The following is a 126568-nucleotide window of genomic DNA, read 5'->3' as shown; positions in this document are numbered from 1 at the left end:
CCATCGATCAGATACTGATGATCTATTTAAAAGTACTGTGGCCAATATGGAGGCATTGATTCAAAATACTTACGCCCAGCAGTTACCTTCCTTTACTATGTGGGAAGCCGACAGCGGGTCAGTCCACCGAGAAGTGGAGGTGGGGGTTGATCCTGCTGACAGATGCTGTTTATATGGGTGGACCGAGTCCCCAGTACGGGAAGCACAGTTTGGACCCGATGACACAGGCTGATGCGCTAAGCAATAATCACAAACAATCATTCATTGGAAAATTCATTCCCTATCATTGCTTGCAGATTAGTTGCATTTACACGCAGCAATAATCGGGGACAAAAAGGGATGAACGATCGTTACTACGATCATTCATTCCCTTAGGCCTCTTTCACACGGGCGTTGCGGGAAAAGGTGCGGGTGCGTTGCGGGAACATGCACGATTTTTCCGCGCGAGTGCAAAACATTGTAATGCGTTTTGCACTCGCGTGAGAAAAATCGCGCATGTTTGGTACCCAAACCCGAACTTCTTCACAGAAGTTCGGGCTTGGGATCGGTGTTCTGTAGATTGTATTATTTTCCCTTATAACATGGTTATAAGGGAAAATAATAGCATTCTGAATACAAAATGCATAGTAAAATAGCGCTGGAGGGGTTAAAAAAAATAAAATAACATTTAACTCACCTTAATCCACTTGCTCGCGCAGCCGGCATCTCTTCTGTCTTCTTTTTTGCTGTGTGCAGGAACAGGACCTGTGGTGACGTCACTCCGGTCATCACATGGTCCATCACATGATCCATCACCATGGTAAAAAGATCATGTGACGGACCATGTGATGACCGGAGTGACGTCACCACAGGTCCTTTTCCTGCACACAGCAAAAAAGAAGACAGAAGAGATGCCGGCTGCGCGAGCAAGTGGATTAAGGTGAGTTAAATTTTATTTTATTTTTTTTAACCCCTCCAGCCCTATTTTACTTAACATTCTGTATTCAGAATGCTATTATTTTCCCTTATAACCATGTTATTAGGGAAAATAATAATGATCGGGTCCCCATCTTGATTGTCTCCTAGCAACCGTGCGTGAAAATCGCACCGCATCCGCACTTGCTTGCGATTTTCACGCAACCCCATTCATTTCTATGGGGCCTGTGTTACGTGAAAAACGCACAAAGAGGAGCATGCTGCGATTTTCACGCAACGCACAAGTGATGCGTGAAAATCACCGCTCATGTGAACAGCCCCATAGAAATGAATGGGTCAGGATTCAGTGCGGGTGCAATGCGTTCACCTCCCGCATCGCATCCGCGCGGAATACTCGCCCGTGTGAAAGGGGCCTTACAGTTTCATTGTTTGTCAGCGGCACTTTTTTTTTTTTTGTGCCGCAGAAACGATCGGATCAGCTTGATCGACACATTAATTACTCTTTGCAGAATCTGGATAAAACGTTTCATTTCCAGTGGCAGAGGAGCGCAGGCTGCGCCTTCAGCTAATGGATGGAAAGGAATAAAAATAGTCCAGTGTTATTGTGATGCATCTCTGCCCGTCTGCAGCACTTCTTGGCAGGCCTCTCTCTTTGTCTGGAAGTGGCTGAAGCAACAGTCTATTTCTCAACCTTGTGGGATCAGAATGCCAAGTAACCACTTACTGTTCAGAGCCAAAACAGAGAGCGACAGGGTGACGCCTTCTTGAATATGATGACCTGTCACCTCTCCTGATGTCCGTTTTTTGTAGTCCCATAGAAATGAATGGGTCCAAAACTATGAATGCGTCCAAAACTACGATCGTGTGCATGAGGCCCAAGTGTTCAATTTCCCAGCAGCGCCAGTAGAGGGAAAATAAAGCATTGCACCAGTGCCCATTTAAAGGGGGTTAAAGGGGTTGTCCGGTTACTGATATTGATGATTTATCCTCAGGATGGGTTATCATTATCAGATTGGCGGGGGTCCGACTCCCAGCATCCTTCCAATCAGCTGTTGAAGAGACTGCAGCGCTCATAAGCCCCCCACCAATCTGATATCGATGACTTAGGCCTCATGCACACGACCGTTTTTTTTTTCACGTTTACGGGCCGTTTTTTACGGTCCGTATACGGTACCATTCATTTCAATGGGTCCGCCAAAAAAACAGAATGTACTCCGTATGCATTCCGTTTCCGTATTTCCGTTTTTCCGTTCCGTTGAAAGATAGAACATGTCCTATTATTGCCCGCAAATCACGTTCCGTGGCTCCATTAAAGTAAAAAAAAAACGGAACACATACGGAAATGCATCCGTATGTCTTCCGTATTCGTTCCGTTTTTGTGGAACCATCTATTGAAAATTTTATGCCCAGCCCAATTTTTTCTATGTAATTACTGTATACTGTATATGCCATACGGAAAAAAGGAACGGAGAAACGGAAACACAACGGAAACAAAAAAAGATCCGTGAAAAACAGACCGCAAAACACTGAAAAAGCTATACGGTCGTGTGCAATAGGCCTTGTCCTGAGGGTAGGTCATCAGTATTAATAACTGGACAACCCCTTTATGGAACTTGTCTCACTTCAGACATGAGGTGCATATCTCTAGGATATGCCCCCAATGTCTAATAGCTGCAGGTCTCACCCCAGGGACGGGCACCTATCTTTAGAATGGAGCCATTTCTAAGGAAGCGCCGAAAAATAGGCGAGAGACGCGGAATACCCCTTTAACACTTTAATGCTGTACAAGTACGGCATTATGCGTGGGGAATTGTAAGGCGCGGGCTGCTGTAGTGAATACAGCAGGTGCCCAGCCACAAAGACGGAGAATGGCGATCACACTGAACCCTGTAATTTAACCCCTCAGATGCCGCGTTCAAAAGTTAGCCGCATCCCTCTGCCTTCTGATTGTAGCCTCCGCAGTGAAATCCTGGGGCTCCGATCCGTTACCATGACAGCCTGGGCCCTGCGAGGTTCCAAGGGCTGCCATGATAAGCTTCCGGATATGCTGTGCATGAGGCATAGCTCAGCAGGGTGCACGTCAAAATGCCATTCACCCTAATAGATCTCTTTCAGGATGAATGGGACAAAGGATCAAAAGATCCCAGATTCTAGCCCCTTAAAGGGGCTAAAAGTTATTGTGAAAATATTTTTTTTTTTTTAAAAACAAACATAAATATGAAAACTTTAACCCCCCTCTTTCCCAATTTTACATATAAAAATATGTAAACAATAAAAATATAAACATATCAGGTATCACCACATCCGAAAAATGCCTGAACTATGAAAATATTTTAACATTTATTCCTGTGCAGTAAACGCTGTAACGGAAAAAAACTATAAAAACACGCGATTCACCATTTTTAGTCACCTTGTCCCCCCCCCAAAAAAAAGTTGAATAACAGTGATCAAAAAGTTGTACGTACCTCAAAAATGGTACCAATAAAAACTACAGTTCAGTAAAAGTTTAAAAGTAATAAAACAAAATAAAAACTATGCAAATTTGGTATTGCCATAATTGTATTGAGCCACAGAATAAGGACGTCATGTCATTTTTAGTCTACAGTGAACACCGTAGTGTCAAAACTCAAAAAAAAACTTGGCGGCATTGTGTTGTTTTTTTTTTAAATTTCACCCCACAAAAATTTTTTTTCCTAAATGGTGCCACTAAAAAAGGCATCTTGTCCCGCAAGAAAAAAAAAAGCCCTTATATGGCTATGTAAACGGAAAAAAAAATATTACAAAAGTGAAAATAGGCTTTATGCGAATAAACGGACGCGTGACAGAGGCGAGACGAAGTAAGTCTCGCGATATTTGCTGAAACTTCAGAAAGACCTCCGCGGAGGCCGTACATTTTACAGTAGGACAGAACCGATATTCTTAACGAAGTTTTGAAAAGAATTGGGTTCGGATACAACAATCCGAACCCGATACGCTCAACCCTACCATAAACCCAAGGAAAATGTATAATCTGATCACATTCCAACAAGGAGATTGCAGATGTTGCTCCATTCATTCCAGGGTATGGGACCCCTGTTCTCAAGCTGGGACCCCAGTGATCTAACAGTTATCCCCTATCCAGTGCAGTGTCCTCCTGCCGTATGAGCTCATGTTGAGGACAGTGGTTGGCCGCAGAGCTCACGTTCCGTATACCTCTGTGTCACCGCTGCAGCCTTGTATACAAACACTGGGACCACAACTGCGGAGCTGAGGATGATGGGGGAGATACAGGTGATTATATGATTTTTATTTTATTTTATAACATTTAGAAGCATAGGGGACATTTTTATTCAAACGTTGTCCAGTTTACAGATATTGATGGCCTGTCCTCAGGATTATTCATCAGTATCAGGTCGGTGAGGGTCTGACAGTAGGCACCCCCACCGATCAGCTGTTTCGGACTTCCGCAGTGCCGGAGGCTGACAGTGTATGGAATGAAAACAGGAGACTCTGTACACTGTGTAGTTTCTGAAGCCAATATATTGTAGCTCAGAACCCAGTCATTTGAATGGGAGCTGAGCTGCAGTACCCAACGTGGCCACTACATGGTGTATGGAGCCTTCTGCATCCAGCTACATACACAGTATAGCTTTCGGCTGATCGAAACAGCGGATCAGTGGGGGTGGCGGGTGTTAGCCCCTCACCGATTTAATCTTAACAAGCTATCCGGAGGAAAAGTGATCAATATCTATAGCCCAGATTACCTCTTTAACCTTAAACAACCCCTTTAACACTACAACATCACATCTTCTGCAGTCAGTCTAAAGAATTTCAAGTTTTTCTTTATTATTAATGTGTTTGTATGTAGTTTCATATTACAGCGGAGATACTAAAGATGGCAGAAAGGAGCAGCTGGCTGCTGGTGAATGGGAATTTGACAGGTTGTAATGTTCTTATTGATCACAAGAGGGCGACACATAACTATAGACAGAAACGAGGCACAGGGTAGTCATAGGCATGTCATGACATTTCAGGCTGCAGAGCTAAAACCAGGGCAGAGTCCATGGGCGTAACTCTCGCCATAAGAAGCCACAACACTTGTTACGGGGCCCAGAGGTTGAAGGGGCCCGATCAGGTGCAAGGGAATAACAATATGGCGGTGTTTTGCTATAATGTGGGTTTTCTGATAAATGATGATATCATACATACTGATAATTTTTGCTACTTGTGCTGCCCCATCTTATTTTTCGATGGGGCCCTATGAATTATAGGTGCAATCCTGGCAGTGTAGCAAATTTCAAAGTATGACGTCTGACACAAAAGAGCCCCAAGCAAAAATTCATAACGCCACTTTCTTTCATGATTTAAAGGGGTTATCCAACCCCTATAATGCCCCCAAAATGCCCGGGCACCTCATACAGGTTATACTTATCCCGCTTCCTGGCACCCGCGTCGCTCCTGATGCCTGCACGGCCGCCGCTGCATCTCCCCTTCGCGTAGATCAAAACATCCGGCGACGGGAGGGGGGGCGGTGGGGGATGCTGGCTGGTCAGCCAATAGCAAGCCGCTACAGGGATGAGCCTCCCTAGCATCACGGGTGACGCTAGGGAGGCTCGTTCCCATTGCGGCCTGCTAATGCCTGCCCCCCATTCGCCAGATGTTTTGAAATGCAGCGACGGCCGTGCGGGCATCAGGAGCGATGCAGGTGCCGGGAAGCGGGGTAAGTATAACCTGTATGAGGTGCCCGGGCATTTTGGGGGGCATTATAGGTGTTGGATAACTCCTTTAAGTTTTAAGGGGCATTCCAGTTGTAATAATTCATTTGGTATATACAAGATAGGGGATAGGTTTTAGATCCATGGGGGTCGGCTGTTAGGACCCCCACTGATCACACGAGGACAGGAACCTTAAAAAGAATGGGGCAGGAAGTTGGGCATTAGCACTGTTATCTCTATGGCACTGATGGAAATAGAGTACAATGAGTAAAATAGAGTACAAAGTAAAATTTAATATTTATGTAAATTGAGTATTTGAAGCACCAAGGGGCTAGCACAATGCCCCCTGTGATCTCTGCACCCCCCCCCCCTCCCCCACCCTTTTGGGTGACAGGGCTAGACATCTCGTCTGGATCTTATGAGTGCTGCTTTCTGAGCTCTTCATATCCACTGCACAAGCGCCCAGTCACTGAGCTTCAGGGCTGCAGCGAGAACAAGACACGATGTCCAGCCCTGTCACTCAAAGGGGGGTGGGGAGTACAGAGGGCATGGGGACATTGTGCTAGCAGTGCTCCTAGTACTTTGCTCAGCCCCCTAGTGCTCCAAATATCTAATTTACATATATAAAAATTAATATATGTCCACACATTAACCCTAGAGAGGAAATCAATATATAGTTTTACTCAGCATGATCAACCCTACCAGGCAATATGCTTGGTTTAATAAGGTTGATCATGCTGACAGATGCTATTTAACCACTTCAGCCCCCATAGCTTAAACACCCTTAATGACCAGGCCACTTTTTACACTTCTGACCTACCCTACTTTCACAGTTTATTGCTCGGTCATGCAACTTACCACCCAAATGAATTTTACCTTCTTTTCTTCTCACTAATAGAGCTTTCATTTGGTGGTATTTCATTGCTGCTGACATTTTTACTTTTTTTGTTATTAATCAAAATTTAACGATTTATTTGCAAAAAAATGTCATTTTTCACTTTCAGTTGTAAAATTTAGCAAAAAAAACGACATCCATATATAAATTTTTCTCTAAATTTATTGTTCTACATGTCTTTGATAAAAAAAAAATGTTTGGGTAAAAAAAAAAAATGGTTTGGGTAAAAGTTATAGCGTTTACAAACTATGGTACAAAAATGTGAATTTCCGCTTTTTGAAGCAGCTCTGACTTTCTGAGCACCTGTCATGTTTCCTGAGGTTCTACAATGCCCAGACAGTACAAACACCCCACAAATGACCCCATTTCGGAAAGTAGACACCCTAAGGTATTCGCTGATGGGCATAGTGAGTTCATAGAACTTTTTATTTTTTGTCACAAGTTAGCGGAAAATGATGGTTTTTTTTGTTTGTTTTTTTCTTAAAAAGTCTCATATTCCACTAACTTGTGACAAAAAATAAAAACTTCCATGAACTCACTATGCCCATTAGCGAATACCTTGGGGTGTCTTCTTTCCAAAATGGGGTCACTTGTGGGGTAGTTATACTGCCCTGGCATTCTAGGGGCCCAAATGTGTGGTAAGTTGTTTGAAATCAAAATCTGTAAAAAATGGCCGGTGAAATCCGAAAGGTGCTCTTTGGAATGTGGGCCCCTTTGCCCACCTAGGCTGCAAAAAAGTGTCACACATGTGGTATCTCCGTACTTAGGAGAAGTTGGGCAATGTGTTTTGGGGTGTCATTTTACATATACCCATGCTGGGTGAGAGAAATATCTCGGCAAAAGACAACTTTTCCCATTTTTTATACAAAGTTGGCATTTGACCAAGATATTTATCTCACCCAGCATGGGTATATGTAAAATGACACCACAAAACACATTGCCCAACTTCTCCTGAGTACGGCGATACCAGATGTGTGACACTTTTTTGCAGTCTAGATGCGCAAAGGGGCCCACATTCCTTTTATGAGGGCATTTTTAGACATTTGGATCCCAGACTTCTTCTCACGCTTTAGGGCCCCTAAAAAGCCAGGGCAGTATAAATACCCCACATGTGACCCCATTTTGGAAAGAAGACACCCCAAGGTATTCAATGAGGGGCATGGCGAGTTCATAGAATTTTTATTTTTTTTGGCACAAGTTAGCGGAAATTGATTTTTAATTTTTTTTTCTCACAAAGTCTCCCTTTCCGCTAACTTGGGACAAAAATTTCAATCTTTCATGGATTCAATATGCCCCTCAGCGAATACCTGGGGGTGTCTTCTTTCCGAAATGGGGTCACATGTGGGGTATTTATACTGCCCTGGCATTCTAGGGGCCCTAAAGCGTGAGAAGAAGTCTGGAATATAAATGTCTAAAAAAATTTACGCATTTGGATTCCGTGAGGGGTATGGTGAGTTCATGTGAGATTTTATTTTTTGACACAAGTTAGTGGAATATGAGACTTTGTAAGAAAAAAAAAAAAATATTCCGCTAACTTGGGCCAAAAAAATGTCTGAATGGAGCCTTACAGGGGGGTGATCAATGACAGGGGGGTGATCAATGACAGGGGGTGATCAGGGAGTCTATATGGGGTGATCATCCCCCTGTCATTGATCACTCCCCTATAAGGCTCCATTCAGATGTCCGTATGTGTTTTGCGGATCCGATCCATGTATCAGTGGATTCGTAAAAATCATACGGACGTCTGAATGGAGCCTTACAAGGGGGTGATCAATGACAGGGGGGTGATCAGGGAGTCTATATGGGGTGATCACCCCCTGTAAGGCTCCATTCAGACGCCTGTATGTGTTTTGCGGATCCGATCCATGTATCAGTGGATCCGTAAAAAACATACGGACATCTGAATGCAGCCTTACAGGGGGGTGATCAATGACAGGGGGGTGATCAATGACAGGGGGGTCATCAGGGAGTTTATATGGGGTGATCACCCCCCTGTCATTGATCACCCCCCTATAAGGCTCCATTCAGATGTCCGTATGTGTTTTGCGGATCCGATCCATGTATCCGTGGATCCGTAAAAAACATACGGACATCTGAATGCAGCCTTACAGGGGGGTGATCAATGACAGGGGGGTGATCAATGACAGGGGGGTGATCAGGGAGTCTATATGGGGTGATCACCCCCCTGTCATTGATCACCCCCCTATAAGGCTCCATTCAGATGTCCGTATGTGTTTTGCGGATCCGATCCATGTATCAGTGGATCCGTAAAAATCATACGGACGTCTGAATGGAGCCTTACAAGGGGGTGATCAATGACGGGGGGGTGATCAGGGAGTCTATATGGGGTGATCACCCCCCTGTAAGGCTCCATTCAGACGCCTGTATGTGTTTTGCGGATCCGATCCATGTATCAGTGGATCCGTAAAAAACATACGGACATCTGAATGCAGCCTTACAGGGGGGTGATCAATGACAGGGGGGTGATCAATGACAGGGGGGTGATCAGGGAGTCTATATGGGGTGATCACCCCCGTCATTGATCACCCCCCTGTAAGGCTCCATTCAGACGTCCGTATGCGTTTTGCGGATCCGATCCATGTATCAGTGGATCCGTAAAAATCATACGGACGTCTGAATGGAGCCTTACAGGGTGGTGATCAATGACAGGGGGGTGATCAATGACAGGGGGGTGATCAGGGAGTCTATATGGGGTGATCAGGGGTGATCAAGGGTGAATAAGGGGTTAATAAGTGACGGGGGGGGGGGTATAGTGTAGTGTGGTGCTTGGTGCTACATATTACTGAGCTACCTGTGTCCTCTGGTGGTCGATCCAAACAAAAGGACCAGGTAGCAGGTATATTAGACACTGTTATCAAAACAGCGTCTAATATACCTGTTAGGGGTTAAAAAAATCACATCTCCAGCCTGCCAGCGAACGATCGCCGCTGGCAGGCTGGAGATCCACTCGCTTACCTTCCGTTCCTGTGTGCGCGCGTTCACAGGAAATCTCGGCTCACGCGAGATGACGCGTATATGCGTCGCTGAGCGCAGGGCTGCCACCTCCGGAACGCGAATCTGCGTTAGGCGGTCCGGAGGTGGTTAAATAGAGACCAATGTACATACAGTACACATTGGCAGCAGAAAAAGGGGGGGGGGACCAATCTCACCCATAGGAGTATATGACTAGATGGATGAAAGTGAGACATATTATGTCATTTTATACATTATAGTAAAAGTCACATTCTCTATTTAGTTTCTTTGGGAACAAAGTATCTAAGCGCTGTATCCAATATGATTCACGTTGCTTCAATAACAAGGTCCGGTTTCCTCCTCGTCGTGGTATTGGTATCTGTTCCAAAACTTTAAAACGCATTGTAGAGATTTGATGGTTAAATTGTTTGAAGTGTGCCGGAATTGGTAAGAGTAATTGATCAGTTCTGATTGTAGATTTATGTTTGGAAATTCTATCTCTAATATGCTGAGTGGTCTCGTCAACGTAGATCAATCCGCAGGGGCATTTGATCAGATATACAACAGGAGAGGAATCACAAGGGAAATATCCCTTAATAGGATATTTCTTGCCTGAGTGGGGATGTGTGATAACATCTCCTTTGATGACGCTGGAACAATGTGCGCAGTGAAGGCACGGGAAAGTGCCGGTTTTAGGGGTCTCTAGGAATCTTTGGTGAGGGATCCTAGATAGGGGGCTAATGTCAGCTCTAATCAAATGGTCTCTGATATTTAATGGATGTTTGTAGCATGTAAGAGGAGGAAATTGAAACTCTTGTACATTAGGGCTTGAGATAATATGTGCCATTGCTGGCGGACCGTGTTTTGGATCTTCTGTGTGAGCGTGTGGTATGTAAGTATACATGGTATCCTATTGGGAGTACTTGGATGTTCAGCTATCTGTCGTGGTGGCCCATGTTTAGGTTGAATCATATGCTGGGGGTATCCCCTTGGAGAAACTTTGATGACATCTCTTCTTTCCTCTTTTCTCTGGTGGAAGGATCGGTTACAATACGTTCCACTCGAGTTAGTTGGGATTTGGGTAGTGACTTTTTTCTTGCTCTAGGACAGTGAGGGCGAACCTTTTAGAGACAGAGTGCCCAGACTGCAACCCTACAACCCGCTTATTTATTGCAGTGTCAACACGGCAATTGAACCTGAATACTACAGTCTAATATAGTATATCTTCCATGTACTTTATCATTTAGCTATAATAGTCTGCCTACATTCAGTGCACTGCCTGTGCTGTTAATAGCATGCTCTGCGCTGATGAATGGCGAGAAAAGTCTAAGGCATATTGGTACACCATAGACTTTTTCGAGGGCATGGGTGCACACAGAAAGGGCTCTGAGTGCCGCCTCTGGCACCCGTGCCATAGGTTCGCCTCCACTGCTCTAGGATGACTGCTCATATAATGTAAAAGACTATTTCTGTCCGTTGGTTTGCTGTATAGATCAAAGCTTATGGAACCTTCTTGGTCAATGAGTACAAGGGTGTCCAGGAAACTAATCTTGTTAGTGTCTCTCTGTATGGTGAAACCTAGTTCAGGGTAAATGTTATCAAGATATTGGTGAAATTGAAGGATGCTGGATGTAGGTCCCTCCCAAAGGCAAAAAATGTCATCTATAAAGCGAAGCCAAATTTTGACTTGTTGTTGAAAGAGAGGGTGTGAACAGACATATTCTTCCTCATAGTTTATCATCTACACATTAGCGTAGGGCGGGGCCATATTGGCCCCCATCACGGTCCCTCGTCTTTGGGCATTAAAATCGTCCCCAAAAAGAGGGAAAAAGGGGGGGGGGGGGAAACAATCTCACCCATAGGAGTATATGACTAGATGGATGAAAGGAAATCTTCCAATTTAGTGAATCTGTAAACATTGTAGAGATTTGATGGTTAAATTGTTTGAAGTGTGCCGGAATTGGTAAAAGTAATTGATCAGTTCTGTGGGTGATGACGGGGTGGCCACTCTAGCTCTGCAGGCAACATATGGTCCAAAGTTGCCCACCCTTTAGGCCCCAGCTTCTCTCATGGGAAGCTCTGCGGGTGACGAAGTTTGACACAGGTTTAATTATGCATCTTCTCTTTTAAGCCTCATTCACACATCAGTGTTTTGGTCAGTGATTTCTGCCAAAACCAGGATTTGAGCCTCCACAGACATAAGGTATAAGGGAAAGATCTGCAGCTGTTCTGTGTTTAGAGCTGCACCTGGCTTTGGCTCAAAATCACTGATAGAAATCACTGATAGAAATCACTGACGAACACTGACTGTTTGAACAACGCATTAGGCCGTGTTCACACAGTGTCTTTTGACACTAGAATTTTAGTGTGCTACTGTGCAGCAGGCGGTTTAAAGCCTCGATTGCACCAAGTTTCTTCGCATGGTGTCTGGATAAATGCTGCTGGAAGCTGCAGCGGGTGTCCTTTTGTGGTTTAGCTCGATTCAGAGGGGCTAAACCGTGAACAGGTCCAAGGCACTCAAACCGCGGCAGAAATGTTTTTTCCTTTGCAAAATCTGCTGTGGAAACAGGGCCTTAAAGGAGTCATATTCCTCATGTCCTGCAGGAGGCAGCATTCCTCAGTGATCCTATATCTCAATCATGTAGAGCAAGGATCGGCAATCTTCGGCACTCCAGCTGCTGTGAAACTACAACTCCCAGCATGTACACTTTCTCGGCTATTCTTATATTTCCCTCAGAAGTGAAAGGACGATTCTGGGAGTTGTAGTTTCAGAACAGCTGGAGTTCCTGGAGGTTGCGGATCTCTGATGAAGAGAGTACCGCAAATACATGTAGCTGGCACAGTATGGGCTTATTTTATCATATGTAGAGGAGATGTGGCTTCACTATGTTTGGGAGACAGGTATGTGGAGAGATGTAGCTTCACTATGTTTGGGAGACAGGTATGTGGAGAGATGTAGCTTCACTATGTTTGGGAGACAGGTATGTGGGGAGATGTGGCTTCACTGTGTTTGGGAGACAGCTATGTGGGGAAATGTGGCTTCACTATGTTTGGGAGACAGCTATGTGGGGAAATGTGGCTTCACTATGTTTGGGAGACAGGTATGTGGGGAGATGTGGCTTCACTATGTTTGGGAGACAGGTATGTGGGGAGATGTGGCTTCACTATGTTTGGGAGACAGGTATGTGAGGAGATGTAGCTTCACTATGTTTGGGAGACAGGTATGTGCGGAGATGTGGCTTCACTATGTTTGAGAGACAGGTATGTGGGGAGATGTGGCTTCACTATGTTTGGGAGACAGCTATGTGGGGAAATGTGGCTTCACTATGTTTGGGAGACAGGTATGAGGGGAGATGTGGCTTTACTATGTTTGGGAGACAGGTATGTGGGGAGATGTGGCTTCACTATGTTTGGGAGACAGGTATGTGGGGAGATGTGGCTTCACTATGTTTGGGAGACAGCTATGTGGGGAAATGTGGCTTCACTATGTTTGGGAGACAGGTATGAGGGGAGATGTGGCTTTACTATGTTTGGGAGACAGGTATGTGCGGAGATGTGGCTTCACTATATTTGAGAGACAGGTATGTGGGGAGATGTAGCTTCACTATGTTTGGGAGACAGGTATGTGGGGAGATGTGGCTTCACTATGTTTGGGAGACAGGTATGTTGGGAGATGTAGCTTCACTATGTTTGGGAGACAGGTATGTGGGGAGATGTGGCTTCACTATGTTTGGGAGACAGGTATGTGGGGAGATGTGGCTTCACTAGGTTTGGGAGACAATTGGCTGCACTTTAATTGGGGGTTGTGGCTTCATTGTAGATTTGAGGGCACATAACTACAATGTGTGTAGGAGGAACTATGACTTCTCTGTACATAGGAAGGTAGGTGGATTAGCTTTATATGGAGGCATATGTCTTCATTGTACTGCTTGAGGAGGTATAACATCTCACTGAAGTTGAGGCCCTAACTGACCATCAATATTCTAGAAGCGTGATGTCCTTCATCCCAACTTTTCATTATGGGGGGCTGTGTCCTGTCCTGTTCCCAGTCTGACTACCATCCAAAGCTTTCTCTCCTGTGTGGACAGGATTTCAGTGTCCGCTATGTGGTTGCCTTGCTATAAATCTATCAGACCTTAAGCTTCTCCACCAAGCTCAGCCCTTCCTGTTCCTCTGTATGTCCCCCAATGTATAGAGCACTGCTGAACGTACAATATCATATCTGACTCATCTAAGAGACCAGAAGTACAGTCATATGAATACCTGCTGAGTTATATGAACCCATCCCCATGCCCAAACTGCCTATACTATCTGTATGTGCTGTATGCAGAATTTCCAGTGTATTCTATGTGATGAAGCTTCACACTGCTCTCCCTGCTTGTCAGAGCTGACAGGGAGAAATCTATCACAAGCAGGAGGCAGGGGAGACAGGCTGAAGCTGCATCAAATAAGATACACGAGGCTCCGCAGTGTGGATTAGAGGTGCCAGTGGTCAGATTCCTAGCATTTATCATAGGACAGGTGGTAAATGTTATTTCTAGGAAATCTCATTTTAACAAGAATTGACGTGACCTCTTTAAAGGGCATCTGTCAGCAGATTTGTACCTATGACACTGGCTGACCTGTTACATGTGCACTTGGCAGGTGAAGGCATCTGTCTTAGTCCCATTTTTATATGTGCCCGCATTGCTGAGAAAAATTAAGTTTTAATATATGCAAATGAGCCTCTAGGAGCAACGGGGGCGTTGCTGTTACTCCTAGATTCTCAACTCTCTCTGCGCCCTCTGCACTTTGATTGACAGGGCCAGGCAGTGTAAACCTGAGCACAGCTGCTAAAGTGCAGAGGCTGCAACAGTTGCAGAGAGAGCAGAGCCTCCAAGTATAACGGCAGCGCCCACGTTGTACCTAGAGGCTCATTTGCATATATTAAAACATAATTTTTCTCAGCAATGCGGACACATATGAACATTGGACCAACACAGATGCATTCAGCTGCCAAGCGCACATGTAACAGGTGAGCCAGTGTCATAGGTACAAAACTGCTGACAGATGCCCTTTAAGCCGACATAAGAGATTTAGGAATCATAGTCCTGAAAACTACATTAAACTTGTACAGGATTTCAATGATTCAAAATCCAAAGTTAGCTTCTGTCATGAGACCGATGGCCAACAATGCCACCATTCATCCCCTCACTTCCATGCTTACGGTCCATGGGTTATATCTAAAAATAACACTGAATCGGGGGAGAGAGGGGGGTCACTACTTTGCTGCTATAAATGTAAAGTGGACTAATCACTTTAGTCAGCGTTCAGACCGCCGTATGTCTTATCGGCCGCGGTTCGCTGCAGATTCCATGCAGGATAACGGAAATATAAAAAAAAATTCCAATAAAATAATGGATACCATGAGAGAAACCCTTCGGACTCTTATGTAGCCAGTGGGGTCAGTCAGGTGCCCTTTGTGTCCACCATGCGACATTTCTAGCTCTGACATCATTTTCCACAACAGAAAAATGCAGAGCCTTTGGGCCTGTTCACACTTCAGTGAAGCACAGGTCTTTGTTCTCCATGGATCCATTGATTTCAATGTGTTTGTTCACACATCAGTGGTTTTCCGCTGTCCGTGGACATGCACCACTTTAGGCCTCATGCACACGGCCGTTGTTTGGGTCCGCATCCGAGCCGCCGTTTTTGCCATCCGTTGCTCCGTTCCGTGGCCCTGCAAAAAAAAAAAATAGAACATGTTCTATTCTTGTCTGTTTCTGTTTTGCGGACAAGAATAGGCATTTCTACAATGGGCCGCCCATTCCACAAATTGCGGAAGGCACACGGGCGGCTTACGTTTTCTGTTGAGTGGTTATCATGGACCATTGGTAGGAGATGCTCTGGAAGCTACAGTGCTGCCCATAATTATTCATACCCCTGGCAAATTTTAGCTTAAAGTTACTTTTATTCAACCAGCAAGTAATTTTGTGACGGGAAATGACATAGGTGTCTCCCAAAAGATATTAAGACGATGTACAAGAGGCATTATTGTGGGGGAAAAAACATTTCTCAGCTTTTATTTACATTTGAGCAAAAAGTGTCCAGTCCAAAATTATTCATACCCTTCTCAATAATCAATAGAAAAGCCTTTATTGGCTATTACAGCAATCAGACGCTTCCTATAATTGAAGACCATCTTTTTGCATGTCTCCACAGGTATTTTGCCCATTCATCTTTAGCAATGAGCTCCAAATCTGTCAGGTTGGAGGGTCTTCTTGCCATCACCCTGATCTTTGTCATGCTGAAATGTCCACTGGTGCCCAAGGCCAAGTTCCTCTCCAGACTGCCTGATGTTGTCGTTGAGAATCCTCATGTATTGCTCTTTTTTCATGGTGCTGTTTACTGTGATTAGGTTCCCTGGTCCATTGGCTGAAAAACACCCCCAAAGCATTAGGTTCCCACCACCATGTTTGACAGTGGGGATGGTGTTCTTTGGGTTGAAGGCTTCTCCTTTTTTTACGCCAAATAAGGGAAACATCATTGTGACCAAACAATTAAATTTTTGTTTCATCTGACCATAACACACAAGACCAGAAGTCTTCTTCTTTGTCCAGATGAGCTTTTGCAAAGGCCAAGCGAGCTTTTGTGTGCCTTATCTGGAGAAGTGGCGTCCTCCTTGGTCTGCAGTGTGCAGTGTCCGTTGGATTGTCTGCCTTGAGACATTGCCACCAGCAGAGCCCAGATTCACCAGGATGGCATCGGTGGGGATCCTTGGATTCTTTTTCACCTCTCTAACTATCCTCCTGGCCAGCACAGGTGTCAGGCTCCATTCACACGTCCACAAATGGGTCCGCATTCGTTCCGCAATTTTGCGGGACGGGTGCGGACCCATTCATTTTCTATGGGGATGGAATGGATGCGGACAGCACACAGTGTGCTGTCCGCATTTGCGGAGCGCGGCCCCGATCTTCGGGTCCGCAGCTCCGCAAAAGATAGAACATGTCCTATTCTTGTCCACAGCTTGCGGACAAGAATAGGCATTTCTATAGGGGTGCCGGGCGGGTGTGTTGCGGATCCGCAACACACCACAGACGTGTGAATGGAGCCTCACTTTTGGCTTCCGACCATGTCCTTTGAGATTTTCCACAGTGCGGAACATCTTGTATTTTTTGCTCAAATGTAAATAAAAGCTGAGAAATGTTTTTTCCCCACAATAATGCCTCTTGTACATCGTCTTATTATCTATACCCATGTCATTTCCCGTCAAAAAATTACTTGCTGGTTGAATAAAAGTAACTTTAAGCTAAAATTTGCCAGGGGTATGAATAATTATGGGCAGCACTGTAATTTCTAGTCTAGCAGTGTCCAGCGCTTGGCTATTTTCGGAAGACACATGCGCGGTGCGCCCTCCTTCGCTTTGCCGGCTGAGTTTATGCGATAGGTACAAGTCCCACCTCTGGGACTCACACCTATCAGACAATGGGCATATATCGTACGGATATGCCACCACTGTCTGAGATGGGAATACCCCTTTAATAAGATGGTCATGGATGTTAAGGAGGCATAAAACACTTTGCGGCAGAGTCATCCGGCAAGCAGTTCCGTCGCTGAACCTGCCTGCCGGATCAGGCAATCTGCATGCAAATGGACTGCATTTGTAGACGGATCCGGATCCGTCTCACAAATGCATTGCAAGAACGGATCCGTTTGTCATACGGACAAACTGATCAGTTTCTATTTTTTTCACATTTTTAAAAGTCTGCGCATGGGCAGATCGGAAGAATGGATCCGGCATTGCAGTATTTTTATTTCAATGTAAATTAATGCCGGATCCGGCATTCTGGCAAGTGTTCCGTAATTTTGGACGGAGATAAAACCGCAGCATGTTGTTGAAAAGTCAAAGACTGAACTGAAGACATCCTGATGCATCCTGAACGGATTTCTCTCCATTCAGAATGCATTAGGATAAAACTGATCAGTTCTTTTCCAGTATTGAGCCCCTAGGACGGAACTCAGTGACGGTAAAGAAAAACGCTAGTGTGAAAGTACCCTTAGGTTATATTTCTCAAATAGGTTTTTAGTGACGTTTTTGTTCACCTTTGCATTTTTTGTACATAATTTTTTTTTGCAGTGTTTTCAGTGTGGTTCAGCCGCCAGCTTCAGATGTTAGCTGAAGGTCTATGGGAAACGTTTTTTGTTCATTAGGCGTTTTTTGCCTGCTAGACGCAGTGTGCTGGAGCTCTTGGTGTTTTTTCAGGTGTTTCCCTCCTCTATTTGGGGAAAAAAATGCCATGGTGAAAACGCTAGTGGCAAGACACACTGGAGGTCATTTATCATTATAGGTTTGCAACTTTTTAAAAGGCATTTGTTCAAAAATGTTTGAGCAAATGATGTATGGTCTGGTGTGCGCTTGGGCCCAGCAGATTTATCTTCATTTACACCAGTTTTCTGGCATAAATGAGGACTCAAATCTACACTTGAAACCATTCTGGGCACATGGATTTCTGAAAGATGAGCTTAAAGGGAGTCTGTCACCTCCATATGGCCATATACAGCGTTTACATGGCGCTGTAGCACACCTACACAGGATTCTAATGTTATTTTCTTTAGACGTCCAGAAGCAGGAAAAACGACGTTTATTTCATATGCAAATGAGCACCCGCAAGTGCCGAGGGGCGGTGTTCAGTGTGTAGGTGCCCAGGGGCGGTGTTCAGTGTGTAGGTGCCCAGGGGCGGTGTTCAGTGTGTAGGTGCCCAGGGGCGGTGTTCAGTGTGTAGGTGCCCAGGGGCGGCGTTCAGTGAGTAGGTGCCCAGGGGCGGCGTTCAGTGAGTAGGTGCCCAGGGGCGGCGTTCAGTGTGTAGGTGCCCAGGCTGCTCTGCCTTTTTAACCGTTACTCCTCCCCCAGCCTCTTCCTTTGCCCACCCTCCTAGTCCCTTGTATCATCCCTAGGTCCGGCCGAGATCCCGCGCCTGCGCACTGCTTCGCCGGCTGGCGCATGCGCACTAGTTGAATTGATGCCATACCCAAAATGGGCATTGCAGTGTGCATTCCCCCGGCCCGGCGAAGCAGTGCGCAGGCGCGGGATCTCGGCCGGACCTAGGGATGATACAAGGGACTAGGAGGGTGGGCAAAGGAAGAGGCTGGGGGAGGAGTAACGGTTAAAAAGGCAGAGCAGCCTGGGCACCTACACACTGAACGCCGCCCCTGGGCACCTACACACTGAACGCCGCCCCTGGGCACCTACACACTGAACACCGCCCCTGGGCACCTACACACTGAACACCGCCCCTGGGCACCTACACACTGAACACCGCCCCTGGGCACCTACACACTGAACACCTCCCCTGGGCACTTGCGAGTGCTCATTTGCATATGAAATAAACGTCGTTTTTCCTGCTTCTGGACGTCTAAAGAAAATAACAAAGGTACCGTTAGAATCATGTATAGGTGTGCTACAGAGCCATGTAAGTGCTGTATATGGCCATATAGTGGTGACAGACTCCCTTTAAGGCCTCATGCACACGACCGTATGTATTTTGCGGTCCGCGAAAAATACGGATGACGTCCGTGTGCATTCCGTATTTTGCGGAACGGAACTGCTGGCCCCTAATAGAACAGTACTATCCTTGTCCGTAATGTGGACAATAATAGGACATGTTCTATTTTTTGGCGAAACGGAATGCACACGGAGTAACTCGTTTTTTGGCGTACTCATTGAAATGAATGGTTCTGTACACGGTCGGCGAAAAAAACGGAACAGACATGGAAAGACAATATGTTCGTGTGCATGAGGCCTAAAGGGGTCATCTCACTTCAGCAAGTGGCATTTATCATGTAGAGAAAGTTAAAGGGGTTCTGCACTTTGTTTAAACTGATGATCTATCCTCTGGATAGATCATCAGCATCTGATCGGCAGGGGTCCGACACCCGGGACCCCCGCCGATCAGCTGTTTGAGAAGGCAGCGGCGCTCCAGCAGCGCCGCGGCCTTCTCACTGTTTATCGCCGGCTCACTGACGTCACGACTAGTATCACTGGTCTGGGCGCGGCTAAGCTCCGTTCCCTTAAATGGAGCTTAGCCGCGTCCAGGCCAGTTGATACAAGTCGTGACGTGACTCGGCCAATAGTAAACAGTGAGAAGGCCGCGACGCTGCTGGAGCGCCGCTGCCTTCTCAAACAGCTGATCGGCGGGGGTCCCGCACGTCGGACCCCCGCCGATCAGATGCTGATGATCTATCCAGAGGATAAATCATCAGTTTAAACAAAGTGCAGAACCCCTTTAATACAAGGCACTTACTAATGTATTGTGATTCTCCATATTGCCTCCTTTGCTGGCTGGATTAATTTTTCCATCACAATATACACTGCTCATTTCCATGGTTACGACCACCCTGCAATCCATCAGCGTGGCCGTGCTTGCACACTATAAAAAACAGCACTAGACTATGTGAGCTCCCATGGTCCTGGCCACGAAAGAGGCCGGCACTTTTTCCTATAGTGTGCAACCACTGCTGGATTAATAAGAAAAAATATAATTAAAAATGTTTTCCTTTATAAAAACTCATCAGACCCCCTGCCATAAGCTCCCCCCCCCCCCCAGTGTCACCAAGCTCTCCCCCCAGTGCCATTGGTTACTTACTTAGTGCCACCATCTCTCCCTCCTAGCCATCAGTCCTCTGTGCCCTCAGCTCCATCAGGTTCCCCTCCCCCAGTGCCATCATCTCCCCCTCCTAGACATCAGTCCCCAGCGCTAGGGATCGACCGATATTGATTTTTTAGGGCCGATACCGATAATCTGTGAACTTTCAGGCCGATAGCCGATAATTTATACCGATATTCTGTGAATTTTCATTTTTGAAAAAAAATAAAAGTTTTTTTTTGTAAATCTTTCTTTTTAAGATAATTAATTATAAAATATTTTGGTGCTTTTTTTTTTTTTTTTACTAACTATTAGCCCCCTTAGGGACTAAAACCCTTGTCCTATTCACCCTGATAGAGCTCTATTAGGCTCCATTCACACGTCCGCAAAATGTGTCCGCATCCGTTCCGCAATTTTGCGGAACGGGTGCGGACCCATTCATTCTCTATGGGGACGGAATGGATGCGGACAGCACACAGTGTGCTGTCTGCAGCCGCAATTGTGGAGCGCGTCCCCGATTTTGGGTCCGCAGCTCCGCAAAAAGATAGAGCATGTCCTATTCTTGTCCGCAGCTTGCGGACAAGAATAGGCATTTCTTTGGGGGTGCCGGGCTGGTGTGTTGCAACACACCACGGACGTGTGAATGTAGCCTCAGGGTGAATAGGATCTCACACTGTCCCTGCTGCTCTCTGCTTTGTGCACACAGCAGCAGGGAGCCGACTATGGCAGCCAGGGCTTCAGTAGCATCCTGGCTGCCATAGTAACCGATCGGAGCCCCAGGATTACACTGCTGGGGCTCTGATCGGAACTGCCACTGAGGAGGAGGGGAGAGGGGACCCTGTGGCCACTGCCACCAATGATTAATACTGGGGGGCTTGGGTGGGGGGGGGCGCACTGCACCACCAATGATAAATACTGTGTTGGGGGGAGGGGGCGCACTGCACCACCAATGATTAATACTGGGGGGCTTGGGTGGGGGGGCGCACACTGCGCCACCAATGATAAATACTGGGTTTAAGGGGGGGGGGCGCACTGCACCAATGATTATTACTGGTGTTGGGGGGGGGGGCGCACTGCGCCACCAATGAAGATACCTCTCTCATTAATTCATATACAGGAGGCGGGTGCTGGCTGCAGAATCACATAGCCAGCTCCCGACCTCTATGAGCGGTAGCTGCTATCTGCGGTAGAGAAGGATATCTTCATTGGTGGCGCAATGCGCCCATCCCCAGTATTAATCATTGGTGGCGCAGTGGCCACAGCCCCTCCCCTCCTCTCATTGGTGGCAGCGGCACAGGGGGGAGGGAGACACTGCTTCCTTCTCCCCTGTGCTGCTGAGGGAACACGGAGAGCGCTGACAGCAGCGTGATCCGTGTTCCCCATACGTTATCGGAATATCGGCAAAATAGATGCCGATACCGTTAAAAATCCTGAATATCGGTCGATCCCTACCCAGCGCCAGTGGAAAAAAATACTTACTTTTCCTGTAAGGGCACCGCCGACACTCCACTGCTCTTTCAGACTCTTCTTCACGCGCTGCATCGACTCCTGACGTCACACAGCGTCAAATCATAGCGCGCGCTTACATGCACTACATCCTGACGATGTGTGTACGTCAGGACAGTGCAGCACGGTGCGGCCGGCTTGAGTGTGGGGCTTGCTCTTACTCACGCTCCGTGGTCACATGGCACAAGTGAATCCTCGATGCAAAGGATTTGCAACGAGGATCTTTTTGTGTTGAGTTACTTGATTTGATCGAGTAATCGTTTCAGCCCTACAACACACGGATGACATTCCTGTGCTGTCTGCATTTTTGTGCGTAGAATTGAATGGGTTCACGTGCAATCTGCAAAAAATGCGGAAGAAAACTGCAGTCGTGTGCATGAGGCCTCACTCTGACAGTTTTTTTTTTTTTTTACACATAAAAAAGGCCAATGCCCAATTACATAAGTGCGGATTTTTATAGCTGCGTTCTCTGTGGTAGAAATGCAATGAGCAGGACACTGAGTCAGTGGGCATGCCATGCAGTGGGTCAGTATATATGTATATAAGTCTGTGACGCCAGTTGCAGCTTGCGCAGGTACTGTAGCAGGGCCCTTTAAGATGGTATGAGCTCACGTACCAGGTGAGGAATGCCAGAGGGGGATAATGTCTCTGTATTGTGTCAACGGTGTCTCCTACCTGTAGTACGGCTGGACTCCTGTATCCTGGCTCACATGCAACAAATTGAGTGCTGTTAATAGGAGTAATGGAGGAATGATGGAATTCCACACAGATAATAGGGTCCAACTTGTCTTTACTTGATGTTATGATATGCAGCTTTTGATCCATACAATGTACAGCAATAGTCTAGAGTCCCAGCAGGTATTGGCAATATGTGGCAGGAATTTATATGTATTCTGCATCTGATCATACGCCTATTAGAATCTGGCAGATATCTATCTTCTGCTCTGTCTGTGGTCTGCTTAGTTTGGGTCTGACTAGCTGAAGAGGTACTTATCTTCTCTTTGTCTTGGGATCTTTACTTACAGGACTGCTCGCAGGGTATGGTGGTTTCTTCCTGGAGATCTGATAGTTCTGTAGATGGCTGCGTCCTTTGGTCACCAGCTGAGGTAAGGGACTCAGGCTGGGAAGGTTGATCTTGGGCCTCATCCGAGACTTTGATCCTTGGTTGGGGTCCCTGTTTCTGGGAGCTCCTATCAACACAGCCTACCCCAACAGGGGGTGGCTGGTACACTACCTAGAACTTTCCTTCCCCCTCCTGAAGTAGGATGTGGGAACATTCCACTCCTCCTCAGATAGAGGGGAGTTAGCCTGGAATGGTCTATTCCAGTCTAGGTCTATTAACTAGCTATGGTCTGCCTACATATTGCTGCCACCTGCTGGTGTACATTGAGAATTACAGCAAATATATATTAAACAGTCACAGTAAATCCATATAATACAAATGCAATGTCAGATTACACAGGATGATAACACATTTACACTTTAACATCATATAGCAGGGTGACAGAGTTTTAGTGACATACTCTGGGATGTTACATAAACAGCCGCGATTGTTCATTTTGGATGCCATTAGCGCCATTGAATGGAGCTGAGCTAAACCGCTAGCGGACACTGGCTTCAAGCAGGGACCAACACAGCCGCCGCCGGAATATTAGTGCGGAGTGTGATACTTACGCTGGGTTCACACCAGAGCGCTCTGAAAGGAGCGCTCTGTATGGGCGATTGTACGGGCGTTTACAAGCGCGCATACAGAGACAAGCGAACACACATTGTCGCGCGTTCCCGAAAGTCTATGTACGGGAACGCATGACAAACGCCCAAAAAAAAGCTCAAGTACTTGTTTGAGCGTCGGGCGTTTTACAGCGCGATCGTACGCGCTGTAAAACGCCCAGGTGAGAACCATTCCCATAGGGAAGCATTGGTTTCTCCTTGTTGTGCGTTTTACAGCGCGTAGGAACGCGCTGTAAAACGCTCAGGTGTGAACTGAGTGTAAGGGTACTTTCACACTAGCGGTTTTCTTTTCCGGCACTAGCGTTCTGTCACATGAGCTCTATACCGGAAAAGAACTGGTCAGGTATATCCCCATGCGTTGTGAATGGAAAGCAATCCTTTCAGGATGTATCAGTTCAGTCCCTGTTACGTTTTTTTGGACGGAGAAAATGCTGCAGTTTTCTCTCTGGCCAAAAAATCCTGCATTAATTGGCATTAATTTACATTGAAATGTATTAGTGCCGGATCCGGCATTAAGTGTTCCAGCAAAACGGATCGCAGACCCTTAAAAGTGCAAAAAATAATTAGTATCGGATCCGGTTTTTCCGGATGACACCAGAGAGACGGATCGGGTATTTCAATGCATTTGTCAGACGGATCCGCATCCAGATCCGTCTGACAAATGCTATCTGTTTGCGTCCGGATTGCGGTTACGGCGATGGAACTGCCTGCCAGAATCCTCTGCCGCTCGTGTGAAAGTAGCCTTAGTTCTGACGGCACAAACCGCCTTGCGTAGCCCTAAAGGCTGTATTCACACACTCAGGTTTTGCTCAGGATCATAAAGAAGAGAAGCTATAAAGGACAGGCGTTATTTCCCCACTGTTTGTGAATCCACTTCTGGTTTGGGCTTCAAAAGCCGCATCAAAAAAAAAACCCTGAAGATGTAGATATAGCCTGAGATTGAGGATGGTCCGCCTGGAGCAGGGGAGATGGATGAGGGGAAGACACAAGACAAGCAGGGGGTGTGGGCAGATGGGGAAGGAGGAGGAAGGGGGTGAGTCTGGACTGGGGGAGGGGAGGGAACGCGGAGGATTCTGGGAGCAGGAAGAAGAGCTGAGCAGCCGGAAGGACACGATGCTCCCCGCTCTCCGTCAGGCGAGCCCCCCGCCGGCAGCTCGAAATGCCCGGGGCACGGACAGCTGAGACCCATCGCCGGTGAGTACCGGTTTCCGGCCAGGAGCCCGGTTTTAGCACTGAGGGTGGCCGCCGCCGCTCTCTGGGAGGAGGGTGTGCAGTTCTCAGCTCCCCCGGGGGGTGGGGAAGGTGGGGGATGGACCAGGCTGCTGGGTGACAACGGATAGGCCGCAGGCTCGCTCGGGCTTCGCTAATCGAGTGGCCGTTGAGGTCCGGAGTGGGGTGACTCGGCCCCGCCCAGACAGCGCCCGCTCACAGGCCGGGTGTTTACCACTGTGGAACAATACAGCCGGCCTCCTGTGTGCTGACTAGGAGCAGTTGCCCATGGCAACCAATCAGACGGCCGCTTTCGCTTTGCAACCTGTATAAGAGCTGTGATCTGATTGGTTGCCATGGGCAACTGCTCCCTTTTTTTTTTTTTTTTCCCTATTCTTTATTTGTCCTGTTTATCCATTAGGCCCAGTGTGATGGGTGTGAAAGGGCGGAGGTGGTTGTCTCCGGCCTGCCTTATACAGCTGCTTGCCTGGCAACCAGGGGAGGAAACAAGGGCGTGCATATGGGGTGTGACCCCCTAAACCCCACCTCGTCATGACAGTGACCGCCTCCCATGTCCCTTCTGTTACAGAGATGCCGCGTCATGGCGTCGCCGGTCGGTATGGTTACCACGTTCGTTTTGGTGATGTTGGACAGTCGGGTCGAGTTCACATATTGCGGATCCGCAATAAAATCTGCAAGCGGACCATTCCGTCTTGCAGCTATAGGCCTTGTGCACGCGACCGTCTCCATTTTGCGGTCTGCAAAACGCGGATTCCATCTGCCGCAGCCTTTGTAGAAATGGCTGTTCTTTGTCCGCCAAACAGGCAGGAATAGGACATGGTTTATGATTTGTGTTACAGCGACGCTGATAACATCCGCGTGCTGGCTGCGTCTTATGCCTGTAGTAATTAACGGGTGCGCGTGCAGTCCGCAAAAAAAGGGAATCGTCATGGACCCAAAATATGTCTGTGTGCATGAGGCCTTAGGTGCGGATTGGAAAAAAATTTGCAGCAAATCCGCAAGATAAATGAAAATGCGGCAGATCGGAGTCCGTACCCCCCCCCCCCCCCCCAAATTTTTTTTAAAATCTGCAGCGTGTACTCCTGGAATCAGCAACTTTTGACAGTGCAGCTGCTGTGAAACTACAACTCCCAGCATGCACACTTGCTAGTCTGTTTTAGGAACGCTCATAAAAGTGAGAGGACGGAGCATTCTTGGAGTTGTAGTTTCCGAACTGCTGGCGCTCCAGAGGTTGCTGATCCCTTTTGTACACAGTCTAGGCCAGGGGTCAGTAACCGTCGGAGCTCCAGCTGTTGGGAAAACTACAACTCCCAGCATGCACACTTGGTTGGCTATACTCGGAAATCCCATAAAAATGAATGGAGCACTCTGGGAGTTCTAGTTTCGGAGCAGCTGGCGCGCCGGAGGTTGCCAAATCCTCATCTAGGCAAAACTGCCTTGGCTTGCGCTGCGCTGTAAATTCATCCGGATTTGCTATGCAGATCCGCACAGGATTCGCCATGTGTGAACTTAGCCTTATTCTTTCCTTAGTGCAGTATGTGAAATATTAAATATTGCAAGGCTTGGGGATTTACTGTCGTGTCTATGGGCTGTAGTGATGGTGTCTGATAGCGTGCGGCCAAATTGTTTCTGCTTATTGAACAGTACTATCCTTGTCCGTTACGCGGACAATAATAGGACATGTTCTATCTTTGAACGGAAATACGGAAACGGAATGCATACGGAGTACATTCAGTTTTTTTGGGGGGGCCCATCGAAATTAATCGTTCCGTATACGGAACGCAGAAAACGGAACATGAATGGAAAAAACAAGCCTTCGTGTGCAAGAGGCCTAAAAATTTTGAAAATCAGTGGCTTTGAAATCTGCAAATCAGTGGGTGAATCCACAAACAGCAATAGGGCGGTTGTTCATGGACTTTAGTGCAGGTTTTGACTTTCGCAGAGGGAAATCCACCACAGAAGTGACCGGCTGCAGATTTCATACTTGAAACCGCGCGTGGCTGCGACGTGTTCATATTTTATTTTCGTAGTGCACTACCCCATCCATTCAATTGGCATGGAAAATCCGCTGCACTACCCAGTAATAGGTTTTACCCACACGTGGCGTAAATTCAGCGGATTTCCTGCATCAGAATTCTGTGCGAAAAATCGACATTGGCAGCAGCCACGGTGAATTTAGGTGTTTGTCCATGTGGGACATTGATGGCATGTCGCTAAGCTATAGCATCAATGTCCGTTAGGTGCGGGCCCCCCTCCTATCTCCAATACAGGCCCCCTAACAGCAGAGCATGCTCGGCCACCCTTTACTCGTCACTGGCTCAGCGATTTCCAGCTGTCCCATAGCGGTGAATGGAGAGATGCGCAGCGTGCTCTCTATTCATTGCTACGGGAGTTCTGTAAAATAATCGCTAGTGCGCTCGGCTAATTTTTGGGAGTCCTATAGCACTGCATGGAGAGCACCCACTGCCATCTCTCCATTCACCGCTATGGGACGGCTGGAAATAGCTGAGCCAGAGCTATTTTCGGAACTCCCATAGCGGCGAGCGTAGGGTGGTCGCGCAGGTGCAGCTTTTCTCTGTTTACTTGGGGGACAGAGGTGGTACCCGCACCTGTCTGATCATTGACGGCATATCCTGACATTTCTACTATTAGGCACATCGCTGCGGTGGTTTTAGTCCTTCCAGGTTGTGGCCAGATCTCGGATGGTCCCCATTAGTAAAATGGAGCCGACGGGCTTTCGGGCAGTGTCCGGCAAAGCCAGATGCAGGGTGCTCCGGCAGGCTGTTCCCCGAACGCTAGTACTGCGTTACGTTGAGTATTTTCCGCATGAAAATCTACATAGAAAGTCTGCATGTAAAACGAACTGTGCGCATATGCCCCTATGGAAACCACTTGAAAATCTGCATGAAGTACGCTGCCGTGTGCACGTACCCTTAAGGCCTCTTTCATGCGACCGTTTTTTTTTGTTGTTTTTTTTTCCTTTTATGAGCCGTTTTTTAAGTTCTGTATACGGAACCATTCATTTCAAGGGTTCCGCAAAAAAAACTGAATGTACTCCGTATGCATTCCGCTTCCGTATTTCAGTTTTTCCGTTCCTTTGAAAGATAGAACATGTCCTATTATTGCCCGCAAATCATGTTCTGTGCCTCCATTCAAGTCAATGGGTCCGCAAAAAAAAAAAACACATACGGAATATGCATCCATATGTCTTCCGTTTCTGCGGAACCATCTATTGAAAATTTCACGCCCAGCCCAATTATTTTTTTCTATGTAATTACTGTATATGCCATACGGAAACAAAAAACGGAACAACGGATCCGTGATAAATGGACCGCAGAACACTGAAAAAGCCATACGGTCGCGTGAAAGAGGCCGAAAGAGGTTTTTCTGTGATATTCTGCATTCCCTCCTGAAAATCGTACTCTGGTCCATCTTCTGGTCCCTGGCTTGAAAGTGTCGCCCATCAGCGCTGTATGTGACCGAACGATTGTTAGCGCCACCATTTGGCGGTGGACAGTCTTTGTTGTCGGCTGCTTCTCTCTTTGATACGAGGTCCTGCAGCAATAGAAAAATATAAAAGATCTGAAATAAATTAGCATGAAACAAAAAAAAATAGGGCCAAACAAGCTTACATCTTAGGCGTCTTTCACACGTCCGTGATGATATCATCTGCGACAGTTTGGTCATTACACTGCCTGTCGTCTTGGAAGTGCGGGAGTCCTGTCCTAACATACCCCAGTTTGAGATGGCGAAAATGGGGCGAATCGCAACGATATTCTCAAAGCGGCACAGGTGGCCCGATAAATTCAGCGCAGCTCGGCGGTTATGTTGTGCCCTTCTCTAGGCTATCTCGTACGCCAGGGTTTCGTGCTTACACAAAAAAAAAAAATAATACATTTTATTCCTTTTACGACTATAATACGGTACGTTATATGAACGGCCGCCGGGATTGAAAATAACCTAAAGCATCATCCAGTATCGCCAGTCAATTTGTGAAACGTACCAAAATACGTTTTTTGTTTGTTTGTTTTTTCCAGTATTGAGATGTGGAAAATCGGCCTCGTCTGTGGGATGGACGGTGCGTTGTGTTGTGTGACTTTTCAGGTGCTTGAGGGGAATTTATTCTGGGTTGGCGCCGATTTCCGTTCGGCACGCCGAGTCAGCTTGTTGTTATGGTAATATTGCACACGTGCCGTCATGACAAATAATAAAAAAAAACTTACACCGGGGACTTCTGAGCCCGTCCGCTTCCTCCTCTTTTCATTTTCACACACGAGGGCGGAGGTGAATAAATCAGTTGTCTTGTGGTGAGGCAAAACCGAGGAGCAAGAAGTCATTCAGGGACGGTTAGAAAGCTTAGCCGTGGTTATAGGGGCCAGGCTCTATCACGTTGGGTTAAAAAAAAAAAAAAAACAGCCCTAAAAACTATGGCTATGGTATAACGACTGCAGAGGAGCCGCGCAGTGAACTTGTACCTACATCAGGGTGTATATACAGGAGTCTTTACCGGGATGTTGTAGAGTTGTCACAAGTGTGAAAGTAGCCTTTGGTGACCAAAAATTGTGAATTGTGTGTTTTTTGCTTTCTCCTGTTACGGCGTTCACCTCCTAGGAGGTATTTTTTTATTTTAATAGTTTGGATGTTTTCGGATGTGGCGATAAGTTTTTATTTTCTTTATTGTTTATATATTTTATATGTAAGGCTACTTTCACACTTGCGGCAGAGAGATCCGGCAAGCAGTTCCGTCGCCGGAACTGCCTGCCGGATCAGGCAAAATGTATGCTAACTGATGGCATTAGTAAGACTGATCAGGATCCTGATCAGTCTTAAAAATGCCTGATCAGTCGAAAAAAATGCATTGAAATGCCGGATCCGTCTTTCCGGTGTCATCCGGCAAAAACGGATCTGACATTTATTTTTTCACCTTTTTTTCAGTCTGCGCATGTGCATACCGGAAGGACGGATCCGGCACTAATACATTCCTATGGGAAAAAATGCCTGATCCGGCATTTAGGCAAGTCTTCAGTTTTTTTAGCCAGAGATAAAACCGTAGCATGCTACGGTTTTCTCTTTTGCCTGATCAGTCAAAACGACTGAACTGAAGACATCCTGATGCATCCTGAACGGATTACTCTCCATTCAGAATGCATGGGGATAAAACTGATCAGTTCTTTTCCGGTATAGTGTCCCTGTGACGGAACTCTATGCCGGAAAAGAACAACGCAAGTGTGAAAGTAGCCTAACATTGGGAAAAGGGGGTGATTTAAACTTTATATATTTTGATATTTATTTATTTTTTACTTTTTATTTACTAACTATTCACGCTTGTCCTATTCACCCTGACAGAGCTCTATGATCTTACACTGTCCCCGCTGCCCTGTGCTTTGTGCACACAGCAGCAGAGAGGTTACCATGGCAGCCATGGATGGCTTCAGCGGTGTCCTGGCTGCCATGGTTACCGATCGGAGCCCCAGGATTACACTCCTGGGGCTCAGATCGGAAGCTGCCATTGCCGCTGCCACCAATGAAGATAATACTGGGGGGGTGCACTGCACCACCAATAAAGATTATAGGGGGGGGCTGTTGGCCAATGCATTAACCTCAATACAAATGTACGCGGTGGATGCTGGCTCTCTCTTATAGGCAGCACCTGCCCTCAATGACAGGGCCAAACTGCGTCTATTAAAGAAGTTTTCCAATTTCTCAAACAGCCCCCCCAGGAGCGGCGCGGGGAACGGGGTAAGTATATTACCTGTGAGGGGCCTGGCACATGGGGGGGCCTGTTTGAAAAATTGCTGCCGCTAGTTTTTAGCTTACATTTGCACCTGCTTCCAGTAAATTTGCTGGGCTTGGGGTTGCGGCCCCCGCAGTAGCTCCTTGGCCTTCTCGCAGCTCACCAAGAACAGTGCCGTCCATTGTATAGCGGCTGTGCTTGGTATCGCAGCTCAGCCCCATTCACTTCCACAGGGCAGAGCTGCGCCTAGGCCATGGGACCGATGAATGTGACCTTTTCCTTTGCAACCCTTTTTAAATTTAAGGCTCATTCACATTGTGCTGGGAGTCAGACCCCCACTGATCTGAGGATGGGTCGTCGGACTCGTCACACTATTCTTTGTTCCCTCCAAGTCTGTTTCTTATTTATTTATTTTTTAAAGAAAAATGTGCCAATACATTTAAAGGGGTTGTCCAAATTGATTTTTCTTTTTCTCAGTGGCAAACTGCTGAAGGCCAAATCCAAAAAGTAAAAAGGGTGTTGTCTCGGTGTTTAATATACATGACCTACCCTCAGGTCATCATCTGATTGGAGGGGGTCTGACTCCTGGCCCACCTGCTTATCGGCTGTTTAAAGAGGCCCTTTTAGGCCTTGTGACATCGCCTTCATTAGTCACATGGCCTAGGTGCAGCTCAGTCCTACTCAAGAGAATGAGCATCAGCTGCAATACCAAGCACAGCCACAGTCCAAAGGACGGCGCTGTACTTCAGTAAGCTGCAAGCGGGAGATCCCTGTGGCCTCCTTAGGCCTATTGCACACGACCGTATGGCTTTTTCAGTGTTTTGCGGTCCGTTTTTCACAGCTCCGTGTTTCCGTTTTTTGTTTCCGTTGTGTTTCCGTTTTTGTTCCGTTTTTCCGTATGGCATATACAGTATACAGTAATTACATAGATAAAATTGGGCTGGGCATAGAATTTTCAATAGATGGTTCAGCAAAAAACGGAAAGGAAACGGAAGACATACGGATGCATTTCCGTATGTGTTCCGTTTTTTTTGCGGACCCATTGACTTGAATGGAGCCACGGAACGTGATTTGCGGGCAATAATAGGACATGTTCTATGTTAAAACGGAAATACGGAAACGGAATGCATACGGAGTACATTCCGTTTTTTTTTGCGGAACCATTGAAATGAATGGTTCCGTATACGGACCGCAAAAAACGGCCAGTAAACGGGGAAAAAAAACGGCCGTGTGCAGGAGGTCTTAAACAAATAATCAGTGGGCATGCCGGGAATCGGAACCCCTTCCCCACCAATCTGATATTGGTGACTTAGGCCTCGTGCACTGTGCACATGACTGTACCATCTTTTGCGGATCTGCAACACACGAATACCAGCCGTGTGTGTGTTCCGCATTTTGCGGAACGGCTCGTCCTATGATAGAAATGCCTATTCTTGTCCGCAAAACGGACAAGAATAGGACATGTTGAATTTATTTTAAAGGGAACCTGTCACCAGGATTTTGTGCATAGAGCTGAGGACATAGGCTGCTAGATGGCCGCTAGTACATCTGCAATACCCAGTCCCCACAGCTCTCCGCGCTTTTATTGTGTTAAAAAACCGTTTTGATCAATATGCAAATGAACCTGATATGTGTCCTGTATCCGGAGATGAGTCCAGCGGAAGAAGCCCAGCACCGCCCCGCGTCCTCCGAATCTCCTCCTTGCTGGCTGACTTCAGAGCTGGAGCACCGAAATCTCGCGAAATCTCTCGAGCTAGCGCATGCGCAGTGTCGGCATCATGTTCATTCCCTGTGCTGGCATCAGCACAGGGAACGAACTACGCATGCGCTAGCTCGCGCATCGCAAGATTTCGGCGCTCCAGCTCTGTGACGTCAGCCAGCAAGGAGGAGATTCGGAGTACGCGGGGCGGTGCTGGGCTCCTTTCCGCTTGACTCATCTCCGGACACAGGACTCGTATCAGGTCATTTGCATATGGATCAAAACTGTTTTTTAACACAATAAAAGCACACAGAGCTATGGGGACTGGGTATTGCGGATGTGCTAGTGGCCATCTAGCAACCCATGTCCTCAGCTCTATACACAAAATCCTGGTGACAGGTTCCCTTTAAAAAAAAAATTGTGGGGCTGCCGAACAGAGCAACAGATGCTGTCCGCATCTTTTGCGGCCCCTTTGAAGTGAATGGGTCTGCAAAAAAATGCAGCTGGGATGCCGATCGAAAAAATCGGTGGCGTGCACAAAGGCCTTAACTTGATCATAGGTTGTGGGCACTAAACATCAGGACAATCCCAGGCGCTGGCTTTTTTTTTTTTTTTTTTGCAGAAATTTCCATGCAGATTTCTATGCGTTTCTGCCCCGAAAAAAAATTCCATTTACGGTATCATTTGCATTTTTTGGTGTGGATTTGATGAGAATTTTCCGTAGGAGCGTGCCGCTTCTAATAGGAGAGGTCCTCGGCAGTGGTGGAGTGCGAATGAGTCGGTGGCGCGGCGAGCGGTCTATTTACAGGAGTACAGGAATAACCTGAATATCGGCTAACACTAATGACCGCCTTACTGTACTCATAGAGTGAATGGTGCCTGGGTCATCTGTAGTTACCAGGGCGCCATTCAACCCAAATTTCTATGAACCAGCTTGCGTTAATAGCGCTAATGGTGTCATTCTGCTTTAAAGGCCGGTTATACGGAAATTTTCATAGCCTAGCGGTGACAGCTACCAGTCATGCGAGGTTGTCATGTTATAGTCGTGACTGCGCCGGGCCCCTGTAGGGCGACTCGTGAACATAATTAGGCAAAGCTATCATTTGTATTTCTTTCAAGATCGTTGCTGTAAAGTGAGTGCTCAATAATTACTTAAATCTGCCATTGATGGGGCGTGACGGGTGCCTGATTAGCAGACGCTCCGGATGACCAGGCTGTCATAGAAAAGTCAACTTAAAGGGTTCAACAAGATCGTTGCAGTTCTGTATAACGGATATCAAGAGTTTTAATATTTTCGTTGCCAATTCAACTGCATCCTGAGTAGGGATAAGCGAATCGACTTCAGTGGTACCTTGGAACCGAACCCAAGTTCGGTACAAATGTTTTTTTACAGTCGAAATTAATTTGCGACGTTATTGCCAGAATTCTCGTGAGACTTCGCGAAGTAATAACTTCAACTCGTAGGAGCCAATACATTTTTAATACTGTACAGAGCTCTGTACAGTATTTAGACGAGGCTAAATTTATGCAAATCGACTTCGGATGAATCATAACCGTCCATTGCCTAGTGGCTGTACTTGGTATTGCAGCTCAGCCCCATTCACTAGCGGCTCTGGGATGGGGGAGAGCCGATGGCACAGGGGGGAACGAAGGGTGTTGGGGACTGATGGCCGGGGGTCTGATGAGTTTTTATAAAGGAAAACAGTCTATTCATTAATTTTTTCTTAGAATACTCGATTAGTCGTGAAAAATAATCGATAGAATACTTGATTTCTAAAATAATCGCTTACTGCAGCCCTAGTCCCAGGTGTCGTACTCCCGCCATCGATATTAATTACTGGATAACCCCTTTAGGAGAGGGCATCAGCAATAGATTGGCGGTGGTCCCCCCCATGGGAAAGGCAGGGTACAGCGTTGGGCTCTTTCCATCAGCCCCATAGACCTTGCATAGAGCAGGGCTGGCCAACCTGCGGCTCTCCAGCTGTTGCAAAACTACAACTCCCAGCATGCCCGGACAGCCTTTGCGGGCATGCTGGGAGTTGTAGTTTTGCAACAGCTGGAGGCACACTGGTTGGGAAACACTGGCATAGAGCATCCATTCATACTGATTACGGTCATGCATTGGGGGGAATGAGGGCTGGGTCAGGACCCCCATTTTAGTGATGTCTATTGTTGGAAAAAAAACCTTTTAAGCGATTTGTGCAGGAATCTGGGGGGGGGGGGGCGTCCGGATCCCCACTCCTTCTCCTCCAGGCCTGTCGATGCTCCGCTGGACTCCATCAGCCAATCACTGGCCGCGGCAGCGTATGGCTCCCCTTGCGTATGTGACCATTTGTCATGACGCAAGGGGAGCCGGATACCGCCATAGCAATGTCAAAGCCAACGTCTCGGCTACCTTCACACTTGCGTTGTTGTTGTTGTTGTTGTTTTCTGGTATTGAGATCCGGCAGAGGATTTCAATACCGGAAAAAAATAAAAAAGGACGTTTCCACTTAGTCCTCATGCGTTCTGAATGGAAAGGGATCCGTCCAGGATGTCTTCCGTTCCGGCAGCATTCTGTTTTGTGACCGGACACAACACTGGTGCAAGCTGCGGTTTTGTGTCCGGTCATAAAAAAGGGGGGAAAAAAGTCAATGGTGACGGTCCAGTTTTTTTTTTTTTTTTAAATGGATAAATCAGTTATTGACTTTGTGTATTCAGCGCCGGAAACGTTTTTTTTTTTTTTCCTCCCGTTTTGATTAACACAATTTCATCCTACCGGAACGGATTCATCCCTATGTGCAAAATCAAAACGGATCCGTTTCTGTTCCTCTGACGGATCGTGGTCATGTGAAGGAAGCCTTATGCGTCTTTTATTACCGGGCGCTGCGTCCAGAAAACGTGAATGCAGCGCATGCGTCCCCTATAGCTCCAGCGTCTGGCTGCATGCCTCTCATGTATTATGCATTCATCCATTGTGGTTTTCACAATGACAGCAATACAAAAAAAAGAGAAGGGCTATATATGCCACAAGCAATCTTGAGGGGGCGGAAGAAGAGTGGGAAGAGAAACTGGGCGCGGGGGCGACTGTGTTGTGTATTGGCATTTTTAACGGTTACAAATGCAGTCATTACCTTTTTAAGAAAGCCAGGGCGCACGTCCTACCGGGGAGGAGAGGTGCACCCTGCCACCTCCCCCTAGACCTGTCATCCTGGGTGCTCACTGCTGGGTTTCACGTGAAAACTATTCCCCCCCCCCCCCCCACCTTTTTTTTTTTGGAAATGAATAGTTGTCATTCTTCTAGCTTTAGCCGTGACTTTATTACTGCTCACTTCCTCTTTTCTCGAAAGAAGCGCTGCCCCTTTAAGGAGGGCGTTGCAAGCCAGTTGCAGGAATGAGGAAGTAGGGCTGAGACTACAGTAAGTGTAGTACACACCGAGGTGCTTTAAGGCCAGGGAAGGGACGGGTCTGGCACCCGCCGGGGGCTTGCAGCTGCTCGATGGAGGGGCAGAGGAGCGGTGAGTGTACCCTGCTTCTTGCAATGGGTGGCAGGAGAGCACCTGCACGTTGCAGGGCGGCTTGTCATTTGTTTTGCAGCGCTGGGTGTGGGGTATTGTGTAACCTCTGACAGGAAGAGCCGGGGTTTCTCTTTTTTTGCAGCACTGCATACAGATTGAACTCATTGGCGTGGGAAAAAGCTTGACTCTGTGTGTATTGGCCGCACGTTCTGCCATCTTTGACTGGTCTGTGTGCCCAGGCTGCGGGGTCCATAGTACAAGCTGCGCTCCGTGGCGAGGGGCATTGCAAGCCCTGGGCTGGAGAGATGCTACATGACAGCTTACACGGCTTTCTATGAATCGCACGGTGCTCTGTAATAAGTTGGTTACCGTCTTAGCCGCCAGTTCACACAAACCTGGGAAACCTCCTCCTGCGTTTTTGCACTGGGATTCTGATGGGCGACCACAGGGCATTGTCAGCCATCCTTATTCACCTGCTGGATGATTCCTGGCACATTGACACGGAGCGATGGCCGACCTGCGGCGGTATTTATTATGGACAGATTGCACAGTATGAGAATGGCTTGGGGGATTGTGCGATGTTCACACCTGCATTGGAGACAAAATAATGAAGCATGCCGCGCGATCGTGTCTGAGAAGGCGGTGGGTTTTCTTAGGCTAAATGCACACTATCAGGATTGCTTGCAGATTTTCAGCGTGGATTTGCGTGTGGAAAATCAGCACCGTAGGGCAATGTACATTGTATTCTAAATGCTCATGCACACGATTCCAAGTTTTCCGGATTTTCTCCATTGACTTCAATGGGGACAGTAGAATCCGCACTAATTGATGCGGATTGACAGCACGGATTCCCTGCGAACATCTGCAGATTTCAGTGCAGACTGTCCGCACATAAATCCTGAACTTGCGCATGTACCCTTAGGTCTCTTTCATGTGTCCACGATGACATCTGTAATGAGATGGTCAGTGGTTTGTCTGTGAAGGATCCGTGTTTGGTCCGTGTGTCCGTTTTTTTGCCCTCCTTGTGTCATCTGTATGCTAGGCTGAAAATTAGTTTCCAGTGTATCTCCTACTAAGGCCTCATGCACACGGCCTTTGCCGTATTGCGGCCTGCATACAGCGGGTCCGCAATACACGGGCACCTGCCATGTGCACCCTGCATCATCACGGATGCGGACCCATTCACTTGACATGTTTTATTTTTTTGTGGTGCGGACGGATCACATACCCGTTCAAGTTCAATGGGTCTCGATCCATTCCAGCTGTCACACGGATGTTGTCCGTGCATTGAGGACCATAAATTGCGGTCCCCAATGCACGGAACGGCCATGTGCATGAGGCCTAAAGGTCCGTGAAATTTGACAGAACTTGGATGCCGTTTGTGTTGTCAATGGGCGTACTTGGGCCGCATCACAGACCAAAGGAGTGCATGTCTCTGACCCACAGTCCATGGAAAATCACTGAAGTATGAATAAACACATTAAAGTGGATGGATGCGTGTGCTGTCCGTGGAGAATACTGAAAACATGCACCCATGAGGTGTTATCAGTGGGGTCCGCCATGCGGCAGTCATTTCCGGTTCTGGCTCTTGAGTTTTATATAATTTTTTTTCTCTGCTCCTTTAACAGAGCAGAACAGCGGAAATAAAGGCACTGATGTGAACCCAGCCTTAGGTCTCATGGTCACGGCCTTAGTTATGGTCCGCATCCGATCTGCTAAAAAACGTATTCATCTCAACTGGGCCGCAAGAGATGCGGACAGCACACCTGTAAGTTTGTTCCGCAAAAAATAGAACCTGTCCTATTCTTGTCCATTTAGTGGACAGGAATAGGACGTTTCTCTAGGGGGGGGGAAGCAGCATCCTCACAGCCAGGATCCGTGTTTTGCGGATCGCAAAACATTTACGGCGGTTTACATGGGGCCTTACTGGCCTGGAGAGGATATGCTCCTCTGTGGCCGATACCCTGCGGCTTTTCTGCCTCGAAATTGGGTGAGAATAGTTCCCCACCACATTAAAGTACCAGCAAAATTGATGAGGCTTTTATAAAATCTGATTCTCAACCACATGCCGCTGGGGGAAAAAACTGCAGCGACAATTGACCTGCGGTTCGGATTTTAAATCAAAGTGTGATCACTGCAAAGTCTGCGACCGTTCTGCCCCATGTACTAAACGCTCAATTTCGATTTAGATTCCTAAACGGCTGTAAAACCTCTTCACCTGGTTTATGTGGGTCAGTTGTCGTCGTGTGCCCATCCTGCCGCCCAAATTGGGCCAGTCTTTGTTTCACGTCATTGGGCCGGAACGGGAAATCTTTAAAATTCCTGCAAATATTCAAGTAGAGGAGTGAAATGGTTCACATTCATGTTATTAAAGCCCGATGAGCTGCAAGAAGTCTCGACTTCCCGGCTGTGCTCTTATGGGAATGCTCCTATTCTTGTTGCAGGTGATGTAAGGGATATTAGGGAATTGCTGTCTGCGCCGTTACCACGTATACAAGAGCGCGCTCGGGTTTTCATTTACTATGGTGACCTTTTGTGTATGACAAAAAAATTGCTGACCCTGGCAGATGTTAAAGGGGTTTTACACTGATCGGTGGAGGTCTGACACCCAGGACCCCCGCCTGCAGCGACACTCGCAGTAGCGCCGCTACCTTCTCGCAGCTTTCCCTAGACCATGTGATGTCGCGTTTAGTGTTGAGCGAATCGAGCTTTGGATCATAGATCTGAAGTTGATTCATTTTAATGCTGCGCGGAGACCTGTCTTCGTACAGCATTAAAATGTATTGCCTCCATTGAGGCCAAATTCGTTTCACCCGAAGTCGCGCAAGACTTCGGGTGAATGAATTCGGTATTCAGTTCTACATCTTTAAAAACATTTCAAATTAGCAATCCGAAGTTGGGTTTGGTACCGAAGTTTTTAAAGATGTAGAACTGAATACCGAAATCTTGCGCTACTTCAGGTGAAACACATTTTTCCTCCATGGAGGCAATACATTTTAACAGGGCTGTTGCTAGGGTCTCAAAAGATTCAAGGCCCAAGCCCCAATGAATATGGCCCAGTTCTCGAAGTCGCCAAACCCCCCTTCCCCCCACACATCGCTTTTTTCTGTACTTGCTATACAGCAGCACAGGTGACGTCTCCTCTGATGTAGATCTTCTGTCATCATCTTCTGCATTCGGTCCGGACAACCTCTCTCAGCCGCCTCGTCTCTGCAGAGTGTGACACACAGACATCTTAGCTTCCTCACATTGCTATCATCATCCTCCAACCTGGAGTCCCCACTGTGTTATCCTGCTGCTTGCTGTGCTCCCCAATACCCCCAAATACTATCCTGAAGAAATATTAGTGCGATATAAATTTGTGCCACGATATGGATTTTGTGCATATCGCTGGACCGTGATATGACCGGTAATGAATGATTGCGCTCTCGGCGGGCACCATGGTTTCCTGAGCCGGCACAGTGGAGAAGGAGGGAGTCCCTCCCTCCCCACTGTGCGCGGCTGCCGCTGGCCACTAAGAACAGAGTAGGAGGAGGAGGGGAGGGACTGTGGCCACTGCGCCACCAATAATCGCGCGGATCACAGCGTCCTGTCAGGTCGGGTGACGGGAATGTTCTTCAGTCTCTGCATTGGGCAGTTCCGATCGGAGTCCCAGCAGTGTAATGCGGGGGCTCTGATCGGTTACCATGGCAGCCAGGAGTCACGCTACTGAAGTCCTGGCTGCCATGGTATGTTAGTGAGCAGCATTATACTCATGTGCGCCGTGGCCGCCGGTCGCTCCTTCTGTCTGTGCGGCGCATTGCTAATGCTTATAGCATTAGCAATGCGCCGCACAGACCTATGAGAAGGAGTGCCCGACGGCCACGGCGCACGTGAGTATAATGCTGCTCACTAACATACCATGGCAGCCAGGACTTCAGTAGCGTGACTCCTGGCTGCCATGGTAACCGATCGGAGCCCCAGCATTACACTGCTGGGACTCCGATTGGAATTGCCCACTGCCACCAATGATAGGGGGGGGGGGGGGACCCTGTAACCAATGATTAATACAGGGGGGGGGGGGGGTTGAGTTACCAGAGGGGGCTGATAAGAGGGAGAGGCTGGGGCGCTGATCAGGGGCTGGGGCGCACATGGTCAGCTCCCTGCTGTTGTGGGCACAAAGCACAGGGCAGCAGGGAGAGTGTAAAGTCCTATTCACCCTAATAGAGCTCTATTAGGATGAATATGACAAGGGTTCTAGGAAAAAATATTCCAGCTCACCTAACTGGTCTGCATGTAATCCCGGCTCCAGAGGCCCTAGGGAAGTGTTCCCGTGGCAGGCAGAAAATAGAAAAGGAAGGGTCCCGGAGACAAATAATATCCTCTTTCAGCTCTTCTTTATTGGTTATGGACATCAACAGACATGACCATCAGTTGCACGGCAAAATTGACGCGTTTCGGGTGAGTACCCTTAGTCGTAACTAAGGGTACTCACCCGAAACGCGTCAATTTTGCCGTGCAACTGATGGTCATGTCTGTTGATGTCCATAACCAATAAAGAAGAGCTGAAAGAGGATATTTGTCTCCGGGACCCTTCCTTTTCTATTTTCGACAAGGGTTCTAGCCCTTAAGGAGGCTAATAGTTATTAAATATAAAGTAAAAAAAAAAAAAAAAGTTTAAACACCCCCCCCAAATATAGAAAACAATATATCGCGATATATATCGCATATCGCACATGCTTAAAATTATATTGCAATATAGATTTTAGGCCATATCGCCCACCCCTAGGTCACATGATGGTGTCGTCGTCATCATCGCAGGTCCTTCCCAACCACTGCCTGTTTTGCTGGTCACATGACCTGTTTTGCTGGTCACCACAGGTCCTTCAGCTCTTCCAGTGCATTAGATTCAATTGTATTGCTGTCCTGAGGACAGCAATACAGTTGTTTCTATCTGGCAGGCAGGACATTCGAGGCCTGGGACAAAACATCAGGGGCCCAGTCCCCGAATGTTTTAACCTAGCAACGCCCCTGCATTTTAATGCTGTACAAAGACAGGTGTTAGACATTAAACAAAGTGTTAGAACAACTTGACTTCGGATCTATGATCTGAAGTTCAATTCGCTCAACTCTGGTCGGATTCATCTTTCACGTGGCCCAGGAGCAGCTCAGCCCCATTGAAGTGAATGCAGCCGCTATACAATGTGCGGCTCTGTGCTTCGTGGGCTGAGAGAAGACCGGTGTCGGACCACCACCAATCAGATACTGGTTATTAAAAACCCCTTTAAAGTATCCCTGTACCTAAGTGACATCGCAGGTCTTGATCGGTGTGGGGGTCTTAGTGCTGAGACCCCCACCGATGTCTAAAACGAGGAGGGAGAAGGTCTCGCATAGAGCGCTCTCTTTCTCCTCACTCTGGGAGTGGCAATCAGGAATGACCCATAGACTTTCTACTGAGCATGTCTCCTGCACCGAGGGGAGAGAGAAAGCATGCTATGTGAGCACTTCTCTCCTCCTCCTCCTAGTGATCGGTGAGGGTCTCAGCACTCTGATTCCCACCGGTCAAACTTTTTGACGTGTCATATCAAGTTTTTACAGTGACACTTAAACATTTGCCTTGGCTGCTTTGGAATAGACCATTTTCTGTTTATGGTACCACAAAAATAAAAAAAAAGCATGATATTCCCCCTTAGTCGCGCGCACACTCTCACACGCACATACTCACTCTATCAATGGCAAATGTATACAACTACATCCAGATGAATACAGTAGGTTACTGTGGACATATCGCAGAGTTCTTTTGGTGCCCTATTTTTTGACAGTTTTGAAAACCATTCGGCCATCATGGATGATTGCTTCATCTTGGACTTTCTAATACTATACTCAACAAGAGATTCCTTGACTTCAGATCTCAGCAATTCTTGCACAACCTTTTTGTTGAATCGGGCAATTAGTTGAGAACGCGGTCTCGTTGAGATGTGTCTCTTACTAAAAGGACCACGTCTGACCATGTGCCTCTTTAGGTCATATGGACGGCCAGAGAATCCCTGCACAGTGTTGCGCTGGCCTGGTTCTCCCATAGGTTTTAGTGCTGTGTCATACTGCGGATGCCACAGGGAGGATGTGTAGGCCCTGGCCCTCTCCTTAGAAGGGTACCTGCTGCCCATTGGGGGGGTAGGTGCCTTAAGTCGCTCCTACACCTTCGGTAGTTGTCGTTCGAATGGTCATTTGACGGACGGCATTCTTTCTTCTGACTCTCGCATGCTCGGCTTGGCGGTGGAGAGAGGTACTTGTCTCCAGGACCATTCATTGTCTCCAGGACTGGTCTTTTTTGTTTGTTCCATGATATAAACTCAGGCTTGGGTAACTTGTTTCTCCCTTTCTGCATTTTTATTGTACAGTTTTCCTCTTTCAAGTGAATTGCCAAAAAAAAGCTGCCGAACGGGACTGTTATGGTGCATTTTGAGGACCCATTATAACCATGCCTGTTCTTGTCCACCCAAAGGACATGTTCTGTCTTTTGCAGGACTTACGGATGCGGACAGCAAGCACACAGTGTGCTGTCAGTTTTTTTTTTTTTTTTGCAAAAAAAATGTGTATAGAATGGACCAAAAATACGGTTATGTGAATGGGGCCTTAAGGGTTACGGCCACACGGTCCTTTTTCTGCAGGCAGTTTTGGAAGCCAGGAGTGAATTAAAAAAAGAGAAATGGTATCTGTCCTTTAGGGCTCATTCACACGAACGTGTGATGCCCGTTGCCGTATTGCAGATCCGCAATACACGGGCACCGTTCCGTGTGCTTTCCGCATCACAGATGCGAACCCATTCACTTCAATGGGTCCGCAAATCCGGAACTGAACACTTTCTGGGGTTCCGTTTTGTGCCTCCGCACCGCAAAAAGATAGCGCAAGTTCTATCTTTTTGCGGAACGACGGATCGCGGACCCATTCAAGTGAATGGTTATGCGATCACCATGCGGCTCCCCCACGGACAGTGTCGGTGCATTGTGGACCGCAATTTGCGGTCCACAGCATGGGCTTCACACAGTCGTGGGAACAAGCCCTAATACTTTCTCTCCTTTTATGATCCACTCCTGATTTTGGCTTCTGAAACTGCATCAGGAAACCTGACCGTGTGGCCAAGCCCTAGGGCCTATTCACACAGAGTTTTTTGGCGCTGATTTTGGCACGTTTCTGCCTCGCAGTAAACTTCTAAAAAAAAAAAAAAGTTTCAAAACGGCCTGCCATTCGTTTTAATGGGAAGCAGCACTTGCTTCTTTACACGTGTAAATAAAAAATTATAAAAACTGCGCGCCCTATTTTGGGGCAGAATCCGCACTGAATCTCCCATTGAAATGAATGGGAAGCATCAAAAAATGGCTCCATTTAATGCGTTTTTTTGCGCGTTTTCTGAACATTTTTTTGCCGCAGATCTGCATGAAAAATCTCAAGCTGAAAATGCAGCTTTGTAGTGAACACCCATTGATTAAAGAAAAAGACGTGTCAAAAAGCCACATGCAAAAACCCGCTTTTGCAGGCGGCAGATCGTGGCGTCTAATAATGATCTGCCGCTGGCAAACCAACTATACAGCATGGAGACGAGCGATGGTATAACGAGCGCTCCTCCCCATACTGTGGAGGAGATCTCTGCATGTATTAGCAGCGGTCTCCTCCGCTAGCGAGCTGGCGATTGCCGGGAAGGAAAGCTTCCCTCCCGACAATCGTCTGCCATATCGGGCTGTGTAATACAGGCTTAAGGAGGGGGCTGATTGATATTTATTACGGGGGGTTATTGCTAGAAGGTCCAGGAGAATCCCTGCCCCGTGATCGCTTCCATACATATCTGGATGATGTGCTCTGTTTTACGGGAGGGGTATCTACTATAACGGGCATGCTCAACCTGCGGCCCTCCAGCTGTTGTAAAACTACAACTCCCACAATGCCCTTCTGTAGGATGATAGCTGTAGGCTGTCAGGGAATGATGGGAGTTGTAGTTTTGCAACAGCTGGAGGGCCGCAGGTTGAGCATGCCTGTTATAAGCCTGGTCCTGTGTAGACAGTGGGAATTCCACACTGCATCATGTTAGCCACACGTGACTCTCTGTGACCACCTCGGGCAAAATCTCACGTTTCTTCCTTGTTGCTCAGAGCACTTAGGGTAGAGGTGTAATGGTGCCGGCACGTATCGCTCGCGTCATCTTCTGATGTCAGGACCTGACTGTTCTGCAGAGATGAGCGGTGCACGGGTGCTGCTGATCTCCTCCTCCTGTCAGTGGGAAGGGCCATGACACTTCTCTTTTAGCTGCAGTACCCGTCTTCTACAGATTTATCAACCATATGGTTCCCTATACAATTCGGCTTCGTGCACACAGCCATGTCCGTATTTCAGCCCCCAAAATACATGTGCACTCCACATTTTTCTCACTCCCACCATTAGAAATGACTATTCTCATCCGGACCTTGATAGGACATGTTTTATAATTGGCAAAACGGCCACACGGAGCCGTAAAAAAATAAAATAAATGCAGAATTGCGCGTGGCACCATAGAAATGAATGGGTAAAGTGTGGTGTCTGCAAAAAATGCGCGTTAGGTCTTAGCTTGGAGCCTATGGTTCTGACCGCTGGTCGTCCGTGGTGCCGCTGCCAGGCATATTGTCAAAGCAGAACCGCCAGTGGATCCGTCCCGTTCATTTCTATGGGATTCAGACTCCTTTTTCTCTTTGGGATCTGTTTAAATTTTTGGGGTATTTTTTGCCGGCACGAAAACAGTGACTAAATTTATCGCTCTGATGTTCCGTCAGTCCCATGACTGGGACCCACTCCTCTTTCTAGATTGGGGCCCCCAAAGTGACTAGAGCAGCTACGCATTTGGGTCATCCTCCATGGGAGTCCCAAAAATAGCCGAGTGCTGGCTTGAATATTTCTGGCCGTCCCATAGTGATGAATGGAGAGTACACTGCGCATGAGCAATGCGCTCTCCTTCACTTTGGTGGCCTCATTTTTTTTTTTAGATAGGTGTGGGTTCCAGACGTGGGACCCACACCTATCAGAAATTGGTGGCATATTCTAGCTCTGTGCATTCAATGTCCTAGATGGGCCACCCCTGCCCACTGGCCTTGTCTGGTATTACAGGGGTCTGCACGAAATAACAGACACAGGGTGTGGAGCTAATTTTGGAAATGAGCAACCGTGTATTTTAAAACCTGGACAACCCCTCGAAGGCAAAAAGAAACCCACCCTGGAAATATGATCCATGGAGGTTTTAGGAACTTGCTGCAGATGCATTACTACTTCTTCTAAAGTTCTCGTTGGGGTATGCGCACCCAGAGTTTTCACCCCAAAATCTGCACCCCAGTGTCTTTTTAAATGGGAATCCATGTTGCAATGAATGGAGCCGATCCCAGGACCATGCAAACTGCAAATCCTCGCAGAATTTTTGTATATGATGGAGTTTGCCGCATGCACATGCCCTTAGGCCACGTTCAATTCTCCGGTGAATGTTTCCGTCAGGGGACAGCCTTCCGGGGTTCACCGCATCCGGCATTGCCGGATTGTATAGATCACTGCTGGAACCCTATTGGCTATAATGGGATCCATCGGTGATCTAGCCACTTTCCAGTACAAATGCTGGGTTTCTGCCAGAAAAAGGCCTCATGCACACGACCGTTTTTTTTTCTTTGCGGTCCGCGAAAACTGGTTCCGTGTCCGTTTTTTCTTCCGTGGGTCTAACTTGATTTTTGGAGGATGCACGGACATGAAAAGTAAAAAAAAAATTCTAAGTCAAGTTTGCCTTTAAAATGATCACGGACGCGGATGACAATCTTGTGTGCATCCGTGGTTTTTCACGGACCCATTGACTTGAATGGGTCCGCGAACCGTTGTGTGTGAAAAAAAATAGGACAGGTCATATTTTTTTCACAGACAGGGATCACGGACGCGGATGAAAAACGGTGCATTTTCCGATTTTTTTTTTTCACTGACCCGTATTGCGGCCTGCAAGCAGTGGGTCCACAATATACGGGCACCGGCCGTGTGCACACCGTCTCACGGATGTAGACTTGCGGGACAGTGGTACATATCGGAGGCACTGCAGAGCGCTTCCGTGGGTTTTGTGTCTGTGCCTCTGTACCGCAAAAATAGTAGTGTACTACTTTTTTGCAATGCGGATCGCGGACCCCATTCAAGTGAATGGATCCTGTGTCGGCATACGGCGGCCCTATAGTCGGTGCCCGTGTATGAGCCCTAACTGGGCTGAAGTCCTGTTGCTTTCAGCGGTGCTCTGACTAGCTCAGGGGTCAGCAACCTTCGGCACTCCAGCTGTAGTGAAACTACGACTCTCAGCATGCACACTTGGTTAGCTGTTTTCAGAGCTCCAGTAGAAGTGAATGCAGCATGCTGGGAGTTGTAGTTTCACTACAGCTGGAGTGCCGAAGGTTGCCGATTCCTGGACTAGCTAATAAGTCGTGCAATATTTTGGCCCGGACAGCCCCGGTGTTTGCACCACGTGCCACGCTGACGACTTCTTTATTTGGCTCTCCCACGTGCCACCCGCTGTCACAGCCGCTCTAATCTTAACAGTTTGTAAGACGACCTTTATCGCCCACGGGGTCACGAGATATAGGTGTCATTTCTGTCTGGAGACCTGTTACTGGTGTGAGCTTGCTACTCGGAGTCGCACAAAGCATGTGACCAGTTATTTATATAAAATAACTGTGTTGTGTTTTTTTAAGTTCAGGCTTTTTTCTGTCGCTCTCTTCCTGCTTTTGATGACTCACCTCGCCGCTGCGTGAGACGCCAGGGGTTGCAGGGGTTAATGAGGCAGGGCGAGGCGTGCCGCCTCCTTAAGGATCATGAAACCAGAGCGGTTGGACTCCTGTGCTAAATGTGTGTAGCCGTGAGTCATCCGCTGAGTCAGCCTGGCAGTTTGTCAGCTAATCGGTAGCCGCTCGCCTTGTGAACGCGCTTATGGGCAGGGGTTGCCTTTGATCTACCAGGAAGAGGTAGCCGTGTCAGGTTTATTTGGCGTCACATGATTACCGTGAAGTTAATACGGCACTGAATCATTATTTGTAATAAGGTTTTACGCGCCCGGGTTCCCTTATATGACAGCATACAGTTTTTTTGGGTTTATACTTGTATCCAGGTCACAGCTGATTTACAGGGTATATCGCCTGTAGGTGGCGCTACAGGGAGTAGTGTTTCTTCTAGGGGGGGGGGGGGGGGGGGGGGGAAGTTGATTTGCATACTGTTTCCCAGGGAGCATTGCCTGAAATACTGTAACTAGTTGGGGTCATTCATTCATCAGGCTGGATCTGCGTCGCCCTTTGGTCCCAGAGCGATGCCATGTCCATTGTTCACATGATCAGTGCTGCCGGTCACTGGCCTCATTGATCCCTATACATCCGCCTGTTAAAGACCTGTTTTTAAAGGGGTTTTTCCTCACTTCCGTAAGTGGCATTTATCATGTAGAGAACGTTAAAGGGTGTATCCAATTTCAAGAACCCCCCCATCCCCCCCCAATCATGTGCCGGGCCCCTCACAGGTAATATACTTACCCCGCTCCCTGCACCGCCGCTGCTGCTTCTCCCTGCAACATCCAGGGTTGGAGGGGGAGCAGCCAATGACAGACGGAGATGAGCCTCCCTAGCATCGCGGGTGACACCACTGGGGACGCTCATCCCCGCCTGCCATCTGCCGACACCAGATGTTTTCATCCGTGTGCAGGGAGAAGCAGTGGACCAAGAGGAGAGCCGGGTAATTATATTACCGATGAGGGGCCCGGCACGTGGGAGGGGGGTGGGGGATGTTTCTTGAAATTAATACATGATGCTTACTAATATATTATTATCCATTTTTCCTCCTTTGCTGGCTGGATTCATTTTTCCATCACCTTATACACTGCTCGTTTCCATGGTTACAGACCACCCTACAATCCAACAGCAGTGGTCGTGCTTGCACACCATAGGAGAAAGCGTCAGCCTCTCTTGTGGCCGGGACAATGGGCGCGCACATAGGCTGGTGCTTTTTCCTATATTGGATTACAGGGTGGTTGTAACCATGGAAACGAACAGTGTATAATGTGATGGAAAAATGAATCCAGCCGGCAAAGGAGGTAATATGGACAAAATTATATTAGTAAGTGTCTTGTATTAACTGACTCTACATGATAAATGCCACTTACTGAAGTCAGACAACCCCTTTTAAAGGGCATCTGTCAGCAGTTTTGTACCTGACTGATCTGTCACATGTGCGCTTGGCAGCTGAAGGCATCTGTGTTGGTCCCATGTTCATATGTGTCCATATTGGTGAGAATTTTTTTTAAATATATGCAAATGAGCCTCTAGGAGCAACGGGGGCGTTACCATTACACCTAGAGGCTCTGCTCTCTCTGCAACTGCTGTGCCCGCTGCACTTTGACAGGGCCTGGCAGTGTAAACGTCATCACACCTGTCAATCAAAGTGCAGAGGGAGTGGCCGTTGCAGAGAATTGGGGCCTCTAGGTGTAATGGTAAGGCCCCCGTTTCTCCTAGAGGAGTTCCAAAAAATAGCTGTGCGAGCGCACGTGTCTATTTCCGGAACTCCCACAGAAATGAATAGAGAGCTCACTGCGCAAGCTCCTCCACCTCTTCATTCGCTGTGCTCGGCTATTTTCGGCAATCCCATAGAAGTGAATAGAGGGTGTCCTTCCTTTTGGCAGTCCCTTTCTGGAGGTAGGTGTGGGCCCCACCTTTGGGGACCCGCACCTATCTGACATTGGTGGCATCTCCTAGCGATGTGTCCACCAATCATTCACCGGGCCTATGCATTGCCATGGGAACAAGCGGACAGGATGGGTGGACAGATCCTCGAAGGGTAATTTGACTGCTTAGGCATACCCGCCGCCATTACAGTCTTTTGACGGTGCATGCCGCCGGCATTACCTGGCGCTCTGCGTTTCATATCTACTTTTTCCAATGTCATTATTTCGGTGAGCTGACCGCCTCTTTTCTTCTCTCCTAGGTCACATACTCCACGATGTGCTGACTGTCTGTATTTACAGAAGATATATAAGAAAGACTAACTTTATTTTGGAAAGGTTTTTTGATTCCAGTGGAATCTGTGCTTAAGCTCCCTTACCCTTTGCTTTGCAAGCTCCTATTTTAAAGTGGGACAACATGCCTGTACAAGCTCCACAATGGACCGACTTCCTGTCCTGCCCCATTTGCACGCAGACCTTCGACGAAACCATCCGCAAACCCATCAGCCTCGGCTGCGGGCACACAGTTTGCAAGATGTGCCTGAACAAGCTTCACCGCAAGGCTTGCCCGTTCGACCAGACCACCATCAACACAGACATCGAGTTGCTGCCCGTCAACTCGGCCTTGTTGCAGCTGGTAGGAGCTCAGGTGAGTGCTGCCCCTGTGGCCTTTAGGATTTCATGGGGTGACCCTCCTCCTTTTTGGAATTGCTCCGTGCAGGCCTTTATTAATGATGGAGCGCTGTGAAAGAGGAGCTGTCCCCTCTCCTGTTATGTCCCTGTGTAATAACCATTCTGGAGCATCTATTTTTATGACTTTGCGATGTGCCATTCCTTTATTATTCCTTCTAGAAGTTAAGAATGAATTGCTATCAGTTTGCAATGAAGGTCCTGATGGGTGTTACCAGTTGGAGTGTGTCCAGGCACGGTCTGACGTTGGCAGCACTGGTTGAATAATGTCAGCCTCTACAGGGACACGCGCACTGGTGACCAGCCTGGCAGTGTTCTCTCGATCTAGGATTGCCGGACGGGACCGGAATGCCCGCCATTCCCTTTGACTATAATGGGGTCTGGCAGAGATCCGGCCACTACAAGGCAAATATGCTGGGATTCGAATCCTGGCATTGTCAGCCACTGGTGTGAAAGAAGAGCGCAGACATTACTACTACTACTCTAGAAAACAGTAGTTTGATGGACTCGTTCATGTCCTCGGATGCACCAGTAGACACTCTGATCACATTTCGTTTTTTTCGCCCCGTGCATCGGGTGTATTCCTGGAATGTATTTTTGACATATTCTAGGGCACTACGCATTGCCCTACCTTTTTTTTTTTTTTCCCCAAGGGATCAACAACCTCCTGCACTCCAGGTGTTCAGAAATTACAACTCCCAGAGTGCTCCGTTCACTTCTGTGGGAGTTAGAACAGCCAAGCCTGTTTGCACGCTGGGAGTTGTAGTTTCACAGCAGCTGGAGTGACGAAGTTTGCTGATCCCTGTTATAGACAGTCTATGCAGGAGGACAGATTAAGGCCCCATTCACACGTCCGCAATTTCGTTCCGCATTTTGCGGAACGGAATTGCCGACCCATTCATTTCTATGTGGCAGCACGATGTGCTACCCGGATTTGCGGACCCGCACTTCCGGGTCCGCAATTCCATTCCCCCAAAATATAGAACATGTCCTATTGTTGTCCGCAATTGCGGACAAGAATAGGCATATCCTATTAGTGCCGGCAATGTGCGGTCCGCAAAATGCGGAACGCACATTGCCGCTGTCCGTGTTTTGTGGATCCGCAAAACGCACACGGATGTGTGAATGGACCCTAAGCAAGAGTTTACCTTGTGGTCTATGGTCCCCCCCCCCACGGTGTGGGCTGACGTAAGATGCCATATGGCTATGTAGTAGTTCCCTAGGAGGTGTACATCAGGGAGTAACTCTGGCACCAAAACAAGATTTCAACAGAGTCGTAACAGTTGGAACAACCTCAGTCATTCTCCATCTTCTCCAGCTGGTGGAAGAAATCTGTGTCTCCATGGTTACAGACTACAAACAAGCCCTGTGTGTAGTCTGACCCTGCAGTCCTGTTACTCCACTCTGTCTGCCTCCTCTTCTTGGTGACCTACTGACAGTAGAAGAGGGTGGAGTAATGCGTGGCCATAGGACCAGACTACACAGGGTTTGTTTGTAGTGTTCAACCATAGAGACACACAGTTCCGCATAGGAGTTGTAGTCACGAAAGGGTAGGATTTCTAAACCATGTACTTATGTTATGAGTCTGTAGGAAGGCACAAGGAATTTTAACTTAGTCTGGCAGCCATCGTTATTTTAATGGTATATCTCGAGAGAATGACAAATAATGGGGTTATCATGAAGACCACCCTTTTACGAATAGTAGTCTGTGTCGCCATCGGTTGATCACTGCCAGTTCGGCTTCAATGACCTCTGGCAGGCGGTTGTTGCTGTATCTGGGAAGCGGTGTGTCGATAAGTCATCAGTATCTGATCAGTGGGGGCCTCACACCCGGGACCCCCGCCGATGAGCTGTTTGAGAAGACAGCGTCACTCACAGTAGTGCTGCGGCCTTATCTCTGCTCGCCAAGCACAGCGCCGTCCATTTATATAGTGGCCGTGCTTGGTATTGCAGCTCAGCCCCATTCATGGCCTAGGAAAAGCTGAGAGAAGGCTATGACGCTACTTCGAGCACCGCTGCCTTCTCAAACAGCTGATCGGCAGAAGTCCCGAGTCTCGGACCCCCACCGATCAGATACTGATGACCTATCCAGAGGTTAGGTCCTCAGTAAAAAAAAAATTTTTTTTAAGAAAACCCCTTGAAATTCTATCTAGCCTTTATTGCCCTGTAGGACGTCTGGAGTGGGGGTTGTCTTTCATAAGGCATAATTTTAAGCAGTATGCAATATAAACTATTGTATCACACACCCATGTCATCGCTCGGCGTGACACCTATGGTCTTACTTACTAGGTCACTCAGATTATCTGTGCTTATTAAGTAATCATGGCTTTTCCCAAATGAGGAATTGGTGACAGACGTCTTCAGATATGTGGCCACTTGTGAAAATAGCCAGTCATAAGTAGATAGGCATACCTGGAATGGTGGTTATGAACGATACTTGAGTAATTAAAGGAGTTGTCCAGTTTTACAAAAACCCATGTTCAAATTAGGGATCGACCGATATTGATTTTTTTAGGGCCGATACCGATAATTTGTGAACTTTCAGGCCTACACAAATCTGCTGAAAATTTATGTTTATTGTTAACGTGTATTTTTTTTATTTTTTTGTGAATCTTTTTCATTTACTAACTTTTAGCCCCCTTAGGGACTAGAACCCTTGTCCTATTCTCCCTGATAGATCTCTATCAGGGTGAATAGGATCTCACACTGTCCCTGCTGCCCTGTGCTTTGTGCACACAGCAGCATGGAGCTTATCATGGCAGCCAGGGCTTCAATAGCGTCCTGGCTGCCATGGTAACCGATCGGAGGCCCAGGATTACACTGCTGGGGCTCCGATCGGAGGAGCAGGGGAGAGGGGACCCTGTGGCCACTGCCACCAATGATTAATACTGGGGGGCTTGGGCGCACTGCGCCACCAATGAATAGAAGTCTCTCATTCATATACAGGAGGCGGGAGCTGGCTGCAGAATCACATAGCCGGCTCCCGACCTCTGAGCGGTGGCTGCGATCTGTGGCACCTAAGGGGTTAACTACCGCGGACCGCAGCTACTATTCATAGAGGTCGGGAGCCGGCTATGTGATTCTGCAGCCAGCTCCCGCCTCCTGTATATGAATTAATGAAAGACTCATCTTCATTGGTGGCGCAGCGGCCACAGCCCCTCCCCTCCTCTTGTCTTCTCTCCTGTTATTGGCGGCAGCAGCAGCATCACAGGGGGAGGAGACACTGCTTCCTTCTCCCCTGTGCTGCAGAGGGAACACGGAGAGAGCTGAGAGCAGCGCGTTCTGTGTTCCCAATAAGTTATCGGTATATCGGCAAAATAGATGCCAATACCGATAACTGTCAAAATCCTTAATATCGGCCGATAAGATCCCTAGTTCAAATACCGGATTGGGGAATTTGAGTTAATGGAGAAGGGAACCTATATTCTGGATCCTCTTGGCCAGAGTGAAGAGCAGTGACCTCTGGTTTAGGACTCGTCCCGTCCTTCATTACCTAGACAAGCCAGTGCTTTGAAGGAACGTTGTGTACAGGGCTGTGGAGTCGGTAGATAAATGCTCCGACTCCTCAGTCTTTGGTACTTCTGACTCCGACTCCTCTGTATTTAATATGCAAATGTATTTTATACAATCCTTGAAGGAAAGAAAGGCAACATACATATCATTACCACAGAACTACTGGCCAGGAAGCTGCTGCCTTCTCCTTTGTGTGCTGATCTTCTGCTGAAGAAGCTCTGTGTGCTTTTATTGTGTAAAAAAAAACCAAAAAACGATTTGATACATGTGCAAATTAACTTGAGATGAGTCCTGTCCCTGACTCATCTCCCGTACAGGACTCATCTCCCGTTAATTTGCACATGTATCAAATCGTTTTTTTTACACAATAAAAGCACACAGAGCTATGGGGACTGGGTATTGCAGATGTGCTAGTGGCCATCTAGCAACCCATGTCCTCAGCTCTATACCCAAAATCCTGGTGACAGGTTCCCTTTAAAGGGGTTGTCTGGTTTTCCTATATTGATGACCCATCCTCCCGATTGATGTCCCCCGACCCCATCCCTTCTTGTGTGGCAGCTGCCGCGTCCAGGCGGGTAACGGAGAGGTGGCCATGCTTGTCCGCAGCTTTCTCCTTTTACTTCCATGGCAGTTATGGAAACAGCCGGGAATGTTTGCTTAGCTTTTTTCCTAGCTCATGGACAAGCATGGCCACCTCCATGTTTATTCTCCACCTGGATGCATTACCAGTGATCTTTCCATGGGGGCTGGATGGGGATCAGTTAACCCCTTCTGGAGATGGATGCAGATCCCACCTCAGGGATGGGAATACCACTTTAATGAACTGGTGCACAGATTTTATTAGATATCTACATAACGAGTATGCTTTATTTGTTGGAAACTGGAGTATCCCTTTAAATAATCTTACAGTGCATTCTGGTGGATTATCAAAGGCAAATTTCCCTGCAGATTTGCAATGCCCTCTGCTCTCAGACCGAGTCCAGAAAACGCTGTAGAACTTGGCATGCCGGCTGATTTTCATTGCTGCATGCTGTGCCAAGTGTCAGATATAATTATTGTAGCTCCCCTTCATTGTCTCCCCTCCTCCTCCCAGTAGTCTACCTCTGAAGAGCTTGCGTCACCGTGTGCCCGTGCATTGATCTGTATGAGACAGGACAATTCCAGATTAATCACCCTTGAAAACGCTTACTCAAAAATTGCAGTTTGTCCCCTGCGTGAGGACGCTGCGGTGTGTTCTGGAGCCTGCAGCTCTGCTCATTATATCTGATCACTGGGACCCCCTACAGATCTTGAGAATGGGGGACCTTGTGCCATTTGTGGCATTCCCAAGAAAAAAAATCACTTTTCTTCTTCATGCAACTGGTGGCTTCAGTGGGGGGAGGGGGGGGGGGGGGGGGGGGTGCACCGAATGGCTAGGCCCGCCCTTTGGTGCACTGAAACCCTAAATTGCAAAAAGGATGTGTTTTTTTTGTGTCTTGAACGCCACAACCAATTTTCATAGCCAGCGCTCGGCTATTTTCGGCGGCCCCATAGAAATGAATAGAGGGCGGCTGTGCATGCGCAATGTACCCTACACAACCTTCAGAGGTCCGTTCTCAATGTATCCTAGCAATATGCCCCAGTTGTCTGAGATGGGAATATACCTTTTAGGGACTTTTTAAAGCTGCTCTGTCACCTAGATCAACCCTACCAGCATATAGCCTGGTGGGGTTGATGACTCTGATTAAAACGATACCTGTTTTACGTCTGTCGGTGGGATCTTTGCAGAGAAAAATAAACTTTTAAAATTATTATGCAAATTAACAATTCGAGCACCAGGAGGTGGGCTTATGCGGTTCGAGCACCGCTCCAGCGATGCCCCCCGGTGCTCCATAATGACGCCCCTCTGCTTGAACGGAACACTAACACGGTGCCCTCCTTATTATCTTTTTAGCTGCAGATCTGCCAATTCCCGGACTATTCTAACGTCCTTGAATATGTCCGCAGCTCTTCTCAGACTACCTGACGCACACGGTGTGCATTTGGGAGCTCAAGACACTTCCTGCTGCCCTCGGATTGGCCGGCGCTGCTTATGTGAACAGAGCTGGCCAATCCAAGAGCAGGGCTGGGCAAGTAGGAAGTGTTTTGGGTAGTGTTGAGCGAACTTCTGTTTTAAGTTCAGCGTCTAAAGTTCGGCTTCCGGTTAGCTGAGAATCCCGATATGGATTCCGAATTCCGTTGTGGTCCGTGGTAGCGGAATCAATAATCGGCCATTATTGATTCCGCTACCACGGACCACAACGGAATTCGGAATCCATATCGGGATTCTCCGCTAACCGGAAGCCGAACTTTAGACGCCGAACTTAAAACAGAAGTTCGCTCAACACTAGACTTGGGCTACCAAATGCGGTGTGTGTATCCGATATATTCTGAGAACTGGTGCGGTCAATTTATTTTTTGTCCTTGAACTGGAGGGTGGCTGTAATTGTGATGATTGATTTCCAGCCTCATTTTGTGTTGCCGCCTCCCCCCCCCGGTCCAGATGCCACAGCTCCGGGTTACATTCTTTTGTTAGAATTAAAAGAAATGTCGTCTATGTAGAGGTTATTACTGGACGAGTCCTAGTGAGCCGTCCCTATAGATATGTCATCTACATAGTGGTTATTACTGGATGAGTCAGTGAGCCGTCCCTATAGATATGTCATCTATGAAGCAGTCACTACTGGACAAGTCATTCTGAGCCGCCGCCACATAAAGTCCTTCTACACTAATAGAGGGTTTGTAGACTGACTCGGCTCGTAATTGTCAGATGGTGATTTTAATACCCAAATACTAACCCCAAGTCACTAATAACCCATTTTATGAGTAGACATGGCGTTCCACCCCTTCTGTTTCAGAGGCTAGTGACTGGTCTGCTCTGACTATTACCATATTATGTGCTCATGATGATGCCTTTTGGAACCAAAGGGTTGCAAGAATCTTGCCCCTTGAGAGTAGGATAAGACCAAATAAGTTAGCAGATCCATGAAGCAGTGTCACCATTTCCGTCGTTACCCTAGATCAGTGATGGCGAACCTTTTACAGACCGAGTGCCCAAACTGCAACATAAACCCACTTATTTATCGCAAAGTGCCAACACGGCAATTTACCTTGAATACTACAGTCCAATACAGTATATCTTCCATGTACTTTATCATTTATTTACAATAGCCTGCCTACATTCAGTGCCCTGCCTGTGCTGTTCATAGTGCGCCCTGTGCTGATGAATGGCAGGAAAAGACTAAGGCATATTGGTACACCGTAGACTTTTTCCAGGGTGTGGGTGCCAACAGAGAGGGCTCTGAGTGCCGCCTCTGGCACCCGTGCCATAGGTTCGCCATCACTGCCCTAGATGATCTGATGTCTGGTCACAATCTTGAGGAACATCTAGTCAAGGTTGTCAGGATTACATAGTTTTCTTAAAGCAACTCTTTAGATACCCCCTTATGATGCTTTCACGCTGCCTGTCATAGTGGCCAACATCAGATTTCCTGATGTGTTCCTGCCCACTGGGGAAAATAAAAGTATACCCAGTGATGTACTCTAGATGCCTCCTTAAAGCATGAAATAAGTGTGCCAAAATATGGCAGAGGCTGACAAGGGCACTCTTTGCCACTAAGGTTTGAATGGGCGCCTGTGGATACACTGGTCATCTGCACCAGGGCCTTCCCCAGTGCATGCAGGAAACAGACGCTCCAAAATGCAGTATGAAAGCCGTCTAACCGAAGCTCCTTAACCTCGGTCCATGTGCTGCAGTTACCAGATCATCAGGTTTTTCTGGCTGGTGGTGTAGTTCTCCGTTTATCATCATCATTCTGCTCTTGCCGAAACGTCTCTCCTTGCACCGGCTTTTTGGAGAGGCTGTGGTTGCGTTCATACCCAGCAGCCAATCAGAGGAAGCAGAGCTGCTGGAGGGGGGAGGAGAGAGCAGAAGCCTGAACCAATGATGGGGCAGGGGGCGTGTCTCAGACTCCCTCACACTTCCTGTAGGCGCCGTAGCTTCGCTGTAGTCACAGATCACGGCTCTGCCCTTATGAAGCAGCTCTAAAAAGCAGCCAAGAAATAGCAAGTGATCATCCCCTGTAGGTAACTGTCTTGCATATAATTTTTGAGGTCATGAATGGACCGTCGACTCAAAGGAACTGGTTGGTCAATCCTTGGAGCCCTCACTGATCTTGAAATGAGACCCATGCTCCCCTGTTTGAATGGAGCTGTGACACTCTTGGTATCGCGTTGAGCCCCATTGAAGTGATTGGCGCTGAGCTGCAATACCAAGCACAGCCACTATACAATGTGCGGCTCTGTGCTTGGCCGCGGTGCTACTTTGTGCGCCAGTGTCTTCTCAAACAGCTGATCGGCTGTGTTCCCGGATGGTCAGATACTGATGACCTATCCTGAGGATTTGTCATTAGTATCGAAATCTTGGAAAACCCCTTTAACCACAAACGTATAATGAGGTTTCTGTGGTTAACCACAGTGTCCATCAGGACACCCCATAACTCACTGATGTGAACCCAGCAGTAAAGTCCCTTTGAGAGGACTCCTGAGCGCACGCAGATAATGGAGAGGAGTCCTGTCAATGCATTTTACTGCTGGTTTGTTGGAACAAGTGAGTCTGAAGATAAAAATTACCGTGCATAATTGGACTCGGCCTCACTAAGGGTCCATTCACACAGCCGTATGTGTTTTGTAGATTCGCAAAACACGGACACCGGCAATGTGGGTTCCGCATATCGCCGGCAGTCTCATAATTGCGGCCAAGAATAGGACATGTTCTATTTTTTTGCGGATCCGCAAATGTGGATGCGGACAGCACATTCCGGCCCCATTGAAAATGAATGGGTCCGCACCTGTTCCGCAAAACTGCGGAACGGTTGCGGACCCATTTTGTGGACGTGTGAATGGACCCTTACACTGTACACCGCTTACTCTAGTTCGGAGGGTGTTTCCCAGCTGACAGATTCCCTTTAAGGGTTTATATCAAGTAAAAAAATCTATCCCTCTTCACAGGATAGGGTATAAGCATCTGATCAATTGGTGCCAGACACCCCCTTCCCCCCCAAGGATGGGCTTCTTGACTCGCCCAAATGAATGGACCAGCAACAGACCATGCATGCTGCCGCTCCATAAATTTGCTATGGGACTGTTGGAAATTTAGGAGTACAGTGCTCCGCTATCTCCGTCAGTCCCATACAGAACGAATGGAGCCGCAGCAGCACGACTCTTTTGATTTGGGGATGCAGGGACCTCTCATCCCAGCAGTCAGATCCCAACCAGTCATATATTTACCCTTTTACTTATAATAAATAAATAAATAATAATCTAGAGGTTTCCCACTGCCTAATGTGTTGGTCAGGATTAAATAAAAGGGGCACGCCCCCCTCCCCCAGATAAGCTGTTCTTTTCCATGGGATGTGTCTGTAATTACAGTTCAGCCCCATTCACATGGGTGGGCATGAGCCAAAATTTAAGAAAAAAAATAAAATATAGCCCATAGACAGATGTGGTGCTGTTTCTGGAAAGCAGATCTGTTGTCCTGACAGGTGTTTACTGCATTGCTATGTCCCCTCTCTTACCCTCCATCCGTTTGCTTGTTTTGCAGGTACCTGAGCAGCAGCCAGTTAATCTGTTTAGTGGAGCCGAAGATACCAAGCACTATGAGGAGGCCAGAAAGTGTGTGGAAGAGCTGGCTCTGTACCTGAAGCCCCTGAGTACTGCCAGAGGTAATAGAAAAAATATACTGCCTGCTGTGCTCCGCGGGGTGCATGTGGGTGCTCCGCGGGGTGCATGTGGGTGCTCCGCTCCCTCTTTCTTGTGCTCTGAAGGTTTACGCCAGGCACTCAACCTGCCCCAGCTGCAGTGGAAATGTAGTGTTACATGGCGGCTATTCGGATATAAATGGTCGTCCATGTAATACTTGACTGTATAGGGTCCACCGGAACAAAAGCCCCTCATTCGGTGGCTCCTAGGCGGCTCCCCTGCCGTTATAATGTTCATACGCTCTAATAGAGCATATGGACAGGGGTTGCCTTTATGAGAATATCCCTTTTTATAGGTGGGAGATCACTTCAGCAAATAGCATTTATTATATAGAGGACGTTAATACAAGGCACTAATGTATTGTGATTGTCCATATTGCTTCCTTTCCTGGCTGGATTCATTGTTCCATCAAGTTATACACTGCTCGTTTCCATGGTTACAACCACCCTGCAATGCATCTGTGGTGGTCGTGCTTGCTCACTATAGGAAAAAAGCACTAGACTATGCTCACTCCCAAACCCTTTAATGAGAGATCCCACGAAAATGATTTATCCACAGGATAGGTGATGGATTTCAGATTGTGGGGGGTGCAACCGCTGGTGGCTCCCACAATCTCGACAACAAGGAGTCCCGAGTCCCCTCTATGAATGGAGTGGTAAGGTACAGGTCTGTCCACCACTGGACTAGGTGACTTAAAGGGAGTCTGTCATCAGCATTTCACTTTTTTTAACCCTTCCCATAGCTCCCTAGCATGCTTACATTTAATAAAAACGTTACCTCTGGCATCAATCCTGGACTTAGAACCATCAAAAACGATCTTTATAACTTATGCAAATGAGGGCTCGCAAGTGCCCAGGGGCAGCGTTATACTCGTAGGTGCCTTGCTTGCTCAGCCTTTTCATTGCGTCCCCCCCGCCCCTTCCTACCCTCCGCACGCCCATCCTTTCCCTCTGACCGTCTTTCTACTAACTTGTTATTCCGCCGAGATCCTGCGCAGTCAGGCCGGCGCATGCGCACTGCGATGCCCATTCCTTCTATGGCATCACAGTAACTATTGCGCATGCGCCAGCTAACGGATTAACGCATGCACATTAATTACTGTGATGCCGTACAAGGAATGGGCATCGCAGTGCGCATGCGCCGGCTGACGGACTGACTGCGCAGGCGCGGGATCTCGGCGGAATAACAAGTTAGTAGGAAGGCAGACAGAGGGAAAGGATGGGCGTGCGGAGGGTAGGAAGGGGCGGGGGGACACAATGAAAAGGCTGAGCAAGCAGGGCACCTACGAGTATAACGCCGCCCCTGGGCACTTGCGAGCCCTCATTTGCATAAGTTATAAAGATCGTTTCTGATGGTTCGAAGTCCAGGATTGATGCCAGAGGTAACGTTTTTATTAAATGTAAGCATGCTAGGGAGCTATGGGAAGGGTTAAAAAAGTGAAATGCAGATCAGACTCCCTTTAAGGTCCCTTTACATGGGACGATACAGCAGCAGATTGTCAGGAAGGAAGCGTTCCTTTCTGGCAATCGCCTGTTCATTAGTGGAGGAGACCACTGCGTTTGCATGCAGCGATCTCCTCCACAGTATGCCATCGCTCTTAACCATACTGACTCATTCTTTGCCGGCAGCAGATACGGTTTACTCGGCATGATCTGCTGCCGGCAATGGTAATTTTTGTGACTTCATGAATGATCTATTACCCGATGAACGAGCGTTTCGGCAGCACTTTTACCCCGCCACATAATCGCTAACAAGCGTTCCTATGAGCTGTTGTTGGCAATTATCTGTGGGTTCTCGACCCATGTAAAGGGCCCTTTAGGTGAGGCCTCGAGAGCGGTCAGGTGGGTTTGTAGCATTTCTATTTGTTTTATGGGGAAGTTCAGCAAGAAATCTTCACACTTCCTCATAATCTGCAATTCCCTGAAGACGGGAGGATTGCATAATGTTGTTTTACCATAGAAAGCGGCTTCCTTTCACCCTGAGAAATGCGATAATGTCAACTTTTCCAGGGGTCATAGGGGTGTGGAAATCGTATCGCCCGACGCCGGGGACATGCAGTTCCGGGGGGCGCCGGGCAGGTAGTTTGTTCAGTAGCTTAGCCCTGCTGCGGGCAAGTAGCAGGGCTGAGAGGCCTTTGTTTACCGGAGCAGTGGACGCAGTGGATCGGCGACGAGCTGGGGGCGGCGGTGACCGAGCAGTGGGCGTAGAGCAGTGGCGCAGCCGTGGTGACAGAGCGGGGGGGGGGCGTGGTGTAGTGACAGCGTGGGGAGGAAGAAATGACACAGGTGGAGCAATGAGAGGGTCTGTCACGTCTCCGGCTCGGGGGGAGGGGCAGTGACAGAGCCAGGGGCATTGATAGAACCCTCTGCCAGCGTCCCTCAGAGGACCCCTTTCTGCAGGTGTTGTCAAACTGGGAAGATGAGGGGGGTCCTTTCCATTCCACATCATCAGCTAATTTGCCTAAACCGCCTAGAGGTACGGGTACTAATGTGCTAAGAGCAGGAGTGTGCACTAAACGAACTGCTGTCATCACATTAAGGCCTCGTTCACACCAGGCAGTGCGTTCCGGCCTGATTCTGTCCAGAATGCCCTGCACCGCATTGCTGCCGGCTAACTACCTTGTGGGGCAGGAGGGGGCGTAGTGGTCTGCTGAAGTGATTGGCACCATAACCATGCCCAACGGCTGCAATGCCATCGGCTGCACAGGATCGCAAGGCACATTATGCCTGCGGTCCAGTCATAATTGTGCCTTGCGATCCCGAGCATCCGATCGCCTGCGGCTACGGTGCCATTCACTTCAATGGATCGTCACGCCCCCTCCTGCCCCACAACATATTGAGCCGGCCGCGATGTAGTGCATTCTGGACAGAATCATCTGGTGTGAACGAGGACTAAACTTAGTCATTTCACACCACAAAGACTGGAACGCAAGCCAGCCACCCCCCTGCATAAGGAAGCGCGGCGGTGCATTGAAGTCGATGGCACTGCAGCCACCTCCTTGCCCGCAGTGGTGGCACATTAGTGCCTCTGTTCCAGTCCAGTGTGATTTGCTAAAATAGTGCTTGCAGCATTTTTGCAGATTGCACTAGACCGGGACGCAGTCACTAATGTGCCACTCGCTTGGGTGGCGGCGATCACACTGCGGGCGGGGGTGTGTGGCTGTGGTGCCATTGACTTCAAAGCCTTGCCACACCTCCAAACGCAAGAAGCCAGCATACCAATAAAGACCTTATTTAAATATGGTTTGAATTAAAAATGTATTTTTTGTATCAGGACAAGTAGATTGTCATGAGGGATAAGTAGATCGAGCCCCCGCTTTAGTCCTTCGACAAGTAGTTTAAAAAAAAAAAATCCACACCCCTGGGTCATATGAGCCACGATATCCTGACACGTATGGAAGTAGTCACACGTGGACAGACAATCTGTTGTTTAGGCCACCTCTAAGGGGAAGTTCACACGTGGCAGATTTGATGCAGCCATTTCCACAACTGTCCCAGTGGCTTGCAGGAACAGATTTTCAGTCTGTAATATGCCGCATGTGACTTCACCCCCAGACAAGCTAGGGCTGTGTCGGTGCTAATTTAGATGGCGCTTGCAATGGTGCACAGTGAATCAGCAACCAAACTTAAGGCGGCGCTGTGTAAATGATGAGCCTTTGTAAAATGATGGCCTATCCCTAGCTGATCGGGAGGGGTCTGTCACCCCTCGCCTCTGCCTATCAGCTATTCGGTGTATTCTGCACAGCGCTGTCACCTTTGTAGTGGAGGAGGCTCACTATTAGTGCTCATGCACGCGACCATGTGCTGGCCGTGGTCGTATTGCGGTCCGCAGTACACGGGCATCGGCTGTGTGCATCACGGATAGCAGACCTATTCACTTGAATGGGTCCGCAATCCTGGAGATGCGGAACGGAGGCACGGATCGGAAGCACTACGGAGTGCTTCTGTGGGTTTACTGTACGTGCATGCACTACTTTTTTGCGATGTGGATCACGCACCCCATTCAAGTGAATGGGGCCTCGATCCGTATGCGGCTGCCCCACGGTCGTTGCCCGTGCATTGCGGACAGCAATTTTCTCTCCGCAGCATGGGCCCGGCCAGCACACGGTCGTGTGGATGAGCCCTCAGGGCTCATTCAGACAGCCGTACTGTTTTGCGGCCTGCAAATTGCAGATCAGCAAGACACGGATACCTGCCTGTGTGTGTTCTGCAATTTGTGGACCGCACATGGCCGGCACGATCATAGAAATGCCTGCTCTTGTCCGCAATTGCAGAAAAGAATAGGCCATGTTGTATCTGTTTTGCAGGGCCACGTAACGGAACTACGGATGCAGACAACACACAGTTTGCTGTCCACATCTTTTGCGGCCCCATGAAATGAATGGGTCCGGACCCTTTCCTACGGTGCTGTTCCCATTCACTTCACTGGGAGTAGCACTGTTGATGGTGCTTTGTAGCTTCGGTGCCAGCACCCAGTGATTGAGCTGCTCTGGATGGGTGATCAGCGGGGGTGCAGGGTGCTGGACCCCGGACCCCTGATGATCAGTAACCATGGCCTATCCTGAGGATAGGCATGACTTTACCAAGGCTGGGCAACCCATTTAAAGATGACAGCTGGATAATATTCCTGTGGATATATCAGAAGCATTTGATGTGATTCGTTGGGCAGACAGGATCGCAGCATCGTTGCTACGTAGGAACATAATGAAAGCCATTTTGGTTGCAGTAGCATGTTAGTCGGCAGAAGGCCAAACCTTCAAGTCACAGCAACTTACAGGTCACATCGCAACCACATTCACTTTCATTCTGTTGCAGCGTAGCCTTGCGATGCTCCTATCTCTGCCTGCAAAAGTGTTTCACGGCCAAAGTCGGCGTGTAGCCCTTCGCTTTTGGAGATTTGACTTCTGTACTGTGTTTGTACACTACGACTTTTTTTTTTCCCTTTACACGTCGTGTCACTTGTCATCTGAGACAAAATTCGGCCCTTGCTCCCAATACCCCTGACACAGCTGATTTTGCAAAGGGAAGCCGTGGTCCAACCGGCATTTTGCAGGGGAAATGTGTTATTTCTTGGAGGCCATTTAAATGATGGCTGGAGTCCGGCAGAAGGGGAGATGACTCTGCTCTCACTGTTGGAGGGGGAGCGCACGCTCTGCCGTTTATATGTCCTATTGGGGTCCTTATAAGACAGTTATTTTAAGCAAGAGGGAAACCTAAATTTGTTCTAATCTTTGCTTTTTAAGGTGTCGGTCTAAACAGCACCACGCAAAGTGTGCTAAGCCGCCCCATGCAGCGAAAACTGGTGACGCTCGTTCACTGCCAACTGGTGGAAGAAGAGGGACGGATTCGAGCAATGAGAGCAGCGCGGTCTCTGGGAGAGAGAACGGTCACTGAGCTTATACTCCAACACCAGAACCCACAGCAGCTCTCCTCCAACCTGTGGGCGGCTGTTCGTGCCCGCGGCTGCCAGTTTCTGGGACCAGGTATTGTAAGCTTTTTGAGTTGCACCCTTGAAGCCATGTGCCATTACCGAACTGTAATGGATGTGTGCAGCCAGTTAAGGCTACTTTCACACCTGCGCTTTGTATTTCGGTTTTGAGATCCGGTTTTGCATTGTCAATGGGGACAAAACAGATCAGGATGCTTCAGTATGCATTCCGTTCTTCTTTTATGTCCGGTCTGAGAAACGGAACATGTCAGACTCGGCACTAAAACCCATGTAAGTCAATGGTGACTTATCGGCTTTGTTCAATTTCGACTTAAAGGGCTTCTGTCACCCCACTAAAGTCATTTTTTTTTTTTGGTTACTTAAATTCCTTATACTGTGATATATCAATATATAATGCTCTTAGTCCTTTTCGTTCAGTAGTTTCTTCTAAAAACGGACTTTTATATCATGTAAATTACCTCTCTACCAGCAAGTAGGGCGGCTACTTGCTGGTAGCAGCGCTTCGTCCGCCTTTCATAAAGTCGCCCCCTCCTCATGTTGATTGACAGAGCCAGCGATCGCTCTCGTCCTCTGGCTGGCCCTGTCTGCGTTTTAAATCTCGCGCCTTCGCCGTACCGGTCTTCAGTCGGCACAGGCGCACTGAGAGGAGGACGCTCGCTCGGCCGCTCCATCCTCAATGCGCCTGCACCGATGACGTCACATCTACACCCGGCGCAGGCGCACTGAGGAAGGAGCGGCTGTCGAGCGTCCTCCTATCAGTGCGCCTGCGCCGACTGAAGACCGGTACGGCGCAGGCGCGAGATTTAAAACGCAGACAGGGCCAGTCAGAGGACGAGCGCGTTCGCTGGCCCTGTCAATCAACATGAGGAGGGGGCGTAATTATGAAAGGAGGATGCGGCTGCTACCAGCAAGTAGCCGCCCTACTTGCTGGTAGCCAGGTAATTTACATATTATAAAAGTCCGTTTTTAGAAGAAACTACTGAACGAAAAGGAGTAAGAGCCCTATATATTGATAAATCGCAGCATAAGGATTTTAAGTAGCCAAAAAATAAATAAATGACTTTAGTGGGGTGACAGAAGCCCTTTAATACTGTGTCTGAACGGAAGGGATGCATCCTGATCTATTAGGCTACTTTCACACTGGCGTTCGGTGCGGATCCGTCTTGTATTTGCACAGACGGATCCGCACCGATAATGCAAACGCTTGTATCCGTTCGTAATGGATCAGTTTGCATTATTCATAAAAAAATAAATAAAGTCTAAGTCAAAACGTATCCGTCTTGACTTACATTGAAAGTCAATGGGGGATGGATCCGTTTTCAGTTGTACCATATTGTGTCAGTGAAACTAATCCTTACATTGTAAGTCTAGACGGATCCGTTTGGCTCCGCATCATCAGGCGGACACCAAAACGCTGCAAGCTGCGTTTTAGTGACCGCCTAAAAAAACGCAACGGAGACCAAACGCAGCCAAATTGATGCATTCTGAACGGATCCTTATCTATTCAGAATGCATTGGGGCTGAACTGATCCGTTTTGGGCTCGATTGTGAGAGCCCTGAAAACAGATCTCACAAGCGGACCGAGAAACGCCAGTGTGAAAGTAGCCTTAAATCGAGCTGAAGCATTTTGCTCCAGTTTTGAGATCCTCTGCTGGACCTCAAAAATCGGAATACAAAACGCAGATGTGAAAGCCGCCTAAGACGGTGTGATGATTTTATAAACTCTGCTTTATATTGCGTTCTCCTTCTGCATGTTGGCCAAGTAGGCTGAGGTTTTATCTGCTTCTCCATTTCAGCCATGCAGGAAGAAGCCTTGAAGCTTGTCCTCCTGGCTCTGGAAGACGGATCCGCACTCTCACGGAAGGTCCTTGTTTTGTTTGTGGTGCAAAGACTGGAACCACGCTTTCCTCAAGCCTCGAAAACTAGCATTGGGCATGTTGTCCAGCTGTTGTATAGAGCCTCTTGCTTTAAGGTAAATGTATCTTCAGTTTGCTGTCAAAGCATTGGTCTTCAGGGATTACTGCCCAGCGGCGACTGTGGGTTTTCTGTACTGGCGAGAGTAAATCTGGTTTAATAACGGATTATTATATTCTATCACTTTCACGTGTGAGACGGGGCATATGTGGTCAATTTACTGTTGTATTGGTCTAAATATGGGCATATGGAGTGTTTTATTCAATCTGAGGTTCTCAGCATGTTTGTCAGTCCCTGTGTGATTAACAGTCCTTTACATCTAAGAGGGTTTTTCCCATTGCTAAAATATGCTAGTAATGTCGGATAGGTGTGGGTCCCACCTCTGGGATTTTCTCCTGTATCCAGAAAGGGGCCCCTCAAAGTTCAGAAAGTATCTCGGCAGTCCCATAGTGGTGAATGGAAGGGTGGCTGTGGTCGCGTGTCCCGCAGAGGCTGTCTGCTGTCATGATTGTGGTTGAGATGGGTTGATACGTAGATGTTCATGTATGACTTTTTGTCTACGTATAATATTGAAGACTTCATAATGTATTCCAGGTCACAAAGCGTGATGAGGATTCCTCCTTGATGCAGCTGAAGGAGGAATTTCGCACTTATGAAGCATTGCGCAGAGAGCACGATTCTCAAATTGTGCAGATAGCAATGGAGGCTGGCCTGCGCATCGCCCCCGATCAGTGGTCCTCTCTTCTGTATGGGGATCAGTCTCATAAATCCCATATGCAGTCTATTATTGACAAGGTAACCGCTTCATTCCTGCTCTTTTCTTCTAAAATCATGTTGCCCTTATTTTATTGAACGTTGAGTTTGTCCCTTTGTGTTAATTTCACATTTTGCCCTGAGCCATCTGGTTGGGTTCAGGATTTCATCAATTTCTTAAGATTTAGTGTAAGTTCATAGGCTAAGTTTGTCATTTAGTTAATTTATTACAAGAAAGTTTTTGTTAAGTTGCAGACCCCAGCCTCGTTTGCTCAGAGTGTCCAGGAACTGACCATTGCTCTGCAGAGGACTGGAGACCCTGCCAATCTTAACAGATTGCGACCTCATCTAGAACTACTGGCAAATATAGATCCAAGTCCTGGTAAGTTACCGGCAGCATGTGTACTATGTCACCTGAAAAAAGATTGAATGTCATGGCATCTGAAATGCAACACACCAACCCGAATAACTAGATTTTTGTACTCGCCGTAAAATCTGTTTCTCTTCTGTTCATTGGGGGACACAGGCATTGACCATGGGTATAGCTGTTGCCGCTAGGAGGCGGACACTAAGAACACAAAGTGTTTTAACTTCTACATCTTCAGCTATATTCTTCCTGCAGGGACCAAGCTAATCAGTTAGTGCAAAAGCAGTAGGAGAAGCAAGACAAAAAAAAAACACACTATGTACAAACCCAGAACCACACGGGCCCGAAAAGAGTCCTAAACAAGAGAATGGATGGGAGCTGTGTCCCCCAATGAACGGAAGAGAGATTGATTTTACGGTAAGTACAAAAATCTAGTTTTCTCATCTGTATCATTGGGGGACACAGGCTTGACCATGGGACGTTACAGAGCAGTCCCCAAGGGTGGGCATAACAAGCAACCCTCCCGTCAATCAGAGAACCACCGTCTGCAAAACTCTATGGCTCAGAGAAGCGTCAGAAGACTCAAAGGTGTGCACCCTGTAAAACATGGAAAGAGTGTGCAAAGACTACCAGGTAGCTGCCTTGCATACCTGAAGGGCCAAAGCCCTGTGATGCACCGCCCAAGAGGCCCCCACTGCCCGAGCCAAATGAGCAGTCACCTGGAAGGGTGGGGCCCAGTCATTAACGCGTACGCTTGCACAATGGCCAAACAAATCCATCTGGTAATGGAAGTCTTCAACGCCTCTAGCCCTCTTCTCTGGAATCACGAACGGGGAATCTGTCCACCGGAAAGATGACGTCTGGGACAGATAGACTCGAACGGCTCGTACCAAATCCAGAGTGTGGAGCGACTGCTCCCGAGGATGAGACTGGTCCGAACAAAATGAAGGGAGAATCATCTCCCTTATTTAGATGGAATGCCGACACCACCTTCGGAAGGAAGGACTGAACCGGGCGAAGGACCACCTTATCCTTAAGGAGGACCAGGAAAGGCGACCGACATGAAAGAGCCGTGAGTTCCGACACCCTATGGATGGACGTGATTGCCACCTTGTAAGACAGGAAGCGAAGCGACACCTGCTGCAAAGGCTCAAACGGTGAAGACTGGAGAGCGTTGAGTACTAGATTAAGATCCCAAGGATCCAACGGAGGAAGGAAAGGGGGGCGCAGCATGTGCCACCCCCTGAAGAAAAATCCGAACAGCTGAAAGCGAAGCCAAATTCCGCTGAAAAAGAATAGAGAGAGCCGAAACTTGCCCTTTGTGGGAGCTGAGAGCCCTAAGTCAATGCCCGACTGCAGGGAAGACAAGAGTCGCGGCAAAGAGAACCGAACGGGAGACGGCAGATGCCGCTCGCACCAACTAAAGTAGGACTTCCGGGTCCGGTGGTAGATTCGGCAAGACGACTGGTTTCTGACACGAATCATGGTCTGGACCACTGCATCTGAGAAACCCTGAGCCTTCAGTACGGCGACTTCAACAGCCAGGCCGTTAAATGTAGCGACCCTAAATTCGGGTGGAAGATCAGCCCCTGCGACTGGAGGTCTTCCCGAAGAGGAAGACACCAGGGTTCGTCGGCGAGAAGGGTGACTAGAGGCGCATGCCACACTCTGGGTGGCCAATCGGGGACCCACAAGAATGGCGGGCAGTCCTTCGGACCTCATCTTCCGGAGGAGACGCGGAATGAGAGGAAGAGGCGAGAACACATAAAGAAACGTGAACAGACTCCACGGAATCACCAGCGCGTCGCACGCCAGAGCCATGGGTTCCCTGGACCGCGCAGTGAAGTCCTCGACCTTGTTGAAGCTGGAGTCCATAAGATCCACGTCCGGCCGAGCCTCCCCCCCCATCGCTCGCAGATGGCCCAAAAAACCTGCAGGTGAAGAGCCTATTTGCCGGGACAAGACGCTCACTGTTGCGGAAGTCAGCGATCAAGTTGTCGACGCCGGGGATGTGAACTGCCGACTGCGCCGTAACATGGTTCTCCGCCTATCTGAGGATCACGGCTGTTTCTGCCGTGGCTCCAGGTGCCGCCCTGGTGTTTGAGGTACGCCACCGCCGTGGAGCTGTCGGACTGAACCCGAACCGGACGTACCCTGAGATGGTCGGGCCAATGCCACAGAGAGACAAATTGCTCTCAACTCCAGAACATTGATTGGGAGGGAGTGAAGATAAGCGTATTTGATGTCTATCGAGGACAGGTACTCCCCCGGTTCCATAGACACAATGACCGACCTCAGGGACTCCATCTCGAAACTGCGGATCCGAAGGAAGCAGTTGAGTGCCTTGAGGTCCAGAACGGGACGGACCGTCCCCTCTTTTTTGGGGATCACATAGAGATTGGAGTAAAACGGTCTTGCACAGGAACCGGAACGATCACTCCCTGCCGCAGAAGTGTGTAAATAGCCTGAAAAAGGAATTTGCAGCCAAGGGTGAGGTCGGAGGAGATGACCGAAAAAATCGGGACGTTGGGGAGGACCTGAATTCCAGCTTGTAGCCCTCTGCAATGACCTCTCACCCAAGCATCCGAGACGTGCGCCAGCCAGACGTGCCGAAACAAATTATGCCGACCGCCCACCCGATCAGAGGGCGCCGGAAGCCGCCCGTCATGCAGTGAAGGTCTTGGGGTTATAGGACTTGGAGACCTATTGACGGGGACGCCAGGAAGGACGAGGCTCGAAGGAAGGCTTGCGCTTCCAATCCAGGGCAGACTTGTCGGCCGACCTCTTAGGGCTGGACAAATTCCAAAAGGGCCCCCTGTTCTGTGGTAAATGGGTGCTCTTACCACCTGTAGCGTCAGAAATGATCTCATCCAGGTGCTTACCAAAAAGTCTGCTGCCAGTAAAGGGGAGGGCCGTCAGGGACCGCTTTGAAGCATAATCTGTTGCCCAGCAGAAGAGCCATAGGTTACGGCGAAAAGCCACTAACAGGGCTGACGAGTGGTCCATAAGCTTGGCCGCGTCCAGCCACTTGACGGTGGAGCAGCACACGCAGAGCAGAGGTGATCTGATTGACCACATGGAAAACAGACGCCGCCCAGGGGATAAGAAGCCGTGGGGAGCCCGGAGACTACGCGCCAAACGTTGAAGGGCCTGGAAAAGGACGCCCTGCACTAAGCCCTGCCGTTTGTAACCTGAGAAGGGGAGAGTGCTGGAAGGAACACTTTGGGGCCAGAATTTAATTTTTTTTATTTTATACTCGCCCGTCCAGCGTCTTCTGCCCCCCTTCGTTGTGCGGCCCCTTGGAGAGGGACGCTACACCGGAAACGGAGGGTATTTGCGGTGGGTGGCCGTGGTGATCCGAAGGCTGGCGGGATGCAGAGGCTTTTAGGAACCTCTGGCCCTCCCTTGATTCTGGAGAACGGGAAGGAGCAGCAGGCTCCTGGGTGGGAGTGCAGGCAGCTTTTAGGACTGCCTGAAACTCCCACTAGAAGAGAAGAAAGAGAAAACGAAACAAAAAAAGGGGGAAAAAAACTGCAGACCTGCAACGCATGGAGGTCTGCCTCCTACAGACACTAAGCTAAAACTGATTTAGCTTAGTCCCTGCAGGAAGGGTATAGCTGAAGGGAGGAGCTCACAACAGCTATACCCATGATCAAGCCTGTGCCCCCCCAATGATACGGATGAGAAATGAGATTTGCAAAAGCTTTGAATGTGAAGACTAAGGGATCATACACAGGAATGTAAGAGCTCTGTGCCCGTGCTGCGTACCGCAAATAGCGGTCTGCATTGCTCCAGCACCTGCCGTATACACTCTGCTGCGGATGCGGACCCATTGACTTAAGTGGGTCCAAGATCTGCAAGATATGGAAAAAGATAGGACCTGTTCTATCTTTTGCGGTGCAGAGGCACGGACCCGAGAGCTCACTGAAGCGCTTCCGAGTGTTGTCGTGGGCTTCCGGACCATGCATTTGCTGCACAAACATAGGACATGTCCTACCTTTGGCCATATCTTGCAGGAACGTGGAGCCATTCAAATCAATAGGGGCACGGAGCCCTTATGTTCCTGTGAATGACTCCTAAGGCTGATGGCCATTCACCTGATGTAACTGCCAGCTATTTCTCCCCTCTTTCATACACACGCACTCTTAGTTTGGACAAGCATGCATGTGTTCGGAATGAGAGGGGAGAAGGACGCTGCTAGACTTCTGGTGGGCAGCTTATGTCTTGGAGAGCTCAAGGATCAGGCAGTTGAAATCGAACTGCCGATTCAGATCTCCTGAGACCTTTGCCATAGAGTGAGAAGGCCACTCATGAACTTTAGATTGTCAGCCAAAATTGCCGAGTTCGGTCTCCGTAACCTGATGTCTGCGGTCATAGAGCTTTCAGTTGGCAGCTATTCTCTCCGACGACTCCTTGCACGTTCGCCGGAGCATGCATGTAATCTCAAAAAGCATTTTTTGCTACAGAGGAGCTTTGCTCGTCTTCAAGAGAGAACCCTTTTAATTAAAGTATTATTTTTATAGACAGATCTGCTGCTTCCTGGGCGAATTTCTGGGAGGCTGAAGTCCAAAAGGAAAAGTCATCTGTAAATCTTATCTATTTTAGATGCTCCACCTCCAACCTGGGAGCAGCTGGAGAACGGTCTTGTGGCTGTGAAGACTGTTGTACATGGGCTGGTTGATTACATCCAGAACCACAGCAAGAAGGGGACTGACCAGCAGCAGGTGAGCGAGGCTCGGAGCTACCACATGATTCAGGTACCACTCTATAAACTACAAGTGTCTCCAAGAACCAGTTTTCTTGGGAAGCCAATTAAAAACAGAAAATCGCTATGCAGCAGGGTTGAAGCTGAGGCCATGTGTGACATTACCTTCTTTGTTTCAGCAGACATATAAGGTTGTCTTTACACCTGCCATATTTTTCTGCTGTTGACAGATCCGCCCCATAATCTTCAGGTATTACATATGGGGATTTTGATGTTGATTTGCTCCAGTGAACCCATTGTATTGCAAAGGGGCAAATCCACAACAAAATCCTCATATAAGGCTACTTTCACACTCTCGTTTTGTGCGGATCCATCTTGTATCTGCAGACGTATCCGCACGAATAATGCAAACGCTTGTATCCGTTAATAACGGATCCGTTTGCATTATTCATTAAAAAAAAAAATTAAGTCAAAACGGATCCGTCCTGACTTACATTGAAAGTCAATGGGGGACGGATCCGTTTTCAATTGCAGCATATTGTGTCAGTGAAAAATGGATCTGTCCCCATTGACTTACATTGTAAGTCTAGACTGATCCATTAGGCTCCTCATCGTCAGACGGTCACCAAAACGCTGCAAGCTGCGTTTTCGTGACCGCCTAAAAAACGCAACGGAGACCAAACGCAGCCAAATTGATGCATTCTGAACGGATCCTTATCTATTCAGAATGCATTGGGGCTGAACTGATCTGTTTTGGGCCGCTTGTGAGAGCCCTGAAACGGATCTCACAAGCGGACCCAGAAACGCCAGTGTTAAAGTAGCCTAAGACGTGCAGATTTGTACATAGTGAAAAATGAAAGGGGTATTCCCATCTGGGACATTTATGGCAAATCCACAGGACATGCCGTAAATCAGGGAGGCTCAACCTGCGGTCCTCCAGCTGTTTTAAAACTACAACTCCCAGCATGCCTGGACAACCTACAGCAGGGCATGGTGGGAGTTGTAGTTTTACAACAGCTGGAGGGCCGCAGGTTGAGCATGCCTGCCGTAAATGTTAGATGAGAGTCCCACCTCCTGTGGGAATTCCTTAAATGTTCCAGATGGGACAACCCCTTTAAAGGTCTGTGTGAAGGCACCCTAAGGCTCACATGGCATCATTTTACAGTTCAGCCTCTGAATTCCAGGCACTTTTTTGGTGTATTCCTTTTTTTTCAACTGCTTAAAAACGCCAGAAAAATGCATAGCCAATAAGCATAGTTGGAGTATATTTTGGCAACATCTGCTTTAAAAAAGTGACCTGAGACATGGAAAACCAACAGAAAAATGTGCCAGTGTGAACTATGATGTGTATTTCCCATTGAAAACCGTGGGAAACTGTATTCCTGTGCGTGAACAGGGGTGTTTGACGCTCTGAAATACACTGTGTATTTTGCCATGTGAACATGGCTTGTAAGAAACATTCACATCTGCACTTTTCCTGTTTTTCTGTTCTAAAAACTAAAACGACGTCAGCGCCAGGTCCATCAGATGACAAAAATGAATAGTACTAATGGACTCGATTGACTATAATGCGGGGTACATCTGGTTTCTGTCAGAGAGCCGGCATGCCCATCCTGCGGCCCTCCAGCTGTTTCAAAACTACAATTCCCAGTATGCCTAGACAGCCTACAGCTATTAGGGCATGCTAGGGGTTGTAGTTTTGCAACAGCTTGAGGGCCGCAGGTTGAGTATTCCTGATTAGAGATTTTTTTTTTTCTGTAACTGAATTTGGCACAGGCCCCTTAGGCTACATGCACACGCCAGTAAAAAACGGACACGTGATGTACTTTTTTTTTTTTTTACGGCCATCACACGTCCGTTTTAAAACCAGTGGTACACTATGGGGTTAATCACAGTGAAAAACTGACGTCAAAAAATAGAACATGCTCTATCTTGTCCGTTTTCCACTGACAGACTGCCCCCGTACAATTGAATGGGTTCATTTTTAACGTCCGTTTCGCAGAAAGGCATCAGTGAAAATGTCCATTTTTAACCAACTTTTTTCACTCATCCTTAGACTCCCTGCACACATGGCGGATTCTCGTGCAGAAAACCTCAGCGTAGTGCAGTACCGGCAAAGTGTACGTGATTAGACAAATCTCATGTACACTCCGTGTGGATTTAGAAATCTGTGGCATGTCATTTAGGTTTGCAGTTTTTGTTGCCGATTTCACCCGTTTCAATGGTAAGGTGAGATCTGCGGCAATACCAGATTCTAGTAACAAGTGCGGATTTGGTGCAGAAACGCACAGAAATCCACAGGGAAATTTGTACGGATCTTCTGCATGTTTATCCGCACCTGTGTTCAGGTAGTCTAACGAAGCTAATTATGCAAATGTAAACCTAGCCCTAAGCCTCATGCAAACGTCCGTGGAACACGGTTAGTGAGATACCGGACTGGCATTGCAGGAGCGCTCCTGCAATGCCAGTCCGGTATCCCACGGCCCATGTTCCACGGACGTCTGAATGAGGCTTTACAGGGGTTGTCTCACGTCAGTTAAATGGCATCTTTTATGTTAATGCAAGCCACTTACTAATGTATTGTGATTGTCCATGTTGCCTCCTTTGCTAACTGGATTCATTTTTCCATCACATTATACATTCTCATTTCCAGGGGTTAGGACCACCCTGCAATCCATCAGTGGTGGTTGTGCTTGCACACTATAGGAAAAGGCTCTGACTTCTCTGGTGGCGGGGACCCCTGGAGAGCACCTAGGCTGATGCTTTTTCCTATAGTATGCAAGCACGACCGCCACTGCTGGATTGTAGGGTGGTCATAACCATGGAAACGAGCAGTGTATAATGTGATGAAAAAATGTATCAAGCCAGCAAAGGCGGCAATATGGACAATTCCAATACATTAGTAAGCGCCTTGTATTCATTTTGTCTATGTAATAAATGCTATTTACTGAAGTGAGACCCCTTTAAGGCCTCTTTACACTGGGCGAGCATCAGGCAGATCATTGCTAACTAGTGTTTGCAGGAACGCATGTTGGCAATGATCTGCTGGTGTAAAGGTGCTGCCAATTACCCGATGGAATGCTCATTCATCAGGTTTTTTTCTTTATTCATGCGGTCCGTGACATCTAAACGGCACTCTGCTGTCGGCAAACATTAAGGACGAGTGATGGCATTAACTCTCGCTCCTTCCCGTACTGCGGAGGAGATCGCTGCATGTAAATGCAGAGTTCACCTCCACTGACGAGCAGACTATTGCCAGTGGCTTGCCATTGATCAGTGTGAACGGGCCTATAGTCTCGCACAGTGTTACTAAATGAACGTGAACACATTCTGCCATAACTGTAGATGGTAGAAATAGAAATCCTCTCCTGAAACCTTTTTACCTCCTACTTTAGTTTAGTTTATAGTTTAATTTTACCTTATGGTGACTTTCGGGAAGAGCGTATCCGTTATCGCAGGTTGCTCCAGCTCTCGCATGTCTGGATGAATGATTATAAAAATATCCAGGGCTGTTCTGGCATGCTTTACTTTTCTAATTATTTTTTATAGTGCACAGACCTATATATATAAGGCAATTGCATCATCTGCAAATTGTATTTCCCTCGTGCCATGATTGAATTTGTAGACCACAGTTTGCGGCTGTCTTTAGACTGTAGAACACAGAAGGGATTCTGCTGGGGCTGCAGATCTCTAATATTAAAGACAGATGCCTCCAGGCCAGGGGTATATTGCAGTTTCAGGTTTCCAGTAAAGTTATAACAACATTTTTTAATTTTTTATTATTGTTTGTGTTTTAATTTTCCCCATTAAAGTTTGTCTACTTTGTGTAGATTCATCCTATAAATTAGGTACTAAAATAAAGTAGGGTCTATTCATTCTAACAATGTAACATAGTACATAAGGCCGAAAAAAGACATTTGTCCATCCAGTTCGGCCTGTCATCCTGCAAGTTGATCCAGAGGAAGGCAAAAAAAAAAACATGAGGTAGAAGCCAATTTTCCTCACTTTAGGGGAATAAAAAATTCCTTCCCGACTCCAATCAGGACAATCAGAATAACTCCCTGGATCAACGACCCCTCTCTAGTACCTATAGCCTGTAATATTATTACACTCCAGAAATACATCCAGGCCCCTCTTGAATTCCTTTATTGTACTCACCATCACCACCTCCTCAGGCAGAGAGCTCCATAGTCTCACTGCTCTTACCGTAAAGAATCCTCTTCTATGTTTGTGTACAAACCTTCTTTCCTCCAGACGCAGAGGATGTCCGCTCGTCATAGTCACAGTCCTGGGGATAAATAGATGATGGGAGAGATCTCTGTACTGACCCCTGATATATGTATACATAGTTATTAGATCTCCCCTTGGTCATCTTTCTTCTAAAGTGAATAACCCTAATTTTGATAATCTTTCAGGGTACTTAGTCCCCCATTCCAGTTATTACTTTAGTTGCCCTCCTCTGGACCTTCTCCAGCTCTGCTATGTCTGCCTTGTTTACAGGAGCCCTGGGAAAGCTGTGTTTGTACATTTAATGAATGCTCGGGGAAAGCTCCATCAGACCTCTGTATGAGCTAACTGCATTCGGAGAGCCTCGTTTACCCGATGGGTGGCAAGTGTGCACTTTCGACATCCACTGTGTGTGTTATATATAAGTCTACACACCCCTGTTAAAATGTCAGGTTTCTGTGCTGTAAAAAAATGAGACAAAGATAAATCTTTTCATAACTTTTTCCACCTTTTAATGTGACCTATAAACTGTACAACTCAATTGAAAAACAAACTGAAATCTTTTAGGTGGAGGGAAGAAAAAAATATAATAATAATGTGGTTGCATAAGTGTGCACACCCTCCTTTTATAACTGGAGATGTAGCTGTGTTCAGAATTAATCAATCACATTCACAATCCTGTTAAATAGGAGTCAGCATACACCGGCCATCATTTAAAGTGCCTCTGATTAACCCCAAAAAAGTTCAGCTGCTCTAGTTGGTCTTTCTTAGTCGCATCCCACAGCAGAAGCCATGGTCCACAGAGGCTTCCAAAGCATCAGAGGGATCTCATTGTTAGAAGGTTATCATTCGATCTAACATGGAACACAGTGAAGACAGTCCCTCATCAAGTGGAGAAATATAGCACAACAGTGGACATTACCAAAAACTGGACGTCCCTCCAAAATGGATGAAAAGACGAGAAGAAAACTGGTCTGGGAGGCTACAAAGAGGCCTACAGCAACATTAAAGGAGCTGCAGGAATATCTGGCAAGTACTGGCTGTGTGGTACATGTGACAACAATCTCCCGTATTCTTCATATGTCTGGGCTATGGGGGAGAGGGGCAAGATGAAAGCCGTTTCTTACGAAGAAAAACATCCAAGCCAGGCTACATTTTGCAAATACACATCTGAAGTCTCCCAAAAGCATGTGGGAAAAGGTGTTATGGTCTGATGAAACGAGGATGAACTTTTTGGCATAATTCCAAAAGATATGTTTGGTGCAAAAACAACTCCTGCACATCACCAAGAGAACACCATCCCCACTGTGAAGCATGGTGGTGGCAGCATCATGCCAAAGGGCTTCTTCAGCTAGAACTGGGGCCTTAGTTAAGCTAGAGGGAGTTATGAACAGTTCCAAATACAGTCAATATTGGCACAAAACCTTCAGGCTTCTGCTAGAAAGCTGAACATGAAGAGGAACTTCATCTTTCAGCATGACAACGAACCCAAAGCATACATTCAAATCAACAAAGGAGGCTTCACCAGAAGAAGATTAAATTTTGGAATGGCCCAGCCAGAGCCCTGACCTGAATCCGATTGAAAATCTGTGGGGTGATCTGAAGAGGCAGTGCCAGGAGATGCCGTCGCAATCTGACAGATTTGGAGTGTTTTTGCCAAAGAGTGGGCAAAATTTGGCAAGTCAAAATGTGCCATGCTGATAGACTCTACCCAAAAGACTGAGTGCTGTAATAAAATCAAAGGTGCTTCAACAAAGTATTAGTTTACGGGTGTGCACACTTATGCAACCATATTATTCTATTTTTATATTTTTTCTTCCCTCTACCTAAAAGATTTCAGTTTGTTTTTCACTTGAGTTGTTACAGTTTATAGGTCACATTAAGGGTGGAAAAAGTTCTGAAATGATTTATCTTGATTCATTTTTTTCCAGCACAGAAACTTGACATTTTAACAGGGGGTGTGTAGACTTTTTTTTTATATTTTTTTTCCCCTCAGACCTCCGATCAGAACACCCCCCCCTTCCCCAAAGCTCCATCAGACCTCCGATCAGGACCTCCCCAAGATCAGACCTCCGATCAGGACCTCAGATTAGACCCCAAGCTCCATCGGACCTCAGATTAGACCCCAAGCTCCATCGGACCAAAACATAAATAGTCATTTAATAGTATAATAGTTCATTACCTCTCCTGCTCCGGTCCACGCTGACGCTCACCGCTCCCTGATCTTCTGCCGGCCTATCGCTGCACTGTGACCAGACATGCACTCCTATGTGAACTACTTCCTGCTGCTGTACGCAGTCGGGATACGTGCAGTGCGGCCCATAGAAGAATACCAGGGAGAGGAGAGTATAGCGCAGGGCTTCATTTTCCCTCCTGCGTTGCCTTTTGCATTCGCACTAGAAGACGCACTGCCTTTTACTGTTTTGGAATGGAATACCGGAATAAGGCTGGGTTCGCATCTGTGTCAGGAATTTCATTTTTCTGAATCTTCATTGGAGTCTCTAGTGCAGATGTGAACATTAGCCTTAGCTATTCCTTACGGAGGCGCAGCAAATTGGGGGGATGAGACTTGTGGAGGACATACAGCATTGTGTTTCTCTTCATTGGTTTTTCATGGAGGTTTATGTTGGGAAATTCTGAAGTCGCATATATAGACCCATACTTTGCATCTTGAGTTACAGATTGTATTATAGTGGAACTTCTGTAATTCCAAATTCTGCTGGATGATGTTGGGAACAGTCAGACCCCCATTCCTACCAGCTTAGATGAAATCCCATAATGCACTGGGACAGTTAGGGCGGCTTTAGACCCACTGCACATTTCGCCCTAAATTACAGTACAACTGATGGGAATGGGGTATACACAACTCTATCCAATCTGCTGTGGGAAAATCTGTGCGGATTGAAGATCGGGAAATCATTTTTTTTTTTTTTTTTTTTTTTTAAATTACAGATTTTCTTTTCTCTCCAAATTTCCAGAGCTTTCATCCACTGCGGTGAAAATTGGCAGCTAAATCTTTATTTAACACGGGCAGACTTTGCTGCGGATTTAGGTCCTCTGCAACGGCTAGAATAGTCTGGTGTGAAAGCTACACTGTCTATAGCAGGGATGGCCAGCCTGAGGCTACTCCCAGCATACCCAGACTACTACAGCAGGGCCTGGTGGGAGTTGTAGTTTTACAACAGCTGGAGAGCTGCAGGTTGGCCAATGCCTGGTCTATACTGTAGATTAAAGGGGTCCAGGATTGGAAAATGTGGTTGCTTTGTTCCAGAAACGGCTCCACACCTGTCCATAGATATTGCACTTCATCCCAACTCCAAAGGAAGCTGAGCTGTAATACCAGACAAAACCCGTGGACAGGGGTGGCGTGTTCCTGGGAAAGGCACCGTCCTGGACAGCCCTTAGAAACTTGTTTAATCCAGGCTATAAAGGTCCTCATCGGGCGCCGACTGTTGCTTGTTTGACGGCTTTTTAGACGGCCTAATGCAAAATGGATGATGGTTCTTAACGAGCACAATTTCCGTTTACACATGGCGACGTGCTGCTGACAAACATCAATTTTACGTGTCACATGAAAAGTGCAATCACCCGGCAAACTAGCATTTTGCATTTTTTTTGTAGGGTGATCAGTGGCACCTTTACATGGGGCGGTTTCTACGAATATCCATCCATGATTATAGGCTCAGTCCTTGGTTTGTGTAAAAAGGGTCCTCAAATAACTAATGCAGTGGACTTATTTGGAGTGGGTTCACATGACGTTTTATGCCTCCGTTTGACGTATACTTTAGGTGGGGAAAAAAGGATACAAAAACGCAGCACCCCACGTTCTTGTTTCCTGCCAGAGTCCGGTAAAAAAATAAAAATTTGGACTTAAAAAAAACAAACTGTATGGCATCGGTCTTAGGCATTGTTTAACATGTACATTTTTTGTATACGTTAAATGGATGGGAAAAACGCAATGTGAACCCAGCCTTAAAAGTTTATTAAATTTGATGTAGAATTGACTGTGTAAGCAGTTAAAGGTGTCTGTAGGTCGGCAAAATATTTCTGAAGCGCTAATATTTAGTAAATGACCGTAGAGGTGTCCAGGATTTTGTGATTGACCTATCCTGATTGGTGGCAGTCTGACACCCCCATCTAGTGGATGGAGCTGGTTACTGCAGCACTGCTGTCAATGACTTCATTGGGAGCAAGTGCTGCAGTATCCAAAGAATTAAATGGGATTTGTGCACTGTGTGGTGCCCTTTCATTTTGGTGGACGGTTACGGTCCTGGATCTTGTTTCAAAATGAGATTGCACATGTATCTGACACATTAGAAGATTAATTTAACTGTATATGCCTTTAAAGGGGTTGTCTCACGTCTCACATTAGCAAATGCTGACTTCATTAATTTTTCCATCACGTTATTCACTGCTTTTTTTTCCATGGGGTTACTACCACCCTGTAACCCCAGCAGCAGTGGTGGTGCTTGCACACTATAGGAAAAAGTGCCAGCCTCTTGGTGGCCGGGACCGATAGTGTGCAAGCACGACCACCCGCTGCTGGGATTACAGTATGGTTGTAACCCTGCAAACGAGCGGTGTGTAAGTGATGGAAAAATGAGTGAAGCCAGCAAAAGAGGCATATGGAAAATCACAATACATTAGTAAAAGCCTTGTATTAAAGGGGTATTCACATCTGAGACAATGGGGGCTTATCGCTAGAATATACCCCTATTGTCTGATAGGTGCAGGTCCCACACCTATATCGAGAACAGAGTGGGCAAAGTGGTGGCTGGAGGACTCTGGTCTAGCCACCCACTAACACTCTCCCCATACAAGTGAATGAATGGGAACGCACCACACATGCCTGGCCGCCACTCCATTCACTTCTATGGGCCCGACGGAAGAAGCCAAGCCAGTGCTTGGCTATTTTGGGCAGCCCCATAGAATGAATGGAGGGCGGCTTCGCATGCACAGTACGCCCTCCACCACTTTCGGGGCTCCATTTAGGAGATAGGTGCAGGGTCCCAATCAGACAATTGGGGCATATCCTAGCGATATGTCCCCATTGTCTCAGATGAGAAAACCTCTAACTTTCTCTACATGATAAATGGCATCTGCTGAAGTGGTATAATGGTATGTGCGAAAGTATAATAGCCCTCTCTTATAATAGTAGTCTGTGTATACAGTTCAATTAATGGGCTAAGGCTGCTTTCTCCACTAGCGTTTTTTTTGCAAGATCAGTCATGGATCTGCAAAAATGCTTCATTACAATAATACAACCGCACGCATCCGTCACGAACGGATCGGTTGTTATTATGTCTTCTATAGCCATGACGTAATCAGTCTTGAACACCATTGAAAGTCAATGGGGGAAGGATCCGTTTTCTATTGTGCAGATTGTGTCAGAGAAAATTGATCCGTCCCCATTGATTGCATTGTGTGCCCCAGGACGGGTTCCAGTTTGGCTCGCTTCGTCAGGCTGCTAGCAAAACGCCCGCAGGCAGCGTTTTGTTGTCCGCCTCCAGAGCGGAATGGAGGCAAACTGAGGCATTCTGAGCGGATCCTTTTTCCATACAGAATGCGTTAGCGCAAGACTGATCCGTTTTGGGCCGCTTGTGAGACGCCCCCCTTAACGGATCTCGCAAGCGGAAACCAAAACGCTTGTGTGAAAGTTGCCTAATAGAGGTCTGTCCGGTTTGTGTGCAACTAGGACAGTCCTCCCTGTAGGGGCTCTCCTGTGTAAACCTTATCCGACCCATGTTTGTTGGCTTGATTTGCCTTGCGCTTTGGTGGCCATCTGCAATAACCTTTCTGCATTCTTTGGCACAGCCTCCACAGCACAGCAAGTACAAGACCTACATGTGCAGGGACATGAAGCAGCGGGGAGGATGCCCCCGTGGGGCAGCTGCACCTTTGCTCATTCTCAAGAAGAGTTGGAAAAGTAAGATGTTGTTGATTCTTGAGATTTTTATTCTGCTTTTTGTTTTATTTTTTAACATGTTCTTAAAGGTCCTTCAAAAAAACAACATAGTGATGAGAGCTGAATAACAGCAATATTTTGGGGGAATTTATTAAGCCCTGCTTTCCTGATTGTAGCTCTAAAAAGTTTAAAGTTGGAGTCCGAACTGGTACTTCCAATGGTTCCCTGGAGTAAATGGTAGCACTCATGTGTCGACCCACTCCATTCAATAATCCATTTCAGTACGCTCTAAATTGTCAGGTACACTTTAAATTCTATGAGAAATATGGATTCTGCCCTAAATCTCATGGCATCATGATAGCGCTTGCATTGATTCGGACAGAGTTTTTCACACGGGTCTTGAGACATCTTCATCTCTTTTCTAGGTTTCGAAAAAATGAACAAACGCTTGGTTCCTAGGCGGCATTGAGTGCCTCGCACGGTCAGCTAAATGAAGTAGGTTACAACTGGGGCAATTCACCCAGATGATGGGCCCATGGATTTACCCAACCGGAAACCAGTGCCCTTCCCAATGGCATTGTGTCAGGGAGCTCAGTGACCCAACTCATTCCCGGAGTACAGATTCTGGCTATGAGTCTGTTATGAAGCCTGTGAAGTTGGATTCATCTTAGTAACAGTGCCCAGGCTCTCCCCTCGAATTGTATGTATTTCACAGTGTAGCTCTAGAGAACTGCTTTTTTCAAGTGTTTTTAGCAAAGATTTTATTATGCCATTTTTCATCTACTTTTAGGCTTGACTCCGTTACAAGACCTCCATTCCTTCCTTACCCGTCAGTTCTCACCTCCTTCTCAAGCGTTTCCAGTGATCTCCCGCCTATGCCTGTGTCTAAACAGATACAGATGGTACCACGGGGCTCCCAGATATATGCTACCCCCTCAGACGGATATCTTTTACCCCGACCCAAGGGGAGGAGGCCCCCTTCCTTTGAACCTGTACCCTATCCACCACGTAAGTGGCTTACACCTTTTGCATTGCATACTCCGCCATTGTACGTTAGCCGACTTTAGCTGATCACCCTCTCCTATGATTGTTTTTGGAGTATACATTTTGGGTGCAAAGACTCCGATGCGCCTTGGTTGACTTTGCTCACCCACGTTGCTTACTGATTTCATAGTACACCCATTTATTTAATTTTTATTTTCCTGGTTCTGTCACCGCCAATTTTTCAATTCTTCTTATTTAAAAGGGTTCTGCCAAATTTGGGAAGGTTTTTAGCACCCCGTTTGGACAGACCCGAGAAGGGAAGCATACTTGCTGCTTCCCGATGCTGGCTCTGGGTCCCTCTCCCTGGCATGGGCTGCTCCGCTGCGCTTCCCGGATGTAAATTTCCTACAGCTGTGACTTGCTCCTCCCACATTATGACAAGTGGTCACTAGTGCTGCACGATATAGGAATTTTGTGCGATTGCGATTAGGGCCCTAAAAATTGCAGATATCAATATTCGATGCGATATTTTAAGGGAATTGTGCTAGAGGTCTATTTGCTTGATTTTCCCATATGAGCGCTGACGCGGAGCTGGTTATGACATAGTTATGGGGGATCTGTGGATGGCACTGTTATGGGGATCTGTGGATGGCATGTTATGGGGGATCTGTGGGATGATGCAATGTATGGGGGGATCTGTGGATGATGCACTGTTATGGGGGATCTGTGGATGATGCACTGTTATGGGGGAATCTGTGGATGATGCACTGTTATGGGGGATCTGTGGATGATGCACTGTTATGGGGATCTGTGGATGATGCACTGTTATGGGGGATCTGTGGATGATGCGCTGTTATGGGGGATCTGTGGATGATGCGCTGTTATGGGGATCTGTGGATGATGCGCTGTTATGTGGGGGGTCTGTGGATGATGCGCTGTTATGTGGGGGATCTGCGGAGGACGCTGTTAGTGGGGGATCTGCGGAGGACGCTGTTATGTGGGGGATCTGCGGGAGGACGCTGTTATGTGGGGGATCTGTGGAGGACGCTGTTATGTGGGGGATCTGCGTGAGGACGCTGTTATGTGGGGGATCTGCGGAGGACGCTGTTATGTGGGGGATCTGCGGAGGACGCTGTTATGTGGGGGATCTGCGGGAGGACGCTGTTATGTGGGGGATCTGCGGAGGGACGCTGTTATGTGGGGGATCTGCGGAGGACGCTGTTATGTGGGGATCTGCGGAGGACGCTGTTATGTGGGGGATTGCGAGGAGGACGCTGTTATGTGGGGGATCTGCGGAGGACGCTGTTATGTGGGGGATCTGCGGAGGACGCTGTTATGTGGGGGATCTGCGGAGGACGCTGTTATGTGGGGGATCTGCGGAGGACGCTGTTATGTGGGGGATCTGCGGAGGACGCTGTTATGGGGGGGATCTGCGGAGACGCTGTTATGGGGGGGATCTGCGGAGGACGCTGTTATGGGGGGATCTGCGGAGGACGTGTTATGGGGGGGATCTGCGGAGGACGCTGTTATGGGGGGGATCTGCGGAGGACGCTGTTATGGGGGGGATCTGCGGAGGACGCTGTTATGGGGGGGATCTGCGGAGGACGCTGTTATGGGGGGGATCTGCGGAGGACGCTGTTATGGGGGGGATCTGCGGAGGACGCTGTTATGGGGGGGATCGGGGGGAGGACGCTGTTATGGGGGGGATCTGCGGAGGACGCTGTTATGGGGGGGATCTGCGGAGGACGCTGTTATGGGGGGGGATCTGCGGAGGACGCTGTTATGGGGGGGATCTGCGGAGGACGCTGTTATGGGGGGGATCTGCGGAGGACGCTGTTATGGGGGGGATCTGCGGAGGACGCTGTTATGGGGGGGATCTGCGGAGGACGCTGTTATGGGGGGGATCTGCGGAGGACACACATATAGCATCTTATGCTGGTCCCCCTTATGGCCCTATGTGTCCTAAACTGCGCACATAACTGGCTTTGTGTGTAAAGTATTTTACTACTGTCTGAAACAATCTCCTATTGATAAAATGGCCAGCCTCTGTACTCACTTTCACTATGAATGCACGGTAGCGAGCGGGCCAGCCGGCGCGTGACTTAATTCAGGAAGCAGGAGCGTTACTAAGTGACGTCAGTCACGTGCCGGCCGGCCCGCTTGTTGCCGTTCGCTGCAGTGCATTCATAGTGAAAGTGAGTACAGAGGCTGGCCATTTTATCAATAGGAGAGAGCTTGTTTCAGACGGTAGTAAAATACTTTACACACAAAGCCAGTTATGTGCGCGGGGCCCCTTCATATATAATCACAGCATTTTCGGGGTCGGCCAAAATCGCATATCGCATTTGGCGATTATCGCGATTCGATTATTTTTTCGATATATCGTGCAGCCCTGGTGGTCACGTGATGCAAGGGGAGAGGGTCACAGCTAGCAATTGGCTGCAGTGGCGTCAACACAAGAAGTTTCCATTCAGTGAGGGAGGGAGCTTGGAGCCAGCTCTGGGAAGGAGGGAAGTATGCTTCAATTGCAGGTCTGCCCAGGAGGGGAGTTTACAACTGTCCAGCCTTTTGAAGGTAGCTAGTCACACTAGATATTCTGACAGATTCTGACATTTTAGGGTTATTCCCACCTCATAAAATGATGGCATATTGCTTAGGATATGCCGTCACTTTGACTGGTGAGGGTCCTTTCTTGAATGAGGGTGCCACTGTGTCTTTCAAGTGAATGGGGTTGGTTGCAAATTCCTGTACAGTTGCCTGGCTGGAAGAGCCGCTGTGCAGTGAGAAAATCGCAGAATTAACGTTGCGCCCCCTTTATTCTCAGGATCAGCGGGGGTCCCAGGTGTAGAATCTCCCCTGACTAAAGCGATACAGGAACAACCCTTTAAAACATTGGTTTGGCCAAAGATCATTAGGATCATTAAATGTCAGCGATGGCTGTAACAATAGGTTTATCTAGGAATGTATATTGTGCACATTTTTGTAACCTACCTGTTTGTTTTGATCACTTACAGGTGTTTACTACCAACAGCCCCTCTCTCGCTTTGTCAGACCTCAGCCATCCGCCCCCGAATCTTCCCCTACCTACCTCGACCACTATCCTTCCTATTTACAAGACAGGATGGTCGGCACACAATACACAACACCCACTCAACAGTACTCTCCCATGAGCCAACCCATGTATCCCCCACACTACGATGGCCGTCGTGTATACGCTTCTGCTCCGCAGTCCTACCAGAGAGATGATCTTCTGGACATGGCCCCTGCTGCCGGGTCACCCTATGTGCCTGAAACTCGAGAGAGGTACCAACAAGTAGAAGGCTATTATCCTGTGGCGGCTCACCCAGGGCAGATAAGACCACCGTGTAACCGGGTAGGTTTATCCTTGGAAATATGTAAATTTGAATAAAATTTTTAACGTATTGCAAGAATTGTTACTATGTGAAAATTGTAATAGTGTTTTAAACCCTTTTGCTACCAGCGCCGTACAAGCATGACTCGCGCGAGCAGCGGGAGTTTGAAACAGAAGAGACCTGCGGCTAATTACCCTAACCGGCAATAATGCCGATCGTGGTAATTAAATGCATTAGATGCCGTGATCAAGTGAGATCATGGCACCTGAATGCCCAAGAGCCCGGAAGCTCACGCTTACGGGCATAGTACTGAAGCCCCGTGCGGCCAATCGGGACTTCAGTACATGCGCTGAATGCCCTGAGTCTGTATGAAAAAATTCAGAGCATTAATGCTGCAGTTCTTATTTTGGCCACCAGATGGCAGGCCAACATAAGAAATGAGCAAAATGCTAAGAAATTGTCATTTTTTTTAAAATCCATTATAGGTCAAAATTAAAAATTAAAAAAAAGTCTTTTAGGAGCCTTAAAATGATGAGAATTTTTTTTTTTTTAACAAATGTGTTAAAATCACCCCCCTAGCCTTTCCGTATAATAATAGTAAAAAAAAACTAAATAACAATAAATATAAAAATCCTGGGTATCACCGCGACCAAAAACGCCCATAATATTAAAACCTAAAAAAGAATAAAAAAATCCAATACGGGGAATGGCCGGCTTGCCATTTTTTCATTGCTTCTCTTACCCAAAAAAAGGAAACAAGTCCAAATCCAAACGTCACACACACACACACACACACACACACACACACACACACACACACACACTATCAATAAAAACTATGAATTGTCCCGCAAATATGACCCCATAAACAGCCCAGTAGACACAAGTATAAAAAAAAATTATGGGGGTCAGAATATGGTGATGTTAAAAAAAAAAAAAAAAAAAAAAAATCTCAAAGTTTACATTTATTTTTACACTATTTACACACAATTTTTTTTTCCAATTTCACCCCATTTGGAATTTTTTCCCCCGCTTCCCACTACATTTTATGCCATAATTAATGGTGGCATTAGAAAGTACAACTTGCCCCGGAAAACATAAGCCCTCATACAGCTTATGTGACTGGGAATATAAAAAAGTTATGGCTCACGGAATATAGGGCAGAAAAATGAAAACGCAAAAACGGGAAAAAAAGCTCTGGTAGCCAAAGGGTTAATTAGCTTATTTTCTCCTGAATTACATGTTTTTTTCCAGTACATAGAACTAATGGAGAAGAAGCTGCTAGATCGTGTTATTCATGGGTGCCATGTAATGCCACACTAACGTTGCTGCCCACAGTTTCCTTGACCATGCCAGCTGATCAGCATTGGTTTTGGCAACTGGACTTGGTGCTATCAGTTTCAGGATATCTTTAAAGGCTATGTACACCTTTTGAGAGCATTATTGCATTGTACTCATTTTGAGCTAAAAATAATTTTTTTAAATTGGTCGTTATTAAAAATTTTGAACCACTTGTGCAGCCTTGAGTTCATCTAGTAGTAGGATCAGATTTTTCACTCTGTTCCATCAGGCAGCTCACCTGATGGCTCTTGATCTGTCCTTTATAAGAACACTCATTGCAGCTCAATTCTTATCTTAAAGTGTTTATGACCTGTTAGTAATTTAGAGATAAAGTTTATTATACGATGGCGCAAAGTGAAAGTAAAACGTACCATTCACACAGCTAAAATAAACCGTTAACCCTTTGTGACAGAACAGCTCAATATTTTTAATGAGGACCACTTTAAAAAATGATCTTTAGGCCTAAATGAGTAATATTCAATCATTAAAAAAAAAAAAAAAAAGTGTACTTAATCAACCAACAAACATATAGGTCCCTCAGGAGGTTGCGATGCTATATTTAATATATTGTAAGGTTCAAAGGTCTCTAGGACCTAAGCGTAGGTTAGGTCCTAGAGACCTTTTGAACCTTACAAAGGTGTACTTAGTCTTTTAAAGGGTACTCCCATCTGAGACAATGGGGGCATATAGATAGGATATGTCCCCATTGTCTGATAGGTGCGGGATATATATATATATATATATATATGTGTGTGTGTATGTATGTATATATATATATATATATATATATATATATATATATATATATATATATATATTTTTTATTATCTCTTGACTCTGTTTTCCTATGACCAATCAAAAATATATGATATTAATATGATTAAATATTCAGCTCAGCAATCAGACTATGGAAAATAACTTACCAAGGGTTTTAGTCCTCTTTTCAAATAATGTCAGATCTTCCATTAACTATATGCATCTTTACTAAGAGAATAATGGAGGCGCCTAACACTATATATTCCCACAGTATGGGGACTCTTGGCTATATACCGAGAGAAATATCTTATTAATATCACGAGCAGTAAACACACTATACGTTACCGGGTCAAAGGTAGACAGAGTTCAGATGGGATTAGTTCTCAAGAACTTTCCTAGTAGTTCAAAAATAATCCAAGTTTCTTCTGGTAAAGTTTTCTTTGAGTTTTTTTCTTTTGGTCTTGATTGATTGATTGGATGGATGGCTTGATGCTCTGCACACGAGTTATTATTCCCCACCTTATCTAAGAATCATCCCCTTCTAGATTAGGGATTTCCAATCAGGTAAGGTGGGCGTATTCACATGCATGTCATATTAACCCTTGACATGGTATAAAACAAATGATAAAATAATATAATATTGTCCATCTGCCTCCAGATGGCACTGTGGTACTGCAGATGAATATCACAACCTTAAAGGGAACCTGTCACTGGGATTTGATGTATAGAGCTGAGGACATGGGCTGCTAGATGGTCGCTAGCACATCCGCAATACCCAGTCTCCATAGCTCTGTGTACTTTTATTGTGGTAAAAAAAAACTATTTTATCCATATGCAAATTACCCTGAGAGGTGTCCTGTACGTTAGATTAGTCCAGCGTGAAGGAGCCTAGCACCGCCCAGCATCCTCAGAATCTCCTCCTTGCTCTCCGACATCACAAAGCCAGAGCGCCGTAATCCCGCTACCACCGTGGGAAGTTGACACGGGCGAGTATTCCGCGCGGGTGCAATGCGGGAGGTGAACGCATTGCACCCGCACTGAATCTGGACCCATTCACTGCAATGGGGCTGTGCACATGAGCTGTGAATTTCACGCAGTGAAAATCGCAGCATGCTCTATATTCTGCGTTTTCCATGTAACGCAGGCCCCATAGAAGTGAATGGGGCTGCCAGAAAATCGCAAGCAAGTGCGGATGCGGTGCGATTTTCACGCACTGTTGCTAGGTGACGATCCGGATGGAGACCCGATCATTATTATTTCCCCTTATAACATGGTCATAAGGGAAAATAATGGCATTCTGAATACAAAATGCATAGTAAAATAGCGCTGGAGGGGTTAAAATAATTTAACTCACCTTAATCCACTTGCTCGCGCAGCCCGGCATTTCTTCTGTCTTCATCTTAGCTGTGTGCAGGAAAAGGACCTGTGGTGACGTCACTCCGGTCATCACATGATCCATCACCATGGTAAAAGATCATGTGACGGACCATGTGATGACCGGAGTGATGTCACCACAGGTCCTTTTCCTGCACACAGCTAAGATGAAGACAGGAGAAATGCCGGGCTGCGCGAGCAAGTGGATTAAAGTGAGTTAAATATTATTATTTTTTTAACCCCTCCAGCGCTGTTTTACTATGCATTCTGTATTCAGAATTCTATTATTTTCCCTTATAACCATGTTATAAGGGAAAATAATACAATCTACAGAACACCGATCCCAAGCCTGAACTTCTGTGAAGAAGTTCGGGTTTGGGTACCAAACATGCCGATTTTTCTCACGCGTGTGCAAAACGCATTACAATGTTTTGCACTCGCGTGGAAAAATCGCGCATGTCCCCGCAACGCACCCGCACCTTTTCGCGCAACGCCCGTGTGAACTCAGCCTAATACCTCCTCCCATTTGTTCCACTGTTAGATCAGTGACGACATGTTGCCATTTGGAATAGAACTGCAGCGGGTGGGCCTTGTGTAACGCCTCCATTAAGCTCGGATAGAATGAGGAGATCACCCCTCTCGTATCTCCCTGGGAGGTAATATGAGTAATAATCGAATGCGAATCAGCAGGGACTATTTTCTCCTTACGGTCTTGTATTTGTATAGCATGCCGTACCAGAAGGTAGACCTAAAATAAGGTCTTAGGCAGACCAAACTCCTGCTGTAACATATTAAAGGATTTAAGACAGTTCTTCTCATATAGTTGACACATTCGATTAAGACCATAGACGTCCCATAATTTCACATTAGTTACCGTATTTAGATCCTTGTACAGGTAATTAGGCCAGATCGGGGTAAGTTGTGTATACCCTTGGATTCCTACAATCTCTTTAGCTTTCCACCATACTATGTGTATGGTGCGTAGGATACCGTATTGCCCACCCTTGTCATAGAAAACTCCGCCCTCCAAAGCTGCCATTACGTTTTTAGCATGGATAAGCTGCTGCACAACTCGCCCAGTTGCAGTGCTCAACCCATCTACTTCTCCCCATCCTCGAAGATGCTGTAATTGGGCCACTATATAATACATCCGTGGGTCGGGGACACTTAACTTCCCCTGGGTTTTGGATCTACACGTCACCGCAAGTTTAATTCGGGGTGTTTTTTTCTTCCAGATGAGGTCTCGGAATATTGCATTAATAGAATGAAATATTCTTAAGGGGATCCAGGACGGGGAGTTATGTAAAATGTACAAGAGCTAAGGCATAAGGATCATTTTTAACAAGTTGGTACGACCAATAAGTGACAATGGGAGTCTAATCCATACTGGGATTTTCCTTCTGAATTTATCCAGTAGCGGTAATAAATTCAAACGGATAAAATCTCTAGGATCTGCCGATACCTGTATGCCCAGATACTTAAAGGAGGGTACAATCTGCAAGCCCGCAGTAAAACTATGGTCTGTCTGTGTATTATTTCCCAAAGGCATTAGCACTGACTTTGTCCAATTAATAGTCGAGCCAGATAGATGCCCAAAATCATTAATGATTTGCATAGCTGCTGGTAGGGAGGAGGTCCAGTCCAATCAAGAAATAGCAAAAGGTCGTCCGCATAGAGAGCGACCTTTTCCGTTATTGGCCCACAAGCGATACCCTTCACCGTTTCTGCCTTACGGAGAGCCTCTGCCAAAGGTTCCTCCGCGATTGCGAACAATAGCAGTGAAAGAGGAGTCAGAAAGATTGCCATTCACCTGTATTCTAGCAGTAGGACGTGCATATAGTAACTGGACCCAATTAATAAACCCGGACCCAAATCCCATGGCCTTCAGTCCAGTAATGAGGTATCGCCACTCCACACTATCGAATGCTTTGGCCGCGTCTAGAGACGCGACCGCCGCATCCGACGCATGAGTTTGGCCCACCTGAATATTTAGGTACAGTCGCCTAATATTCACCGCCGTTGACATGTTGGGTATGAATCCGGCTTGATCAGAGTGGATTACAGACTTAATCACAAGGTTCAAACGGTTATCCAATACCTTCGCCAACAGTTTAATGTCCACCTGCAATAGGGAAATGGGTCGGTACGATTCTGCCTCTAGGACGTCTTTCCCCGGTTTTGGGATAACTACAATAATTGCCTCATTCATAGAAGCTGGCAGGGCCTTACTGGTATGAGCCTCTTTAAATACTTCTAACCACTGGGGCAGGAGCACTGAGGAATAGGTTTTATATACTTCAGCTGGTAGTCCATCCCTCCCAGGGGCTTTATTATCACCTTAGAGTCTAAAACCTTCAGTTTTGCCTTTTGCTTCCGACTAATGCAGCTGCTATTACAACTACCATCATTGTCACTTTGCTTTCCTAGTTTATTGAGCCATAACTTGATTTTATTTATAGCGATGTCCTAGGACATTAGAACCGCATTTTTTATTTTTTTATCCTGTTTGTGTGTATTTTAATTTGTCCAATCCTTGTAGGAGTCCTACATCCGCCTGCCTCCGCAGCATCAATCACAGCCCCATCCCAGCCTGGATGAACTTCATCGCCGCCGCAAAGAGATCATGGCTCAGCTAGAAGAGAGGAAAGTCATCTCGCCGCCTCCGTTTGCTCCTTCACCAACTCTGACTCAAACCTTCCATCCAGAAGAGGTAACGCGGTTGGCACAGATACTTGCCTGATTGAAAGCGCTGCATGTTTTTGTCGCCTTTGTTGGGATGTCGGTAATGAAACGGATTCTTGCTTTCTCTTCTCCCTGTTCTCTTAGTATCTTGATGAGCTGAAAGGATCTGGAAACTACAAAGGGAATGACTACAGCCAATACTCTCCTTGGTCCTGTGACACTATCGGTTCCTACATAGGAACCAAAGACGCCAAACCCAAAGACATTTCTGCTGGTGGCTGTGTGGAAGTAGCAGTAAGTAGAAATTATTCTCTCTTAAAGGGTGTTTTCCGGTACTTGGTTATTAATGACTTATCCCAGTATCATATCGTGGTGGTCTGACACCCAGCATCCCCGCAAATTGGCCTTTTCTGGCAGCCACTGGTGGCGGAAACTACACAGGGGATGGAACCGGAAGCAGAAGGCTCCATCCACTGTATAGTGACTATGCCAGGGTAGGGGTAGCTCAGCTGCTATTCAGTTGAATGGGAGCAGAGTTTCACAGTACCAGGAACTACACAGTGGACCGAACCTTCCATCAACAGTATAGTTTTCAGCACTGCCCGAAACAGCTGATCAGTGGGGGTGCCAGTTGTTAGACCCCAACAATCTGATAATGATGGCTATAAGCAATCTGACAATTACAAGCGAATTTTCCTTAAGGGGCCTAAACGTAGTAGAGTACAAAAAATATTTTTAGAGATATGTCTGTGTGAGCAGAATGGTAAAGTTATGGCTCTTGAACGGCAGGGAGGAAAAAACATGAACATTTACTGCATCCTTAAGGCCTCTTTCACACGGGCGAGATTTCCGTGCGGGTACGATACGTGAGTTGAACGCATTGCACCCGCACTGAATCCGGACCCATTCATTTCTTATGGCGCTGTGCACACGAGCTGTGATTTTCACGCATCACTTGTGCGTTGCGTGAAAATCGCAGCATGCTCCTCTTTGTGCGTTTTTCACGTAACGCAGGCCCCATAGAAATGAATGGGGTTGTGCGAAAATCGCAAGCGGATGCGGTGCGGTTTTTCACGCACGGTTGCTAGGTGACGATCGGGATGGGGACCCGATCATTATTATTTTCCCTTATAACATGGTTATAAGGGAAAATAAGAGCATTCTGAATACAGAATGCATAGTACAATAGCGCTGGAGGGGTTAAAAAAAAAATTATAATAATTTAACTTGCCTTAATCCACTTGTTCGCGCAGCCGGCATCTCTTCTGTTGTCTTTTGTGAGGAATAGGACCTTTGATGACGTCACTACGCTCATCACATGGTCCGTCACATGATCCATCACCATGGTGATGGATCATGTGACGGACCATGTGATGAGCGTAGTGACATCATCAAAGGTTTTATTCCTCACAAAAGACGACGGAAGAGATGCCGGCTGCGCGAACAAGTGGATTAAGGCGAGTTTTATTATTATTATTATTATTTATTATTATTTTTTTTTTTTTTTTTAACCCCTCCAGCCCTATTGTACTATGCATTCAGAATGTATTATTTTCCCTTTTAACATGGTTATAAGGGAAAATAATAGCAATCTACACAACCTTAAACCCAAACCTGAACTTCTGGGTACCACGTACAATTTTTTATCACGCGCGTGCAAAACGCATTACACCCGCGTGATAAAAACTGAACAACATCGCAGTCAAAACTGACTGCAATTGCGTACCTACTCGCGCAGGTTTGCCGCAATGCATCCGGACCTTATCCGGACACGCTCGTCTGCAAGGGGCCTAAGGGTTCACATTACAGCCATATTTAATTGACTTTGTTTTATCTTCTTTACCCTTTTCCCATCACAGAATGTTGACAGCAAAACCCTAAGGGATCAGCGCCTTGAGCTCCAACGCAGAGCCCCAGAGGCAGGAGAGGATGATCTCATTCCGTTTGGCGACCGACCCACAGTATCTCGTTTTGGTGCCATCTCCCGCACCTCCAAGACCTTGTACCAGCCGTCCGGCCTTATGCAGCCGGCACTGGGAGGCCAAGGTGCGGCTACCAAATCAAGCATTGCTGGTGAGTTTTCATGAAGTTTAAAGGGGTTATCCGATAGTACAAATACTCCCCCACAATACCCGGTCCCCTGGGGGTGTATGTTGGGGGAAGCAGCCAGTAGCAGGCCGCGATGGTGCCCAGCCTCCCCAGCGTCGCGGGTGACTCTAGCATCTTGTGATATAAAAAGTATTTCCTCATTTTCTGAAGTGCTGCATGTTTCTCTTAAAGGAGTTTTCTGCAACTGTAATATTGAACACCTATTGAGACACCCCCGCCAGTCAGCTTTTTGAATGGGCTGCGGGGGAACAACACTGGAACAACACTCTGGGTAGTAGCCGTGGATGATAGTGCAGTGCTGCTCCCATTTAAGTGAATGAGAAAGTGACTGCCCAGTGTACAGAGACATGCTCAGCCCATTCACCCAGCAGATCGATGGAGATGCTAGGAGTCCTACCCCCACTGATCTGATATTGATGACTTAACCTAAGGTTCCACTGTCAGTATTACACTCCTGGAAAACCCATTTCATGAGTTATAAATTAGTAATTGTGAATACTTGTATGTTGGTCTCTAATGTTTGCTCAGATCTTCTTGTGAAGCCTTTGCCTGTTCAAGGCCTGCAGGCGCTGCTTCATCACAGTTAAAGGGAATGTTACTTTAAGTTATGCGTTTTTGCTGAAGCGCGCGGGAGCTGGGCAGCAAGTGCACACTTTACCTGCAGCGACACCACAGAGAAAATAAAACATTGCACAGTGCCCATTGAAATCGGTGGGCTGTCCGTGTCATGCACAGTACTGGTCCTTCAGAGAGTGCTCTCACTTGGTTCTTGTTGACATATGTATGCCATTACTGATGCCAAAAAATCTGGTTATTAACTTGAGATTTCTAGATCTTCAACTATTTATGCTGTTTTTTTGGCTATACGTTCAATGTATTTTCTTCTTTTATTAGATTACAGTCTCTACAGTAGTCACAGCGGCCTGGGAGCTCCTTCATATTCTCCCCATCAGAACCTTCCTTCTCAGGGACATTTGAGCGAGAGGTAATTACCAATGGCTGTTCTGTATAATAACCCTGTTTATTACAGACAATGCAAAGCTCTTTGGCACTACTCAATCTGGTAGTGCTGGTCTGAAGTACATTGCAATCATTTGTTTTTGCTTTCTTTTTTTCGGTGGGGGGGAACCATATACATAAGAGAGACTGCCAGAAGCTACATGACACACACCGGCCCCATTTACTATAATGGGGACTGGTGGAGATCCGGTCGCAACCCAGCAAACCTGCCGAGAAGCGGCTGGACGAAAACCACTGCCCACAGCAGTATATGTCCGGCCAATTCTCTGCATGTTTGCTGGGTTGCAGCCGGATCGCCTCCAATCCCCATTCTAGTTAATGGGCCCCGGATGGCAATACGGTAGTTTCTGTCGATGCCAGAGTGCAGAGAGATCTGGCAAGCTGTTCCCTGCCAGAGCAGCCTGCTGGATCTCAAAATGCTAGTGTGAAACTATCCAAAGTGCCCGATTTTTTTCATCTCCTCCGATATCTACAGTTGGGGTAAACTCAGGATCGTGTGCTGTCCGCATCCGTTGCTTCGTTCCGTGGCCCCGCAAAAAAAATAGAACATGTCCGATTGTCCGTCTTGCGGACAAAAATAGGCATTTTTATTATGGGTACCGATTCCATTCCACAAACTGCGGAACACACACTGGCGGCATCCGTGTTTTGCGGATTTTGGTTGCTTCTATGGATTTTAAATGACCTATGCTGGATTCTTCTACATATAGTTAGGAGTCTATGTTTATGAACATGGCACCGCCACAGTCTCCTCGCATGTAGGGGATTGAGTGGCTGCTGTATATGGAGAGTAGCGATTTGGTCATGAATATATACCGCATATACCGGTTCATAGCAGCCATAGCGTTCCAAAGTAGTATGGACCTTTAGCTATTACCCTATATGCTGCCCTTACATAGGCTGACGGATCTGCTTTTTTGTAAACAGTGGGAAACGTCTCTAACACATTATGCTTATTATTAAGCCTTTTTTTTTTACCTTTGTCACCTGCAAAATGCATATTAAACCGACCACAGTACCTTACAGTATGCCCCAGTGTGTTGCTAATCATGTTTTTCTTTCCTCTGTTTCTTCATACTTGTTAAAAACGCTGTTTTAATGTCGGTTGCTGCTGTCTCCGAGTCAGGCTTGAAGTCAAGGGGGCAGCGGCCTCCTTGCTTCAAGTAAAGCTAAGCCCGGACCTTACCCCTCCTCTCTACAATTAGATGGACGTGATCATGCTCTTCTAGCGCATAAGTGGTACGCTACCTGTTACAGCGTGACGGCCGGGCGCGTGTGCGATTGGACTGTCCGGCGCATCCGCAGTCAGCAAAATGCAGGCGGGTGAGTGAGGGTCGCGCTGTAACAGGCAGCGTACCGCGCATGCGCTAGAAGAGTGCAATCCCGGCAGCATGTCCATCTAATTGTAAAAAGGAGAGGGGTAAGGTCCGGGCTTAGCTTTACTTGAAGCAAGGAGGCCGCTGCCCCCTTGACTTCAAGCCTGACTCTGAGACGGCGCCAACCGACATTAAAACAGCGTTTTTAACAAGTATAAAGAAACGCAAAGAGGAAAGAAAAACATGATTAGCAATACACTGGGGATACTGTAAGGTACTGTGGTCGGTTTAATAAGCGTTTTGCAGGTGACAGGTTCCCCTTTAAGTGGACTGCACACTTTCTGCCTTTTCTTTAGGCTTAGGCCTATTACACTGTAGTAATTGGAATTAGATCTTTAACCTTTGCCTCCTGCAGAGATCGTATGCCCAAGCCTTTACCTACATCTGAGAGAGAACAGCTTAGAATGGAGTTACACCAGCTAAACCAGCAAATCAGTCAGCAGACACAGGTGCGTGGCATGGGGCTCACCATGGTTGTAGTGCTTGGTCTTATTACTGTAAATTTGCCTTGAGTCGCACCTTCGTATAAGCAGTAGGTATTAGGGAGATGCTTTGCCAATGCAAAATATATATATATTTTTATATGCTTACAAACCAATGAGATAAGAATCTTTTTTGTTATTGCAAAGTGCCCAAAATCACCTGGATTAAAGGGGTTGGCCACTTTCTGAAAAAAATCCGTAAAACACCAAAGCTCCTCATTTTTTACCACAGCACTCTGGTTCAGGTTCCCCCACCACCATCTGTAAACAGCGGATTTCTGGTGGCCACCACCACCTTGATTGGCTTAGACCTGGTGGCTGGCAGCATTCAGAGTTTACAGACTGATTCAGTGGGCACCAGGAGACATTGAACTGGGGTAAGTAGTGTGGGAGCTTGGGATTTTCTATGCCAGGGGTACTCAACTACTATTCGTAAAGGTCCACATACTTGAGTCTGCTGTAGGATGAAGGTCCGAGCTGCAAAACAAACAAGGAGGGACACCATTGGCGTGTAGTGCTGCATTTTTTTTTTTTTATTTTTTTTTACAATAATCCACACCTCCAAGCCCATCTAATCTACTTTCTGATGACCAAACAGTGAGAATGTCCTTTTTTCGTGAATGGCATTTGGGCACACAGCACCATGGGTATATATCCAGCTGCGACTAGGAGGCTGACACTAGAAAGGAAGTGTTGGTTCCACCCAGATGGGCTATACCCTCTGCACAGACACTAAACTAACCAGTTTTAGTCTAGTGTCCATAGGAGGCAGACATGACCTGCTCTGGTTTTTTTTTGCATGTCTTGCTGCTTTTTATTTTTTATTTTATTCTTTTTTCTTTTCTTGTGCAGGTCTCAGCCTGCTGCAGGATGGGGCTTCATCGTGAATACCCACTTTAGTTGCACCCCCTGCGGGCACGTATTTTGAGTACCTCGCCGGTCACCCGTTCCCCCCCCATTACTGCATCCGCAGTGGCATGCCGGCAATCCCACGTATGTACGAGTTTGCTGAAGCGGTGACCCTGCGGCGCCTGAAGACGCCGGACGGTAAGTATTCTCCCCTGCGTCCCTGTCCCATGGGGTCTCGGGTTAGTTCCCCTCTTTTGGCCAGGGGTGGAATTCCTTCTCTTGGGTAACATCTGTCGTCCATCGACATCCGGGATGCTTATCTGCATCTCCTCATAGCTCTGTCTCATCAGAGGTACCTTCGCTTCGCAGTAGGTTCTCTGCATTTTCAATTCGTGGCATTGCCCTTCGGCCTGGCGTCTGCCCCGAGGGTCTTTACAAAGGTGTTGGCTCCCCTCGTCGCACTTCTTCCTGCCAGGGGAGTTGCAGGAATACCCTACCTGGATGATATTCTGGTGAAGGCTTCGTCCCGGGTGGACAACCTGTTCAGCCTCCACATCACCCTGTCTGTGCTATCCCAGTTCGGGTGGCTGGTGAACCACTCCAAGTCCTCCCTTGTTCCCAGCCAGAGGATGGATTTCCTGGGCATGGTCTTCGGACGAGTGTTCCTTCCCCAGGTCAAGGTAGTGGCTCTCCAGTCAGGGTGGCTAGTCTTCACGAGCAGTCTCCTCTGTCCATCAGGGCGTGCATGCGCGTTCTGGGCCGGATGGTTGCCTCCTTCGAGGCATTTTCTTATGTCCAGTCCCTTCAGCTCTCAATTCTTGCCCAGTGGAACAAGTCTCCGTCAGGCCTCGATCACCCGATCAGCCTTTACCCTCAGGTCCGCCGGGACTTGCGTTGGTGGCTGAACTTCCCGAACAGTATCCCTTGGCAGATCCTTTCCTCCCCCACATTGGCAGATGATCTCTACCGATGCCTGCCTAGCAGGTTGGAGGGCAGTTTTCTGGTCTCTCACAGCACAGGATCAGTGGTCGGTACGAGAGGGCTCCCTGCAGATCAATATCCTGGAGCTCAGGGCCATTTTCCTAGCTCTTTCCTGTTGGACTCCCCTCCGTGGTTTTCCTGTCTGGATTCAGACTGACAACTCCACTGCGGTGACTTATTTGAACCACCAGGGAGGCACCAAAAGCGAGTCGGTCCTGAAGGAAGCCTCTTGCATCCTGTGGTAGGCAGAGGGACACGTTCACGCTCTCTCCGCTGTCTACATCCCCGAAGTCGACAATTTAGCAGCTACTTCCTCAGTCGCCAACGTCTCGACCCGGGCGAGTGGTCTCTCCATCCAGAGGTGTTTCAACAGCTCTGTCATCGTTGGGGAATCCCAGACGTGGATCTCTTCAGCTCCCGTCTGAATCAAACGTCTGCTTTACGTCGCCAGGTCTCGGGATCCTCAGGCTTTTGCGGTAGATGCCTTAGTGCTCCCGTGGTCCCAATTCAGTCTCCTGTATCTCTTACCTCCTCTTCCGCTTCTTCCTCGGGTACTCAAACGCCTCAAAATGGATCGGGTCCCGGGGCGATATTAGTGGCCCCAGACTGGCCCCACAGGGCGTGGTACGCAGATCTCACCTTTCTGCTCGCTGACGCCCCATGGCGGCTACCACTGCGTCCCGACCTCCTTTCGCAAGGTCCGCTGTTTCACCTGAGGTTCCGCGGTCTCTCCGAGTCAGTCATCCAGACTATGCTTCATGCACGTAAACCCTAGTCGGCCAGGATCTACCATCGTACCTGGAAGGCTTATTTTGCCTAGTGTGAATCTGGCGAGGTTCACCCTCTCCATTTTTTCTGTTCCTAGGATTCTTGCCTTTCTTCAGACCGGCCTTGAGAAAGGTCTCCGCCTGGCCTCCATCAAAGGTCAGGTCTCTGCTTTGTCTGTTCCTTTCCAAAGGCCCTTGGCTTCTCGTTCCCAAGTGAAAACCTTCCTTCAGGGGGTGGCTCATCACACGGGTTTCCTGGGCCTTTTCGATATTGGTCCTCATTTTGGTTTAGGACATGTTGGCTTCACTTTTCGCTCTGGATTTTGGTGCTCCTACTGCTTTAGTACCAACTGGTTAGTTTAGTGTCTGTGCAGAGGGTATAGCCCTTCTGGGTGGAGCCAACACTTTTCCGTTCTAGTGTCAGCTAGGCATATGCCCATAGTACTGTGTCCCCCAGTGCATCCAACGAGAAAAGGATTTTATGGTAAGTACAAAAATCAATTTCAGTGCCCCTTAACAATATTGATGCCCCTTTAATGCCCCTGAGACAATATGATATCCCTTTAGTGCGCCACAGAGTATGATACCTCTAAGTGCACTTTCACAGCAGGGTGATCCCTTGGTGCCCCTACACATTATAATGCTCCTTAGTTCCTCCCCGCAGAGTATGAATACCCTAAGTGCCCCCTCACAGTAGTAATGTCCTATCTGTGCCCCCTTCACAGTAGTAGTGTCCTATCTGTGCCCCCTTCACAGTAGTAGTGTCCTATCTGTGCCCCCTTCACAGTAGTAGTGTCCTATCTGTGCCCCCTTCACAGTAGTAGTAATGTCCTATCTGTGCCCCCTTCACAGTAGTAGTAATGTCCTATCTGTGCCCCCTTCACAGTAGTAGTAATGTCCTATCTGTGCCCCCTTCACAGTAGTAGTAATGTCCTATCTGTGCCCCCTTCACAGTAGTAGTAATGTCCTATCTGTGCCCCCTTCACAGTAGTAGTAATGTCCTATCTGTGCCCCCTTCACAGTAGTAGTAATGTCCTATCTGTGCCCCCTTCACAGTAGTAGTAATGTCCTATCTGTGCCCCCTTCACAGTAGTAGTAGCGTCCTATCTGTGCCCCCTTCACAGTAGTAGTAGCGTCCTATCTGTGCCCCCTTCACAGTAGTAGTAGCGTCCTATCTGTGCCCCCTTCACAGTAGTAGTAGCGTCCTATCTGTGCCCCCTTCACAGTAGTAGTAGCGTCCTATCTGTGCCCCCTTCACAGTAGTAGTAATGTCCTATCTGTGCCCCCTTCACAGTAGTAGTAGCGTCCTATCTGTGCCCCCTTCACAGTAGTAGTAGCGTCCTATCTGTGCCCCCTTCACAGTAGTAGTAGCGTCCTATCTGTGCCCCCTTCACAGTAGTAGTAGCGTCCTATCTGTGCCCCCTTCACAGTAGTAGTAGCGTCCTATCTGTGCCCCCTTCACAGTAGTAGTAGCGTCCTATCTGTGCCCCCTTCACAGTAGTAGTAATGTCCTATCTGTGCCCCCTTCACAGTAGTAGTAGTAGCGTCCTATCTGTGCCCCCTTCACAGTAGTAGTAGCGTCCTATCTGTGCCCCCTTCACAGTAGTAGTAGCGTCCTATCTGTGCCCCCTTCACAGTAGTAGTAGCGTCCTATCTGTGCCCCCTTCACAGTAGTAGTACCTACTCACCTTGTCCCGTTCCTGAAGCTCACCTACTTCTCTCCCCTGCAGACACAGATCTCTCTGCAGCACAGTGTAGGCGGAGCTTATGGAGATTTCCGGGCTGCAAGCTCCGCTCACACATGCCGGCAGTGCGACCTGTGCCTGCAGACTGAATGGTGGTGCGGGGAGACGTCTCGCTGCTTCACCATTCAGAGCTCGGCTGGCCTGAAGGATGGGAGCTGAGCGGTGAGTGACGGGGCGTCAGCTCCCAGCGCTCCAGCAGTGAGCGCTTCCATCTGTATTGCTTCTGGACTCTGGCACCCCCTTAGCACGCCACTGCGCAGGGGTCTGGACAGCTGGCAACCGCGGTCCGCCAGTTGAGTACCCCTGTTCTACGCTATAGCCCACAGGTTTATGGTATAGTACAGTTTATTTTTTTTATTATTATTATTATTTTTTAAAGAGCCCTGTATTTTAGTGTTGGCATTAAGCAGTTCAATACGTTAATCTGTTCTGCTATCCTGTAGGTTGCAAGTAGCCGTCTGCTAGTGCAGAGAGAGTCTTCCACTCTGGGAAGTCAACAGCAGCCCCCTCCACCGCCGTCAGCCAAATGGTCCACCATGTTGTCTAACGAACAGCTGAGCCTTGAGCTTCATCAAGTGGAGAGGGAGATTGGGAAAAGAACTCGTGAACTTAGTATGGTGAGCACCTACAACATATCTACACCAGTGGACCATTCATTTATTTTCCCACCCATGTCCCTCTTGGTCTCCTCTTCAGCTCATGAGGGGGATATATGTAATATTTCGTAACTCCATTCTACACATCTACCTCCATAGACATCCAATGACTACTTTGACTTTTGTTACTTGAGAAAAATGTTAAGAATTCATCATTTTTATTTTTTAATTATTTTTTCCCCCCGCCCCCTAAGGAGAGTCATCCCATGGGTGTTAAAAGCAAATCAGATGTCATGAAAGTCGAGAACGGACAGCTGGAGCCACAGGCCAAGGTTCTGCCACATGAGCTCCCTTTGACTTTTAGGTAAATATCTTGTAGTTTAGGGCTCATTCACACGACCGTAAGTGTTTTGCTGTTTGCATACCGCAGATCCGTAGAACACGGATACCATTTTATTTTCACCTCCTGTAGAAATGTCCTATCCTTGTCCTCAAAATGGACAAGAATAAGACACGTTCTACCTTTTTTTTTTTTGCTGGACCGTTGTGTTCTGTCCACAAGATTTGCAGCCCCGTTGAATTGAACTGGTCCGCATCCGATCCGCAAAATTTGCCAGCCGAAAATATGGTCGTGTGCACTGGGCCTTAGCCACATGTATCAACCTACAGCTTGGCGTGCCTCTATGTAAGGAAGATCAGTGAAAGAGCCATTTTGCTTAACTAGCGCTGTGGCCCCTCCATTTCATTGGTCATAAGGGGGAATCTTGGCATTTAGACCCTGCATCGATCAGTGAGTTTGTTAGATGAATAGTGTGTAGATGGCCGCGTGGTCTCCGTTTCCTTACAGCAAAAATGTTATTTATATGTAATTTTACTTCTCTTACAGCAACGAGGTGCCAAATGGATCTAGCTTGGCCCAGGACATCACTATGCTCTCTAGCAAGACGACTTCTTTAACCCTTTCAGAGGATGCCCAAGCCGGTGGGGATAAAAATGAGGCCCTGAGAACTGGAGTCCATTCCACTGCTGCTCCGTAAACCCACGAGGGCTGTTTTACCCACACCCTTAACCCTTAAGTTTTATCTGAAGGCGTTTTTGTTTAGTGGGCGGTGAGGAAAAAAAAAAAAATGAAACGGCATTTATATTTTTGTTCTGTTCTCATATTTTTTTTTTGTGTGGGTTTTTTGTGTTTGGAGGGAGAGTTCAGAGCATTTTTGGGGTTATCAGAAGTTTATTATTATTTAAGAATTGCCTACATAAACCCCGTTTTGGGGGTCAGTTATGGGAAGAACCTGTGACCCTGCTCTCTTGTTCCCTGCCCTCCAAAGCATGACAGACTACATATAAAATGTGCATTGAAAACACCACTAGTAAGAACAACCTCTGCACATATTTTCACGTTAACACATTTTTTAATAAAAAAAAAATATACAGAATACAAAATATATATTAAAAAAAAAAAAAGACACAGATGAAAATTAGCAGTATCTGCAAGCAATTCAAGATTAGTTGTTTTTGTTCTGTGAATGAACTTAATTTTAATACCTTTCAATGCCTTGGATGCAAGGCTTTAAAGACAAAAAAGGAAGATATTATATATATATACTCTGTTTGATTAATTGTACGATCTTATTGCTGTAGATTTACATTTATTTTTTCTTGTTTTATTAGGATGGTATTACATACCCAGAACATCTGTAAGCGCCATTGGCCGAATTTTTCCCTGTTTTAATTTTAGATTGTTTGTGCCCTAAAAGAGTGGAAGATGCATATTTGCCCAAAAGATGGTAAAAGATTCAAATGTGACCATCGTTGTGCTTTTGAGTTTGCAGACAAATTTCCAGGAAATACCTTTCCTTGGCCGGGCAGCTTACTGCCTTTAAACCTTTTGGATTGCTTTCCTTGCTTATCCCTATAGGGAAAGACAGTCGATCCTCTTTTACATTTTATTTTGTTTTATTGCTCCAGTTCTTACAAGCGGAAAGTGAATCAACTTTGCAAATAGACTTCATTCGCAATCTGTCGTTTTGTGTCTACAGCAGCTATGCAGACCTGTTTGTCTCCATGGTAACAGGCCACAGACAAAGTACGCCGTCTGATCTTGTGGTCACACTCCATTTAGAATTTCGCAATTCCAAGGGCTCATTCAGACGGCCGTAGGAATGAGTCTGCACCCGTTCCGCAATTTTGCGGAACGGGTGCAGACCCATTCATTTAAATTTGGCTGCAAAAGATGCGGACAGCACACCGTGAGCTGTCCGCATCTGTCGTTCCGTTTCGCAGCCCCACGAAAAAAAATAGAGCATGTCCTGTTTTTGTCCGCGGACAAGAATAAGCATTTTCTATTATAGTTGCGGAACGCACACTACGGTCGTGTGAATGCGCCCTTACTAGCAGGCATTTGGTGGTAAGAAAGAAGTAGGAGACGGATAGCAGTAGGACTTGCGTGATCAGACTACATAGGGTTTTGTTTGTAGTCTGTTACTATGGAGACACACAGATGTGTATCAGAACTGTAGTTATAAAATGTTGGGATTTTTTTTTGTCTATTTGCAAATGTTTTTCATTTTTCGATGCATTGGAGAACTAAAATAAAATGGTTGCTAAAGAGATCTTCCTTTTTAAAGGGGTATTCTGGTTTTATAAAGTAGACTTATTCCCTATCCACAGGATAGGGGATATCTAGTAGATCGGTGGGGGTTCTACCACTGCACCACCACTAGTCATGAGAACGGGGCCCTGTGCATCCCCCAAAATGAACGGAGCAGCCAGTCGGACATGAGATTGGCAACTACATTCATTTCTATGTCTATTCATTCTTAGTAGATCTGTGGGGGGTCCTACCAAATCATAAGTGGTGCCACTCGAAATGTATGCAGCGGTCAGTCGGGCATGTGCGTGGCCACTCTATTCATTTCTATGGGAGTTGCAGAGATGGTCAAACTCTGTACTTGGCTATCTCTGGAACTCCCATAGAAGTGAATTGAGCGGCCATGTACATGCCTGGCCTGCAGCTTCATTCTTTTCGAGGGGCTCCACGGGGTATGGGTCCTGCAGTCTCATAGTTCTCTAGTAGTTCTCCCCTATTCTGTGGATAGGGGGTAACTTTTATATAAGCAGAATACCCCTTTAAATAGTTGTAACTGTTTTCCCCGTAGCTCCAACGCAACACCCAGCTGTGGTCATTGGGCGCGGTGTTGCCTTCTGCGCAGTATTGTGTTGTATCAAAGGGCAACCATTATAGTTTTGCCTTATAGGTAGCGTGGAAATGCACAGAAGGCTTCCAGGGGGTTAATGCAGCGACATGTAAAACTTATTTAATTCTTCGTTCTTCATATTGACTTATTTGAGGGGAAAGTTAAGATTCCCTTTTCACAAGAAAGCAAGACAGATGGGCAGACGACTGGCTATGTAATACCTTCCCACATCGTTTTGGTGGGGTAAAAGCGAGAATTAATTACTTTTTTTGTTCTTTGTATTTTCTTAGTGTTTTTCCTCCTTTCTTTCATCCCTTCCCCTTTTCTCTCTCCAGTATCTCCTGAATCTTCAACTCCTGCTGGGTCATTGTCCGCCTCAGCATTACGTTCCATGAATCCTATTTAGAAAGAATTGTAAAAAAACAAACAAAAAGAATCGTACAGTCTATGTACTTTTTAGGTTTTGTGGGTCCCCCGCCTGCCTACCAGTTGAAGTTTCCATAACTGAAGGTGCTTGGAAAAGAGCGCCTGTTTGATTTTCCTTATTGCCAGGAGGAGGCACCGCGTTTAATATACTGTTTCACATTGAATTAAATTGAACATTTCGGACCTGCTGGTCACACATTTGATATTTACATGTATCGGCTTGGAGTTCAAGCTAACTTTTTTTTTTTTTTTTTATTTAAATAAAAGATCATAGTGTTATATGTGTTTGTAGACGTCTGCAATGATATGCAAGCACATATAATCTGTTTTAAGGGTTTAATTTTTTTTCTTTTTTTGGATGAGTGCAACTTCCAGGGGCACGGAGATCTGCTTAATAGTGACACGGAGCTTGCCGTTGATTCGGCTTCGTATTCCATGGTTGCAAGATTAATACGGGTTGGAAAGTGAATCTAAAACTCCCGATGACTGGGTGCTATGTACTTTTTCTCTTATCCAGAAGTGACGCTGTACTATTCCTCGAATGCAAACTTTCTGGCTTGAGGCGAAGAGATTGCCTTAGAAGAAATACTCTCCCAAGTCCTCCTATCCCCGCTTGGTAAATCCCTCTTAAGCGCTGGTACGAACCATCCCCTAAGGTTACGTTCAGCAGTTATGTGCCTTATGGGGATCATCACACCCTGTCATGTACTGTTTGACGCTCCCCTGTTTTACATGCGTATCATTCACCAATACACCTAGCGGGTTGCTTGTAATGCTGAGTCTTACAAGCCGTTACCTAATACACACTTACTGGGCGAAAGGGGAGTTGTTTGCCTAATAGATGAGAGCAGATGGAGGACGTCAAATGCCTTGTGGCTGTCGGCAAAATGCAGGCAGTGTCTGTGGAGGGGGGAGCAGCTGTCACCATGTCCTGAAGGCGCCGTCACCCGCTTATCTTTGTGCACACTTTTACAGCCATTTTTTATTGCTTCAGTGCATCTAAAAAAAATCAACTTGGCAAAATGTCTTATTTCAGAATTTCTTGCCGTTAGGGGTCTACAGCATCCGTGCTGACCTGTGCATCTCCATGGTTAGTCTTCAAACATTGCAGTGTGACCCTGCAGTCCTGTTAGTCCCTCCATCTGCCCCTCTTCTATTGGTTGGCAAGAAAAAACTGCAGGTGGGAACGCGTCATACGTGACTGCAAGATCGGCGTACGCAGGGAGAGATTTATCATCTCCCTTGCACCAGAAAAAAGTTGTGTATTTACAACTTTTAAAATGCAACTTTTTTGGGGGCGGGGGGAGAGTTGCGAGTGCCTCGTTTTACGCCACTTTCCTAAAAGGGGGCGTAGCAAGGGTTGGAATAGGCGTGACCAACAATTTATCTTCATTTACGCCAGTTTTTTTGGTGCTAATGAAGCTAGGGATCGCCAGCAGCTCTGAGCTGTCGTAGATTTCCGTTTAGGTGCACGGACTGCCGGAGGATGTGTTTCATTTATGATGAGGCATGCGCCTTGTCATGAATTTGCTGAATCCTCTGGCAGTGCAGGGGATATCAACATCTCCCCCACAGTTTGTAGTCGCAATGGTAGGAGAATTTATTTAAAAATTTTTTTAGCATGTACCGTATCTCCTGCTTGGGGTAAAGCTTACACTTCTACTTTTTTGTGGGGTTCCGTTTCTTCGGTTACCACCCAGAAAATACCAAAACTTGTGCAAATACCAAACCTCAGCATCTCCTTGACTTGCGTTAACCAGTCTTCTGTTCCTTAAAGTTGCCTCATCAATGCTATGAAGAGAAAAAAAAAAAAAAAAGAAAATGAAAATGCATTCAGACGAATTTGTTTAGCAAATAACTTCTGTGAAGTTGCTGTTTTCTAATGGTGTTATAACTCAATAATGTAGAAACGTGGGGAATCCTTCAACTGGTAGGCACGTGCGCAGTGGTTGGGATCTCTGCATGATAAAGATTCGCACATTAGCCATATTAGACCTGTGGAAGTCTCCCCGTCTTGTGATGACCTGTTCCTCTACTGCGTCGGGGAGACCTGTAGAGCGCTGCGATGGCCCCTAAAGAGGCTGAGCTGCTGCTAGAGGGGTTAATGAAGCCGCGCTTTAGAGGTCTCTCCGCTGGGCTTGTCACTTTAGCAACGTTTTCACCATGGACAGCAGATGTGTTTGTATGGAGGTGAAATTGGCCGATTTCTGTACATACACTTGCCTGTTCTTGTAGGGTTGGTATTACACCAGGCTGCTTTCATTACAATGCGTTTTTTTTGTAGATAATGGCTTGTCCGGGTAGTAAAGGTCTACTGATTATATGTGCTTGCAACGATCACGAACACAGTCCTTCCTTACCAATAGGATTTTAAGGGGTTTTCTAAGAGTTTTAGATTTGATAAGTGGGGGGTCGGACCTTGGGACCCCCGCTGATCAATCCAGTTTGAGGCGGCCGCAGGGCTGCAGTGAGCAGCAATACCTCCTTGCATTTAAATCTACATAAAGTATTGGGTAATTATGTAAATACTTATGATTTTGGTTTGCATGTTATCTTAGTTATTTGACTCCCTCAGGTCACATAGGATAAGGGGGTGATGCTTAACTTGAATATATATTGTTTTAAATGGTTTAGTGCTTTCCCCCGCCGGCACATTGAAGAAGCTTGTGAGTCCTGCTTACCCTGCCCACGCATAGAGAGCCTGTGAGTCCTGCTTACCCTGCCCACGCATAGAGAGCCTGTGAGTCCTGCTTACCCTGCCCACGCATAGAGAGCCTGTGAGTCCTGCTTACTCTGCCCACGCATAGAGAGCCTGTGAGTCCTGCTTACTCTGCCCACGCATAGAGAGCCTGTGAGTCCTGCTTACTCTGCCCACGCATAGAGCCTGTGAGTCCTGCTTACTCTGCCCACGCATAGAGAGCCTGTGAGTCCTGCTTACTCTGCCCACGCATAGAGAGCCTGTGAGTCCTGCTTACTCTGCCCACGCATAGAGAGCCTGTGAGTCCTGCTTACTCTGCCCACGCATAGAGAGCCTGTGAGTCCTGCTTACTCTGCCCACGCATAGAGAGCCTGTTAGTCCTGCTTACCCTGCCCACGCATAGAGAGCCTGTGAGTCCTGCTTACCCTGCCCACGCATAGAGAGCCTGTGAGTCCTGCTTACCCTGCCCACGCATAGAGAGCCTGTGAGTCCTGCTTACTCTGCCCACGCATAGAGAGCCTGTGAGTCCTGCTTACCCTGCCCACGCATAGAGAGCCTGTGAGTCCTGCTTACTCTGCCCACGCATAGAGAGCCTGTGAGTCCTGCTTACTCTGCCCACGCATAGAGAGCCTGTTAGTCCTGCTTACCCTGCCCACGCATAGAGAGCCTGTGAGTCCTGCTTACCCTGCCCACGCATAGAGAGCCTGTGAGTCCTGCTTACCCTGCCCACGCATAGAGAGCCTGTGAGTCCTGCTTACTCTGCCCACGCATAGAGAGCCTGTGAGTCCTGCTTACCCTGCCCACGCATAGAGAGCCTGTGAGTCCTGCTTACTCTGCCCACGCATAGAGAGCCTGTGAGTCCTGGTTACTCTGCCCACGCATAGAGAGCCTGTGAGTCCTGCTTACCCTGCCCACGCATAGAGAGCCTGTGAGTCCTGCTTACTCTGCCCACGCATAGAGAGCCTGTGAGTCCTGCTTACCCTGCCCACGCATAGAGAGCCTGTGAGTCCTGCTTACCCTGACCACGCATAGAGAGCCTGTGAGTCCTGCTTACCCTGCCCACGCATAGAGAGCCTGTGAGTCCTGCTTACCCTGCCCACGCATAGAGAGCCTGTGAGTCCTGCTTACCCTGCCCACGCATAGAGAGCCTGTGAGTCCTGCTTACTCTGCCCACGCATAGAGAGCCTGTGAGTCCTGCTAACCTTTCCCACACATGAAAAGCCTGTGAGTCCTGCTAACCTTTCCCACACAGGGCAGATTGATATCTCTCTATGTATATAGTCACTGTGGGTTGAAAGAGAGAGCAGGACTCTGTCTTTCTCTGCCAGCATATTAACAGTGTTGCACTTGAAAGTACTAAATCAAATAATAGAAAACTATATATCCTTCCACTCGGTGTCTCCCCTTCTATCCTATGCTGCTTTAGATGGGAGACCTGGCAGAGATGTTTTAAGTTCAAACCTCTGCTGATGTATTAGGCTACTTTCACACTAGCGTTTTTTTGTTGCGCATCCGTCATGGATCTGTAAAAAAAACGCTCCCGTGACAATAATACAACCGCACGCATCCGGATGAACGGATCCGGTTGTATTATGTGTTCTATAGCCATGACGGATCCGTCTTGAACACCATTGAAAGTCAATGGGGGACGGATCCGTTTCCTATTGTGCCAGATTGTGTCAGAGAAAACTGATCCGTCCCCATTGACTTACATTTTGTTTCAGGACGGATCTGTTTGGCTCCGCTTCGTCAGGCGGACAGCAAAGCGCTGCAGGCATCGTTTTGGTGTCCGCCTTTCAGAGTAGAATGGTGACTGAACGGAGGTAAACTGATGCATTCTGAGCGGATCCTTTTCCATTTCAAATGCATTAGGGCAAAACTGATCCGTTTTGCACGCTTGTGAGAGCCCTGAACGGATCTCACAAACGGAAAGCCAAAACGCCAGTGTGAGAGTAGCCTTACTAGAAAGCGGTGCATCATGGGTGCTGAGATGACCGTAACACAGTGGTCACCTGTTACATGTCTATTCTGACAACGCTGTGGAAGTAAACGGTTGTCCATTATTAAATGTGCCGCTAAATTTTGGTTCAAACTCTGTATTAAAACATAAGTTGTAAACCCAAGTATTTGCGAAATTACCCAATGATTTATGTGTCTATAAATACAAATTTGGGTAAAAGTAGACCTGCCCTTTGCCCTCTTTGAACATTTACTATAGGCCGATGGTATGCAACATTTGGCTCTACAGCTTTTGAGACTATAACTCCCAACATGCTGAGATTTGTTGAGCAGCCCAGGTGCAGGTTGTAGCGGTAGATACATAGGATTATTCTATAGATAACCTGATGAGTGCACATTGTAATAAGTTTCAAATAGGACTAAATGGTGTTACCTTGATTGTTGTGTTTTTTTTTTTTTTTTGCAGCTTTTGGTTGCACACAAACCTGACTTTAAAAATAAAAAAAATCTGCTACGTTTATGCAGAGACAAATGATACTTTGTAGCAAAGTTTATTTAATCATCACAAGACGGACTTCTATCTTCTGGCCTAATTGGCTTGTGCAGAACAGACCCATCACGCGCCTGTGATGTGTAGAGTGCTTCAGGTTTGAGACCTTTCTGTACAGAAATTTGTGATGCATGAGTTCCTATAAGGCAGTTCTTCCCCTTTAGTGTAGGCTGAAAAAAAATGTCGTCCCAAAATAGAAAATGTCAGTAAGTAGGAGATAGATGCCTGACTGTCAGCAGATTTGTACCTATGACACTGGCTGACCCGTTACATCTGCACTTGGCAGCTGAAGGCATCTGTGTTGGTCCCATGTTCATATGTGTCCGCATTGCTGAGAAAAATGTTGTTTATATGCAAATGAGCCTCTAGGAGCAACGGGGGCGTTGCCGTTACACCTAGAGGCTCTGTTCTCTCTGCAACTGCCGCACCCTCTGCATTTTGACAGAGCCAGGCAGTGAAAACTTAATCACATCTGGTCCTGTCAAAGTGAATAGGGCGCGACCGTTGTAGAGAGAGCAGAGCCTCTAGGTGTAATGGCAACGCCCCTGTTGCTCCTAGAGGCTCATTTGCATATATTAAAACATCATTTTTCTCAGCAATGCGGGCACATATGAACATGGGACCAACACAGACGCCTTTAGCTGCTAAGCGCACGTGTAACAGGTCAGCCAGTGTCCTAGGTGCAAATCTGCTGACAGATGCCCTTTTTACGATTACCATTCAATTGTTCTCGAAGGGTCCAATCTATTTAGCTTTGCTGGGTGATTACTACAATAGGAAGTGTAATGACGGTTATATTTGTTGTTTCTCAGCTCTTGAAATTTCCAGTGTAGTCCATAACTAGAAATAAAGGGTCTGTTCTTTTTCTCTCCCCATGGGTGTGTCTGATATTGGGGGTGTCTTATGGGTGGGTGTCTGACTTCCGGGGGGGCCTTCCCTGATTGGGAGAATGGGTGACCTCTCCGCATTTAAATAGAGTGACGGACACGCTGCCGGTATATTCAACTCCATGGGTCTGCTGGAAGTAGCAGGGTACAACTGCTTAGTCATCTCCGGCGACACCATAGAGGTGAATAAAGCGGCATGCATAACCACGACTTCATTCAGATGTCCCCCACAGATCAGACACTTGAGGGATCGACCTCTTTAGGACAGGAATAGATAGATTTTTAGTGGATAAATCTCTTCACTGGTGATCTTTCTTTAGAAAATATAGGCAGTCTGTATAAATAACTGTATTTAATATAGAATTCCCACGTAAAGACGGTAAATTGTATAAACCAACAATTCATAATTTCCAATTCATAGAATTTGACTGACTGGTTTTGTTTTGGCCCATTCATTCTGTACCAGTAAGGAATCGGGATTTCACAGACTTTCTGAATCTCTGAATGTGTATTCCCAAAGTAGATCTGCCACGTGTTATCACATATCATCGACTGTATTCTACTAATACAGTGTGTCCTCTATGAAAGCCAGAAGCACCCCGCACGTCACAGGCCGCAGACTGCACCTGTTATCAACCTGCATTCTATTCTTTCAGGCTGGATTCAGTTTAAGATTATTATTATTAATAATTTCCTTGTTCTTTGGCTCATACCAGTCTCTCAGAGACATTCTGCAGCTATTAATCACCTTTTTGGGTGGAGTTAAATTTGTTTTGTTTTTTTTGTTTTTGTTTTTTGTTTTCTTTTTTTTAACTTTTTAACTTTTTGATGCATTTTGCTTGAAAAAGAGCTTGTGATATTCACCAATCTTATTGATTGTTCTGTGACTGTGCCCTGCAGAGGTTTAATAAAATATATAAAAAAAGGTCTGTTTTTATGTATTTTGTGCGTATTGTATTCATGTACATGAATGTGGAGATGCACACGTTATTCTATGTTCCCACTAGTGTAATATGCCACATTACATGGTGGCATATGCTTTTTTTTTTTTTTTTTTTTTTTTTTTTTTTTTTCCTTTTCACTATTGTCCTCACTAGAGAATGGAATGTATATGACCTTAAAAGGAATGTCGAGGCATTATATTTTGATGACTTATCCTCAGGATAGGTTGTCAATATCTGATCGGTGGGGGTCAGACATCCGGCACCCCTGACAATTAGCTGTTTAAAGAGGAGGTGGCACTCCATTCCAGTAAATGGAACAAGTACTTGTAATTACACTGTGCCTCTGAGAAGACGGGCGGTGTAATGAAGAGGAAGTAACGCTCAGTTGAACGGCGTAGGTGCTTTGTCAGGCCTCCATCGATTAGATTTTGATGACCTATCCTGAGGATAGGTCATCATTATATAATGCCTGCACAACCCCTTTAATGCCTCATGCGCACGATTGTATGTATTTTGTGGTCCGCAAACCCCAGATCCCGGCTGTGTTGTCGTGGATATAAAACAAATGCTATATATATATACACGTATATACGAACGTGCACCCAACGTTTCTAACTATTTTGTCAGTGCCGCCATTCTTCTATATATATATACACTGCTCAAAAAAATAAAGGGAACACAAAAATAACACATCCTAGATCTGAATTAATTAAATTTTCTTCTGAAATACTTTGTTCTTTACATAGTTGAATGTGCTGACAACAAAATCACACAAAAATAAAAAATGGAAATCAAATTTTTCAACCCATGGAGGTCTGGATTTGGAGTCACACTCAAAATTAAAGTGGAAAAACACACTACAGGCTGATCCAACTTTGATGTAATGTCCTTAAAACAAGTCAAAATGAGGCTCAGTAGTGTGTGTGGCCTCCACGTGCCTGTATGACCTCCCTACAACGCCTGTGCATGCTCCTGATGAGGTGGCGGACGGTCTCCTGAGAGATCTCCTCCCAGACCTGGACTAAAGCATCTGCCAACTCCTGGACAGTCTGTGGTGCAACGTGACGTTGGTGGATAGAGCGAGACATGATATCCCAGATGTGCTCAATTGGATTCAGGTCTGGGGAACGGGCGGGCCAGTCCATAGCATCAATACCTTCGTCTTGCAGGAACTGCTGACACACTCCAGCCACATGAGGTCTAGCATTGTCTTGCATTAGGAGGAACCCAGGGCCAACCGCACCAGCATATGGTCTCACAAGGGGTCTGAGGATCTCATCTCGGTACCTAATGGCAGTCAGGCTACCTCTGGCGAGCACATGGAGGGCTGTGCGGCCCTCCAAAGAAATGCCACCCCACACCATTACTGACCCAATGCCAAACCGGTCATGCTGGAGGATGTTGCAGGCAGCAGAACGTTCTCCACGGCGTCTCCAGACTCTGTCACGTCTGTAACATGTGCTCAGTGTGAACCTGCTTTCATCTGTGAAGAGCACAGGGCGCCAGTGGCGAATTTGCCAATCTTGGTGTTCTCTGGCAAATGCCAAATGTCCTGCACGGTGTTGGGCTGTAAGCACAACCCCCACCTGTGGACGTCGGGCCCTCATATCACCCTCATGGAGTCTGTTTCTGACCGTTTGAGCAGACACATGCACATTTGTGGCCTGCTGGAGGTCATTTTGCAGGGCTCTGGCAGTGCTCCTCCTGTTCCTCCTTGCACAAAGGCGGAGGTAGCGGTCCTGCTGCTGGGTTGTTGCCCTCCTACGGCCTCCTCCACGTCTCTCCTGATGTACTGGCCTGTCTCCTGGTAGCGCCTCCATGCTCTGGACACTATGCTGACAGACACAGCAAACCTTCTTGCCACAGCTCGCATTGATGTGCCATCCTGGATAAGCTGCACTACCTGAGCCACTTGTGTGGGTTGTAGACTCAGTCTCATGCTACCACTAGAGTGAAAGCACCGCCAGCATTCAAAAGTGACCAAAACATCAGCCAGGAAGCATAGGAACTGAGAAGTGGTCTGTGGTTACCACCTGCAGAACCACTCCTTTATTGGGGGTGTCTTGCTAATTGCCTATAATTTCCACCTGTTGTCTATCCCATTTGCACAACAGCATGTGAAATTGATTGTCACTCAGTGTTGCTTCCTAAGTGGACAGTTTGATTTCACAGAAGTGTGATTGCCTTGGAGTTACATTGTGTTGTTTAAGTGTTCCCTTTATTTTTTTGAGCAGTGTGTGTGTGTGTATGTATGTGTGTGTGTATATGTATATATATATATATATATATATATATTATGGATAAAAAGAAAAATGTATTCAAATGATATTGATCCACGAGGTGGACATGTAGACACCTCCAAAAAGAGTTCTATCGAGAACCTAATTATTTTGTGCAATCAGTAAGAACAGGGACAAGCGTCTATGCAAAAATATAAATGATTATACGATAATTTAAAATACAATCAAATTAATCAATGTAAATTTCAATGACGCACAATGATATGCAGTACCCAGAATTCACCACTAGATGGTGCCAACATAACACTACTCAACCAACACAAGAATATTATGTAATACTGCTTTCAATTATAAGAGATATCAATCAATTGATTATGCACAGAAATTCAATCTAGAAAATGACATACGTGCCCTTACTCTGCTAACTATGACCAATCTCGGATTGTATTAGTAGTATTGCAATAAAGCTTATAAACTTATCGGCTTTATATCAAACTAGGGAATATAAAGATTCCCAACAGAGAAGTTTTCTCCGAATTCAATATTAGATTCTCTATTGAGTTATGTGCATCGTAACTGAACAGTGCCAATATTGAAGTAGCACCTTAACACTATATCCACACAAAATGGGGATTTAACTTTAAAATACTACACATGTATACAAATCATACATTACCCATGAATGTAGGTGATAGGCAGAGTCTAGGGGAAGTCAGCTCTCAAGAGTTTCTCTGATAATCAAGATCCCTCTCCAGGCTCTTTCTGTTTCCCTTTCTTTTTTTTCTCTCCCTCCTTTTTTCCCTCTCCCTCCTTTTTTCCTCTTTTGGTATGTGGTTTCTTAGCCAAAAACTTATCAGATGAACACACTTTCCTAGTTTAGAACTTTCCAATCATTGTCGGTTAGGCGTGTACAGTCGTGGCCAAAAGTTTTGAGAATTACATAAATATTGGAAAAGTTGCTGCTTAAGTTTTTATAATAGCAATTTGCATATACTCCAGAATGTTATGAAGAGTGATCAGATGAATTGCATAGTCCTTCTTTGCCATGAAAATTAACTTAATCCCAAAAAAACCTTTCCACTGCATTTCATTGCTGTCATTAAAGGACCTGCTGAGATCTTTTCAGTAATCGTCTTGTTAACTCAGGTGAGAATGTTGACGAGCACAAGGCTGGAGATCATTATGTCAGGCTGATTGGGTTAAAATGGCAGACTTGACATGTTAAAAGGAGGGTGATGCTTGAAATCATTGTTCTTCCATGGTGACCTGCAAAGAAACGCGTGTAGCCATCATTGCGTTGCATAAAAATGGCTTCACAGGCAAGGATATTGTGGCTACTAAGATTGCACCTCAATCAACAATTTATAGGATCAAGAACTTCAAGGAAAGAGGTTCAATTCTTGTTAAGAAGGCTTCAGGGCGTCCAAGAAAGTCCAGCAAGCGCCAGGATCGTCTCCTAAAGAGGATTCAGCTGCGGGATCGGAGTGCCACCAGTGCAGAGCTTGCTCAGGAATGGCAGCAGGGAGGTGTGAGAGCATCTGCACGCACAGTGAGGCGAAGACTTTTGGAAGATGGCCTGGTGTCAGGAAGGGCAGCAAAGAAGCCACTTCTCTCAAAAAAAACAATCAGGGACAGATTGATCTTCTGCAAAGTCATATTCTCCGATGAAGCCTCTTTCCGTTTGTTTGGGGCATCTGGAAAAAGGCTTGTCCGGAGAAGAAAAGGTGAGCGCTACCATCAGTCCTGTGTCATGCCAACAGTAAAGCATCCTGAGACCATTCACGTGTGGGGTTGCTTCTCATCTAAGGGAGTGGGCTCACTCACAATTTTGCCCAAAAACACAACCATGAATAAAGAATGGTACCAAAACACCCTCCAACAGCAACTTCTTCCAACAACAGTTTGGTGAAGAACAATGCATTTTCCAGCACGATGGAGCATCGTGCGATAAGGCAAAAGTGATAATTAAGTGGCTCGGGGGACCAAAACGTTGACATTTTGGGTCCATGGCCTGGAAACTCCCCAGATCTTAATCCCATTGAGAACTTGTGGTCAATCCTCAAGAGGCGGGTGGACAAACAAAAACCCACTAATTCTGACAAACTCCAAGAAGTGATAATGAAAGAATGGGTTGCTATCAGTCAGGAATTGGCCCAGAAGTTGATTGAGAGCATGCCCAGTCGAATTGCAGAGGTCCTGAATAAGAAGGGCCAACACTGCAAATACTGACTCTTTGCATAAATGTCATGTAATTGTCGATTAAAAGCCTTTGAAACGTATGAAGTGCGTGTAATTATATTTCACTACATCACTGAAACAAAAATCTAAAAGCAGTTTAGCAGCAAACTTTGTGAAAACTAATATTTTTGTCATTCTCAAAACTTTTGGCCACGATTGTACATTGATAAGGAATGTGACGTCCTAACACTACCCAGAATGCACTTTTGCTACTGGTGTAGTATTACCTACTCATGCCTAGGTGGCACTGTTGTATAAGCATCATACTATTAAGGGTTAACTCGTACATGCCTGACATTTTCAACACTATACATACCTGACAACTGTAAGCCTTATCTCAGAGCTCAGGGACAAACTGATACATAAACCAACTATAATATAGACTCGGAGGAACATTTTGACACTTCACTCTGTGGAATTTATGTTCAAATAAGAAATACAATGAAGCCTCTACTACCACAGGTGGCATGTATCTTATGTCTAAATGACGATTGACTATTAGTCACAAAAGCACAACTTCCTCTGAACGAAGTCTCATTCCCAGAAGTCTCTACAAAAATAGTGATTATAAACCAACATTGCTCTTAAAGGCAATGAATATCCATCATAACTAGACTAAGTAGATATAACTCTTTATACTTCTGAAAAGGCACAACAGTGTGCATACTGCATTTTTTTTAATAGAACTGCCAAAGTTTGTCCATAGAATAGACAAAAATAGGACATGTTCTATTTGTGGAACGGTCACAAAGATATGGACCCCATATGGATGAGCTCTTTGTCCTGTCCAAATTTTTTATGGATCACTAGAAATGAATTGGTCTGTGAGAGATCCGCAAAAAATGCGGAACAGACACAAACCCAAACAGTCATGTGCATGAGGCCTAAAACTCTGTACACTGCAACAAGACAGTAGTGCTGAAGACAACCTCCATGTTCCATTTGGAGGGTTGTACAGCAGGCTTAAAGAGGACCCGTCACCGCTCCTGACATGACCAACTTAATAGCTGTATGCATTCCCCATGTAGTAATAATTCTGGAGCATCTATTCTTATGTCTGTATGTTGTGCCATTCCTTTATTATTTCTAATAGAAGTTTTGAATAAATTGCTAGCAGTCTGGAGTAAGGGTACGGAGGGGAGGTAACGAGTTGGGGGGTATGTCCCTGCACAGTCTCACTTTATCCTATCAGTGCTGCCATTGTCAGACACCTCTCTGTAACTTTACTGCAGACTGCTAGTAATTCAGTCAGAACTTCTAGCAGGAGTAATAAAGGAACGGCACAACATAGAGCCATAAGAATAGATGCTCCAGAATTATTGTTATATGGGGAATGCATGTACAGTTGTGTTCAGGTTAGGGATGTCTGACTGCTATTATTTTGATCAACTACTGTTTTTGGTAGAAATGATATTTCTACATGGCAAATGATTTACTAGCAGGTGTAGTAATAGAAACCCAACAGACATGACATGCATTCTGCTAATTCTCTGTAATTCAATCACTTATTGAAAGGGGCATGTTCAAAATAATAGCAGTGTGGAGTTCAATGAGTGAGGTCATTCATTCTTTGAAAAACAGGTGGCAATTATTGCCCTTATTTAAGGAAGGAAGGCAGCAAATGTTGTACATGCTGGTTACAGTGCATTTCTCTCTGAAATTCTGAGGAAATCGGGTCATCCCAGATATTGTTCAGAAGAACAGCGTACCTTGATTAAAAAGTTGATTGGAGAGGGGAAAACATACACTGCTCAAAAAAATAAAGGGAACACTTAAACAACACAATGTAACTCCAAGTCAATCACACTTCTGTGAAATCAAACTGTCCACTTAGGAAGCAACACTGAGTGACAATCAATTTCACATGCTGTTGTGCAAATGGGATAGACAACAGGTGGAAATTATAGGCAATTAGCAAGACACCCCCAATAAAGGAGTGGTTCTGCAGGTGGTGACCACAGATCACTTCTCAGTTCCTATGCTTCCTGGCTGATGTTTTGGTCACTTTTGAATGCTGGCGGTGCTTTCACTCTAGTGGTAGCATGAGACGGAGTCTACAACCCACACAAGTGGCTCAGGTAGTGCAGCTTATCCAGGATGGCACATCAATGCGAGCTGTGGCAAGAAGGTTTGCTGTGTCTGTCAGCATAGTGTCCAGAGCATGGAGGCGCTACCAGGAGACAGGCCAGTACATCAGGAGACGTGATGGAGGCCGTAGGAGGGCAACAACCCAGCAGCAGGACCGCTACCTCCGCCTTTGTGCAAGGAGGAGCACTGCCAGAGCCCTGCAAAATGACCTCCAGCAGGCCACAAATGTGCATGTGTCTGCTCAAATGGTCAGAAACAGACTCCATGAGGGCCCGACGTCCACAGGTGGGGGTTGTGCTTGCAGCCCAACACCGTGCAGGACGTTTGGCATTTGCCAGAGAACACCAAGATTGGCAAATTCGCCACTGGCGCCCTGTGCTCTTCACAGATGAAAGCAGGTTCACACTGCGCACATGTGACAGACGTGACAGAGTCTGGAGACGCCGTGGAGAACGTTCTGCTGCCTGCAACATCCTCCAGCATGACTGGTTTGGCATTGGGTCAGTAATGGTGTGGGGTGGCATTTCTTTGGAGGGCTGCACAGCCCTCCATGTTCTCTCTAGAGGTAGCCTGACTGCCATTAGGTCCCGAGATGAGATCCTCAGACCCCTTGTGAGACCATATGCTGGTGCGGTTGGCCCTGGGTTCCTCCTAATGCAAGACAATGCTAGACCTCATGTGGCTGGAGTGTGTCAGCAGTTCCTGCAAGACGAAGGCATTGATGCTATGGACTGGCCCGCCCGTTCCCCAGACCTGAATCCAATTGAGCACATCTGGGACATCATGTCTCGCTCTATCCACCAACGTCACGTTGCACCACAGACTGTCCAGGAGTTGGCAGATGCTTTAGTCCAGGTCTGGGAGGAGATCCCTCAGGAGACCGTCCGCCACCTCATCATGAACATGCACAGGCATTGTAGGGAGGTCATACAGGCACGTGGAGGCCACACACACTACTGAGCCTCATTTTGACTTGTTTTAAGGACATTACATCAAAGTTGGATCAGCCTGTAGTGTGTTTTTCTACTTTAATTTTGAGTGTGACTCCAAATCCAGACCTCCATGCGTTGAAAAATTTGATTTCCATTTTTAAATTTTTGTGTGATTTTGTTGTCAGCACATTCAACTATGTAAAGAACAAAGTATTTCAGAAGAATATTTAATTCAGACCTAGGATGTGTTATTTTTGTGTTCCCTTTATTTTTTTGAGCAGTGTATAATGAAGTGCAGAAAATGTTAGGCTGCTCAGCTAAAATGATCACAAATGCTTTAAAATGGCAACCAAAACCTGAAAGATGTGGAAGAAAGCAAAAAACTACCATTTGAATGGCTAGAATAGCCAAAATGGCAAGGACTCAGCCAACAATCAGCTCCAGGAAGATGAAAGAAGGTCTAAAGTCAACTGTGAGGACTGTTACAATTAGCTCGGCTTCACATAGGCGTCTTCTATCTGCAAGAAGCCCCCGCAAAGTCTCACTGTGGAAAGAAAGACATGTGCTGAAGAGGTTACAGTTTGTCAAAGAGCACATTGACTGCCTAAAGAGACCGTCTGTGGACTGATGGAAGTAAGATTGTTCTTTTTCGGTCTAGTGGCCGGCGACAGTTTGTCAGACGACCCCCAAACACTGATTTCAAGCCACAGTGCACTGTGAAGCATGGTGGCGTAAGCATCATGATATGGGGATGTTTCTCACACTACGGTGTTGGGCCTATTTATCGCATATCAGGGATCATGGATCATTTTGAATACATCAGAATACTTGAAGAGGTCATGCTGCCTTATGCTGAAGAGGAAATGGGTGTTCCAACAAGACAACGACCCCAAACACACCAGTAAACGTACAACATCTTGGTTCCAGACCAACAAGCTTGACGTTATGGAGCGGTCGGCCCAATCCCCGGACACAGATGTCCAGCAGTTCTCAGAAACAGCGGTTATACAACTAACTATTAGTGATTCAAAGGGAAAGCAAAATCTTCAAACATTTTTCAGTTTATATAGTAAATGTTTGAGTTTGTAAAGAAGAATACATAGCTCATTGCATTTTAATGGCAATGCTATTGTGACGTTGACCAGCAGGCTGCGCCAGAGAATTGCAGCCTGCTGGAAATTACTCAAGGCTGGTTAGGTGTCTACATGAGACCCCAGCCAGACTCCACACACATCGGCACCCTGCGATCACATTTGCGGGGTGCGGATGGGAGACAGAGGGAGTCCACTCCCTCTGTCAGCACTTTACATGCGGCGGGTGCCATTGCCTGCCACATATAAAGTGTTAAGCAGCCCGGATCGGCACTCCTGCGGGGCCAGGCTGTTAGAGCAGGGCCCCCGTGCAGCGTTTGGACTGGGCCGCCGTACAAAAGCGGCAGCCCAGCTTAAGGCCTCTTAGTGACCGCTGTAAAAACACGTATGGGTGGTCACTAAGGGGGTAACCAGTCTGCCTCGAGCTGTAATTCTTCTCTTGAGGATTCTAATAGTTGAGGATTCTATTTTATTAAGAAGCAACCCTACGTTCTGTTTTGTCAAGGATGTAGGGTGGAATCTCATCCATGAGTAGCAACCTGGTTTGCTTTGTGTGAATTAATTACATAGCAAATTATTTACTTGCAAGTGTAGTAGAGTAATAGAAAAAAAAACTGACCTATTCTGAGTAATTGAATCATTAATTAAAAGGGGAGTGCTCAAAATAGCAGTGTTGGGTTAAATTGGTGAAGTTATTCAATTTGTGGAATAGGTATAAATTTTGTCCCTTAAGGTAGGAGGTTTACAAATTTTGCACATGTTGGCTATAGTGCGTTTCCTTCTGAAATACTGGGGAAAATGGGTCGTTCCAGACATTGTTCTGATGAAGAACATACTTTGATTTAAAAAGTTAATTGGAGTGGGAAAAACATATATAAAATTGCTACAAATTATAGGCTGCTCAACTAAAATGATCTTAAATGCCTTGAAGTGGCAACCAAAACCTGAAAGATGCAGAAGGAAGCTGGAATCTACTGTTCGAATGGATGGAAGAATAGCCAAAATGGCAAAGGCTCAGCGAATGATTACCTCCAGAAAGATCAAAGAAGATCCGAAGTTGTCAGTACAGCTACAATTAGGAGATGACTAAGTGATGCCAAGTTATTAGCAAGAACTCCCCGACATGTCCTGAATAGGTTCAAATTTGCCAAGTAACACACTGACTGGCTCAATGAGTGCAACATTTTGTGGACTGATGAAGGCAACATTGTTCTTTTTGGGTCTAGTGGCTACAGACAATGTCAGCTGATTTCCGAGCACTGAATTTAAGCCACAGTACCCTATGAAGACAGTAAAGCAAAGTGGTGCAAAAATCATGATATGAGGATGTTTCATGGTTCTAGAACTACAGATGCATCTCTAGAATATAATTGACGAGTTAATTTATTTGAGTAATTCAACTCACAAAGTACAACCCATATACTACATATTCATTACACACAGAGTTATGTATTTCAAGTTTTTATTTCTTTTAATGTTGATGGTTATGGCTTACAGCTAATGAAAACCCAAAAGTCAGAATTTCATAAAATTAAAATATTGTGGAAAAAGTTCAATATTGAAGACTCGTGACGTCACACTCTAAGCAACAAATTATTACAAAATTCCGGCTAAGGTTTCCTAAGCCTTTAATATGGTCCCTCAGTCTGGTTCAGTAGGCTACACAGTCATGGGGAAGACAGTTGTCAAGTCAGCGTGCTCTATCCAAGCATATTAATGGAAAATTGAGTAGAAGGAAAAAGTCTGGTAGAAAAAGGTGCACAAGCAACAGGGATCTCCGCAGCCTTGAAAGGATTGTCAAGAATTTAGGGGAGATTCACAAGGAATGGACTGTGGCTGGAGTCAGTGCTTCAAGAGCCACCACACAGACAACTCCAGAACATGGACCACAACTGTCGCCCTCTGTCAAGCCACTCATGTCGGTGACCATGTCGGAAGCGTCTTACCTGGGCTTCATGCTTCCCTCTGCTGACATGCCTTATGGAGATGCAGATTTTATTTTCCAGCAGGACTTGCCCACAATGCCAAAAGTACCAATACCTGGTATCTATCACTGTGCTTGATTGGCCAGAAAAATCACCTAACCTAAGCTCCTTAGCCAATCTATGGGGTATTGTCAAGAGAAAGATGAGATACCAGACCCATCACTAAAGGCCGCTATCAATGCAGCACCTCAGGATCATGGCCTCCATGCCACACCGCATTGATGCAGTATTTCATGCAAAAGGAGCCCGATCAGGTACTGAGCGCATATACTGTACATACTTTTCAGTAGGCCAACATGTTGGTGGGAAAAAGCACTAAGGAGCAAGAAGGGTGCTTACATGATCCTGAGAGGAAATGGGGGGCTGCCCTGATTGGTTCCCAGGCCGACAGACAGCCTGGAAGAGCCAATCAGTGCTGCATCAGGCAGGGAGGTGCCCTAGCAGAACAAGCAGAACATCATTCTGTGCTGGGCTATGAATGAGGGATGGGTCTTGCAATGTCTGCCAGAAAAAAACATTTTAGGGAGTCGGGGACAGTCAAAAGTCACAATCATTGCATTCTACTGCCAGAGATGGTGAAGGGAAAAGCTAGAATTTGAAAGAATTATTGTGTAGAATAAGGACAGGCAGGGAAAGCTGTCAGTCAGGGAGTGAAAAGTCAGGAGCTGAGACTGGGTGTGCCTCCTAGCACAACTGTAGCTGCTGCAGAACCTCCAAAGCCGCTACCTGCAAAGGTCTTTTTTTCATATTTTAACAAACATTTTTTTGGGGGGAAGGGGATTGAATAATAGTAAAATTGTACAACACATGTTTTATCATCCAGAGGATAGATGTACTGTAGCATTTGAAATCTTTGTGAGGTCACCTGAAATACTAATCTAAACTCCCTGTCAGGGCATCTCCACAAATTTTTAAATTTTTTTGTAACTTTAGGAAAATAGTATGCGTGTGTAGGGTAGTGGAGGTTAACTCTGTGAGTGATAATGTGACATCCTAGGCAAAAATCTGTTGTTTCATCTTCACACAGTTCAAATGTATTTATTTTGAATTTGTTTTGAAAACCAGTTTCACGTGTCTTACAATATACAGGGTAGCTGAGGCTAATATCTGTGAGTGGTGATGTTATCTATTAGGCAAAAATCAGTTTTTTCATCTCCACACAGTTCAAATTTTTATTTTATTTTTTTGGGTTGAAGTTTTTAAAACCAGCATATACTATATGTTTTGCCCTATAAGATGCACCGGCCCATAAGACGCACCTAGGTTTTAGAGGCGGACACTCAGAAAAAAAAAAATTCATTACACATCAGGTCAGACCACCAATGTTAATAAGACCCCAATAAGACCTCAGATTAGACCCCAATATAAATGAGCCCCATGCCTCTCATCAGCCCCCATATCAGCCCTTATGCCTATTATTAGCTCCCATTATCAGCCATTATGCCTCTCATAATCCCCATTATCATCTACGATGCCTCTCATCACCCCCTATGATCATCCATGATGCCTCTCATAACCCCCATGGCCTCAGATCAGCCCCAAGTTTTATAAACATAAAAAAACATTTACCTTTCCTGTTCCTAGATGCCGCCGCTCCTCACCACCTGCGATCTTCTTCTTCCTGTTGTCGGCTGTGCTGTGAACTGGCGCGCACAGCGTGAGGTCACAGAGCGCCCTCACGCTGTGCGCAGCCGCTGCACAGCCGAGGACCAGGAAGCGGAGAGTACAGAGCCTTTACCGCTTCCTGGTACTAATGAGCGCTGCCATAATAGAAGCGCTAATTAGTATTCGCCCCATAAGACACAGGGGGGGGCATTTTCCCCCTGCTTTGGGGGGGTGCGTCTTATGGGGCGAAAAATACGGTATGTGCCTTACAATACACATGGTAACGGAGGTTAACATCTGCGAGTGGTAACGTGACATACTAAGTAAAAATCTGTGTTTCATCTCCACATTGTTTAAATGTAATTTTTTGGGGTTGAAGTTTTTAAAACCAGCATATGTGTCTTGCAGGTTTGTAAGTGGTGAAATGACATACTAGGAAAAATCGGTGTTTCATCTTTTAACACAGTTCAAATAAAAAATAAAATTGTATAGTAGTTTGTGAACTTGTGTTTTACACTGGAGAATTTTTTTTTCTGAATGTGCATATTTTAATGAGCAAACTATATTGTGTGCAAATTTGTGGCAGTGGTATTGCAGTATTGCCAAATGCATCTGTCGGTAGCAGTGTCTTTACTGTGTTGTGTGGAAAAGGGAAGGACATCATATTGCACCTCTTTTCCTTAAGTTCCAGAGAACAGACTTGCAAACCAATCCATACTTTGTGTGACTGTGTACATCTAGGCCCTAAAAATGTCAGGGAAGGGTTCCAAACAAAAGACCCAGAGATGGAGTGTGAGTAGCAACAGCACCAGCTACCCAGCCAGAAGTATTAGTAGTTGACTGCAGTTGCTCCTGGCTTCGGAAAGGCGCAACATTATTGTTGCGAAGAAAGAGGATGAGATTGTGGATTGGATGGCTCACTCCTCCTCTCAGTTGCAGCAGGATGATGTCAAGGTGACTTAGGAGTGTGACATCATGCCGTGGAGCCAGGGTTCATCCTGCTCCTCCTTGCAGCCCCAGAGAAGGCTTTCAGTGTAGTGATCTGTCTTCACTGCCCCTTCCTAGTGGGGAAGAAGTGGCAAGAAAGCCCCATCATCCCCTACAGCAGATAGTCAAGGGAGTCTCCCTCTTGACAACTTGTGTGAGAGAATCAGAGTTTGTACTGGCCTGAGGAGGAGGAGGTTCAGGAGGAGGCTGCAGACCCCATGCATAGCTTTGTTGGTGGTAGTAGTGGCACCCGTTGCCACGATATAGGTGTTGAGGGCAGACACAGTGGCAGTCTCCATCATGCCACTGCTGCAGCCTGCCGACCATCATGTTCTGACGTGTAAAAGCAGGTTGTTTACTGTATAGACAGAAAAACAGGGTAAAAACGTTTGGGAATTTGAAATATACTCCAATTTAGAAGGCTCGCCATATAGGGTTGTGCAAATATAGGCACAACGCTACTGTAGACGTGTCGGAGATAAATTCAATCCCCAATGTAAAGGTAGGTATGCAGCCACGGATGCAGGTGTCCTCAGATGAGCGTGCTAGGGCCCACACAGGACTAGAATAAAGTGAAAAGAAGGAGCATCCCTCGGCGCAAGGAACCAACCAATTGCAGATGATGGATCTTCAGAAATATTTATTGCACCCACACTATGCGTTTCGCGGAAAGAACCCCCTTCATCAGGTGAAGAATATTGCATAACAAATGGACAAACATGCTGGATATATATACACACATAAATGGTCACATGCAAGTGAGGTCAGAGGGGAGGTGGGCGTCACCCCAAAATCTCCCCAAACTGGAATCATAA

At 46.8% G+C, this 126568-nt stretch overlaps 1 protein-coding gene across 1 annotated transcript; it reads left to right on the top strand.

Annotated features, from left to right (window-relative positions):
- Positions 1-24409: 24409 nt before the first annotated feature.
- RC3H1 (ring finger and CCCH-type domains 1) lies at positions 24410-108363 on the top strand. The gene is given in 24 exon segments (XM_040406732.1): positions 24410-24530; positions 48475-48860; positions 58035-58155; positions 63435-63674; positions 65437-65612; positions 66149-66349; positions 66557-66689; positions 71280-71398; positions 81421-81490; positions 81493-81532; positions 81937-82027; positions 82029-82068; positions 82071-82115; positions 82118-82211; positions 82302-82519; positions 85510-85868; positions 91859-92029; positions 92146-92295; positions 93861-94074; positions 95005-95095; positions 96862-96955; positions 101774-101947; positions 102181-102290; positions 102813-108363. Coding segments are annotated over 23 exon segments (3333 nt in total). The 5' UTR covers positions 24410-24530; positions 48475-48629; the 3' UTR covers positions 102964-108363.
- Positions 108364-126568: the final 18205 nt, after the last annotated feature.

Source organism: Bufo bufo, chromosome 9 (assembly GCF_905171765.1).
Source record: "Bufo bufo chromosome 9, aBufBuf1.1, whole genome shotgun sequence".
NCBI lineage: Eukaryota > Metazoa > Chordata > Amphibia > Anura > Bufonidae > Bufo > Bufo bufo.
Note: the sequence above shows the minus strand (reverse complement) of the source record. Positions and strands in the feature narration are given on the sequence as shown.